General features: G+C 39.2%; 2 protein-coding genes, 1 long non-coding RNA gene and 1 pseudogene across 8 annotated transcripts; 1 reads left to right on the forward strand and 3 right to left on the reverse strand.

Annotated features, from left to right (window-relative positions):
- Positions 1-28,814: 28,814 nt before the first annotated feature.
- GPCPD1 (glycerophosphocholine phosphodiesterase 1) lies at positions 28,815-93,602 on the reverse strand. Of its 6 annotated transcripts, XR_008701566.1 has the most exons (21): positions 93,430-93,601; positions 88,032-88,108; positions 84,967-85,063; positions 80,873-80,957; positions 74,645-74,720; positions 72,803-72,844; positions 64,769-64,892; positions 58,375-58,606; positions 56,446-56,608; positions 55,814-55,946; positions 55,412-55,466; positions 51,078-51,170; positions 47,247-47,324; positions 46,477-46,516; positions 41,251-41,312; positions 38,964-39,029; positions 37,269-37,405; positions 36,669-36,804; positions 36,076-36,236; positions 30,578-30,694; positions 29,883-30,019 (listed from the first exon to the last, which is right to left on the reverse strand). XR_008701566.1 is itself a non-coding variant. In XM_055544235.1 (20 exons), exons 2-20 carry the CDS (start codon positions 88,078-88,080, stop codon positions 29,830-29,832), a joined length of 2,019 nt encoding a protein of 672 aa, XP_055400210.1. In that variant the 5' UTR covers positions 88,081-88,108; positions 93,430-93,598; the 3' UTR covers positions 28,815-29,829. The 6 variants fall into 6 exon arrangements, 5 of the variants coding, with proteins under 5 accessions (XP_055400210.1, XP_055400212.1, XP_055400211.1 ...); XM_055544235.1 differs by lacking the exon at positions 30,578-30,694 and having other exon boundaries at positions 28,815-30,019; positions 93,430-93,598; XM_055544237.1 differs by lacking the exons at positions 30,578-30,694; positions 88,032-88,108 and having other exon boundaries at positions 28,815-30,019; positions 93,430-93,600.
- LOC129625182 (uncharacterized) lies at positions 93,130-95,297 on the forward strand. Its single transcript, XM_055543301.1, has 3 exons — positions 93,130-93,370; positions 93,450-93,725; positions 94,171-95,297. The coding sequence occupies exons 1-3, from the start codon at positions 93,130-93,132 to the stop codon at positions 94,233-94,235; spliced, it is 582 nt and encodes a 193-aa protein (XP_055399276.1). The 3' UTR covers positions 94,236-95,297.
- Positions 95,298-95,475: 178 nt separating this feature from the next.
- LOC129625641 (uncharacterized) lies at positions 95,476-98,856 on the reverse strand. Its single transcript, XR_008701567.1, has 3 exons — positions 98,689-98,856; positions 98,223-98,506; positions 95,476-96,322 (listed from the first exon to the last, which is right to left on the reverse strand). It is a non-coding gene; the product is annotated as an uncharacterized LOC129625641 (long non-coding RNA).
- A 39,601-nt stretch (positions 98,857-138,457) lies between these two features.
- LOC129624979 (mitochondrial inner membrane protease subunit 1-like) lies at positions 138,458-138,935 on the reverse strand (annotated as a pseudogene).
- Positions 138,936-144,179: the final 5,244 nt, after the last annotated feature.

The following is a 144,179-nucleotide window of genomic DNA, read 5'->3' on the forward strand; positions in this document are numbered from 1 at the left end:
AGTCGCTCAGTCGTGTCCGACTCTTAGTGACCTCATGGACTGCAGCCTACCAGACTCCTCTGTCCATGGGATTTTCCAGGCAAGAGTACTGGAGTGGGGTGCCATTGCCTTCTCCAAAAGTGATGTTAGACCTCGCCAAGTGAGCAAACGGCGCCAGACTACATCAGAGCCCTGTTCCTCAAAATACCACAAGATGGCAGCACATGCACACATTTGAAGTTCCTTCATCCAGAAACGTGCAAGTTTAGTCACTCAGTCAAGTCCTATTCTTTGCAACCCCATGGACTGTAGCCCACCAGGTTCCTCCGTCCACGGGATTTTCCAGGCAAGAATACTGGAGTGGGTTTCCATTTCCTTCTCCAGAGGGTCTTCCCCACCCAGGGATCAAACCCAGGTCTCCCACATTGTAGGCAGATGCTTTACTGTCTGAGCCACCAGGGAAGTCATCCAGAAAACAGTGCAATTAAACTGTCCCCTGTTAATACCCCTGCCATCCTGGAAAACTCTACACTAAAGGTTTATGATGAACCTTTATGACATCCTTTTTGGCATCCTTTTATGACAATGTGTTGCAAACACAAAGAATTTTAGGTAATACATAGATTCGAGATGGCCAGAGGGACTTCCTTAGTGGTCCAGTGGTTAAGAATCTGCTTTCCAATGCAGGGAATGAGGGTTCAAGCTCTGGTCTGGAAACTAAGATCCCACATGCCATGGGGCAACTAAGCCCACATGGGCTTATGAGGGTGTCAATACTGGACAGGACATCTTCGAGATGTGACTGTGGGAACACACAACTGAGGAGACAAGGTCATTGATGGAGAGCTGGGAGGCCAGTGTGTTGGAAATGTTAATATCATCTACCAAGATATTGATCTTACCAAGGAATATGACTAGGGATTGTTAGATAAAGTTTCAGTGATTCAGGAAGTGAAACTTCAAGGAATAAACTCATCTACCCAGACTTTCCCTGGAAAAGGAAATGACAACCTACTCCAGTATTCTTGCCCGGAAAATTTCATGGGCAGAGGAGTCTGGCAGGGTCCTTGGGGTTGCAAAGAGTCAGACACGACTGAGTACACACACACACACACCCAGAATTCGGTAGATAACTGTCACCACAATGATGGTAGGAGAAACAACTCCTGGTGAGAAGGAGGGAGTATGTTCCAGGAAAGCAACAGTGAGTGGGGGAGGAAACAACCCCTTCTCCCCACCTTCAGGTCCACAGAGCTACAAAAAGTTCACATCCACACCTGAGAGAGCAGAGGGGAAGGTGATCTAGCATGCCAGCTGCCAGTCATGCGTGGCCACGAGCACTTGAAATGTGAGTGGTGTGGCTGAGGAACCGAATCTTTAATTGAATTTAATTCCAATCAGGTTAAAAGCTGAAGCTATATAAAAATTTTTTCTGTTATTTTATTTCTATACAAAAATTTTTTCACAGATCTATTGTTTTGGTAGGACTACATTTCACTTTAACTGTTGAAAAACCAAACTGAAATATGCTCTAAGTGCAAAATACACACCATATTTCAAAGACAGTATTTAAGATAGGTTTAAATATATTAATATTTTAAATATTTTAAGTTAATATTTTTATACTTTCACATGATAAGTATATTATTAACAGGTTACACAAATATGTTTTTGCATGTTATTTTGTTTTGTTTGAGAAAATATATCATCAAAATTAGTTTTGTCTGCTTTTTTCTACTTTTTTTTTTTTTTTTAATTTTGTTTATTTGGCTGCACCAGGTTTGAGTTGTAGCATACGGGATCTTCGATCTTCATTGTGGCCTGTAGGATCTAGTTCCCTGACCAGGGATCGAACCCAGGCCCCCTGAGTTGGGAGTACAAAGTCTTAACCACTGGACAACCAGGGAAGTCCCTTCACTTATTTTAATGTGACTGCTAAAAAACTTAGAATTACATGTAATTCTTATTTAATTCTTACTTAATGTAAAGTTCTTACTTTACATTTCTATTGGGCAACGCCAGCTTAGGGAAAACTGATGAAAGAAGCTCCTAGAAAAGAAATGGGCACTTAGCTGACAACTGACCAAATGTTCCAAAAGGCACAGTAGAAAGGCCGGAAAGGGTCAGAGAAGCAGAAGCACACTCGTGATTGTGGGTGTCTTGGAACTGAGATGATCTCCAGAAAGTCCTGGGCCTCTTGTGGTGCCTGGAGAAAACACAGACAAATATAAAAAGCTGTCTTGATTGTCTCAAAGCAAGAACCAGTGGTGAAGCCGTGACTGGAGGTAAGAAGGTGAACCAGATCCAGTTGGGAACCTAACTCACTCTGCCAAAGGAGGCAGGGAAAACAACTCTTTTGAAGGAAACCTATTCTTCAAGGTATGAAAGTAAAGGAGGAGTCAGGGGTGACTCGAAGATTTGGCAACTGGAAGGATGGAGTTGCCTTTTATCAAAAAGGGAAGACTGCAAATCAAAGTAGGGGTGGTGGTGATGAGCAGCATGGGTTCACACCAGGACACGCTAGGTTCAAAGATTCTCTTAGACTTCCAAGGAGAGATCCTGAGGAGGCAATTAGTTGTAGGAGTCTGCAGTTGACAGAAGAGTTGAGGCTAGAGATAATCTGAGAGTCTTCAACATCTAGATTGTATTTAAAGCTATGGAACGTGAATTCTGAGACTTCCCTGGTGACGCAGCAGTAAAGAATCCACCTGCCAGTACAGGAGATGCAGGTTCAGTCTCTGGGTTGGGAAGATCCCCTGGAGAAGGAAATGCCAACCCACACCAGTTGGATTTCCAGTTGGGAAATCTCATGGACAGAGGAGCCTGGCGGACTACAGTCAGTGGGGCCTCAAAGAGTCAGACATGACTTAGTAATTAAACAATGACAAAAAAACAATGTGAATTCTGAGGTCAAAAAATTCTAGATCATTACAGCCATTTCCCATTAGTTTGCTGAATAACTATGAAATAAATAACCCCTAATTCATTGTTTAACTTATTTTTTCCCCTGATGTATCTTCCTATTGATATTTAACTCAATCATATATTACACTGAACACCTGCTGATAGAGAGTACAAGGGTCCAGAAGCCAGACTGGTGTTTCTACATTTCATAACAAAGAGGACCTATTACCATTGACTCATTGAGAGCTTACTAATCTCTGCTCACCATGCTTACAAGTTGCTCCTACCTCATTGCAAATGTTTCCCTACATGCCTGAAATTTGTTTAAGTGAAGTGAAGTCACTCAGTCATGTCCGACTCTTTGCGACTCCATGGACTGTAGCCTACCAGTCCCATCCATGGGATTTTCCAGGCAAGAATACTGGAGTGGGTTGCCATTTCCTTCTCCATGAAATTTGTTTACAAAAAATTAAATGTTTGGTGAGAGTCTTTTGAACTGAACTAGCTATATCACCTCAACTGACGAAAGTCATTCTCTTTGCATTAGGCCAACTGGTGAATAAGCAGTTCTCCTGTCCAGATCCTTAGAATAGAGCTTTCTCCACAGTAATTAAACAAGAGCATACAGAAGAGAAAGACAGAGGGAGGAAGGAAGAGAAAAAAAGTGGGGGAGGGGAAGAGAAGGAAATTGCATCAGATGAATCTGTCTTTCCTTTTGTGGCTCCTTGGTTAGCTGAAACAAAACAAAAACTCTTAATTTTCACCATTTAACCCTGATTTGGTTCTGCACTCTACTTCCTTCTGGAAGAACCCCCCCACCACCCGGCATCCCATCCCCCTTCCCACACAGCTTGTACTACAGATGCCTCCCCTCATGGACATAACTGGGAAGGCATTTTAAAAGTGGCTTCCAAGTTGAAGAGAGAATAAAAAAACCACAGAGGTCAGACTGCAAGCTTATCATTTCAATTACCAATTTGCTAAAGAAGCTGAAGCTTAAAACTGGTGGTGACAGAATCAGAACCAGAGCCCTTACACCCTTTTCCACCTTCTCTTTTAGCTTCTTATTACAGAAAATTAAAAATACATACAAAAGTAGACAGAACAGCATAATGATTCCATACATACCTATTAAATTCCCTGGAGGCTCAGATGGTAAATAATCTGCCTGTAATGTGGGAGACTCGGCTTTGATCTCTGGGTCGGGAAGATCCCCTGGAGAAGGGAATGGCCACCCACTCCAGTATTCTTACCTGGAGAATCCCATGGACAGAGGAGCTTCATCCATGGGGTCGCAAAGAGTCAGATACGACTGAGTAACTAACACTTCCACTTTCTTTCATCAACATTTTGCCAGTATATTGCTTTATTCATCCCCTCTTCTGTTTGTACTGAATCGTCGTAAATAAAATCCAAAATACAATGTCATTTCTCTACTCTACTCTACTCTACTCTACTCTATCTCTACTCACACTCTACTCTAGCATGCTTCTCTAACTGATAAAAAAAATAGTTTAAAAAAGAAAAACACATGCCATTAAACATTCAATAAAGTTAACAATAACTCCTTTAGTATCATCTAATACCTGTCCATATTCATCTCCCTGATTATTAAAGGTGTCTTTGTAGTTTAGTCATTGGAATCAGGATTTTTAAAATTCATACATTGCATTTGGCTGTATGTCTCTTAAGTCCCTTGAAGGATGTGGCAATCTTACTACTCTTTGTGATTTAACACTGTTGATTTCTTCAGGAGAGTGGATCAATTAGCTTCCAGTATGTTCCTTGCTCTGAGTTTGGCTTTTGGCTTCCTGCGGTGTTGTCTGTGTCCCATGGTGCTCTCCTGTTACTTGTACGCCCTGTACACCAGAAGTCAGATCTAGAGCCTTACTCAGATTCAGATTCAACTTTTTAGGCGAGAAGAATAGATAGGAGTGATTGTGCATTTGCTGTGGCTCTCCATCAGGGGCATATCATACAGATCTCCTGGCTGTTTCTGGTGACGCTAAAGCTGTTTTCCAGGTCCAAGTGGTACTGGCCTGATCCCTCCATTATGAACTTTCCTATCGTGGTTTCTCTGATGACTCAGTGGTGAAGAATCCACCTGCCAATGTGGATTCCATCACCAGTCCACAAGGAGCCCACATGCAGTGGAGCAACTAAGCCTGTGCAACACAACAATTCAACCTGTGCTCTAGAGCCCGGGAACCTCAACGGATGAAGCTAGGGCACTCTGGGGCCTGTGCTCAGCAACAAGAGAAGCCACTGCAATGAGAAGTCCATGCGCCGCAACTAGAGAGTAGCACACGCAGCAACAAAGACCCAGCACAGCCAAAAAACACAAATAAAATAAACCCTCCTATCAACTTTCACATTGTGGTGCGAGCATCACATGGAGATACACTCATTGCTTCATTAATGCTTGTTGCTGTGCTGCTGCTGCTAAGTCGCTTCAGTCGCGTCCCACTCTGTGTGACCCCATAGACGGCAGCCCACTAAGGCGCCTCCGTCTCTGGGATTCTCCAGGCAAGAACACTGGAGTGGGTTGCCATTTCCTTCTCCAATGCATGAAAGTGAAAAGTGAAAGTGAAGTCGCTCAGTTGTGTCCAACTCTTAGCGACCCCATGGACTGCAGCCTACCAGGCTCCTCCGTCCATGGGATTTTGCAGGCAAGAGTACTGGAGTGGGGTGCCATCGCCTTCTCCGGTTGTTTGTTATTGTTTAGTCGCTAAGTCGTGTCTATTTTGTGACCCCATGGACTATAATGGATTGCCATTTCCTTCTCCATCATTAATGCTTGCAAGATGGCAATTTTTCTAATTCTATCATTCCTTTTGCTTCTATTAGCTGGAATTTTTCTATAAAGGGACATTTTTCTTTATTAACTACTTGGTTTTCCTGCTACAGGACTTCCCAGGTGGCACAGTGATAAAGAACCCACCTGGCAAGGCAGATGATGCAGGAAATACAGGTCCCATCCTTGGGTCAGGAAGATCCCTTGGAATAGGAAATGGCAACCACTCCAGTAATCTTGCCTGGAAAATTCCATGGACAGAGGAAGCTGGTGAACTATATAGTCCATGAGATCGTAAAGAGTCAGACACGACTGTGCACACACCACCTTTCCTGCTACATGGTTGATCTCATCAAGGATAAGTGTTTGATTCTGTCCATTTATTTACCAGTTGTCAAAGGACTGAATTTTGCCCTTGTAACTTCTAGTGGTGACAAACGCAGGGCTTTTGTTCTTTCATTTTTTTCTTGTATTGTTATGTTTCAGTCTATTATCTGTTTTGGTGCTAAACTGTTCAATCTTAGGTGAGTGCAAGTCCCTTCAGATTGGCTTGTGTGCTCTTTTACTTCTCTGATACCTTCCCTTTTTTAGGCATAATAAGATATCCCATGCTCCTGTCCTTCAAGCCCTGCCCTACACCTGTTGAAATCTATTTTCTGCTGGTCCAGTGGCAATCCACAGCCTTTCTTGATACTGCCTGTTCCTTAGGACATATCTGGGCCTTTCCTTTAGCTAACAGTTGTGGTCATGAGAATCTGCTCTTCACTTGGCAAAATACCTTGGAAATTTTACTCTGTGGGTTTATATAAACCTTTCTCTTTAAGGCCCCTGAAGCTCTTTGCAAGCCCAGATCTCATGCTTTGCTTTTTGTTTTGTTTTTCCTCTTAACATGACTGCTTCATAGCCACATGGGCAGATACAGAGGAAAAGCAGGAGAAAGAAGAAAGTTCTGGAGGGCCAGTTTGGCCCTTAAAAGAATCCAGTTTTGATTCAAGCACTGCCTTCCTCCTTCCTCTCCAATCACTGCTTCCCTTGGCCAGAGTGGATGGCTTAGCTGAGGCAACTTCTGGAATGGGCATTTGACATCCAACATCCAAAGAACAAATTCCCACATGCTATTATCCACTTCTGATTCTTCCTCCATCTCTGAGGTCAGAGATAAAGTGCAACAGGGAGCAGTGAGTGGAGCTGCAGAAGCAGGGATGGACTGGAGCTCCAGGTGGAAGCAGAGGCCCAGGGCTCACTGCTGGGTGTGGTTCAGGGATATGGGGCATCAAGGAAGCTGGAGAAGAGGAGGGGAGGTATAGTGGGGCAGAGTGAGACTCAAGGGTGGAGTGAAATTACCTGCTGTTCATACACCAGCTGGAAGTTCTGTTGAACAAATGGTTTTTTTGTTGTTGTTGTTATTGTTGTTCAGTGCTTTTTTTATTTAGCATGATGGAGTGGTTGTGAAACCATTTTGTTCTGAGATTGCTCAGGACTCAGATTTTATCCATTTTCATTTGCATATCAAAATATCCACATCTCCAAATGGCACCAGCCCTCATGGTCTCAGTTCAGTATCACCAAGGGAGCCATGCTGTGCCCACTAAAGGAAGGATGGCAGGCTCAGCTTGAAAAGATGGGTAGGATGTAGAGTTAAGCAGAGGCTGTAGGGCTGTGGCCCATGAGAGGGCAGCAGCCAGGACTGGGATATTCCAGTGGTGACTCACCACAGGGCTGGGTGATGCCACCAGACCGTCCGGGAAGTCACTGGCCCCAGACTGATAAATTCTTTCCTCACTCCTTCTCACTGCTCACCCAGCTGTGGAAAGAAGCCCAGAGTTTGTCGTGACACTATTGAAGACGTTGGCTAGTTTATGAGGTCAGAACAGCACTGGTGAGTGGGTGTTTACAACACTCATTAAATTTCAATGTTAGCTTTGAAGGTCATCTTGTTCAAAAAGGCAGCTGCGGGCTTTCCCTGAATGTCCAGTGGTTAAGAATCCCTCTTCCAGTGCAGGCGACACGGGTTTGATCCCTGGCCAGGGAAATAAGATACCATATACTGTAGGGCAACTAAGCCCGCGAGCCAAAACTAAGACCTGACACAGCCAAATAAATAACTGTTAAAAAAAAAAAAAAAGGCAGTAGGTGAAGCATCCCATCTCATGAAGGGAAGGGCCCTCACCATCCCTGAGGCATCCCAACTTTACACCGTGATGATGGTTAAGGACCCTTAAAATATAGACGAGATGTGTTTAGTCTGTGTCACCTCCACCATCGTAGGAACTCAGTAAAGGTTTGTGGAATAAATGAATGAATGCATTAACAATGTCTTCTTGGCAGAAGCAGGAGCTGAAGACAGTCCTCTGAGTATAAGCAGAGGATGTCTGGACCTTTAAGTTTGTCCTAACTATCTCACCTCCCCTTTATGTTTAAGGAGAATCCAAACGGAAGTGTCTCCCTCACCCACAGGGTTTCTAACTGGCCAGAGGTTAGACACAGGCCCTCAGGGCGTTCAGACAAAGTATCCATAGATGAAGAGTCTCACTCTGTCAGTGGCCCGATTCCCCAGGCTGCCTCCCCAGAGCTTGCTTAGTTTCTCACCCAGTGAGAAACACACCCAGTGCTGGAAGGGGAATGAAGGGAGAGCCGCGACCTTCATACACTGGAGCAACATCCCTGCTCTCCTTGAGCAACAAAGACCAAGTACCAAGTGGCCCTTTTAAATGATGCTGAAAAGTCTACTGGAGCAGTGCAGTTATTCCTGAAATGTGAAATTCAGTGGAAATAGGCAGCTTACAAGCAATACATACTATGTGAGCATATATATACATGCTTCTGTTCAGAGAAAGGCCTGAAATAGCCTAACCAGATCAGTGTCACCTCTCGGGGATTATTGTGGCCTTTACTTTTATTTTGTACATTTTTGCTTATCTATATTCTAAATTTCCTTAAAGTAATGAAGTTGCAGATTAAAAAGACATTTTTAAAATTCATTTATTTTTTAATTGAAGGATAATTCCTTTACAGAATGTTGTTGTTTTCTGTCATTTTGAAGATAAGAAATGAAACGAGATTGTATCTCATAATGTACCATTCATTCAACACTAAGAGGTAGTTTTCTGAGAAGCCTGGAAAAGAGCCCTCACTCCCTCACTCAGCCTTGCCAAGTTCTCTGGGGCCCACTCCAGGCATTCAGGAGCATGTGGGCCCTGACCTGACCCCTCTGACAGGGAACAGACATGAGGTGTTATACTTCGGTCATTTTAATTTATTTGTCCATGTATCACTTGGGGCCTAATGAGTGCTAGGCTCTGAACCAAGTGTTAGAGTTAAATTCTGTCCTGGTGAAGAGAAGGGTGTTAGATACTGAATTGTGCCCCCAAAACTATATGTTGAAGCCCTAGCCCTCAATGTGATAGTATTTGGAGATGGGACCTTTGGGGAGTAATTAAGTTTGGATGAGGTCATGAGGGTGAGATGCCCGCCATGGGATTGGTTTCCTTATAAGAAAAGCAGCTCATTCTGTCTCCAAGAGCACACACCCAGAAAAGGCTGAGGACCCAGAGAGAAGGTGGCCATCTGCAAGCCAGGAAGAGAGTCTTCACCAAGAACTGACCATGCTAGCACTCTGATCTTGAATTGCCAGCCTCCAAAACTGTGCAAAATCAATTTCTATTATTTATGCCGCCTGTGTGTGTTGTGTTTTTTCATGGCAGCCTGAACAGACTAAGACAAAGGGCACATAATACAGAAGTGCAAAGCAACATCTTAAGTGCTATAGGTGGTGTGATGGCCAGAAAGTTCTAGCCTGCTCTTCTGCTAGCTACTCAGTGCCCTGGAGCAGAGACATAGCTGGCCTGGAAGATCATGCCACATAGTACAGAGAAATCTGCCCAGAAGTTGGGTGGGTTTACAGATGGAAGGGGAGGGAACTTTGTGTTCAGGATCCCAGGCTAACCCAACATACATGCATGCCGCTGAACTGTGGGCCATACTCAGTCTGGGTTTCCTGTCACAGAGGGAAGAGAGGAGAGGAAGTCAAGAAACTTGTCCTTCCCTGGTATGGGGCCAAAGCCAGGCAAAGTGTTGTTTCTCTTCTCTTTGGCATCATCGCAACCCTCCTCTTGGAGAAGGCAATGGCAACCCACTCCAGTATTCTTGCCTGGAGAATTCCATGGACAGAGAAGCCTGGCAGGCTGCAGTCCATGGGGTTGCTAAGAGTCAGACACGACTGAGTGACTTCACTTTCACTTTTCACTTTCATGCATTGGAGAAGGAAATGGCAACCCACTCCAGTGTTCTTGCCTGGAGAATCCCAGGGATGGGGGAGCCTGGTGGGCTGCCGTCTATGGGGTCACACAGAGTTGGACACGACTGAAGCGACTTAGCAGCAGCAACCCACCTCTAAATCCTGTATCTATTTCCTTGGGCTCTTGTCCCCATAGCATCTTGCTGTATAGGGGGCAGGATAAGACCCCTGCATCCTGTATTCCAAAATTATCTGCCTGTACTCCTAGCCAATAAGAACATCCACTCCCTCAACACTTGAATCAGAAATTAATCTACATTGAGATGTAAGTCACTGATTGGATCAAATCTTACTAGAGAATTTCCCAGGATGAGTGCGTGGACAAGAAAAATTTTTTTAAGTTAGACATATTCCTTTATTACTAATTCTCCAGAGCTTCCAATATGCTCTTGGTCAGAATTTCTGACCTAACATGTCCCTAACCTTTTACCTAGAGAACGCTTTTTTATGTAACACCTCTTACATCTTCCCTTTGGCTCCAGAATTCCATAGTAGGCACTATCGAAACTGTCCTGAAGAGTTTGCATTTTAAAAATAGGCCTATGACACTAACTGTTATTGAAATTTCTGACTGTGTAACAATGAGTTAAAGAACTTTCCTGGCTTGTGTGTGTATAAGCAGGCAGATTTATGTGATGATGACTCTGAATTCTCCACCTGACATCTTGCTCAGGCCCAGACCAATATATCCAGCCACTCATGGGACTTTCCTGTTGGGTGTTGCCCAGACACCTCAGTCCAGACAGTCCCAAAGGGAAAATCAGTATATGTCCTCATGTCAGCACATGGCAGGATTATTCACCCAGTTACTCAAGACAGAAACCTAGGAGTCATGATGGACACCTCCCTTTCCGTCACACCACGCAGTCAGGCCTGCACACAACAACTGAGGCCTGCAGCTTCCTCTGCTCACTGTCTTCCAGATCTGAAGCTCCCCTCCACCCCCGTCACTCCTGCTAATGCTGGTGTTGAGACCTTCATTACTTTTCTCCTGATTGACAGCAGTCTGTCCTCTGGACAATTGGAGTAATAATGGTACTGGCCTCACTGGGTGGCTACGAAGAATAAAACTCTTAATAAACATAAAGCAGTAACAGGGCAGGCTCGTGCAGCACCCAGGAGCTCACTATGTCCTCAGCAGTCAGTGTAGTGCAGGTTGTCTGATGAAGCCCCTGCTTTCACCACGTCCCCGGCTGCACCTGCCTCAATCCCGTGTATGTGCAGTGATGGAGCCACTAATGTTCCACAGTCCTCCCTGCTTATCAGGCGGCTTGTTCAGCAACCCTCCTGAATCTGCCTCAAGGGAAGGAAATGGGATTCCAAGAACTCTGGAATCTCACCTGCTTACTCCTCCTCTCTCTTTTTTCCCACATGTGGCTGGCTTGGAAGTGCTTCCTCTAACTTTTCTTTCTTGTCGGGATGGGATGTCCCCTGCTGCTTCTTTTCCAGTGTCCCTGGCTTGCCCCCTTGCCTAAGGCCATGTGGCAGAACAGTTGTCAGGGAATATCATTTATGAAGCAGAGAAAAATATCTGGAATTACAATTCCAAACTGCTGTCTAATACAAAATTTATATGTTTGAATTTTCTATCACACGTGAACATTGTTTTAAAAAAAAAAACAAAGGCTGAAGAAAAAAGAAAATCCAGGTAAACAAGCTTATGAATTCATTGTGATGTTGTAATCATGTATAGAAAATTCTGTATTTTAAGCCTGCTTATTTGATGCTAGGGAATTAATGCATGCTTACTTCTTTTTGATCCAGTTGTTTTTTTGTGTATGTGAACCTGGGTTGCCTTAAATCCGGCAAACAAACAAAAACAATTTTCATGGCATTGGGCATCTCTGATATCTGACCAGACTGCTACTATCAGTCGTTACCACAGGTGACCCAAAGTATGTGCTGAGCAGGGACTGGCCCACATCCAACATTGGTCCTCAGCATGACATGGGATCTGATATGGCACAGAACTGGAAAGGTGTGTGTGGAACACGAGAAATGCAACCAGCTCTTCTCTGCCCTACAAAAGACAATGGTACTTGCTAAGCTGCACAGAACCTTCTTTTCCTGGAACTGGCTTCCAGGAAGACAGACAATGCCTCCAGCTGGTTCAGTAGAAGCCAGTGGAGACAGAGACAGCTGCTTTGGACAGTGCTGAGAGGCCACTGTCTCTAGCAGCAAAGACAAGAGAGACCACCTCAGCTCAGAGAAGCAGGTTTGACTCAGTGACAGTTGGTCAGCAGCCATGACGTCGGACATTAATTCAACGAATAAGAGAAGGTAAAGCACTAAGAGACAAGAGAGAGACAAGGACAGATGTTTTCCTCCATACCTCTAGAATTACTGGTGTTTTGGTAACTGACATCAGCAAAGACTGAAAAAGAATGCATTACCAGGTAGAAGGAGGCAGTCCCCACTTTTTATCCTTGAATAAGTATATTCAAAATTTTTGGAAAAGGGCAGGAAAAAAGCTGGTCTGAGCCATTCAGAGCCCCTAAGAACAGTTACTGAGGCCATGGGGAAGCCCTCTCTCAAAATGTAGGACTTAGACTTCTCCTCAGAGGCTCACTCATAACCCACTTTCCCCAGGATAAATTGTTGGCTACTGCTACTACCAAGCCATTTAAAAGATAGCAGTACACTCAGAATGTTTTAAGTAATGACCAGAAGTGTCAGAGTCCCTGAAAGTGAAAGTAAAGTGGTTCAGTCATGTCTGACTCTGCAACCCCATGGACTACAGCCAACCAGACTCCTCCGTCCATGGGATTTTCCAGGCAAGAGTGCTGGAGTGGATTGCCATTTCCTTCTCCAGGGGATCTTCCTGACCCAGAAGTAGGTAACTATTAAAAATGAAGTTGTAAAATGTAGAGTGGCATGGACATTTTACATTCTATATATGTACATTTTAAACTTTTTATTTTGAAATAATTAAAATTTCACAGGACTTTGCAAAGAAAATAGAGAATTCCTTCATACCTTTCACCTAGTTTCCCCAAATGATTATGTCTTAAGTAATTATTGTATAAATATCAAAATCAGGAAATTGACATTGGTACAATGTGTGTGTATAGTTCAGTGCATTACATATTCAGATTCATGGAAGTCAAGTGAGCCTTAGAAAGCATCGCTACAAACAAAGATAGTGGAGGTGATGGAATTCCAGTTGAGCTATTTCAAGTCCTGAAAGATGATGCTGTGAAAGTGCTGCACTCAATATGCCAGCAAATTTGGAAAACTCAGCAGTGGCCACAGGACTGGAAAAGGTCAGTTTTCACTCCAATCCCAAAGAAAGGCAATGCCAAAGAATGCTCAAACTACCGCACAATTGCACTCATCTCACATGCTAGTAAAGTAATGCTCAAAATTCTCCAGCCAGGCTTCAGCAATATGTGAACCATGAACTTCCAGATGTTCAAGTTGGTTTTAGAAAAGGCAGAGGAACCAGAGATCAAATTGCCAAGATCTGCTGGATCATCAAAAAAGCAAGAGAGTTCCAGAAGAACATCTATTTCTGCTTTATTGACTATGCCAAAGCCTTTGATTATGTGGATCACAATAAACTGTGGAAAATTCTGAAAGAGATGGGAATACCAGACCACCTGACCTGCCTCTTGAGAAACCTATATGCAGGTCAGGAAGCAACAGTTAGAACTGGACATGGAACAACAGACTGGTTCCAAATAGGAAAAGGAGTACTTCCAGGCTGTATATTGTCACCTCGCTTATTTAACATCTACGCAGAGTACATCATGAGAAACGCTGGGCTGGAAGAAGCACAAGCTGGAATCAAGATTGCCAGGAGAAATATCAATAACCTCAGATATGCAGATGACACCACCCTTATGGCAGAAAGTGAAGAGGAACTAAAAAGCCTCTTGATGAAAGTGAAAGAGGAGAGTGAAAAAGTTGGCTTAAAGCTCAACATTCAGAAAATGAAGATCATGGCATCTGGTCCCATCACTTCATGGGAAATAGATGGGGAAACAGTGGAAACAGTGGCTGACTTTATTTTTTGGGGCTCCAAAATCACTGCAGATGGTGATTGCAGCCATGAAATTAAAAGACCCTTACTCCTTGGAAGGAAAGTTATGACCAACCTAGATAGCACATTCAAAAGCAGAGACATTACTTTGCCAACAAAGATCCATCTAGTCAAGGCTATGGTTTTCCCAGTGGTCATGTATGGATGTGAGAGTTGGACTGTGAAGGAAGCTGAGCACTGAAGAATTGATGCTTTTGAACTGTGGTGTTGGAGAAGACTCTTGAGAGTCTCTTGGACTGCAAGGAGATCCAACCAGTCCATCCTAAAGGAGATCAGCCCTGGGTGTTCTTTGGAAGGACTGATGCTAAAGCTGAAACTCCAATTCTTTGGCCACCTCATGAGAAGAGTTGACTCATTGGAAAAGACCCTGATGCTGGGAGGGATTGGAGGCAGGAGGAGAAGGGGACAACAGAGGATGAGATGGCTGGATGGCATCACCAACTCGATGGACATGAGTTTGGGTAAACTCCAGGAGTTCGTGATGGACAGGGAGGCCTGGCATGCTGTGATTCATGGGTCGCAAAGAGTCAGACACGACTGAGCGACTGAACTGACTGAATGCATATATAGGGAATCTAGAAAAATGGTACCAAATAATTTATTTACAGGGCAGCAATGTAGAAACAGACATTATAAATAGACATATGGACATGGGGAGAGGGGAGGAGAGGGTGAGATGTATGAAAGAGTAACATGGCAAGTTACATTACCAGATGCAAAATAGATAGCCAATAGGAATTTTCTGTATGTCTCAGGAAACTCAAACAGGGGCTCTGTATCAACCTAGAGGGGTAGGATGGGGTGGGAAATGGGAGGGAGCTTCAAAAGGGAGGGGATATACTTATACCTATGGCTGATCCATGTTGAGGTTTGACAGAAAATAACAAAATTCGGTAAAGCAATTATCTTTCAATTAAAAAATAAATAAAAATTTAAAAAAAGAAACGGAAAAAAAAAAAAAAAAGGATGAGAAGGGGACAACGGAGGATGAGATGGCTGGATGGCATCACCGACTTGATGGACATGAATTTGAGTGAACTCCGGGAGTTGGTGATGGACAGGGAGGCCTGGGGTGCTGTGATTCATGGGGTCCAAAGAGTTGGACACTACTGAGTGACTGAACGGACTGAACCACCACTGAAGTAAAGATAAAGAACCAGGGGACTTCCCTAGTGGTCCAGTGGCTAAGACTCTGCGTTCCCAAAGCAGGGGGCCCAGGTGCAATCCGTGGTCAGGGAACTGGATCCCACATGCTGGAACTAAGAGTTTGCATGCTGCCACCTAAGATCGTACATGCAGCAGTGAAGACTGAAGATGTCAAGTGCCACAAATAAGATCCAGTGAGCCAAAAAAAAAAAAAAAGTTACATTAAAAATTTTTAATATTAAGAACCTCTACATCACTGTGAAGATCTGCCATTATTCCTTTTGTTGTTGTTTAGTCACAAAGTTTGGAGAAGGCAATGGCACCCCACTCCAGTACTGTTGCCTGGAAAATTCTATGGATGGAGGAGCCTGGTGGGCTGCAGTCCATGGGGTCGCTAAGAGTCGGACATGACTGAGCGACTTCACTTTCACTTTACACTTTCATGCAACTGGAGAGGAAATGGCAACCCACTCCAGTGTTCCTGTCTGGAGAATCCCAGGGACGAGGGAGCCTGGTGGGCTGCCGTCTATGGGGTCGCACAGAGTCGGACACGACTGAAGTGACTTAGCAGCAGCAGCAGTCACAAAGTTATGTCTGACTCTTGTGACTCCATGGACTCTAGCCAGTCTCCTCTGTCCATGGGATTTCCCAGGCAAAAATACTGGAATGGGTTACCACACCCTTCTCCAGGGAATCTTCCCAACCCAGGGATTGAACCCACGTCTCCTGCATTGGCAGGTTGATTCTTTACCACTGACCCAGCTGCAAAGCCCCCCATTATCCCTACTACCTGAAAACTGCTGATTTGCTTTCCACCTTTCTAATTTTATTATTTCAAGAATGTACCATGTGGTAGTTGCTCAGTCATGTCCAACTCTTTGTGACTCCATAGACTGGCCTACCAGGCTCCTCTGTCCATAGGATTTCCTAGGCAAGAATACTGGAGTGGGTTGCTACTTCCTTCTCCAGGGGATCTACCTAACCCAGGAATAGAATCTAGGTCTCCCACATTGCAGGCAGATTCTTTATCGTCTGAGCCCCCAGGGAAGCCCAGATGGAATCATACAGTATATAACCTCTCGATACTGCTTTTTTCACTCAGCATAATGCCCCCAGGATCCATCCAAACTGTTGTTTGGGCCAATAGTTGGTTCCTTTTTATTACTTAATAGTTTTCCATGGTATAAATGTATCACAGATTGTCCAACAATTTACCTATTGAGGAGCATTTTGATTGTTTCCAGTTTGGGGCTATTACAAATAAAGCTGCTGAAAACAATTGTGTATAGGTTTCTGTGTGGACAAAAGTTTACATTTCTCTAGGTTAAAACCTCAGGAGTGCATACCTGGGTCATATATTAAGAATATATTTCATTTTAAAAACACTGCCTAATTATTTTCTAAAGTAGATGTACCGTTTAATCTAAAACTAACTTTGTATTAATTTTCCCACCAGTATGAGACATCTACTTTCTCCATGTCCCCACCAGCACAATTTTGTATTGTGGCTATTCTAATAGATTGTAGCTATTCTAATAGATTTGTATTGTAGCTATTCTGATTTGTAATGAGAGTGTAGTGATAGCTCATGTTACTTTGCATTTTCTTAATGGATAGTGATATTGAATAGCTTTTCAAGTATTTAATGCCTATATATACTCTTCAGTGTAAACGTCTCTTTGTGTCTTTTGACTGTTTTCTAATTGAATTTTATTTACTATTGAGTTCTGAGAGTCCTTTGCCAGATACATGGTTTGCAAATATCTTCTCCCAGTCTGTAGTCTCTCTTTTGATTCTCTTAACAGGGTCTTTGCAGAGCAATAGTTTTTAATTTTGATAAAATCCTGCTTAGCAATTTAAAAGACCTAAAGATTTTCTGAGAACTGTTGGTTTTTTTTTTTTTGAAGCCCCTAAGACTGAAGATTTCTAATGTTATCTTTCAAAAGATCTAGAATTTTGCATTTCAACCCATGATCCATCTTGAGTTACTTTTTGCATAAGATACGAAATTTCAGTTCAGTTCAGTCGCTCAGTAGTGTCCCACTCTTTGTAACCCCACAAACTGCAGCACGCCAGGCCTCCTCATCCATCACCAACTCCTGGAGTTTACCCAAACTCATGTCCATTGAGTCAGTGATGCCATCCAACCATCTCATCCTCTGTTGTCCCCTTCTCCTCCAACCTTCAATCTTTCCCAGTATTAGGGTCTTTTCCAATGAGTCAGTTTTTCATATCAGGTGGCCAAAATATTGGAGTTTCAGCTTCAATATCAGTCCTTCCAATGAACACCCAGGACTGATCTCCTTTAGGATGGACTGGTTGGATCTCCTTGTAGTCCAGAGGGTTCTCAAGAGTCTTCTCCAACACCACAGTTCAAAAGCATCAATTCTTCAGTGCTCAGCTTCCTTCACAGTCCAACTCTCACATCCATACATGACCACTGGGAAAACCATAGCCTTGACTAGATGGACCTTTGTTGGCAAAGTAATGTCTCTGCTTTTTAATATGCTATCTAGGTTGGTCGTAACTTTTCTTCTAAAGAGTAAGCGTCTTTTAATTTCATGGCTGCAATCACCATCTGCAGTGATTTTGGAGCCCCCCCAAATAAAATAAAATCAGCCACTGTTTCCACTGTCCCCATCTATTTCCCATGAAGTGATGGGATCAGATGCCATGATCTTCGTTTTCTGAATGTTGAGCTTTAAGCCAACTTTTTCACTCTCCTCTTTCACTTTCATCAAGAGGCTCTTTAATTCTTCTTCACTTTCTGCCATAAGGGTGGTGTCATCTGCATAGCTGAGGTTATTGATATTTCTCCTGGCAATCTTGATTCCAGCTTGTGCTTCATCCAGCCCAGTGTTTCGTATGCTGCATATAAGTTAAATAAGCAGGGTGACAATATACAGCCTTGACGAACTCCTTTTCCTATTTGGAACCAGTCTGTTGTTCCATGTCCAGTTCTAACTGTTGCTTCCTAACCTGCATACAGGTTTCTCAAGAGGCAGGTCAGGTGGTCTGGTAATCCCATCTCTTTCAGAATTTTCCACAGTTTATTGTGATCCACACAGTCAAAGGCTTTGGCATAGTCAATAAAGCAGAAATAGATGTTTTTGTGGAACTCTCTTGCTTCTTCAATGATCCAACGGATGTTGGCAATTTATGTGAATGTTTTGTTGTTTTTTTTTTTTTTGCAAATGGATGTCCAATTGTTCCTGCATCATTTGTTGAAGACTTTTCTCCATTGATTTGCTTTTACGCCCATGTCAAAAATCAGTCAGCTGTATGTACTTCTATAGATTCTCTACTGTTTCACTGATGTATGTGTCTACCCTTTCACAGTACCATACAGAATCGATTCTTGAAACTACATTAAGTTTTGAACTAAGGCACTGATTCCTCCCACTTCATTCTTCTTCAAAACTGTTCTTAGATACTCTAGGTCCTTTGCCTTTCCATATACATTTTAGAATAATGTGCGTATCTACAAAATGTTTTGCTGAAAGAGTACAATATGAATTGCATTAAAACTGTATATCAGTGTGGGGTAAATCACCTCTTTTACTAGAATGAGCCTTTCAACCCATAAGCCTGGAATTCTGCCCCATTTATTTAGATCTTTGTTTCTTGTGACAAAACTGCTGAGCAGTTTTCAGCATACATGCCCTACATTTTGTTGTATTTGCACCTAGCAATTGTAAACGGCTTGTTGTAGTTCAGTCGCTAAGTCGTGTCCGACTCTTTGCAACTCCATGTAAATGACACTGTATTTTAAAGTTTGGTGTCCATTTGTACATTGCTTGCTTGCTTGCTAAGTCGCGTCAGTCGTGTCCGACTCTGTGTGACCCCATAGACGGCAGCCCAACAGGCTCTCCTGCCCCTGGGATTCTCCAGGCAAGAACACTGGAGTGGGTAGCCATTTCCTTCTCCAATGCATGAAAGTGAAAAGTGAAAGTGAAGTCGCTCAGTCGTGTCCGACTCTAGTGACCCCAAGGACTGCAGCCTACCAGGATCCGTCCATGAAATTCTCCAGGCAAGAGTACTAGGGTGGGTTGCCATTGCCTTCTCCCTTTGTACATTGCTAGTATACAGAAATATACAAAATATATAGTTTCTATATACTGATTTAAAAATTGCTTATGATTTTATGTTGATCCTCTGACCTTGCGGAGTCACTAGCTCTCATAGTTTGTTTGTAGTTTTTATATGTAGATTAATATCCTGTAATATGCAAATAGGGATACTTTGATTTCTTCCTTCCCAATCTTTTTTAAATCTATTGCACTAGAAGAACTTCCAGTACTACACTGAATAGCATTGGATAGTGGACATCATTGTTCTGTTCCCAGTGTTGGGGGCCAAGTATTCAATATTTCACCATGATTTCAGATGTAGGTTTTTTTTGTAGATTTTCTTTATCAGTTTGAAGAAGTTATCCTCTATTCCTTTTGAGAGTTTTCACCAGAAATAGGTGTTGAATTCTGTCAAAAGCTTTTTCCATATCCATTGATATGTTCATGTTATTTTTCTAAGTTAGCCTGTTAATATGGTGAATTACAGTTTAACTTTCAAATATTGTATCAGTTTTTCATCCCTAAAACAAATTCCACTGGTTCTTGGTATATAATGTTATCATATATTGCTGAATTCTGTTTGCTAACATTTCAAAAGAATTTTTACATCTACATCAATAAGGAATGTTGGTCTACAGTTTTCTTTACTTGTTTTTTGTTTTAAAAATTATTATTTTTTTTTTTTGGTACTCGCTTCATTTGGTTTTGGTACCAGAGTAATAACTAACAACTAGCTTCTAAGAATGAGATGGGAAAGGTTCCCTTCTCTTCTATTTTCTAGAAGAAGTTTTGTAAAGTTGGTCCTAATTCTTATTTAAAATTTTGGTAGAACTCTCCACTGGAAACATCTGAGCCTGAAGACTTCTTTTTATTTTGGCTGCTTTGGGTCTTTGTTGACACAGGATTCTCCATTATGGTGCACAGGCTTCTCTTGTTGCAGAGCATGGGCTCTCTAGTTGCCCCGTGGCACGTGGGGCATGCCATGTGGGAATCTTAGTTCCTTGCCCAAGGACTGAACCCTGGTCCCCTGCATTGGAAGGTGGATTCTTAACCACTGTACCACCAGGGAAGTCCTGGAGATTTATTTTTCAGGTTTTAAAATTTAATTTCCTTAATAGTTATAGGGTTGTTCAATATATGCTTCATTTTGGGTGTTTTAATAGTTTGCGTTTTCCAAGAAATCATTCCATTTCAGTTGTTGATTTTACGTGTAGTTTCATAATATTGCTTGATTATCCTTTTGATGTCTGTTAACAGGACCTGCTTTCTTCCTGATAGTAATTTGCCTTTTTTTTTTTTTTTTTTGGCCAATCTTGCTAGAGGTCTGTCAGTATTATTGATCTTAAAAATAGCCAGCTTTTTATTTCATTGACTTTTCTCTACTTTTTGTTTCCAAATCTACTCATTTATAATCTTAATTTTTTCCTTCTTTCTGCTTCCTTTAGGTTTATTTTGATCTTCCTTTCTAATTTCTTGAGATGCAAACTTAGGTTATTGGTTTGAGATATTTCCTCTTTTCTAACATATGCATCTGGGTGCAATAAATTTCCTTCTTAGCCCTGCTTTCATTGTATACCACAAATTTTGGAATGTCACCTACATCCTGTTGGTTGATGGTCTTGTTCTATCACTTTTTGAGAGGATATTGTAGTCTTCAACTATGGTTGTGTATCTTTCTTCTTTCAGTTCTAGTGGTTTTTGCTTCACATATTTTATAGCTTTGTTTTTTATTTTGGGGGGAGTTTTGGAGATATACACCTTTAAACTGCTGTTTTCTTGGTGAACTGACACTTTTATCATTATGCGATGTCCCTCTCTGTCTCTGCTAACTTTTGCTCTAACGTCTACCTTATTTGATATTAATAGCTGTACTTGTCTTGAATTTTTTTTGCATGCCATGTCTTTTTCCTTTCTTTTACTCTCAGTCTACCTTTATCACTGTACTTGAGTTTCTTGTCAATAGCGTGTTCACTCTATGAATCTTTTAACTGATACATTGAGACAAGTTAATTTTAATGTAATTACTGATGTTAAGGCTTAAATGTGCTATTTTTTTCTACTGGTTCTGATTTTTTTGTTTCCTTTTCTCTGACATCCTGTGGGTTACTTAAACATTTTTTACAATTGCATTTTTACTTGCTTATAGTATTTTGAGTGTATTTCCTTGTGTAGCATTTTGAGTGTTTACTCAACCTTTTATATATACAACTTATCAAAGTTTGGACTTCCCTGGTGATCCAGTTTTAAAAACCCACAAGCCAATGCAGAGACATGGGTTTGATTCTCAGTCCAGGAAGATTCCACATGCTGTTGGGCAACTGAGCCTGTGAACCGCCAGTACTGACCCCACAAGCCTAGAGCCTATGTACGCAACAGGAGAAGACACTGCAACAAGAAACCTGTGCACCACAACAAAGAGTAACCCCTGCTCACCAGAACTAGAGAAAGCCCAAAGCATCAAAGACCCAGCACAGCCAAAAAACCAAAACCCAAAAAACTTATCAAAGTCTATTGGTGCCATTTTACCAATTTGAGTATAGAAACATCTCCATTTACATGCTTTTCCCTCTCCCAAATACTCTCCCTACATACACTGAGAACCACATTAGGCAGTATTTTAATTTTTGCCTTAAGCATCAGACATAATTTAGAAGACTCAATAGGATAAGGAAATTCTATTACATTTGCCCGCATTTTTGCTATTACCAACTTTTTTTCCTTCCTGATTGTAACATTTCCTCTTACCATTTTCTCTTTAGAGAACTCCATTTTAGCTATTCCTTCAGTATAGGTTCACTGGCAACAAATTCTTAGTTTTCCTTTATCCTTGTTTCCCCCTTCACATCTAGGAGTATTATTTCTGCAGGATATAAAACTCTGGGTTGTCAGTACTTTCCTTTCAGCACTTGAAAAATATCAGGTCCTTCTAGTCTCCATGGTTTCTGAAGAGAAATGTGCTGTTTGATTTGTTTTTCCCCAGTAGGTAATGGACCATCTTTCTAATTGTCTTTAATTTTCAGAAGTTTGCTTTCAATGTCTTGGTGTGGATTTCATTGGGTTTAATTATGGTTTGCTCAGCTTAAATCTCTAGGTTTACAAGTTAGTTTTTTCCCCAAATTTGGGGAATTTACAACCATTTTTTCAGCTCCACCCTCTTTTTCCTCTTCTTCTGGGACTCTGATGATGTTAAGATTTTTTAGTCCCATGTGTTCCTGAGGTCATGCTCATTTTTTTTATCCGTCTATTTTCTGTTTAGATTGGGTAATTTTTATCTCTAAGTTCTCCGATTCTATCTTCTGTCCTATTCTGCTGTTGAGCCCATTCACTTTTTAAATTTGTTCATTTTAAAACTTTTGTTTTATATCTTGTTTCTTTGTTGAGACCATTTTCCCATTTGTTTTCATTTGTTCCATGTTTCTAATTGCTTGCTAAAGCATCTGCTGACAACTGCTTTAAAATCCTTGTCAGATAATTATGTGTCATCTGTATTGTCTTTTCCCACATGGTTTGAGATCTTCCTGGTTCTTGGCATATATCACCAAGTGGTTATTGATTGAAACCTGGACGTTTTTGGTGCTGTAAGACTCTTACTAAATTTTACTTAAAATCTTTTAACAGGTCCCCTCTGCCACAGCATTGCCTCATTACTGCCAGGTAGAAGGTTCCTGTTGACACCTGAGGACAGGAAGGGCTGGGAGTTCGGGCTTTACAGTAGACCTCCTCTGACACCCTAGGGTGAGAAGCACCTGTTACTGAGGATGAAGTCTAGGCTCTTTGTGCAGTCTCCACTGACACTGTTGTGCAGGCCGTCTCTTTGCCACTGTGCAGTGGTAAAAACCCTGATTCTTCTTTGAGCACCCCATTTCCATCCCAGAAAGCAAGGAGGTTGGAGTCCAGGTTCCTCACTAGACTTTCTCTGACACCATCCCAGCAGAGGGTTGAAGTACTAAGTTTAAGCCTCCTGGGGTGAAATCTAGGCCATCCTTTTGGCCTTAACTGGTGAGGGTGAGGATATGATTGCAGTCTTTCATGAGATATTTGATTAGAATGAGAAGTTACTGTCTAAAGGATTCCTGACTTGTTAAGCTGCCCTTTTCCTGGTCCTTTGGGTGAAGAGAGCAGGCTTTTACTGGGTTTTGGTGTTTAATTTCATTTTTGCCTACATCTTCTGGTGTTTCCTGGTAGCCAACTTCACCAAAACTGTCTGAGATAGATAAGGAAAATAAGAAAACCCAGAGAATTCACGTTTTTCCTTGAGTCCTGAAGTCCATTACTAAATCTGTCTTCTCTCCATCTGTCTTATGCTTGTTTTGCATATAATTGTTCATATAATGGAGGCGGCGATGGCACCCCACTTCAGCACTCTTGCCTGAAAAATCCCATGGACGGAGGAGCCTGGTAGGCTGCAGTCCATGGGGTCGCTAAGGGTCAGACACGACTGGGCGACTTCCCTTTCACTTTTCACTTTCATGCATTGGAGAAGGAAATGGCAACTCACTCCAGTGTTCTTGCCTGGAGAATCCCAGGGACGGGGGAGCCTGGTGGGCTGCTGTCTATGGGGGCACACAGAGTCGGACACGACTGAAGCAACTTAGCAGTAGTAGTAGTAGTGTCAGAGGTTTTAGTTGTATTGGGAAGTATGTATATTCCATGTTTCCTAAGTTCAATTTTTCATTACATACATTTTGGTCAAAAAATGAAAAAAGAGTAAGATCCAAAATCCTGTTAAAAAATAAAACATACTATGTGCTTAGAAAAAAAATACCAAATTATATAAATATTTGGGTAGTAAACTTATGGATAACATTTCTTTTGCTTACTTCTATTTTCCATGTTTAAAATAATGTACATGTGTCACTTTGAAAATGAGTCATTTTCCTAAGTTGATTTCTACTACTCTCTTCATGACACACCCCAGGTTATGTTCACTTTTGCAAGAGTATGGATTCCACCCAACTAACATGAAATAGCATTTGAATCTTCATTTGGTGTGCTTTTAAAAACTCCCAATAAGCTGATTTTACAGATTCATGTCCTGGCCACTACTTTCTAGGAATGGATCCTCTGCACTCTTTCTGTCCAAGAGGCAGAGGGGAGAAAGTTGGTACCCTGGGCAAAAGTGTAGGCCCTCTGTGATTGCTTTGTTGTTCAGTCACAAAGTCATGTCCCAACTCTTTGTGACCCCATGGACTGAAGCATGCCAGGCTTTTCTGTCCTCCACTATCTCCCGGAGTTCTCTCAAATTCAAGTCAGTGAGTTGGTGATTTTACCTAACCATTTCAACTTCTGCTGCCCTGTTCTCCTTTCGTCTTCAATCTCTTCCAGCATCAGGGTCTTTTCCAGTGAACCGGCTGTTACCATCATGTGACATCAATCTGTCAATTATCACCTTCAGTTCTTCCAATATTCAGGGTTATTTCCTTTAAAATTCACTGGTTTGATCTCCACAGTCCCATAGATTCTCTTAAGAGTCTTCTCCAGCAGCAGAATTCAAAGGCATCAGTTCTCCAGCACTCAGTCGTCTTTATGGCCCAACTCTCATATGCACGTGACTACTGGAAGAACGTTAGTTTGGACTACATGGACCTTGGTCAGCAAAAAATATTGTCTCTGCTTAATATGCTGTGATTTGGACCATACTTCAGAACACTGAAGGAGGTGAGATGGGAGCAGGTTTGGTGAAAGGAAGGAAAAATCTTTGTTGAGGTGTGTTAAATGTGACATGCCCCATTGTATCTCCAAGTGGAGATGCAAATTGACAACTGGATATATGAATCTGGGGCTTAGAGAGGTCTGGGCTACAGAAAAATACATTTGAAATCATGGAACTTTTACTAAGGTTTAGTTTCTTTCCCATGAAATTATGTAATTTGGTTCTGCAAGTAAATTTCAGAAGTTCATTCATCCTATATGTATTTGTTTTCTGAGAAAAAAAGCAGAGGTATGATTGGATCAATTTAGTAGAGGACTAGACAAATTATTTCCATTCATTGCCAAGTCGTATCCAACTCTTTTGCAACCCCATGAACTGTTGATGGGACTTCTCAGGCAAGAATACTGGAGTCAGTCGCCATTTCCTTCTCTAGATCTTCTCAACCCAAGGGTCAAACCTGCATCTCCTGCATTGCCAGGTGGATTCCCTACCACTGAGCCACCAGTAGTTTATTATTCCTATACTAACATCACTTTCTTCATTATTTAAAAACTCATTTTACCCTGTCATTTTCCTTAAAAATCATCAATAAACTTTTATCTCCTACAAGGATGCAAGGCCTCTGACATCCTTAAATCCTTTTCCATTGTTGGGATGGCTCCATGATCCTCTCTGAACATACTACTACTTTGGCCTCTGAGTTTACAAAGGCTGTGCCCCAAACTGACCTCCGCCCCATTCCGCAAGGGCTTGAGAGCCTCATGAAAACTTTGTTCCAATCCATGAGTTCTCCTCCAATACATACTTGTGGATCTTAATCATATGCTTACTTTTAAAACATTTCAAATCCATTTCTCAATATATACCCACTAAGGGATTATTTCAATAAATTTCCACTCATGAACACCACGATACATTACTTCTAGTATGTATACTTTCTTTCTACCCCAAAAGTACATGATCCATACCTAAAACAGAGTAAATCACTTGTATTCAAATCTAAATGAATAGAACTCCACTGTCAACCTAGAGTACCAAGCCAGTAATAATGTATGTGTGTGTGCAGGGTCGGGGGAGGAATGCAGTTAGGGTGTGGAGAGTCAAGGAACAAAGGATAATGATGGTCCCTCAAGACTCATGAGCACTGGCCCCACAGGTCATGCAAGTCCTACCCAAGGCAGTACCTGATTCAGCCACCCGCTGCAGGATATAGGTGTACTGCCCTAGAAAGGGACAGGGCTGGGAGGAATCTACCTTATTTGCCACTCATTCCCATGACTGTCCTCATTCAGCACGAAGGAGAAAATTAGTTATGGTAACCCATAAACTAAGTGGCCCCAAGAAACTGGGGGTGGAGTGAGAACTCCATGTTTAAACATGCCAACACACATGCACACACATGCACACACACTCCAGACAAAATGGCTGCACAGCATACAAAAACATATGTATACTGTGAAACAATCTGAGTTAGGAAACTAGGATTGTAGTCTCCACCATTTATTCATCTAGTTCATATCTAAATATAGAACACTATGGTAGTGCTAGAAATGCAAAGAAGTCCTTGCCCTTAAGGGGCTTACAATCTTATAAAGGGAAATAGAACAGGCACATAAAAAGTGGGTACAAGAAAGCATATGCTAACAAATGCCACAAAAATTCAGAGGGCAGAATAGTCCAAGAACACGGGGCTAGGAGTCACAAAGCCCAGTTGTAGTCCCAACCCAGTAAGTCAGTTAACTTGTCTGGGTTTACTAACCCAGCTGCAAAATTGTGAGATTTAGAGGCTGTCTGTACTTGTTTGCATCATGATTCTGATCAAAAGCAGAGGAATGGTTTTTGAGGACGTGGCACCTGAGCTGAACGCAGAAGGAAGTCAAGGAAAGCAGTGCTGAGGTAGGCCTAAGTATGGGCTTCGGAGGGGAGAAGAAAGACAAATGTCACAAAGAGCAATGGGAGTGAGGTAAACAGGTGGCAGCGGCAGCCCTCAGGCACCACTGACACAGGAATGAACTGTGTTCCTCATATTTACATTCAGTTACAGTACATAATTCCAGATAATGGAAAAAAATCAGAGAATAATGGCAGCATTTTATCAAACATTTCACTCGATTTCCAAAAAATATAAAATAATTTAACATTATACTTCTACATTTAAAATTGACATTAATAAACTATTCCAACTGCCAAAATGTAAACCAACTCACTGCAAAATGTAAACCAACTCCAAGTTTACATTCTTAGTAAATTAAATCTCTTAACTCAAAAGTACATTTGATACAAATTATATTATCCTCAAAATTCCAACACTTCTTTTCTACTATGTCCCCATGCACCATGGAAATAAAAATTTGTAAAACAATGTCCCTACCCTTGAAGAGCCTGCAGCGTGGTGAGACAAACATTAACTGTGTCTACCAAGAATGTACCATTTTGCATGACATGATCAAGGAATGAACATTTGGCCATGGAGTAAAAAAAGGTGGATTCATCCCTTTCTAAGTTTTGGCAAGGGTGCAGCAGAGAGGTTGATGAAGGGCTAAAGGAGAAATGAGTGTGAGCAAGGAGAAAGTATCAGGGGCAGAAAAGGCTTCCAGGCAAGGCACATGGCTACAGACAGGGAGCAATGTGGGAATACGACATGGCGAGGGCCTAATACAGGCACAGTATAGCTAGCGCAGAGTGTATGGGGCAACAGCTAGTGATATGGAAGCCAGGACTTGGTCCTATAAAAAGGGAAGCTACTGCTAGCTATGAGTTAATCAGAAAATCCCATGGATGGAGGAGCCCAGTAGGCTGCAGTCCACGGGGTCATTAAGAGTCAGACACGACTGAGCGACTTCACTTTCACTTTTCACTTTCATGCAACTGGAGAGGAAATGGCAACCCACTCCAGTGTTCTTGCCTGGAGAATCCCAGGAACGGGGGAGCCTGGTGGGCTGCCATCTATGGGGTAGCACAGAGTCGGACACGACTGAAGTGACTTAGCAGCAGCATCAGCAACCCTGGTGTTTATAAGGTCAGCAAGAGATAGGAGAAAGTGAGCAGTGAGGTTCTGTCCTTGTCATAAGCAGTGGCTGTAAGCTCTACGCGGCAAATTATACTGTTGAGAAAACTGACCCCTACATCACTTCCTTTCCTGTTCCTCTTCTTTCCATTCATGATCTGCAAGTCTTCAAAATGGAGCTGGAACTAAAAAGGCACAGGGGAGGAGCAAACAAACAGGACTAGAAATACACATATGGCTAATCAAGTTATCATAAAGTAATGGTAACTGTATTATTCCAGGTCTGTAGATCAAAAAAAGTAATTCTTTTTCAGAAGTTTTCTAAAAGTCCCTAATTCATACCAAGTTAATTTCCACACAAAGTGTTGCAAAATCCTTTCAACATGAGAAAAGTATATAAAATCCCTGCAGAAAATTCCATTTCCTACACTATTTTCCACTAAATATCAGAGTTACAAACACAGTACCATAGGATTTTAAAGCCTATCTTCAACACAATTAAGATTTGGCCAAAACTGCATTACTCAGCTTAAAAAAGTAAAGATACAACATACAACCCAATTTTTAGGTTCTCAGCTACTACCAAATCATATCAGTAATGAATAAACTGCCTACATGAAGTAAAAGCTGTATGCAAATAAGCTATCCTTTCAGGGTGGACACTAAATTCCAATATCTCATAATAATAATAAGGGACCAATTTTACAAAAGTAACATCTTGAAATTTCATTTTATAATGAAGATAATAAATCTGTGTATTTTATTTAACATTCACTCATAAGTTAGTTATGCCAAAACAATCTGCTTCTAATAAAAGAAACCTTTGTATAATTCTAATAAAACACATACACATATAGTAGCATCTTCTACATTTCTAAATAAATTACATGATTGACATTTATTAACCAATAAAGAATACCAATGAGAATTCAGGACATTTATTTTTTGCACAGGGTTTTATCTACTGTACAACACACACATACATAAAACAAATCCACAAAGTAATGGTGTGTAATAGGTAGAGAGACACACTTAAGCATATTTAACATGCCTACAGACAACTTTTTTTTTCCTTTTTTTTTTTAGGCAACAAAATATTTTTTCAGTCCTTGACACCTTCTCACACTCACCTAGCACCACAGATGCAAGGACTTACAGTAAACGTGTACAGTCTCATGCTTAAAACAGAAAGCATGCATTCAACAGAATTTATACATTATCATCTATTGTATGCAGTCTGCAATCCATACTTGTAATATTTTATACATTAAGTTACCCTGCAGCTTTTTGGAATTTTAATATTTATGCAAAATAACTTCTGAAAGATATATGAAACAAGTTTTCAAGGATCACCTTTAGGCTATTTACACAGGTATTGGTTTGGTTAAATGGGAAAATGGCAGCAGCCTCAAGGTTCATACTGAATGAAAATGGTGTGCATGTCAATTCATGTGAAAAATACATATACACACAGATGGCACAAAGGTTTGTGCAGTTGGAATCACCAGTGCAAATACATGCATTTGAGGTACTTATTTTTCCCATGGTCAGGTATAATTATGCATAGCCATGTTCTTCTGAGTGCTAAGTATTTCCGACCTGATCAAATAAAAAGCTGTACTAAGTGTAAATATGAGATATTTATATAGTAATTCCAAAATTCTATGTTTAACATTATACATTTACATATTTAGTTTAAAATATTTACCAACCAATAAATATTCTCATGTAAAGAGATTGACTGGTAATTATACCTGGCCAAGTGATTTAAATAGCATACTTGAAATTCTAGCAAGAACTGTAATGAAATAGAAAATACTTCATTATTGCTTCATTGGAATGAAAACCTAAAAGGCATAGATAAACAGTGCTTAGTGATGAAAAGTGAATACCCAGAATAGCGGTGCATGCCCCAAATGGTCTCCACCCAGTAAGCGCTAAGCACTCTCCACGTTATCAATGCCATTGGCATCCACATGAATGTCAGGCTCCCCACACAAAGATGAGGGAACAAAGCGGCTAACAGTGGGACACAAACAGCTCTTAAGCTCTGGTAATTCTTGCTTCAGGCGTTCCAACTGCTCCACTTGGAATATATTTGGCTGTTCAGGCATCCAATCATATATCCTATGATGAGACAAACACAAAACATAAAATAGGTAACTGTATGGCTTACTTAGGATCTGACAACCTACAGAATGCCTAGAACACCTATACTACAAAGTCTTAATTTTTTCTTAAAAGATATAAGCATCAGTTCTATTTAAAAACATTTCTTTTCTTCCAGTCTACTCACTGCCTTTTTGCAACCCTGAAGCAAAAGAGCTGATTATAAATTGAATCAGAAAATGAAATCTGTAGCTTACTCGTGATTCTTCAAGTATATTTTCTTCAAGTTAATCAATCAGCAATGCCTTATCTGACACATGGGAACTTACTACAAGGTAGAGTTGGAATTCATACCCAGTTCTGACTTCAAAGCACTAAAGATCAAGATGAAAAGGACTGCTTGGGACTTCCCTGGAAGTTCTGTAGTTAAGAACCCACCTTTCCACTGCAGACTACATGGGTTCCAGCCCTGGTTGGGGAACTATGATCCCACATGCTACACGATGCAGCCAAAACATAAAGATTAAATTAAAATTAAAAAAAAAGAAAGAAAGAAAGAAAGAAAGGACTACTCACCAGTGTGAAAATTATGCTAAAGCTATGTAGTACTAACAGATGTATCTAGAGTTGAGAGCCCCACGTGACAATGACGGTACTAGCACTGCTCACCAGCACAGCAAGGAAGGCCTTTCACTGTTTAAATGTAAAAAACCAGACCATTTATGTGAGGCACTTACTCTTTATGACATCTAGCCACTCAGCAGTGCTCAGACTCTTTGCTACACCATGGACTGTAGCCTACCAGGCTCCTCTGTCCATGGGATTTTCAAGGCAAGAATACTGTCCTCCAGGGGATCATCCCAACCCAGGGACCGAACCCAAATCTCCTGTGTCTCTGGCACTGGCAGGTGGATTCTCTACTGCTGAGCCACCTGGGAAGCTGCTATGACATCAGAATAGGGAGAATTTTCTTAAACAAGATTTTTCAAGTATTGATTTTATGAAATATTTCACTATTCTAACACAAAGACTTAATTAAAGGCATATATAAAATAATGAAGAGTGATCTCTGGATCAAGACTGAATAGAAGCATCTAAGTTCACTCCCTATATCCTGTTAGAAATAAAATAAGGCTATTGAGAGAAAATTCACTAAATATGAGAAAAACAAAAGAGAAACAGCAACAAAATTCTGGAAGCTATTAAACAGATGGATAAGTAATCAAGTACTTCAGTTAGCAGAATAGAAAAGTCCAAACCACAAGCTAGTAGTTGGAAAAATGAAAAGGGTTGAGTTAAAAGTAGCCCAAGCTCCTCCAGAACTGGGTGGGGGGAGGAAGGGGCTCAAAGATGGAGGATGGGGTGAAGGTTGAGTAGTAGCAAGTGGTTCCCTTCCATTTAACTCCCTGCTGTGGAGGCTGCCCCTGCCCTACTTGGTCCAGGTCGAATGAAGGAGAAGACTAGGTGAGAGAGTTAGAGGCATTTTATAAAATAGCCATCAGCATCATGGAAATTAGAGAGGGTACAAATACAACAAATTCTAAACCCAAGAGACATGCCCTTCTTCACCCATCTCTCTTTCCTCACTTGACTCCAAGAAACTGAGCAGCCAGACTTGTATCCTCTAAGTACAATATATTACAGAGTCTTCTAGGAGGAATCTGACCAATCAAAAAGCAAAGTTTTTAATCTAATGATAGATGTATGACCAAAGGGGTCACACATATTATTCCACAGTGAGATTTCACAAGCCATATTCATACACTCAAGAGTTTCCAACAAGCTTTTTAGATTCCAGTTCCTTAACCAAGGATTTCTAAATATCTGAGGAAATCTTCTAACATGTAAGATAGTGAGCAAAAGAGAAGAAAAAAAAATTTTGTAAGTGATCCTTAATGACTTCAGAGAAATAGTAATTTCATCAGAGAACAGAATTTTTAAAATACATACATAAAAAGGAGCATTCAGATGAAAAAAGACAGTTCTTGAAAATTAAAAGCACAACTGCTGCTGCTGCTGCTAAGCCGCTTCAGTCGTGTCCGATTCTGTGCGACCCCATAGACGGCAGCCCACCAGGCTCCCTCATCCCTGGGATTCTCCAGGTAAGAACACTGGAGTGGGTTGCCATTTCCTTCTCCAATGCATGAAAGTGAAAAGTGAAGTTGCTCAGTTGTGTCCGACCCTCAGCAACTCCATGGACTGCAGCCTTCCAGGCTCCTCCATCCATGGATTTTCCAGGCAAGAGTACTAGAGTGGGGTGCCACTGCCTTCTCCAAACGGAGGTACAAAAAACTCAACAGGATAAGCGGATACAAAGATTGAGGAAATTTTTGAAAGTAGAACAAAAAGACAAAGATATAAAATAGGAAAAAAGCTAAGAATTTAAATCTGGTCAAAGAGTATATAATATACAAATGAAAGGATTTCTATAAAGAAAAATAAAAGGGATACCAAGTGTCTAGCACATGGGTAAAACCAGACTCACAAGACCATCTTTATGAAAATTTAGAACACTAGAGACAAAAGCAAAGATTCTCCAGAATTCTGGAAAACAAACAAATCACATGTGAGGGAGTAGGAATCAACATGGTTTCTCACATTTCTTAATAGCACAATGGAATTGTGAAGATAATGGAGAAATACTTTTAAAAGTCTTAAAAAAATGATTTCTAACATGGAATTTTATGCCCGGCCACTTTCAGACATGCAAGACTTCAGACTTTCCATCCTCCTTTCTCAAGAAGATACTGAACTACATGTTTAATAAAAATGACTGTAAAGCAAGAGAGAAATTCTGAAGGGCACAATTCCTGGACTACAGGAAACAGGAGCTGTGACCTAAGAACTGTTGCTCAGCGTGGCAATTGTACCCAAAGTCAAGCAATGTTACTGAAGATGACTGAATGGATGGACAGGCTTGCTGTGGGCTAGCACAGAGTCAGACACGACTGAAGCGACTTAGCAGCAGCAGCAGCAACACTCGAAAAGAGCCCCTGCCTATCCTACCAGCTTTGAAACCTACAGAATGCCCTGAACCATTTAACATTTGTTGATTCAGTTTCCACTCTACTTGACAGGTTTATTTTGGGCTGCCCTACTCCTGAGAACTCTTAGGAGGCTCCAGTGAGCAGAACAAGCACAGAAAAGCCCGCTACATGTGCCCATATTCCTATTATACTTCCAATGCCTAATCCACAGACAAATTCCTTATGCTGAGCTAGAGACCCAGCAGGTCACAAAATTAGTCCAGAAAGTTAAGACTAGCATAGAAAAGGTGCAAGCCAATGGCACAATCGTTTAAAAAAGCACACATACTAAATACTCAGGGACCATCATCTTTTTAACTTATTTAATAGTTTCAGGTACACACTTGTAGATTAAATATCTACATGTGAACTAGGTTGCTATGTAAAATGCATTTGTAACTGGGTCTGGGGTCAACAGGTTTAAGTAAGTCACTGCCCTAAAGAAACTTATACACATGCTGTAGACAACCTGGTCAACAATGTTTACAACCAACAATTTAACACCAATGAAACACTTTGGCAACCACCTCAAGGTTCTCCAATAGTATAAAAATTGTGGTAGAATCATAGAGCCTTGAAGAGAAACAAATTATAACATGCAACAAATGGGTTGACTTTAAGAAGGTAACAAGTAGGGAAAGAGTACAAATAAAGTTTAAAGCCATGAAAAACTAAATGTTATATTGTCTAGCAATAAAAATAAGAATTTAACAAATTTTAAGAGAATAATCTGATAATCAGTTATATCTGAGGGAGGGGGTAAGGGAATATAATTAGAGAGGGGCACACAAGTGAGTTCATATCTAATAATAATGTTCTTTAAATGTGGGTTCTGTTATAATTTGAGCAGGCACAGTATACAAAGAGGAAACATTGCTCAATTTAATCCATGAGGCGAGTATTATCCTCATGTCAAAATCAGACAATCATCTGAGAAAGGTAAATTAAAGGCCATCTTAGTCATTACTACAAATAGAGAAATTCCAAATATCAGCAAATTAAGCATAGCAGCTTGTATAAGATAATAAATCATAAAACCATGATTAAATCTAAAATCTGTGTTAATGCCTTTGTAAAAACAGGACTGGTTTTGCTAAATTAAAACACATCACAATTCTCCCCCATGTAAAATGAAACAAAGGCTCTGAATCATTTAAATCTTCAATATGTCTAAATTTGATAATGAAAAAATAATAGCAATAAGCACCTTAAATACCATAAGGAACAGTTTAAAAAAAAATTTACACAGGAACTCAGGGACAATTAAAGAGCTAGGAAAGACTGCTAGGTTTTTCTTGGTTGCACCTCATGCTTGCAGGATCTTAGTTGTCCAACCAGGAACTGAACCTAAGTCATTGGCAATGAAAGCACTAACTCCTAACCACAGAGTGTGAGGGAATTCCCAGAACTGTTGAACTATTTGAAGTACGTACACACACACACCACACACAGAAGACACATATATATGTAGTTCATATATATCAGTATGGTTGATTATATACATACATGTAATACTTTGACTAAAATTTTTTTAAAAAGAAGAAAAAACTTCCAAGAATAATAAAAATTGACCCTACCCAGTCTCTCACCTCTCACTGTGCCCAAGGAGAAGCCCAGTGCTGGACCACCTCAACATCCCACACACACACCCTCAACACAGTCCTGCCCTGGTGCCTGCTCCTACCTTTGCCTAAAATGCAAAATCTGTCACAGCAAGTTTAACCACCACCACCCATGCTCAAATCTATCTCTTGCTTCCTCTTTAAAATTATTTTTGTTGACCCTGTGCCAGGAAGCACTCACTTTGTTTTGACCTTTTATATATATCACACAGTATCTTCCTGTTTTCCTTGCAAGGTCAGTGTTTGCTACAACCAAGTAGGGCCCTTTAGATGAAGGATCTGACTAAAATTCTATACTCTACAAAAGCTGTACATGGTATAATCTCACAATATACTTTTCTTACCTGAAAATGTTTGCAATCATTCCTTCCTCCTCCTCAAAGAAATATTCCCTCAAATTTTGCTAAATAAAGGACTTTCATCATATTGCAATTAAAAATTTTTAATTTTCCTTTAATTAGATGGAAACATCTAATAAAAAGAATCATGAATTATGCAGCTTAAAGAAATATTAACCAAATACTTTAAAAGGCAGGCATTATCTGGGTTGTAGTTTTAAGACAAGACTAATGCAGACAAAATAGCAGGGGTGGGGAAAGCTTTATTAAGCAAGCAATATAACTTTATAAAACAAACAGTAATATGAACTAAATCCAAGGACTGTATTTTTTTAAAGGTCTGGTAACAAATTTTATCACTTACGTGATGTTGCTCAAGTATTAGTAAGCCCACTAAACCCCCTCAGCAGAGTAAACCTTCTAACCCCAGATTTCTTTACACAAAGCAACCTTTTCATCTCTCAGAGATCTCAGACTTACGTTTTAAACAACCAGTAAATTTATTTAAAAACAAATTACTTAAGCTATTGTATTGTTCAAAAATCTGGCAATACCAAAGTGAACAAAATAGGCAAAGCCTTGCCCTCATGGAGGGAAAGGACTGACCTAGAGATAAATATTTGGGGATGTACAAAGTATGAAAAGCCACAGAACAGGATGAGACCACCAAGAAAATTGTTGCAGACAGAGAACAGGTTTAGGGCAAAGAGCACGTGCATTTATCCCCTAAAAGATGAAAAATAAGTTACTCATGAAAAGGTAACTTATTAACTACAAATTCTAAATGGTCATTCTCTATATTAGTATTCTGTAAAGTAGAATGGACAGGGAAGGAAAACGTTAGGATTTTTTCTTACAATTTAATAAATCAAATGAATAAATCAATTTAATAAATCAAACCTCCACCTGCAAGATGAGTCAATATATCTAGGTTAGTAAGCAATCATCTGAATTTTTAACAAACTTCCCAAGTGACTGTGGTATACTCCAAAGTTTGAAAAAATTTCACGGACAAATAAATGTTAAGATAATTATACTACTTTTCCTCTTCTAACAATCCATGAAAATTTTTCATAAAAAACAAATACCTATCATAAATTAGACCATTAACTCCAAATTCCTTTAATTTCTTTCTGTTGTCAGGATCATTGGTATCATCACCCCAGCAGAATATGACCAGTCCCTTAGCTTTTGCTTCTTGAATATAGGACGGATTTCTGAGTAGATCTTCAGTATGTGCATTTATCCCCTAAAAGATGAAAAAATAAGTTACTCATGAAAAAGTAACTTATTAACTACAAATTCTAAATGGTCATACTCTATATTAGTATTCTGTAAAGTAGAATGGACAGGGAAGGAAAATGTTAGGATTTTTTCTTACAATTTAATAAATCAAATCAGTTTTACAATGTAACCATTTTAGATGATTCATAAAACCCACTCAGAACACTAAACTACAAAACATACTTAACCTAGGCCTGCAAGAAAATTTTTGTCAGTAGAGGTCATTTAACTGCTTTTCAGTCTGTAATTTAATACTCTCATTTTATGTAGAGCTATCTGCTCATTATACATAGGTCAAAACTAATCACTCAGATGTTAAATTAATATATAATTTTGCTTACTATTACTCTAAAACATTTTTCAAAAAATAAATATTAAAAATTCAAGCATAGCTTACCAGTAGATTTTCAAATTGTGCAAAGCTCATTGCAATGGGGGTTGTCCGAGACCTGAGGTCCATGAGTTCAGGGTAAATATCAGATTTCCCCTGAGTCAAAAATAATATGGGATATTTGTTCTGCTTTTGGCGAACCCTAAAAAAAGACAATTTAAAAAATATTTTCCACTGGGCAGATAACCATAACATATTGCTTTGAAATTTGAGAAAATACTAAAAATATAAAGAAAAAAAATTAAAGGCATACTCGTTACAGAGGTATAACAAACATTAACATATACTGCCTTTAAGTTAAAAAAAAGAAAAGAAAAAATTAAATTATTCTATACAAGAATTAAAATGCTCTCAGAAATGGGCCAAAAGAAAGCCCCTGAGGTATTACAATTCGGTAAGGAGGATTTCATGTCTGTAAAATGAAACACAGGGTGTGAGGTGCTCCAACCCAGTGGTGTACAAGGCATCTCAGTAGAGAATATATAAAATGCAATACAGAAGACAAATCAAGGGTGAAGGCTTACCACTTCCTTACCTCCTACTGCAGTAATCCTACTCTAAATCCTAGCTATAGTCTAAGTATATAGGAGAAAAAAAACGACTTACATTGTGCAAATATCTGCATCAAATGAAGAAAATACTATTCTCCTCTTCCCAGAATTTTCTAAAACAGTTTTTAAAATTATATCCAAAAACAGATTCATGTCAAAATATGTTGATAAGTTACCATCCCACATTCCATCCTATGGAAGAATAGGAAAACAAAAGTCATTAAATACCCTAGAATCACAGTACTAAGAAAAATTCTTGAGAACAGTCCAACTAGTATTTTACAGATAAGGAAAGCAAAGGCCTATGTGAATTATTGTAATTAGGTACAGATACATACAAAGTGATTATAACATCAATTGACTTTTGCTTTAATAAAGTTTAACAAAATAAAAGCTAAAATTCTGGAAATCTGAAATCTACTGTGATTTTAAAATATTTTTATATAATCTTCATAAACTCTAAGTGGACAAAAAGACTCCACTTTATTTGTTAACTCACTAGCCAAAAATTCCTGGTAATTAAGAATTACCAGTTAAAAATCTCATTCTTGAGTATTAGATATATTGCTGCTGCTGCTGCCAAGTCGCTTCAGTCGTGTCCAACTCTGTGCGACCCCATAGACGGAAGCCCACCAGGCTCCCTCGTCCCTGGGATTCTCCAGGTAAGAACCCTGGAGTGGGTTGCCATTTCCTTCTCCAGTGCATGAAAGTGAAAGTGAAGTCCATTACAGTTACTTTAAAAGCTCTGAAAACTTAAAAATCAAGTACTAAGAAAAACATGTTAGCCAGGACCAGCTTATCATAAACAGCGATGTAAAAGACATGCTTTGAGGACAGTTTTGGTTATTCTGACCAAAACAAATACCAGGATTGTCTGGATTAACTACTTCCAATGTCCCCCACCCCAACCAGCACTCTTAGCATGCAGCCCCATCTGATACATTCAAGAGTTCGTTGTTTTCCTGGAGTAGAACACTACTAGGCTGCACAAAGTCAAGGTTCTTTTTCACCATTTAAGCACAGTAGCAGCTTTTCAATAAATTATTCTTTATTGAACAAAACAATGACTAAATTTTAGACATGTGTGCAGAAATTTCTTTTCCTAATTAATTACTACTAGCTATTGCCACTTAACAGAAAACTGCTTAGGCAATTATTTAAGGTATATATTGAGATGGGGGTAAAAAACAAAAACTAATCAGTTACTAAGTTCTCACTGGTTATATTTCTCACTGTTCCTTTTACAAGTCACAGAAATTGTCCATATTACTGTGCGCATGAGAGGCATGTAAACTGGAATTTCTACTATAATGTAATCATAACTGGGCTTCGTCATAACTGATAGCTCAGTTGGTAAAGAATCCACCTCCAATGCAGAAGATCGCGGTTTGATTCCTGGGTTGAGAAGATCCGCTGGAGAAGGGATAGGCTACCCACTCCAGTATTCTTGGGCTTCCCTGGTAGCTCAGCTTGTAAAGAATCCGCCTGCAATCCGGGAGACCTGGGTTCAGTCCCAGGGTTGGGAAGATCCCCTGGAGATGGGAAAGGTTACCCACTCCATAACTACTTTTGAGAACTGAAATAAGTGTAAATTCTGCTTTATTTAAAAGGTCTAACAAGCACTGTGCCTGCTGGATGAAGCCATAAGATTTCAGTTACACTTATTCCACTAAAACAAAGAGACAAGAATCAATGCATTAAAGAAACAAGAGGGAGGAAAGAAGAATGGGTCACGTGGAGAATGGCTTACCCTTTGTTGGCAGATCCATTTAATTTCTATGTTAAACCCTACATCTTCTGGCAAAGATTCTAAAACCTAGAGTTGCGTTTGTTGGTGGTAAATTTTGTTTCATTTTTGGTGAGATGAATGGTAGAATAAGAAGGAAAAAAAGAAAAACAAATTTATTACAAAAAGCAATCTGTAAGAAAACATATCACTAGTAAGGATAAAGTGCTTTGTGCCGTTGGTAAAAACCACTATCTTTTCTTACACTCAAACTGACAACCTGGTTAATGATTAAATTGAATAAGAAAGTCAAAACAAATTAAATAGCAAAGACAGTGGTCTTTAGCATGTGATAATTGATTACTACTTAACATTGAGATGATCCTAACCTAAAATCCTTTTCACCATTAGTACTGAACAACTAAAGTGAGCAGACAAGGAGCCTCATGAATTTAAAAAGACATCTGTCATATTTTCTGAATCGCATCCAGGCATGTCAATCTACTAAGATATACTTTTACAAAAAAATATTAATTTCTAGCTTGTTTTGAAGGTGGTGATACTTAACTTGTACCACAGTGATAACTCCCTGGAAAGATGTTATCTTTAAAGTTCAAGAGGCTCATAAATAAAAAAAGTCTTTATATAAATAACAGTATCAATTTATCTAAATTATCTAGACACTATGCAGTAATACCACTTGCCCTGGCATTACTAGAAAATATAATCTAAAATATGAAGCTTGAGACTTCCCTGGTGGTCCATTGGTTACGAATCCACCTTCCAATGCAGGGGATGTGGGTTCGATTGCTGGTCAGGAAACTAACTTCCCACATGCCGTGGAGCAACTAGAGAACTACTGAGCCTGCATGCTTCTACAGTTATTACAGAAGCCTGCACACCTCAATGAAATATCCCTGTGGTACAATTTGAGAAAGCCCTTGGGATGCAATGAAAACCCAGCACAGCCAAATTGAAAAAATAAAATAAAATAAAATATGAGGCTTGTTTATTAACATACAAACAGCTGATTTTTTTTTATTCAAACACCAATTTGTTTTGTCAAATACTCAAGCATGCTAAAGCAGAAAATGAATTTAGAACAATTTATTTAAAAGTTTAGGAACCACTTAACATGGACAGTATATATGGTATTTAATTTTATAATAGCAAGTAAAAGACTAAAAACAGAATAAGAATATAGCCTGGAATTCTGGTGACCTTGGATATAGCCTCGGTCTACGTTAACCAGCTGCATGAAAAGTACAATACCTAAAATAAGCTGTACTCAATCTCCTGTGAGTTTTTTTTACTTTGTTCTCTGATATGTTTAGCCTTACTTAATATATCTGCCATATTTTTACTGGACTAATGCACAATCAGAAAAGAACAACCCTTTGATACACATTTTCTAAAAATCTGTTTTTCTGTTCTATGAAATCATGTCCAGAAATCATGAAATTTCTAAGAACCAAATGATTTTAGAATTTTGGACTAGAAGGAATGACTTAGCTAGGCTTCACAAATATCTGAAAAATTATTCAAACCATGATCTAAAGGCACTAGGACAATGACTATTATAGGGGTTCTCCTGTAGCATCCTTTTTAGAGGGTAAATAATCATGATAAACTGGTATTACCTATTTTTTTGCCTAAGAAAACTACTGTAGCTGACACATCACCAGAAATACAGTGGAGAACAGGAAAATTAGGAAATGGAGCCAACAAGAACAAAAGGAGATTCAGCATGATCAAAGACGGTATTTGACCTGCCTGTCAAAGGAATTCCTTTATGAATTGTGTCTAGTTTTAAATCTTCATGGGAGTTTTTGTTACACTTTTTCAGAGTGAATTCTTGAAATTTGTATCTCATTTTAAGTAACCAGGGTACCTATCTTCTTTGGTTGGAGAATTTCTCTCTAAAAGCCAAACCCCAGCCTTAAATTTTGTAAAAATGCCTCTCCCATCGTCACACTTCCCCCTGGACCCCCTTTTCTATGCCCTTTCCTCTCTGTTTATATACAGAATATATATATATAATGTATATATATACATATATACAGAAATATGTGAATTTCCTGTTCTTACCAAATTAATCCATTGAGGTAGGAAATTTATTCATCTGAGCAAATCAGTTGTTCATCAAAAAAAAAGGTACACAAATACACAAGAATGTATCTTCTCTAAAAAGCATCAAACATTAGTTTACATTACACGGCCTTTTTAGTGCGCATTTAAAAGACCAAAATAAATTATTCAGATATAAAAGAATTAATGATAACACTACCCTAAGTTTATCTAAAGAACTTACCATCTTAAGAGAAGGAAATGGCTGATTTTCAGAAAAGGAATTTTCTTCTTCAACCATAGATTCTGAAATTTTAAATTATAAAAACTCAGTAGATTAATGCCACTTTATCACTAAGACATTCCCCGAATTTCTTAAGGAAGTAGTTATGAGATCCTTTCACATATAGTATTTTTGAAAGCTCTTGTATCTAGTAATTTTAACCAATAAAACCCCCATTTTCAAAATAAACATCCTTTATGAAGACCACTTTACAATATTTAATAGGAACATCTAATTTTATGACCTCAACAGTGATTATTTTCTTATAAAAATTATACTTTGTAAAAGAAGTTGCAAGAAATTATTTTTTATAGCTCATTGAGATTAAGAGCTATGTAAGGTAATGCTCAAAATTCTCCAAGCCAGGCTTCAGCAATACATAAACTATGAACTTCCAGATGTTCAAGCTGGTTTTAGAAAAGGCAGAGGAACCAGAGATCAAATTGCCAACATCCGCTGGATCATCAAAAAAGCAAGAGAGTTCCAGAAAAACATCTATTTCTGCTTTATTGACTATGCCAAAGCCTTTGACTATGTGGATCACAATAAACTGTAGAAAATTCTGAAAGAGATGGGAATACCAGACCACCTGATCTGCCTCTTGAGAAACCTATATGCAGGTCAGGAAGCAACAGTTAGAACTGGACATGGAACAACAGACTGGTTCCAAATAGGAAAAGGAGTACGTCAAGGCTGTATATTGTCACCCTGCTTATTTAACTTCTATGCAGAGTACACCATAAGAAATGATGGGCTGGAAGAAACACAAGCTGGAATCAAGATTGCGGAGAGAAATATCAATAACCTCAGATATGCAGATGACACCACCCTCATGGCAAAAAGTGAAGAGGAACTAAAAAGCCTCTTGATGAAAGTGAAAGAGGAGAGTGAAAAAGTTGGCTTAAAGCTCAACATTCAGAAAACTAAGATCATGGCATCTGGTCCCATCACTTAGATGGGACCAGATGCCATCTATTTCATGGGAAATAGATGAGGAAACAGTGGAAACAGTGTCAGACTTCATTTTTTTGGGCTCTAAAATCACTGCAGATGGTGATTGCAGCCATGAAATTAAAAGACGCTTCCTCCTTGGAAGGAAAGTTATGACCAACCTAGATAGCATATTGAAAAGCAGAGATATTTCTTTGCCAACAAAGGTCCATCTAGTCAAGACTATGGTTTTTCCAGTGATCATGTATGGATGTGAGAGTTGGACTGTGAAGAAAGCTAAGCACCAAAGAATTGATGCTTTTGAACTGTGGTGTTGGAGAAGACACTTGAGAGTCCGTTGGACTGCAAGGAGATCCAACCAGTCCATCCTAAAGGAGATGAGTCCCGGGTGTTCATTGGAAGGACTGACGCTAAAGTTGAAACTCCCAATACTTTGGCCGCCTCATGCAATTGGGGGCAGGAGAAGAAGGGGACGACAGAGGATGAGATGGCTGGATGGCATCACCGACTCAATGGACATGAGTCTGAATGAACTCCGGGAGTTGGTGATAGACAGGCAGGCCTGGCGAGCTGTGATTCATGTGGTTGCAAAGAGGGAGACACGACTGAGTGACTGAGCTGAACTGAACTGAATCTTGCTAATACTTCCACTTGAAATAGCAACTTAAAAATTAAGAGACTCTACAAGTACCATTGTGTCTTTGTTAGCATTATCATTTAATCCAAAATCAATTATGTCAAGGTACACAGAACTTTTTCCTAGAGAAAAAAATTTTCTATCAAGATTTAAACCTCCACAACAAACAAAAGCAAACAAGAAGCAAAACAAAACCAACAAGTAACTAATCCTATGCAATGCAAATTCAAAAACTAAGTTATATAAAATTTTCCAGTAAAATAAGTTAAAAGTAAATTCATTAGTTATGAAACATTTACAAGCTTGCAAAGTCATATTTATGCTCCAGGGATATCTCTGAAGTTTTTGGCACCTCACAACATCTTTATAAAGGCATTACACCTATCCTGTTACCCTAACTGCAGATAAACATTTAATGAATACCAACTATAACCACTTATTATAAATTTTTCAGAGAATATAAAACTATTTTCACATCTTTGAGAGGTTTACATTTTGGTGGAAGAGATAAGCCGTGTGCAAAAATAAAGGGTTACTAATACCAAAAGCTGACAAAATTGCCACACACACAAAAAAACTACAGGCCAGTATCACTGATGAACATAGATGCAAAAATCCTTAATAAAATTCTAGCAATCAGAATCCAACAACACATTAAAAAGATCATACACCATGACCAAGTGGGCTTTATCCCAGGGATGCAAGGATTCTTCAATATCCGCAAATCAATCAATGTAATACACCACATTAACAAATTGAAAAATAAAAACCATATGATTATCTCAATAGATGCAGAGAAAGCCTTTGACAAAATTCAACATCCATTCATGATAAAAACTCTCCAGAAAGCAGGAACAGAAGGAACATACCTCAACATAATAAAAGCTATATATGACAAACCCACAGCAAACATTATCCTCAATGGTGAAAAATTGAAAGCATTTCCCCTAAAGTCAGGAACAAGACAAGGGTGCCCATTCTCACCATTACTATCCAACATAGTTTTGGAAGTTCTGGCCACAGCAATCAGAGCAGAAAAAGAAATAAAAGGAATCCAGATTGGAAAAGAAGAAGTACAACTCTCACTGTTTGCAGATGACATGATCCTCTACATAGAAAACCCTAAAGACTCCACCAGAAAATTACTAGAACTAATCAATGAATATAGTAAAATTGCAGGATATAAAATCAACACACAGAAATCCCTTGCATTCCTATACACGAATAATGCGAAAATAGAGAAATTAAGGAAACAATTCCATTCACCATTGCAACGAAAAGAATAAAATACTTAGGAATATATCTACCTAAAGAAACTAAAGACCTATATATAGAAAACTATGAAACACTGGTGAAAGAAATCAAAGAGGACACTAATAGATGGAGAAACATACCATGTTCATGGATCAGAAGAATCAATATAGTGAAAATGAGTATACTATCCAAAGCAATCTATAGATTCAATGCAATCCCTATCAAGCTACCAATGGTATTTTTCACAGAGCTAGAACAAATAATTTCACAATTTGTATGGAAATACAAAAAACCTCGAATAGCCAAAGCAATCTTGAGAAAGAATGGAACTGGAGGAATCAACCTGCCTGACTTCAGGCTCTACTACAAAGCCACAGTCATCAAGACAGTATGGTACTGGCACAAGACAGAAAGATAGATCAATGGAACAAAATAGAAAGCCCAGAGATAAACCCACTCACCTATGGACACCTTATCTTTGACAAAGGAGGCAAGAATATACAGTGGAGAAAAGACTATCTCTTTAACAAGTGGTGCTGGGAAAACTGGTCAACCACTTGTAAAAGAAACTTGTAAAATGAAACTAGAATACTTTCTAACACCATACACAAAAATAAACTAAAGATGGATTAAAGATCTAAACATAAGATCAGAAACTATAAAACTCTTAGAGGAGAACATAGGCAAAACACTCTCCGACAAAAATCACAGCAGGATCCTCTATGACCCACCTCCCAGAATATTGGAAATAAAAGCAAAAATAAACAAATGGGACCTAATTAAACTTAAAAGCTTCTGCACAACAAAAGAAACTATTAGCAAGGTGAAAAGACAGCCTTCAGAATGGGAGAAAATAATAGCAAATGAAGCAACTGACAAACAACTAATCTCAAAAATATACAAGCAACTCCTGCAGCTCAATTCCAGAAAAATAAACAACCCAATCAAAACATGGGCCAAAGAACTAAATAGACATTTCTCCAAAGAAGACATACAGATGGCTAACAAACACCTGAAAAGATGCTCAACATCACTCATTATCAGAGAAATGCCAATCAAAACCACAATGAGGTACCATTTCATGCCAGTCAGAATGGCTGCGATCCAAAATCTACAAGCAATAAATGCTGGAGAGGGTGTGGAGAAAAGGGAACCCTCTTACACTGTTGGTGGGAATGCAAACTAGTACAGCCACTATGGAGAACAGTGTGGAGATTCCTTAAAAAACTGGAAATAGAACTGCCATACGACCCAGCAATCCCACTGCTGGGCATACACACTGAGGAAACCAGAATTGAAAGAGACACATGTACCCCAATGTTCATCGCAGCACTGTTTATAATAGCCAGGACATGGAAGCAACCTAGATGTCCATCAGCAGATGAATGGATAAGAAAGCTGTGGTACATATACACAATGGAGCATTACTCAGCCATTAAAAAGAATACATTTGAATCAGTTCTAATGAGGTGGATGAAACTGGAGCCTATTATACAGAGTGAAGTAAGCCAGAAAGAAAAACACCAATACAGTATACTAACGCATATATATGGAATTTAGAAAGATGGTAACGACAACCCTGTATTTGAGACAGCAAAAGAGACATGGATGTATAGAACAGTCTTTTGGACTCTGATGGGGGGGGATGATTTGGGAGAATGGCATTAAAACATATATAATATCATGTAAGAAACGAATCGCCAGTCCAGGTTCGATGCAGGATACAGGAAGCTTGGGGCTGGTGCACTGGGATGACCCAGAGGGATGGTATGGGGAGGGAGGTGGGAGGGGGGTTCAGGATGGGGAACATGTGTACACCCGTGGCAGATGCATGTTGATGTATGGCAAAACCAATACGATATTGTAAAGTAAAGGACATACTGAGGCTAAGATGAATGCCATACACTATTAAGTTCTATGGGGGCAGAAAGCAAAGTGGAATTACAAAGGGATTTTATAATCCATTGAGGAAAGTGAAGCACAGAATGGTTAAACACAAAGATGGAGGTCATAGCTGGTAAATGCTAGAGCTAGTTTCAAACACCTATATAGGGCTATATTCTATATTTGATACACTCTTGTACTCTGTAATGCTTAAGAATGTGTGGAAAGATTGGTAGGTAAAAAATAATGGATTTTTGATTATCAAGCTAAGAAAACTCATAAAAGTAAAAAATCATGCTTTCAATGCATTTGACAAGTATTATAGGTAAAGCCTTTGCGTCTGTAACATTACATTTATATAACTGAGTATCATATTAAGGTCACAGAGTACATTAAAATAGATAAGAAAATTCATTATGCTAATCATGAAATGAAAACAATGTTTTCATATAGGTACATACCTTTCAGATCTTTAGATTTCAGTGCAGTCACATGAGTGAGCTGGAAAACACACACACACAGACAAAATGTAATCATTAAAAAAAGGCCTTAGTTTATGAAGATATGGCTAACAGAACTATAGCCTGAAAAGCTTGCAAGTTAGAAAAAACATAAAATGTAGAATTATTTTATTAAGAATAAGCACTTATTTTAATAAGAATAAGCACATATCAGTGTATATATTTTCTATTTAAACACATACACAGAAGATCATGATCAAATAACCAAGGAGAGGAGAATATATAAATCAATAGGTTAGAAAACTGTTTACACTCAAACAAGCATTTATTTAAGATATCTAATGAGAACAGGAAGGATCACCATATAAAATTATATGGTATCAATAAAATACAGAAGGATCTTAGTAGTATAAGTATAAAAATCAACAATAGCATAGAAGGTCAAGTATGAAATAAAAAGAGCTAAAGCAGACCAGAGACAACTTAAGATTATAGCTAGTCCCCATGGCCTATAAAGACTTATAATCCAGTCTCCTTCATGAAAGCAAAAACCGATGGGATCCATGGAAACTTAAAGGTGACAGATGGATGAGCACAAACTTATTCTTCCTAATAGAACAGAAAACCAAAACATAGACTCTACACATGCTGTATATATAGTCATCCCCACAGGCAAGGAGAACATTAGCATATACAGACAAGTATAAATAGTATTAAAACCAAATGATAAATGTAAAACCAAAAAAATTAACATTTCACACTATTAATACCTTTAACAACTGGAGTTGGTCAAATGTTAATTCTTTCACTGGAATTTCAAATAATTCAACTGGATCAGCATCAAATTTCTAAAAAGAAGAAAACTGGGCTGTAAGTTATTACTGAATATTTACTCTAGACAGTCCCTATGTCTCAATTTACTCATAAGAATAATTGGTGGCCACAGTGAGCCCATGAAGGGGAGCTCTTTCTACCTAACACCACCTTCCGGCTCTTAAATTCTGGCTTTTTTGTTTTTAATGTAGATAAAAACATTTTTTTTTAGTGAAGAAAAAAACAGCTGGGAAGAAGCTGTAGCACTGAAGACACACTGAGAACCAAGCCAACATCAGTCATTTCTCCTGTTTCCTGCCAGGCTTTATACATTTATTTGACATATATCCATGCTACACGACTAGGAAATCAACAGGCAAGCATGATCCAAGTATGGATTAGTTTCTGTCAAGTTTCTAAACATTTCAAAATCTTTTAAACTGAATTTTGGTTAAAAACCACAGAAATCAACTGTCATGAAAAAACTGATTACCTCTAAGTAGTAATATTTAATAAGAACTGTATTATAGATGCTTTCACAATAAGCAAATCTGTTTTATTAGATTTTAATAAATCAAAAGTCACACTATTCAGGCACTTCTGTCTTAAGGAAATGAGTTAATGCACCACCAGTAAATCATCAATCCAACAAACAAATTAAAATCCAGTGTATGTCTATTCATTTTCACACCAAATACATATAGTATGAGACTATTTAAGTTTTTCTAGAAGGATGCACAAGAAACTACTAAGTAGAGAGTACGACCAAGGAGAAAAAGGAAGATTTACGTTTCATTTCATAATCTTTTTACTTTTTAAAATTTTATTTACTTGTTTATTATTTTTGGCTGCATGGGGTCCTCATTGCTACGCCCAGGCTTTATCTAGTTGTGGCGAGTGCAGGCTTTCTTGCGGTGCTCATGCTTCTCACTGCTGTGGCTTCTCTCATGGCAGAGCACAGGCTCTGGGAGCACAGGCTTCATAGTTGTAGCCAGTGGGCTCAGTAGCTGTGGCAAGTGGGTTTAGTTGCCCCAGAGCATGTGGAATCTTCCCGAACCAGGGACTGAACACTAATTCCCTGCATTGGCAGGCAGAAATTCTTAACCACTGGACCCACTGAAGATCCATTTCATAATCTTCTGAACTACTGGTATAAAAAATACTGGTATATAAAAGTATACTGATATATAAAAACTACCGGTATATAAAAATAAATGAACATAAATTGGTTTTATAAGGAAAATTCCAACTTAAAAATGAATACTAAAAAAAATAAACAATTCATTGTTTTCATTCTGCAATTAACTCAATCAGGTTCAAAGAACAATCAAAGTCTGGTAAAAAGGAGGGGTCAGTTACACTCTTCAATTAACCCTCATGGATTTTAAGAAATTACAGCTAGAGTCACTAATTTCAATCTTGGTTAGTGAGTTCCTTTACCATTCCATCCATTTTTGTTTCACTTTGCATTAACATTTCCCCCACAGCAAAAACAACCTGTCCCAAGTCTAATTCTACGTCTTTCATCTTAATAGGTGCATCTTGAGAATTCCCTGGCGATCCAGTGGTTAGTACTCAGCACTCTAACTGCTGAGGGACTGGGTTCAATCCTTAGTCAGGGAAGCAAGCTTGAGTCCCCAAGCCATGCAGCACGGTGCCGCCACCCCACCGCACCCCCCCCCGCCTCAAATGATTTAAATAAATAAATAGGTGCATCTCCTTCCTTCTCCTAACACCATTTCACAAAAAGGAAAGGATCCTTTTCTATAAATGAAAATAATTCAAACCCATATGACTGACTATAATAGAATCCACCAACAGTCAGAGTCAGGTGCCTTGTTACAGATTTATACTACATTATGCAGCGTCTGGTACATGTTAGTTAATCTACAATGTTGTATCAGTTTCAGGTGTACAGCAGAGTGATTCAGTTACACAAACATATATATATATAAATAAATAAATAGATATATCTAGTTTTCCATTACAGGTTATTATAAGACAATGAATTAAGATACTGTTCCCTGTGATATACAATAGGACCATGTTATCTCTTTTATATATTGAGGTTTGTATCTGCTAATCTCAAACTCCAAATTTATATGAAACAATCCCTTTCCCCCTTTGGTAACCATAATTTTGTTTTCTAAGTCTCTATTTTGTAAGTTCATTTGTATTATATTTTAGATTCCACATAAGTAATATCATATGGTATTTGTCTTTCATTTTCTGACTTACTTCACTTAGTATGATAATCTCTAGGTCCATTCATGTCACTCTAAGTGCCATTATTTTATTCTTTTTTATGGCTGAGTAGTATTCCATTGTACATGTATATATCTTAACACATTCATCTATAGGTGGACATTCAAGATGCTGCCATGTGTGAGATACTCTAAATAGTGCCACAGTGAACATTAAGGTGCGTGTATTTTTTCAAATTATAATTTTCTCTGGAAATCCCAAGAGTGGTATTGCAGGATCATATAGACTTACTTTGTTTTTTGAGGAATCTCCATACTGTTCTCCATTGTGGCTGCACCAATTTATTCCCACCAACAATGCGGGAGGGTTCCTTTTTCTCCATATCCTCTCTCCAGCATTTATTATTTTTCAACTTTCTGATAATGGCCATTCTGAGCAGTAAGAGCTGGTATCTCCCTATAGCTTGGATCTGCATTTTTCTAACAATAACATTGAGTATCTTTTCATGTGCCCATTAGCCACCTGAATGTCTTCTTTGGAGAAATGTATATTCAGGTCTTCAGCCCATTTACTGAATTATAGGAGCTGTTTGTATATTTTAGAAATTAATCCATTGTCAGTAGCATCATTTGCAAATATTTTCTCCCAGTCAGTAGGTTGTTTTCTTTGCTGTGCAAAAGCTTTAGAGTTTAATTAGATCCCCTTTGTTTATTTGCATTACTCTAGGAGACAGATGCAAGAAAATATTGCTACAATTTATATCAAAGAGTATTCTGCCTGTTTACTCTAAACTTTATACTGTCTGGTCTTACATTTAGGTTTTTAATCCACTTTGAGGGTTTTTGTTTTTTTTTTTTTTAATAATTTTATTTATTTTGGGCTGTGTTGGGTCTTTGTTGCTGCATGGGCTTTTCTCTAGTTGTGGTTAGAGACGGCTTCTCTTGATGCAGAGCGTGAATCAAGGGCACGAAGACTTCAGTTCAGTAGTTGTGGCGCACAGGCTCAATAGTTGGTAGCACATGGGCTTAACTGCTCCACAGCAAGTGGGATCTTCCTGGATAAGGGATCAAACCTGTGTCTCCCACACTGGCAGATGGATTCTTCACCACTGAGTCACAGGGAAGCCCTGAGTTTATTCTTCTATATGGTGTTAGAGAATGTTCTAACTTCATTCTTATCCATGTAGTTCTCCAGTTTTCTCAGTCTTACCTTCAGATCAACTCAACTGAAAATGATACCCATCACAGTTTTAAAGAAAATGCCAGGAGACATGGGTTCCATCCCTGGGTCAGGAAGATCCCCTGGAGGAGGGCATGCCCACCCAGTCCAGTATTCTTGCCTGGAGAATCCCATTGACAGAGAAGCCTGGCAGGCTACAGTCCACAGGGTTGTAAAGAGTCAGACACGACTAAAGCAACTGAGCACACATACATCAGTATCTGCTGGGGATTGATTCCAGGACCCTTCATGGGTATCAAATCTACAGACGCTCAAGTCTCTTATGTATAATGGCATGTGTATATAAAACTTGCTAATTTTTAAACTTTTGTCTAACTCTAAGAATTAAAGGAATTTCTACATACCTTTTTCATAGTCAAACAACAAGTCAGATCATGATACACCACAGGCACAAAATCTTTTGAAAGATGTACATCAAATTCTACAAAGGCTGCACCCTGAGAGGAAGAAAAAAAAAATTGAAAAATATTATCTAGCCCACAATACATCTAAAACTCTAAGAACATAGCAAATTTATTGTTCACTGTAAAAGTATAGACCTATACACACAAAAACTTCCTCATGAATTATTTAAAGCTATACTTCAAGCTTTTTCTAAAAGGTAATCTTTTAAAACAATTATAACTTCTTTTTTGTAACAGCACAACAATTTTTCCTGGCAAAAAAATTGGGTACTGATCCCACTCAAACACACTCCAGGGCCTTTCTGTGGCAGTGGACAGTCTCCAGCAGTGTCACCCCTGCTCCTGCTATTAGCAGAAATGGAGCCTACAAGGAGTCTGGGGCATGGCTACCTCCCATCTTGTTGACCCCTGCACACCTCAGTTCGACAGTCAAACCTCAAAGGTGAGGTGGGAATAGGAAAAGCTGCAATCTCTTAGCTCTGCTACTTGGTGCACTTCAACAACACACTTTATAGCCTTTCTTAATAAAATCTCAATAATCAGATTAAAAAGGAAACGACAACTTCTGCTGCAAAGAGAAAACAGAAATGGATAACAAGAATGATGCATACACCAAATTTCCTAATAGAAGCCTAAACAGAAGAAATATGTACACCAATTAGACTTAAGTCAGATCCATCATGACTTATGAATTAATTCAAATAAAGGCTAAAAACATAAATTGACATTCATATTTGTGAATTCACTATAAGAAAACCAGCTGGGATCAAAGGATACAAGGTCTGACAGTGTCTATGGCCCAAAGAAGTGCTGTGTAAGAACGGATGGACATGTTTCCATCCCTTACCCTAGCTTTACTCAAGAAAGACGCTTAACTTGTCAGTACATATAAATCATAGCCTAGAACCAAAGGAGTCTGCTTCATCTGTAACTTCTGAAGCAGGAAATAAGCTTAGCTGCTTCCACTGTCAACAAGTAAATAACACAAATCATTTTTATCAAAGAGGGGAAAAAAAACCCTATACACCCTATACAGTAAAACAATAATAAAGTATAGCTTCCCAGTTTTAAAGTTTAATTTTACATGATCACCATCCTTTAGGAAGATAAATTTACTAAGGGATAAAATCTGATCTCAAAATTCATGTGTGAGGGACTTTCCTGGTGGTCCAGTTATTAAGACTCCATATTTCACTGCAGGGGGCCTGGGTTCAAGCCCTAGCCAAGAAACTAAGCTACCACATGCAGTGTAGCATGGCCAAAAATTAAAAAGAAAAAAAAAAAAAATTCATGTGTGAGCAAGTTTTAAGAAATAAGCCAATAATAACCAAAACCTCTTCAAGGATGTCTTTAACATGAAACCAAACCAGCCTTTCATAACTAACATAAGACATTCTATAAAGTGATCCCCGAGAGTAAACAGGGTTTCAACAGAAAAGGGCTCAATGGAATCTTCCCTCAAAAAGCAGACACCCTGAAAGCTCTTAATTAGGGATCTTCATGTGTTCACAGCTAATAAAACCATGTTTAGCTTACTTAACTATAAGGAACTGAAACTGGTTACAAATAATGACCTACAGCATAGCATACTTGTATACTTAACATCCTTTCAACACAAAATTATCAACTAAACATTTTTAAACATTAAAATAATTATGACAATCAATCTAAGATGTCAAGAAATACAAAATGCATCAATCTAAGATGTCAAGAAATACAAAATGCATCATTATTTTATACACCACTAAGAGGGAGAAAAAACAATGCCAATCAAACCATGACAAGTTAAGACAGTTGTAAATCCTATCCCAATTTTAGAGATGTTAAAATATGGGAAAAGTACATCTTCGAATAGTTGTTTGCTTCATATAAGTGATAAAATTAAAATCTAACAAATCAAGTTTATTTGCTTAACTATTTTTAAAAAGGCAAAACTTAAGGCATGTATGTGGAGGACAATGGGAAAAAAATGAAATATAATTCGAGTTTCTCGGTTTTCCCTTTAGTTTAACTTCAGAACATGAGGCTTAACTTGAGGTACAGTAGAAGGTGAGGGAGGAGGAAACACACAGGCTCTTGATTTAAAATATCAAACTTCAGGTACTGAAAAACCTAAAAGCTAAAAAAAAAAAAAAAACCACTAACTGAATAATGATATAAAAGGAGTTTAGAAATTCAGCATAATCAGGTTAGAATCAGGATGGTATGAAGTATATATATTTAAGGAGTTTTATGCACACACACACACACACACAGTACTATAAAAAGTTAACAAGTTCAACATAATCAGGTTGGTATACAGGAGGCAAACTGACATACTAAGTGTTTTTCTTTGCGACCCCCACCAAGCTTCTCTCTCCACAGAATTAACCAGGCAAGAACACTGGGAGTGGGTAGCCATTCTCTTCTCCAGGGGATCTTCTCGACCCAGGGATTGAACCCGGGTCTCCTGCATTCCAGGCAGATTCTTTACCATTTGAGCCACCAGGGAAGCCCAAGTGTTACATAAAATCACTATCAAATCCTTCTGTAAGCAGTATTTACAAAGTGAGTATCTAAATGAACATTAAAAAGTGAGTAGTTCAATTAATGAGCATTAATGAGCTCATTTTTTATGAGCATTAAAAAGTGAGTAGTTCAAAGTGAGTAATTCATTTGATGAAATGCAATGTTTCATGGGGAGCATTTTTGCATGCGTCAAACACTTAAAACATTATCTCAAAAAAAGGGGGGATGTTTAAAAAATAAACAAATGGGACCTAATTAAACTTAAAAACCTTCGCACAGCAAAGCAAACCATCAATGAAACAAAAAGACAAGCTACTGAATAAGAGGAAATATTTCCAAGAGATATGACTAATAAGGAGTTAATATCTAACATAAAAATTTACAACTCAGCATCAAAAAAACCCCAAAACCTATCCAGTTATTTAAAATGTTAAAAGAACTGAATAAACATTTTTCCAAAGGAAATGCAGATGACCAACAGATACAGGAAATGTTATAACGCTCAGCATGAGGGAAATGCAAATCAAAACCACAAAGAACTGGACTTCCCTGGTGGTCCAATGGTTAAGAATCCACTTACCAATGCATGGGACACAGGATCAAACTCTAGTCTGTGAGACAAATAAGCCTGTGCACCACAACTACCAAGCCTTTGTGCCACAACTACTGAAACTCACAGGCCTTAGAGCTCCTGCTCAGCAGTAAGAGTAGCTACCACCTGCCATAACTAGAGAAGCCCTTGCAGAGCAACAAAGACCCAAGGACAGCCGGAAAGAAATATAAAACAAAAAAACCACAATGAGTTATCACCTCACTATCATCAAAAGAATGGCTATCATCATAAAGAACAGAAATAAATGCTGGCAAGCATGTAAAAGGAGCCCTCCTACACTGCTGATGGGAATGTAAACTGGTATTGACACTGTGAAAAACAGTTATGAAGGTTTTTCAAAAAGCTAAAAAGAGAACTACTATATGACCCACCAATTCCACTCCTAGATATATAGCTGAAAAATACTAATCTGAAAACATATATGCTCTTCAATGTTCATAGTAGCATTATTTACAACTGCCAAGATATAAAGAAACCGAACTGAATGGATAAAGATGTGGTGTATGTATGTACACACACACACACACACACACACACACACACAGCTCAGCTGTGTGTACTGCTCAGCCATAAAAGAGAGTGAAATTTTGTTATCTGTAACAACATGGATGGACTTGAAAGGTATTATGCTAAGTGAACTAAGTCAGATAGAGAAAGACTATACTATATGACATCACTTGCATGGAACAGTGGTTACCAGTGGAGAGAGGGAAGGCAGGAGGGGCAATAAAGGCATAGGGGATTAAGTGGTACAAACTATTAGGTTTAAAATAAGCTACAAGGATACAACACAGGGAATATAGCAAACATTTTACAATAACTATAAATGGAGCATAATCTTTAAAAATTGTGAATCATTATACTGTGTACCTGTAATTTATTTAATATACATCAACCATACTACAAATCACCTAATTAACTTTTAAGAGGATGCTTAGGATTCCATTGCTTTAATTCCAATCTGTACCATGAACTGAAATTAAAATGCCTAGAAATATTTCATCTTCACTTAGAAATATATTTAGAAAAAGCAGAAATAGTCTCCCTTTTACCCTATTAATGCAGAAGGAAGGAGGCTGCCCCAACCTACAACTCTCTACTTTTCTACCTGTGGACCACTAGTCCAAAGTTGTTTAAAGAGAGGTTCACTTACATGACTAGCAGCATTTCTTAAAGAAGCAATAGTATTTTCTTGAACTTTAGCAAGCCTGAAAGAAAATAAATATATAGAAATATAGTTATCATTAATAAAGAAAAGATAAATTTAGTAAATAAGTCAACTATATTTTCCATAATGGACACAGTATTTATTCTCTATTTTGAGGCTAACTTTACCATCCCCAAAAGAAGACTGACTATTACTTGGTTGGTGTGTGCATTCCTTAAATCAAGCTCTAATAATCATAGGTATTTACAAGCCAATTTAAAGCCCAATTACCAAATTACATTTAAATCCAGGGTAATAATTAAAAGGATCCTTTGACCTTTAGTTGGTTAAACCTTATCATCAAGCGTAAGCTACCAAATGCTAGTACTACTCAAATATTCAACCTACTGAGCAGTTGTTGTAGAATTCCCTGCACCTCGATGTCCAACATCCAATGGTATCCTTGGTTTCCAATACTTGGAAAATGAAGATTTCATGTCACAACTGTATCCTGGTAATGGCTTAATAATTATATAGTCAACTTTCATAGGAAAAAAGGGGGAAGGGAAAAAGAAAGACAATTAAAAGGCTACGATGAACTCAATTACACCTAGACACCACTCAAACCAGCTTTATCAGTTGATCAAACAGAAAGAAATCAAGTCAATGCCCATTCAAAGTAAAGCTTCCAGAAAATTGCTGTTGTTCAGTCACTAAGTCATGTCCAACTCTTTTGCGACCCCACGGACCGTCACCCCCCCAGGATCCTCTGTAAATGGGATTTCCCAGCAAGAATACTACAGTGTGTTGACAATTCCTTCTCCAGGGGATCTTCTCAACCCAGGGATCAAACCCGTGTCTCTTGCTTGGCAGACAGATTCTTTACCAATGAGCAACCAGGGGAATGTATTTGTTAATATTCTGAAACAACTTATTAATTTAATTCTTTACCATTCTCAAAAGCACAATTTGAAACTAATTAGAATCCTAACTTAACCTTTGCTTATTTGTAAAGGGCCACCATGCTTGTCTAAGCTTACCTCTCACTTTGCCTATTGTTTTCCTAGAATTTCTGCTCATGATGGGAAGAGTAAGGATTCCAGCGCTCTTCCCACTCTCTGCAATGGTGGACGATAAGAGACATGCTGTACCCACATGTCCAGGAAAAGCATCACCCTGAACTACATGTTCACTGAGATCTTCCTGAAAAATAAGGATAAGAATAACCCAAATTCTTATAATTCAATATTCTCCATTAAAAGATCAAAAAAGACACCCTTAAAACCAACTCGGAATCTATGGAAGAAAATCAATAAGAAATACAACCAAATTTATATTCAGGTAATTTAGATAGCTTTGTTGTAACAAGTAACATATTTTCTTTTAGTATGCAAAGATATTTAATATACAGTATATTTAAGATTTTATGTTCATTAATTGTTACTGTTGACTTGTACTTTTGATCCTCTAACATATACTATGCAAATATAAAGTATCGACTGAATGTTTCTAAGTACTTTTATATTCAAAGACTAAAATATATGTGTTGTTGTTTAGTTGCTAAGTTGTGATCAACTCTTGCAAACCCATGGACTAAAGCCCGCCAGGGTCCTCTGTCCATTGATTTCCCTGGCAAGAATACTAGAATGGGTTGCCATTTCCTTCTCCCAGGTATCTTTCTGACCCAGGGATTGAACCTGCATCTCATGGCAAGCAGATTCGTTACCACTGAGCACTATGGAAGCCCAAGATATACCTGTAATTATTTTCCTTGTGGCTCAGCTGGTAAAGAATCTGCCTGCAATGAGGGAGACCTGGGTTCAATCCCTGGGCTGGGAAGATCCCCTGGAGAAGGGAAAGGCTACCCACTCCACTATTCTGGCCTGGAGAATTCCCCATGGTCCATGGGGTCGCAAAGAGTCAAACACGACTGAGCGACTTTCACTTTTAATGTATATTTTGTTCTTTACAAATGCCATCTACACAGATGACACAGAGGGATAGTAACCTCTAGGACACTGAATACTTGAGATTAAATAATGTGTTTTATCCACCTAGTCTATGAATAAATTAGTATTTCCAAAACTGCTAACCAAATGAAAGGGAAGTCAGGCTGTTCAAGAGATTATTAATAGGTAGGTACTAAAAGAACAAGGAAACGTTCAACCAAAACTTCATATTTTTATAATGAATGTCTCATAGGTCTTATTAATTAGGCAAGATAACTTTACATTATAAAGCTATAAGAATTACTCAGGTTCTAATCCATCCTGAATTTTGATATTTTCAGAAACACTGGCTAGGTGCTACTGCTGGGGAAGGTTTATTCCCCACCCTCAAAGAGTCAAACTCTAATCTAGTGTAAATATGAGTGGAAATATCAAAGAGCCAGGACCTTAGGGGAGGACCCAGTTTTATTTGTGAGGAGCAGCTGAACAGCCCAAAAGCCAAGATAAGCATCACAAGAAGCTCTAGAAAGTTGGCAGCACAGAGTCTGAATAACTTGGCACAATTTTCACAGCAACTATCTTTTCTTACATATTTATACTATCAAGTAAAGTTGGAAAAATGAGTTCACTATTACAATGGATTCTTATAAAATGCTTCAATAAACAAAACTTCAGTCATGAAGAGGGCTCAACCATGCTAGTTACATCAGTCTGCCTATCAAGTAACAGCCTCTATTCTTCAAAGAGGCTTTGGATACATTCATTTATGTTTAAAATACACACAGGCATCAAGACATCTGGTCATAATTTGAATGCAATTTTGAAATTCTCAATTATATTGTTAATGAGTCTGCCAACTCCAAGCTTTTAAAATCTGCTACATTTACAGAGGAGTAAACATCTAAAAAGTTGTATGAATCATATGTTTACATAAATTAGACTACAATAAAAATCAAAACATATGTAAAAATAAGCTCATGTCTACACTGTCTCTCACCCTCTTCAGTGAAATATACTCACCTCAAAAAAATCAAATATTAGTTCTAGGTTATCTGGTTCCATTGTCTGTATACTATACTCTGTCCAACGGTCAGGCTGTAAGCCATACCCACACTCCGGCTGTGAATGTCTACACTTGAATTCATTGTCGCTTATTAAGGATATCTCCAGGCTATTTGACATTTTGTGAAGAACAGTGGGAGATACTCTATCATCATCATCTTCCTCCAAACCCTCTAATGTCAGCTTTACCCTAAATGAAAGGAAAAAATGATGAAATGCAAAAAGTGAAGAAAGAAAATCTATATATGTTACCTAAACACTAAATTTAAAAGTGCTCCCTTTATATGCTAAACCCTCAAATAACAAAAGAACTATACATACTACAGGTTATGGCATTAGTTATATTTCATAAAATAGTGGTATTTTTATCTCCACACATTTTTGCCAAGTATTAAAATGAGATAAATGCTCATTATGCATAAGGCTATTTTCATTAATTCTTTTGAGTTTTTTAAAATGAATCTAAAGAGGCATTTACTATTATCCATTTATAACTGGCTATCTCAATTTCTTATGAGAAGTTTCACAAATATATATATAACAAGTACAATTTTGAACCATATTCTGTTAGTGTGCATTAAAAGACTGTTAGGGACTTCCCCAGTGGTCCAGTTGTTAAGAATCCGTGTTCCAATGCATGGGTTGTAGGCTGGATCCCTAGTTGCAGAACTAAGATCCCACATGCTGCAGAGCAATTAAGCCCACATCACAACTACTGAGCCCATGTGCCTTAGAACCTGAGCACCACAACTAGAGAAAAGCCCTCATGTCTCAACTAGAAAAGACCACATGCCACATTCAGAGATCCTGAATGTTGCAACTAAAACCCGATGTAGCCAAATAAACATTAAAAAAAAAAATCCTGTTAAGAGTTGGAGGTCATAAATTTTTAAATTTCCCACACTTCTCCTCACTACACTGAGACCAGGTACTTTGTGAGCAGATTATTAAAGAAAACTATGGTATTAAAAGCATGGCATATACACTTGCAAGTATGCATGGCTTTTATGTATTTACATATATGTACTTTTTAATGAAACAAAGGAACAAAACAAGAAACCAAGAGTCTTATTAACTCCCACAGCAATGAAAACAAAAGACAAGTTACCTAAGCCACTGGATCACAAAGACTAATTTACTCCCAGTGAGAAGCAATCAGCTGCAGAGAACACTTGTAATGCCAATAAGTTAACTCAATTCTAGAATATTTCTTGCACCAACTGGAAGTTTCATAGATTATATAACTTTAATACCAATGATGTAGGAGTAATGTTATTGTATAGAATACAGTTGAGCTAGGAAAGCTTTTCATTCTAGATTTAAATGAGATCCACTTAATACAAGTAATAGAACTGCATTAGTGAGGCCTATTCTCTCTGAATGACCTGCTGCCTCCAACAACTGTGCAGACTTATCTTACAGGCACATATGCCAAGGTATCCCAAAGGAGACATGATTATTCAATTAGTAATAATGTATCATAGTCATACTGTGAAATCAAAAGTAGCACCACTTTAATAATCCAAACAAAAAAGATCCTTTCTTCTCTTCAAATTCTTAGGAATAGCTCTGAACAACTGATTTTGCTGGTGAGCCTGAAGGAACAAACATTCTCTACTAGGACATACAAAAAGCGACCACAAATGAACTGTAATGAATCGGCAAGGAAGGCATGGAAGATTAAATATGACTATTCTCAGGACTTCCTGGTGGTCCAGTGGTTAAGACTCCAAGATCCCAACATAGGCAACAGGGGTTTGATCCCTGGTCAGGAACTAGGATGCTGCACGCCATGGCCAAAAAAAAAAAGCTTGTCTACAAATAGCAATGTGCAACTACCTATCTCTCTCTCCACCTCCAAAAAAAACCAAGTTTAAAGGGATCAATGAAAGAATTCCGTTCACTTATATTAAAGGTTTTCTTCAAATAGCTATATAAATGTTATCAGTTCAGTTCAGTCACTCAGTTGTGTCCGCCTCTTTGCAACCCCATGACTACAGCACACCAGGCTTCCTTGTCCATCACCAATTCCCAGAGGTTGCTCAAACTCATGTCCATTGAGTCAGTGATGCCATGCAACCATCTCATCCTCTGTCGTGCGCTTCTCCTCCCACCTTCAATCTTTCCCAGCATCAGGGTCTTTCCCAAGGAGTCAGTTCTTCGTATCAGGTGGCCAAAGTATTGGAGATTCAGCTTCAGCATCAGTCCTTCCAATGAATATTCTGGACTGATTTCATTTAGGATTGACTGATTGGATCTCCTTGCAGTCCAAGGGACTCTCAAGAGTCTTCCCGACACCACAGTTCAAAAGCATCAATTCTTTGGCGCTCACCCTTCTTTATGGTCCAACTCTCACATTCATACATGATTACTGGAAAAACCATAGCTTTGACTAGACAGTCCTTTGTTGACAAAGTAATGCCTATGCTTTTTCATACACTGTCTAGGTTAGTCATAGCATTTCTTCCAAGGAGTAAGCGTCTTTTAATTTAATGGCTGCAGTCACCATCCGCAATGATTTTCGAGTGCAAAAAAATACAGTCTCTCACTGTTTCCATTGTTTCTCCAACTACTTGCCATGACATGATGGGACCAGATGCCATGATTTTTGTTTTCTGAATGTTGAGTTTTAAAGCAGCTTTTTCACTCTTCTTTCACTTTCATCAAGAGGCTCTTTAGTTCTTCTTCACTTTCTGCCAGAAGGGTGGTGTCGTCTGCATATCTGAGGTTATTGATATTTCTCCCAGGAATCTTGATTCCAACTTGTGCTTCATCCAGCCCAGCATTTCACATGATGTACTCTGCATATAGGTTAAATAAGCAGCATGACAATATACAGCCTTGACGTACTCCTTTCCCAATTTGGAACCAGTCTGTTTCATGTCTACCTGTAACTGTTGCTTCTTGACTTGCATACAGATACAGGTATGCATATAGGACCTGCATACAGGAGGCAGGTAAGGTGGTCTGGTGTTCCCATCTCTTTCAGAATTTTCCAGAGTTTGTTGTGATCCACACAGTCAAAGGCTTTGGCACAGTCAATAAAGCAGAAGTAGACGTTTTTTCTGGAACTCTCTTGCTTTTTCTATGATCCAACACATGATGGCAATTTGATCTCTGATTCCTCTGCCTTTTCTAATCCAGCTTGAACATCTGGAAGTTCACGGTTCATGTACTGTTGAAGCCTAGCTTGGAGAATTTTGAGCATTATCTTGCTAACATGTGAGATGAGTACAATTGTGTGGTAACTTGAACATTTTTTGGTATTGCCTTTCTTTGGAATTGGAATGAATATATAAATGTTATAGTCTATCATAAAGTAACACTGCTTTCTAAGTTCTGGTGGAATCAAGTGAAAGAGAAACTTGTGTGTAAAATGTGGTGGTGAGATTTGCTTGTTAGACTACTCCATTTGGCTTGTGGAAATCACTAAGCAAGCAGTGCTGAAGGCAAGTCCAAGTCAGAGTCTCCCAAAGAGCCTGAACAGCTGCAGAAGCTCTTCATCAGGAGTGAGCTTTGCAACAACTGAGGAGAGTCTGAGAAGCCATTCTGAGCATTGGGGAATGCTCACACTGTGGTCATGAGGGGTCCAAATATCAAGCACTCTAGAGGCATGGGTTTGTCACGTAAGTCACAATGGAGGCGGCAGATCTCGTCATGAATGCAAGACCACACAAGGTGGATGGAAGAGTTGTGGAACCAAAAAGGGTTGTATCAAGAGAAGATTCTCAAACTGCCCACTTAAATGTGAAAAGGTTTTTGTTGGTAGCATTAAAGAAGACACTGAATAACATCACCTAAGAGATTAATTTGAACAGTATGGGAAAACTGAAGTGATTGAAATCATGAATCACTGAGGCAGCAGCAAAAAGAGAGGCTTTGCTTTTGTAACCTCTGATGACCATGACTCTGTAGATAAGACTGCCATTCAGAAATACCATATTGTGGATGGCGACAACTGTGAAGCAAGAAAGCCCTATCTAAGTAAGAGACAGCTACTGCTTCATCTAACCAAAGAGGTAGAAGTACTTCTGGAAACTTTGGTGGTAATCAAGGAGGTTGTTGTGGTGAGGATGACAACTCTAGTTGTGGAGTAAACTTCGGTGGTCGAGGTGGCTTTGGTAATAGCCATTGGTGGTGGTGGATATGGTGGCAGTGGGGATGGCTATGGATTTGATAATAATGGAAACAATTTTGGAGGTGGCAGAACCTACAATGATTTTGGCAACTACAACATCAATCTTCAAATTCTGGACTCATGAAAGGATGAAACTTTGGAGGGAGAAGTTCTGGCTCATATGCTAGTGAAGGCCAATACCTTGCTGAACCACAAAAGGAAGGTGACTCTGGTGGTTCCAGCAGTAGCAGTAGCTATGGCAGTGGCAGAAGGTTTTAATTACTGCCAGGAAACAAAGCTTAGCAGGAGAGCCAGAGAAGTGACAGGCAAGCCACAGGTTGTAACAGATTTGTGAACTCAGCCAAGCACAGTGGTGGCAGGGCCCAGCAACTATAAAGAAAGATGTTTTAGGCAATACTCATCTGTATGGGTAAAAAACTTGAGGACTGTATTTGTGACTAATTGTGTAACAGGTTATTCAAGTTTGTTCTGTGTAAAGCATTCCAGGACAGTTTTAAAGTAGACTTTTTTTTGCACCCATGCTGTTGATTGCTACATGTAACAGTCTGATCATGACAATGAATAAATGTGTCTTTGAAAATAAATAAATAAAATGTGGTGTTAAGGAGATAAAAAATCATGTTAAGTGTTTTATTTAAAACACAAACACTGTTGCTAAGCTTTTAAAGTAGTCATGATAAATTTGCAGATCAATTATTTTCTAGCAAATGAAGGCTTAAGCTATCAATACTATGAATTCGGGGGAAAGAGATGGTCAAAACAAACATCAATTGCTAGCTATGCACAATTATTTCAGTAGGAATCAGTTAATTTGTAGTGGCTAAATAAGTATGGTTATAAAAATGTAACAATTTAAGCCTAAGCAACACAGTAATATATACAAACACTCAATTTCTATATAAACAAGAAAAACATAGGACTCAGTATGCATAAACAATCCAATCAGAACACAATTAATTATCTATTAATTTTTTTGGCTGCACTGCAGTATGCAGGATCTTAGTTCACCAACCAAGGATGGAACCACATCCCTTACAGTGGAAATGAGAAGTCTTACCATTATCATTTCAAAGTCATAAAACGAAGACACTTTATAGCTATAACACAACTTATTTGCTTCTTTTAACATGTAAATACAGTATCTAATTATTTATGACTATCTGGTTAGAGAATCTTTGCAATCAAACTGACCGAGCAGATCAGCTACGAGGTCCAATTACCTAGGTTTCTCAGAAGCAAAGCAGAGGCCTAAAAAAGCTAATGATCAGAGACAAGGTACACCCAACACGCTTTACTCACTCTCAGAACAGGCCAATGGAAAGGGTTGAGAAGTGTCATCGACCTTTTCCCATATGTATATTATGACTAGGATTAGTAATATAGTATTTTCAGCAGTTACTGTAAAGCATTTATGGATTTACAAACTGCAACATCATTATTAATTTTATCATGAAAATAGATATTAACTATTATTATTAACTACTTTAGTTACTGAAAATGGCCGTTTCAACCCAGTCCCTGACATTTTGTTAGAAAAAGCTGCATTACATAGCATACTTAGAATTCTCGGTCCCAAAGTTAAAAAAATTCAAATGATAAGGCTGCCTGCTTTGCTAAGAAATCAGTTCATTCAAAGATATACATGGTGACATTACAAAAGTTTGTTACTATTTATTTATTTATACAAAGTTTGACATCTATTTCTTAAATTAAGATTAAAATTGCACTAATCTGGAACTGCTATGGTAACTGTGACCTTTCCTTAATGAAAAGGTTTTTTGTTTTTAAGACACAGGAAAATTTAGGACACTGAAGTGTATTTCCAATGACCATTTTTCTGTTTGTGCCATTCTCCCCTCATTTAACACAAAATCATTTCATCGCATCAATTTTAAAACAAATATTTATTGCTACACTAAGAAATTTCAAATGGTAGGAACTACAAAGACATGTCAGCCTAGAAATCACTTACGTAAGGTAAAAAAAAAATTTTTCTGATTTCACATTTGGAGATTAAGACTAATGTAAATACATTTAACTGTAGTAATCTTCATGTAAGGAAGCAAATTCACTTTTACAAGACCCTGTTGTTTGTTAGAATATAAGTATGCTATTTCCTCAGTTGATACACTCAAAGCCTATAACCAGATGGATTGGAAATCTACAGCAATGGTGAAAATAAATAACTTAAGTAACAAATACACTTGGTCCTACCTAAATCTAGATTTTTTAAATTTTTTCTTGGTTATTGAGACAGGAGGTTTTTCGGAATAATGCAAACGTAATCTGATTTCGGTCTGACATGTCAGCCATCCAGAATCCAGAGTCTCAATACCATCTAGAAAAAGTATGAAGAACACTAATTAATATACACATTTTAAAAAACAATCCAATAACTACAAGACACATTGACAGTTTCAGTTCACATTCAGTTTGATACACTCAGGTTATCTATCACTGGTATTTCTCTTCAAAGCAAATATACAAGTAGTCTTAAATTTGTCATTAAAAGAAAACTTTTATATGAAGTATATAAAGTATATACATATGAAGGGGGAAAAAAACTAAATGAACATTAACAACTAAACAAACTAAATTAAAATACTTTTATTGAATATATTATTGAAGCAATACAAATCTACCTCAGAAAGAATACATATCCCAAGAAGGCTTATAACCTAGCAGTTGTTCTACTGGTGACCACGGTTACAATTCCGAAGTGTCACATGAGACACTCAGCTGAAAACTAGTTATTCCACTAGTGCTGGCAGTGGAGATACCAGGAGGTGGAATCGAACAAAATCAATGTGCTGGGAGCTGCTAGGGGTAGGGAACAGGTGGTTGCCACCCAGAGGGTAGCCGAGGCCGAACAGGATAAGGGGCTTGGAACAGAGCCTGACACACACCAAGTACTGAACAAATATTTGTTGAAAGATTTTATCAAGTAATAACACCCCATTTCTGGAGCTGTTTATCTCCTGAGCCATGGCATAGTTCATGACTCCAAGGAGATTAAGCCCTGAGCCTTTAGGGTGGGAGCACTGACTCTTCCAAGACCCTAGACTACCAGAGAACTAACCCCAGGGAGTACCAAATAGTGAGAACTAACACAAAAGAAACCACATGAATACAAGACCCACCATCACCCAACCACCAGTAGCATCTTGTATAGGACGCCTCATCTGAACAACAAACAAAACAAAAATACAAACCAAATCATCACCTCACTCAGCATTTCTCATCAGAAGAAAAACAAACAAAAACTCAGCACAAATCTCACCCTATAGGAAGCTCAATACAAACCACTGGACCAACCTTAAGGGGGCAGAAATCAAAAGGAAGAAAGAATTCAACCTTCTTCAAGGAAAGAATTCAACTTTCCTTGAAGCCTGAGAAAAGGAGACCTCAAACACAATAACTTAAAAAAAAAAGGAAAGGCAGAGAAATAATGCACAAATGAAGGAACAAACTAGAAATACAGAAGCCCAAATAAATGAAGAGGAAACAGGCAAACTACCTGAAAAAGAATACATAATAATGATAATAAAGATGATCAAAAACCTTGAAAACAAAATGGAGAAAATGCAAGAATCAATGAACAAAGACCTAGAAGAATTAAACAATAAACATACAGAGACACACAATTACTGAAATTAAAAATACTCTAGAAGGAATCAATAGCAGAGTATCTGAAGCAGAAGAAAAAAAATCACTGAGCTGGAAGATAAAATGGGAGAAATATCTTCTGAAGAGCAGAATGAAGTAAAAAGAATGAAAAGAACTGAGGACAGTCTCAGAGACCTCTGGGACCATATCAAATGTACCAACATTCCAATTATAGGGGTCCCAGAAGAAGAAGAGAAAAAGAAAGGGTATGAAAAAATTTTTGAAGAGATTATAGTTGAAAATTTCCCCAACATGGAAAAGGAAATAGTCAAGTCCAAGAGGCACAAAAGTCCCATACAGGATAAACTCAAGGAGAAACACCAGGACAGTAACAAAAACTAAACACAAAGAAAGAATATTAAAAGCAGCAAGGGAGATGCAACAAGTAACAAAGAAGGGAAACCCCATACATTTAACAGCTTATCTTTCAGCAGAAATTCTGCAGGCCAGAAGAGAATGGCAGGATATATTTAAAGTACTGAAAGGGGAAAATCTACAACTAGATTACTGTACCCGGCAAGGATCTCATTCAAAATTGACGGAGAAACGAAAACAGTCAGGAAACACAACAGAAGAAAAGAGATCTACAAAATCAACCCCAAACAATTAAGAAAATGACAATAGGGACATACATATCAATAAATTACTTTAAATGTAAATGGATTAAATGCTCCAACCAGAAGACACAGACTGGCTGAATGGATACAAAAAGAAGACACACATATATGCTGTCTACAAGAAACCCACTTCAGACCTCAAGACACATAGACTGAAACTGAGAGGATGGAAAAATGTATTTCATGCAAACAGGAAGCAAAAGAAAGCTGAAGTAGCAATCCTCATATCAGATAAAATAGACTTTAAAATAAAGAAGATTACAAGAGATAAGGAAGGACACTACATAATGATTAAGGGATCAATCCAAGAGGAAGGCATAAGAATTCTAAGTAACTAAGCACCCAACAAGTACTCTTGCCTGGAGAATCCCATGGACAGAGGAGCCTGGTGGGCTACAGTCCAGGGGGGTCACAAAGAGTCAGACATGACTGAGCGACTTCACTTTCACTTTCAAGCACCCAACATAGGAACAACTCAATACATAAGACAAGCACTAACAGACATAAAAAGAGAAATTGACAGTAACACAATAATAGTAGGACACTTTAACACCCCACCCACACAGAAATTAATAAGGAAACACAAGTCTTAAATGATACATGAGATGGATCTCACTGATATTGTCAGGACATTCCATCCAAATGCAAAAGAATACACCTTCTTCTCAAGTGCACATGGAACATTACCCAGGATAGACCACATCTTGGGTCACAAATCAAACCTCAGTAAATTTAAGAAAACTGAAATCATATCAAGCATCTTCTCAGACCACAACACTATGAGAGACTAGATATCAATTAAAAGAAAAACTGTAAAAAAACAGATTTGACATAAACACATGGAGATTAAACAATACATTTCTAAATAACTAACAGGTTACTGAAGAAATCAAAAGGGAAATCAAAAAATTTCTAGAAACAAGTGACAATGAAAACACAACTCAAAATGTATGGGATGCAGCAAAAGCAGTTCTAAGAGGAAGTTTATAGCAATACAATCCTACCTCAAGAAACAAGAAAAACAGCAAACAGACAATCTAACTTTACACCTAAAACAACTGGAAAAAGAAGAAACCCCCAAATTAGTAGAAGGAAATAAATCATAAATTTGAGCAGAAATAAATGAAAAGGAAAATAAAGAAACAATAGTAAAGATTAATAAAACTAAAAGCTGGTTCTTTGAGAAGATAAAATTGACAAACCTTTAGCCAGACTCATTCTTAAAAGAAGAATCAAATCAACAAAATTAGAAATGAAAAAGGAGAGGTTACAACAGACAATGCAGAAATTTCAAAGGATTATAAGAGACTACTATAGTTATATAGCAATAAAATAGATACCCTGGAAGAACTGGACAGATTCTTAGAAAAGTTCAATCTTCTAAGACTGAACCAGGAAGAAAAAGAAATTGTGAACAACCCAATTCAAGCACTGAAATTGAAGCTGTGATCAAAAATCTCCCAGAAAACAAAAGCCCAGGACCAGATGGCTTCACAGGAGAATTCTATCAAACATTTAGAGAAGAGCTAATTGCCTACCCTTCTAAAAATCTTTCAAAAAATTGAAGAAGGAACACTTCCAAACTCGTTCTATGAGGCCACCATCACCCTGATATCAAAATCAGATAAAGACAACACACAAAAAAGAAAACTATAGGCCAGTATCACTGATGAACATAGATGCAAAAATCCTCACCAAAATGTCAGCAAACAGAATTTGGCAACACATCAAAAAGCTCATACACCACGATCAAGTTCAGTTTGTCCCAGGGATGCAAGGATTCTTCAATATATGTAAATCAATCAATGTGATACCTACCCCACATTAACAAATTGAAAGATTAAAACTACATGATCATCCAAATAGATGCAGAATAAAATTCAGCACCTATTTATGATTAAAACTCTTCAAAAATAAAAGCTCTACCTCAACACAGTAAAGGCCATATATGATAAGCCTATAGCAAACATTATTCTCAATGGTGAAAAACTGAAAGCATTCCCCCTAAGATCAGGAACAAGACAAGGGTGTCTATTTTCACCACTATTATTCAACATAGTTTTGGAAGTTCTAGCTACAGCAATCAGAGAAGAAAAAGAAATAAAAGGAATCCCGTGGAAAAGTAGTAAAGCTCTCACTGTTTGCAGATAACATGACACTGTACACAGAAAACCCTAAAGATAGTACCAGAAAATTACTAGAGCTAACGAGTGAATTTAGCAAAGTTGCAGGATACAAAATCAATATACAGAAATTACTTGCATTTCTATATACTAACAATGAAAAATCAGAAAGAGCAATTAAGGAATCAATTCCATTCACCATTACAACAAAAAGAATTAAATATCTAGGAATAAACTTACCTAAGGAGACAAAAGAACTGTACAAAGAAAATTATAAGACACTAATGAAAGAAAGATGACATAAACAGATGGAAAGATATTCCATGTTCCTGGGTAGGAAGAATCAATATCGTGAAAATGAGTATACTACCAAATGCAATCTATGGATTTAATGCAATCCCTATCAAATTATCAATGGCATTTTCCACAGAACCAGAACAAAAAATTTCACAATTCACATGGAAACACAAAGACCCCAAATAGCCAAAGGAGTCTTAACAAAGAAGAATGAAGCTGGGGCAATTAACCTTCCTGACTTCAGGTTATGCTACAAAGCTACAGGCATCAGGACAGTATGGTATTGGCACGAAAACAGAAATATAGACCAATGGAACAACATAGAAAGCCTATGGGTACCTTATTTTCGACAAAGGAGGCAATATGGGGCAAAGACAGCCTCTTCAATAAATGGTACTGGGAAAACTGGACAGCTACATGTAAAATAATGGAATTAGAACACTTTCTAACACCATACACAAAGATAAACTCAAAATGGATTAAAGACCTAAATTTAAGACCAGAAACTATAAAACTCTTAAGAGGAAAACATAGACAGAACCCTCGAAGACACATATCAAACCAAGATCCTCTATGACCCACCTCCTAGAGTAATGGAAATAGAAACAAAAGTAAACAAGTGGGACCTGATTACACTTAAAAGCTCTTGCACAGCAAAGGAGATTATAAGCAAGGTGAAAAGACAAGCCTCAGAATGGGAGACAATAATAACAAATCAAACAACTGACAAAGGATTAATTTTCAAAATATACAAGCAGCTCATACAACTAAATACCAGAAAAACAAACTTCCCAATCAAAAAGTGGGAAAAAGACCTAAACGGACATTTCTCCAAAGAAGACATACAGATGGCTAACAAACACATGAAAAGATGCTCAACATCACTTATTATTAGAGAAATGTAAATCAAAATTACAATGAGATATCACCTCACACTGGTCAGAATGGCCCTCATCAGAAAGTCTACAAACAACAAATGCTGGAGAGGGTGTGGAGGAGAGGGTGTGGAGGAGAGGGTGTGGAGGAGAGGGTGTGGAGAAAAGGGAAGGCTGTTGGTGGGAATGTAAACTGATCCAGCCACAGTGGAAGACAGTATGGAGATTCCTTTAAAAACTAGGAATAAAACCACCATAGGACCCAGCAATCCCACTCCTAGGCATATATCCTGGGGAAACCAAAATTGAAAGAGACACATGTATCCCACTGTTTATTGCAGCACTATTTACAATAGCTAGAACATGGAAGCAACCTAGATGTCCATTGACAGACGAATGGATAAACAAGTTGTAGAACACACACAAAATGGAGTATTACTCAGCCATAAAAAAGTAATGCATTTGAGTCCATTCTAATGAGGTGGATGAATCTAGAACCTACCATACAGAGTGAAGTGAGTCAGAAAGATAAATATTGTATTCAACACATATATATGGAATCTAGAAAAATGGTACTGAAGAAGTTACTTACAGGGGAGCAACTGAAACACAGAGAATAGACTTATGGACATGGGGAAAGGGGAGGAGAGGATGAGATGTATGGAAGGAGTAACATAGAAACCTCCATGATCATATGTAAAATAGATAGCCAATGGGAATTTGCTGTATGGCTTGGGAAACTCTTAACAGGGGCTCTGTATCAACTTAGACTGGTGGGATGGGGAGGGAGATGGGGAGGTTCAAAAGGGAGGGGATATATGTGTATCTATGGCTGATTCATGTTGGGATTTGACAGAAAACAGCAAAATTCTGTAAAGCAATTATCCTTCAATGAAAAATGAATTGTTCTTAAAGTTGAAAAAAAAAATAAATGTATTATCCACCTAATATTCTGTCACTGATAAACTGCATGATTGTGATAACACTGCTAGCACTGTTAATGTGAAGTTTCTTACTAACAAAAGTAATAACATTGTCATAAATACCAGGGAGCTGACAACTGTTTTGTACCTAAGTTTTCCATCAATAGGATTTAAAAAAAAATAAATAAATCAAGGAAACTTTCTCCTTAGGTCTGATTTCCTAACTATCAAAATTTTATACATAAAGAGAAACCATTACCATCTCAAGTGTTAGACTCCTTTATGATATAATATAAATAATCCCAAACAAAATCAAGAAAATAAGTTAAGTTACTGTCCTAACACTACAAAGGCATATACATCTGTAAAGTGAATAAACATATGTACCTAGTAAAACCACAATCCAAACACTCAGGCCCAGACTTCCCTGATGGCTCAGTGGATGGGAATCCATCCACCAATGAAGGGAATAGAGGCTCGATCGCTGGTCTGGTTATAAGATTTCACATGCCACAGCAACTAAGCCCTGGCACCACAACTACTGAGCCCACCAGCATAGAGGCCGTTCTCCACAAGAGAAGTCACTGCAATGAGAAGCCTGCAGACCACAGTGCACACCACATGGAAGAGCAGCCCTCCCTCACAACTAGAGAAAGCCCACGTGCGGCAGTGAAGACCCAGCAGAGTCACATAAATAAATAAAAATAAAACATCCAGGCCCTACTCCTTCCTGTATTCAACAGGAACAAGTAATTCTGGTTATGAGCAATTATCTCTGGTTCTGTAAGCACACATTCTGCTCACCCCCTTTATAACTTTTGATTCCTATGGTATAGTATCTAAAATGAAGATGGAGGTTTAGCATGATAATGAATTTGTCATTGAAGAAATAACTTGAATCCTTAGGATAAAATATCTACTGATGCAGAAAGTATAAGAATGCACAACATTTTCAGAAGTAAAAGGACTTTAGACTCCACTGTAAATTGTTTACTCAGCCAGAATGCCTAGAACATTCTCTTTAATCTGGATTTTAGCATAAATGCACACACAAACAATGCACAAATGTTGGTTATGAGTAATGGTTCACATTTAAAGGTTTAGAACAATTAATATTCTCAAACACAATACTGTTAAGTGATGATATAATAACCATTAAGTATAATACTTTTAATTCTATTAATTCCTACACCTAAAGTTAGCAGCCAAATAAAAATCAAAAACATAAAATTGTAAAGCATAAGAATTATACTGCAGAGAATTCCCTGGCGGTCAGTGGTTAGGACTGTGCACTTCCACTGCAGAGGACACAGGTTTGATTCCCCAGATTGGGGAACTAAGATTCCACAAGAAGCATGGTGATACAGCAGATCCTGGTGATCCAGTGGATTAAGAGTCCACCTGCCAATGCAGGGGACACAGGTTTGACCCCTGGTCCAGGAAGATTCTACATGCCATGGACAACTAGAGCTCATGCACCACAACTGATAAGTCCCTGAGCTGAAACTACTGAAGCCCTTGTGCCTAGACCCTGTACTCTGCAACAAGAGTAGCTACTGTAGTGAGAAACCCAAGTACTGCAACTCCCACTCATCCTAACTAGACAAAGATGCAGTACAACCAAAAATAAAGAGATAAATAATCTAAAAAAAATCATAGTCTTATTTCTCTGTGCTGTTTCTAATGAAAATGTTATGTAAGATCTCAACCATGTGATGAAGGTTTTTGAAAACTCAGTCTCACTTACTGTGGATTCCAAATTGTCCATCGTCAATAATAATTTCACTTTCTAAAATTGAAGGAAAATAGAAAACTTAGTTAAAATTCATGATGTACACACAGAATGAACAACTAAGAAATTACCACCTTAAGGATTTTTTTAAATTAATTAAAAATATAAAGCATCCCAAAGTGAATAAGCATATTTATTGTAGCCCTCAATAAAGAAACCCCTTTTAAGGAGGCTATCAGACAGTAATAGTTCTTACATTCATGGTGATTATTCACAATGTTACAAGGAAGAGAAAAGAAAAGTCCTCAGAGAGGTGCTCCAGGCTAGAGGCACTGGGACAAATGTTTATACCAACCAATATATGAGACTGACAAGTTGCTGAACAATATCGCCTGGTTTTTTACAAACCAAAGGTCTTGGCACAATTAAAATGCTTATTCTCACATAGTCCCTATTCTGATCTTAACTAAAATATAATGCTCCTCAAACCCCAACTATTCTCTACAGCCAGCTAAAAGCTTTTCAAACAGCATAAACTTACCTGTATACATAGAGCTGTGAGGAACTACCAAAAGGTAAGTGCTCCCTTTCAACAGAAATGTCAACTAAATGAGAAAAAGTGTTAATCCCCACCCTCTAAGTAAAATACTGATTATCTTCCCTGCTACTTCATTCCCCAGTTTACTTTAAACATAAATCTGAAATAGTTGTCAAAATAAGTGTGATAGTTTCCAGTAAAGATTCTCTGGTATATTTCACACAGCTCTTAAGTTCAGAAGTTATACTTCCCAAAAGCTTAAAATAAATTTATTAAAAAAATCAGAAACAAAAATCATCCTACCTCTCAAAATATATTTAATTGCAGGATGCTTCAAAATGCAATTTTTAAAATATTCAATTCCTAATATTTTCCAACCTCAGTATAATTCTAAAGTACACTATCCTAACAATTATAAATATAGTATCAGAAATGTATTAAAACATGCAAAAAGAAAATCCAACAGAGGATGGAACAAGATATTTGTTTAAACGAGATGTGTCCTTGATGCAAGGTAAAGCAGAATCACTCATTATTTTCTAATCTAGGCTAGTAACTAACAAGCCATTTATTATCTTTAAATTATAATTTTTTCTAGAAACTAAAAGATTTCTCAGCACTAATTTATACACAAAACCAAGTGGGTAATTTAATGTATGTGCAAAGAATTTCAAATTTCAATCTCAGTATGGAAAAGGAAATTCAAAAATACTTGTATGAAGAGAAATGCCACTGTTGGGCATAAGAAAACTAAACAACACTTAAACAAACAAACAAAAATTATCTGAATAGCAACTTTAACATAGCCAGCAGGGTATTGGGGGGAAATGTCTGCTACAACCAGGAAATTTGAATTCATTCATACAAGTTTATTCAAATATTTACTAGTTTAAAAAAAAACACACACACAATAAAATAACATACTACTCAAAGTTAAAAGAATCATTGTTTTGTGTTAGTTCTTTCCTTGAATGTTCTCTAAGTTCTCTGAGCAAGTAATCAAAGCCACAGACAGATGCTCAGTTAAGAAAAATGCTATTTTACAAACTCTTGTAACTACTCCAAATGGAAATATATATTCCATAAAGTCATCTAATCCAAGAAATTAAAAATAACTAGACAAAGGTTTCTAATTAAGTTTACAAAGAAAGGCAATTAAGAACTGCTTAGTTTTGAAAGTAAGACACTAAGTGAAACTTGCAGTATTGACAATGCATTTACCTTAAACTTTAAATATTTATTAAATCTCACTAAGCCAATGTGCAGCATATTAGTAACTTTATGCATATGCCTCAAACAGATGCAGTTAATGCCCATACCTAAAGGGGTTATTGATCGTGGTTGTAGATGAGTCTCCCACTTGTGAACTATGACTTGACATGGGCCACCGATAGTCTGCAATTTAAAAGTTAAACGTCTGCAATAATTTCTTATATCTTATTTTCTACCCGTGATGTCATTAGATGTTTGTGGCCTAAGTCTTATACTAAGCATGAAACCAAGAGATTCATCTTATTAATATCAATATTATAATGCCCCAAATCAGGAATGTACCAGGTCACAAAACATGATGAACGCTGGAAGAAAATGAGGGTGAGGAAGTAAACAAAGAAAAATGAGATGAACTGGCACATAAAACCATTCTAAATCCATTCTTTAATCTGCCTGCAATACTCAGTTTAATCGTTAACTGATACTCTGTTCTGAGTTAAATTAACAGCAAATACATTTTATGTTCCGTATATCGGCAGTCAATGTGATTATTGGAAGAAGCATCTCATCTGAAGTAACTCTTCAAGGGTTTGGAAAAAGCTGAAACTCTCCGATAGAAATAAACAGTAAGAACAAATACTGCAAGATCAATTATCACAAGTATGCAAGGAACTAAAAGGCATCATAAAGTTCTTCATTTCATGTATTTTAAAACTGCTAAGTAGGTAACAGGAAGAATATCAGATCCTCATATCAGAGTAACCAGTGCTTTTAAGGAGCACAAGAAGCCCTTTCCTTTAGGAAAGGAAACATGCATGGGTAAATCTGAAGAACAAGTTTAATTAAATGGGAGTAGGCATCCAGTTTTACTCTTCATGCCTTGAAGTTTATAAATTCATACAGTGTGAAAAATTATAATACTTGTCTTCTGTTATCGAGTTGTCTTATTAAAAAGAAAGTTAAAGTGTTAGTTGCCCAGTCATGTCTGACTCTTGCCGACCCCATGGACTGTAGCCTGTCAGGCTCCTCTGTCCATGGGATTTCCCAGGCAAGAACACTGGAGTGGGTAACCAATCCCTTCTCCAGGGTATCTTCCCAACCCAGGGATTGAACCCAGGTCTCCTACACATTTCAGGCAGTTTCTTTACCATCTGAGCCACCAGGAAAAGCCCAGCCTTATGTATTGTTGATAATATCTACAGCAATTTAAAAGCTAGAATGAACTACCACAAAGACTCTTTTGTGTGTTCCTAAGGGACTAAAGTATGAAGTGCTTCCTAATTTTCATTTAAAAAAAAAAAAAAAAAGACTAATTAAACTTATGTGCCAAAAACAATCCTTTACATATTTTAAAAGCAAAATTTCAAACCTAACAAGGTTTGACAACCTAACAAGGTATTTTTTCTTCCTGAAAAAGAAATTTAATAAAATACAAAAAAGCAAAAAGAAAACAAAATCACCCATTATCACATCACTTATAGACAATCACTATCAATATTTTCACATATTCAAATTCTTTTCTAGGTATGTATTATATATACTCTTAAGTCTGGAACATGTACATTTCTCCCTATAGTACATCTGCAGATGGCATTAAATACTCTTTTATAACTTTTTCTAGGATTTCAATATTGATTTAAGAAATGTGCCAAATGACAGTAAGTATGTAACAAGTTAGGCAAGAGAGAATTCTGCTACTTAAAATATCCAGAGGCTAAAACCTTATTTAAAACTTGCAAACTTTCAAAGTTTGAAAACTAACACTGCATTAGATATACATTCAATTCCTTAATCCTGGGACAATACAGGAACTCATTTTCTCCGGCTGAATGCATCCTTGTCATAAGTGTTCACTTGTGAATTGATAATAAACTGTGTAGACGTTTTTAAAAAAATGTAACGTGAAAGTGTTCATCTTAAAATATGGTGAATTATGTTTAAAAACGAGGAACATTTGATCCTGCATCTGTTAGATATTTTTTACTAAAACTTTTTGCTATCATTTTTCTGTATTTTCACAGATAAAACTTTATAATCCTCAAAAGATGCATATATATATTAAAAATAGGAATGTTTCTTAGCAATAATGGGCAGCCAGAACTAACCAACCTATTCCTATTCCCCATGTCCCCTGCACCCTCCTCAAAAAAAAATCCTCTTTGCTACAAAAATGGTATAGATCCATATTGTTACAAAAGTTACTAGTGAAATGTGACTTGAAAGGGTGCCATGAATGTAACAGTAAATACCAGTGGGCATTAAAAGTGAGTAGAAGAGAGACTGTTTCTGTTTTAATTCTGGTATCAGAGGAATTTCACAAAGTGCTGACTGCAGTATCTATAATCATATAAGAATAACCCTGTGGATTAAACATTTGAGAGTGAACATATTGTAGTAATTAAGTTTAAAAACCTCACCCCTGTCTGTTTTAGTAACAAACCCTCTAATCACAGCATAAAGCAAATGAGGCTCGAACAGAATGGAGTTTTGAGGAGCAGTCCGAAGGGCCAATTACAAATCCAAAGGGCTTGTGAGTCTACAAGCATTCACATTAAAAATTCATGACTGGTACATAAAATGTTACGGTACTGACAAATGAACCAAATCTTAAAACACACTGAATTTCCAAAATTGTTAATGACTACTTTATTAAACTTCAGAAGGTAATCTTAAATTCTGGCTTACTAATATTTTTTCAAACAAAAAAAACTTAAGACTTGAGCACTGGGAAATTAAAGATCTCAGTAACAATTCCAAAACATGCAGTCCTTTTTAATACTCTAAATGTAATAAGTCTTAGAAAGATCTTAGGAAAAAACCAAGAGTTCCATTCTGTAAAAGACTATCAAAATGTTAAGTGCTTTGGAGTAAAACAGAAGGTGGGTCTTTGGAGAAAAAAAGTAACCATTAGCCCAAGACAGTATTCTAGTAACAGTACTGTTAGAGTTATTCCACATCTTATTTGTATTATTATTATTGAAAGTCACTCAGTCGTGTCTTTGCACTCTTTGCAACCCCATGGACTATACAGTCCATGGATTTGATTTCTCCAGGCCAGAATACTGGAGTGGGTAGCCTTTCCCTTCTCCAGGGGATCTTCCTGACCCAGGAAATCAAACCAGGCTCTCCTACATTGCAGGCGGATTCTTTATCAACTGAACTATCAGGTAAGCCCATTTTAGCCATGTATTGAATCAGATGATTGCAGGAACACTTTTCAAAATGAGTATTAACAAAAAAACAAACAAACAAAATGTTTCCAGAAAAACATCATAATGACTGCTTTCTTAAACAGTTATTGATTGACATCATTCAGCTACATCAAGCACTGAGAAACAAGAAAGATTATATAACATATAGAGTGCAGTTTTTGTTCTTAACAAACCACCAAGCAAAATTATCACTATCACGTAATATCACTGCTTTCAAATATCATAAAAACTGTTCAAGTGTAAATTTTAGAAATTTCACTGTTTTCTTTCTACAATTTTGAAAGAAATGCCCATGTGAAAGGAGCTCACACCTGAAGTCAATTCCCCTGCAACTGGTAATTCCCCCATTCCCCACCCACAGTGAAGACTGCTACCATGTCCTGCCTGCCAATGTTTGCACACGGTCGGGTGTTGCTCCAAGATTTGTTTCATACATGCAAGCTTCCCCATTCATTAAACTATTGATGTCTCCATAAAAAAGAAAAAAAGAAAGGGACTCTGAAGAATTTTTAATCTATGTCAGAGGCCAGATATGTAGTTATTTTAAAATCACTATTTTTAATAAGACCAGTAAGAAACAACTGTCTGCCTATCAGATGATTGATTCTTTTGTTAAAGGATTTAAACAATAATCAAGGGAGATTAACCACAAGATAAAAAAATTTATAATGAATCTAATTATGACTGAATGTTAACACCTGTAAAAATTAAAAGTAGATGTTATTGTAAAATAAAGAGCTGTTTCACTGAAATGAATGAAAAATTTCAAAGACAATATAATCTTAGTATGAGACAATCCCTAATTCCAGGCACAAATAAAAAGGGGTGAACATGGATTTAAAAATGTTTAAGTTACATGTTAATTCAAAAATTATCTTTGGTGAAGATGCGAAAATAATGGGTTATCTGCAGACTTACAGCAATGTTTCCATTCCAAGAATATCTACTATTTTTGTGAGCTATGTTAAAATATATTTGTTACCTGTAAAATTATTTTAAAATTCAATTATTAATACCTTATTCTAATTCTACAAAGTATAAGAATATGAAAAATTAGGAGAAGAAGGACCTCAAGACTCTTCTAAACTAAGAGGAATATGCCAGAAAGAGCAAATTATGAAGAGAAACTATGAATGGTAAAATGTTCTATAGAAAACTTTTAGCAATGAAAGGGACCTAAAAAATCTACAGTTCAAACCCTTCATTTTATACATGAGGAAGCTGAATTCTGAAGGTCAAGCGACATCACAAGATTTTTTTTAGGTCCTACAACTGCCTGGATAGACTATTTAAAACTTTTGACTCAGTAAAATTAACCTTATTACCCATTTCAGTTTTTCAATGCTTTTGTAATTATTTTTCTTTCCAATCATTCTTTATATTCATAAAACATATACTCTAATGATTTACATCATTTAACAATTTAAGATTCCTTGCACATTGGTTCTATCATTGCACAATTTAGACAAAGTTTCTATTTAAAATCATTATTCATTTAAAAAGCGCCACCAACTTTAAAAAGAAAAGCGTCACTTTAAGCTGGCATATGGGGGAAAAAATCTCTAACCATATGCATGGAATTTATTATGTGGCTATTTACTCTATTCCATGAAAAACATACTTACCATGGCAGCCCCTGCATCACACGGTACATGTGTACACGATACAGAGCACCTACTTAAAGAAACACACTCACCAACACATACTGTAAACTTTTGCAAGTATTACAAGGGGAAAAACTTGTTTCTTACTGTAAACAGAATTCTTGCCAATTTTTTGAAAAGACATTTTGGATTGATTTGCTGCTTTTGGTTACATCTTCAATGAAAAGAGAAAATAGATTGGCTTAATTTGACCTGTGTTGCCAACAGTCTTACTTTAGGAAACTATGCCCAAAGGATTCATTATGATTTTTATTGTCCAGATGCCCCCTTAAGTAAAATTTAATTAATTGCACATGTTACAGATTTCATATACTAGGATCCTCAAACAAGCTTAGTCATGAGCGCTATGATCTACATTCTATGCACAAATGTTTACTGTATACTAAAGAATTCTGCCACAATCCAACCCCTCAGCCAAATAAATGATCTTTCCCAAGCCATTAAAGTGAGACTATTGTCAAGATAAGCCAACATAATGATCAACTATAATGTAATTTAATTTTAATTACTGAGTATATTCACAATATATTTTTGGAATAAGAAACGTAATAGGTGCAAAAGACAGCTGAAGTGGGTTTGTCAGTTTTTTTGTTGTTGTTTTTTATAATGGTGGCTAAAGAGACTGAGGAAACAGTGGCTGCTTGCATTTTTTTTCCTCACATGTAACTAGTATTCAAGGACCCCACAGGGAAATACATTTTTAAAAAGATCTAATCCACATTCTGCTTCCTAGACTCCTGCTTAAGCTCTTTTTCACATGCAGCCCAAATTGTGCTCAGATAAAAATCTGAAAGAAAAGAATCCTTTCAGCAAGCAACTATCTTTAAAATAAGAAAGAATCGATTTTCTTTTCTAAACATAAAAATGAAAATGATCCCAAAATAATAAGCCATTGTGAGCAAGCAGATTTAGAGCTAATTGATACTTCAAAGCCTTTAGAAAAGATCCTGATTTATCAACACCATCACTGAAAAAAATCTAAAAAGAATGACTTCAGTTTTGATAGCAGTTAATGCAGCCACTAAGAGTTGGCTGCAGTGAAATAATTTTTAAAACAGTTGCTTAAGAGTTGGCTATATACTCCTCTAAATATATTGTACCACAAACAAATCAAAAACATGAAACAAACAGAAAAACCCTTACTACTGGTTACTAACTAGTTCACAAAAGTTATAGAAAATGCACACCTATCAAGAACATTTATCATTAAAACCAATTTCATGATAAGAATATTGCAGAACATACTTACTATTAGTCTTTAAAAAAAATTCCACTGCACACACTGTCTGCCTCTGAAGTGGCTATTTCCTTTCTTTTGGGTACTGAAACATTATTAATCTAGAGTTCTTTTTTCCTTATTTGATCAAAACAAACTCATTTTACTTTTAACATTTCCAAACTTATTTGCTTTTGAAAGAAGTGTTCTAAAGAAACTGGAAACTAGATAAAGAAAACATACCTTTGGTTCTAAAAAGCACCCTTTGAAATAGCGGTACTGAACTGATACTCCTCTACTTAGTACAATGGTTGCTTTCCATAACATGCTGTGAGAAAAAAAGAAAGCAGCAGCATCAGTATCAAACTAAAATGCAAGACTTCATTAATTCATAAAATCCTTCAAGTAAGATGTATAATCAATACCATTTATCCCTACAAAAATTTTTATTCGAGGCCTGGTATCAATTGGGAACTGGGAACTTAATACCATGCTGGGCCCCATGGAGCTACAGGGCTCAAGACCTTTGTGTCCCCCATTTCTTTGATTAATAAACAACCTTCATTCAGTCTCCATGACCATCCCTGAGTTTCAATGGGCAGATTCCAGCAGTTCTTAATTAGGGAAGGGAGGGGATGCAAGACCAGGGAGAAAGGAACAGTCAAGAGCAGCCTTGTGGCAAGGTCCTGTTTCCCTACTAAGGATACATACAACAGTTATCCTTGAGCTATTTTACAGATACTGAAATCCCCTGCAGGTGGGAGAAGTCAATGGTATGCAGCCCACAAGCATGAAGACCCCAGACTAGTTAGACCTGAAGGTTGATGAAGCTGACTCCCATTTACCTCACCCATCAGAAGAAATGTCCACCGAGCTGATCACACCTTCTTTGGGCAATTACTATAAAACTTTTGACTATCTTTCCCAATTTGGGACACATAGTTTTGAGGGGATTAGCCCATTGTGGCCTGCTTTGCCTAGCAAAGCAATAAAGCTGTCCTTTTCTACTTCAACCAAAATCTTTTGTCTCCAAGATTCATTTTGGCACTGATGTACAGAGAAGCTGAGCTTTAGGCATCAAACACAGTGATGAGTAAGGCAGAAAAAGTCTTATCTTCAAGGAGAGTGCTTGCTTACATGAAAAGACAAACAAACATAGGAAGGACTAGCTGACCTTTCTGAGGGGACAAATTTTGGAGGGAGACCTCACAAGAGCTATCTGAGCTGAGACCTTAACAATGAGTCATACAAAGAACCAGAAATATTCCAAACAAAAAAAGGCAAGCAAACACTACAGACTTCTGAATCTCTTCACTTTGCACTTAGCTAGGGATGTTGCTGCTGCTGCTGCTGCTAAGTCGCATCAGTCGTGTCCGACTCTGTGCGACCCCATAGACGGGAGCCTACCAGGCTCCCCCGTCCCTGGCATTCTTCAGGCAAGAACACGGGAGTGGGTTGCCATTTCCTTCTCCAATGCATGAAAGTGAAAACAGAAAGTGAAGTCGCTCAGTCGTGTCCGACATGTCTGACTCTTAGTGACCCCATGGACTGGAGCCTACCAGGCTCCTCCGTCCATGGGATTTTCCAGGCAAGAGTACTGCAGTGGGTTGCTACTGCCTTCTCTGAGCTAAGGATGTTACATGGCTGCTAAGAGGCTTTGAGGCTAGGTCACTGACTTAACCGCCTGTTTCCACTGTCTCTTATTCTCCTGCCCAGCCTCTAGCTATTCCCCCCAAGTCAAGCAGAGTCTGTGTCTTATTTGTTTGTAAGTAAGTCTTACAACTTAATGTCTTCCTTTGAACTATTCTATTCTAACATATTCTAAACGCTATTTCTAAAGTTTGGACTCAACAGTGAAAGAATTCACTACAGTTCAAGATTTTAAGTAATTTTTAACTTCAAATCATAGACCAATAGCATTTAAAGTGTGCTCCCAGGACCATATCACCTAGGAGCTTGAAGAAATGCAAAATCTCAGAATACATCTAAAACTACTGAATTGGAAACTCCCAGGGAGGGCCCAAGCACTCTGTAATTTAACAAGCCTCCAGGCTCTGATGATGAACACTTAAGTTTGAGAGCCCATGTCATAGATCATTACCCAAACATTAACTCAGCATGAATAGTTCAGTGACTAAACAGGAGCTCCGTGTGTTCTTCCATGATACCAGATGGTCAGCACTGCTCCCCACCTGGCTCTGCCAAGACTGACTTAAGGCATTACCCTTACTCTGACTCAATTCTGGTCTCTAACAAATATCCACAACCAGCTGTCAACCCTGGTCTCCAGCTACAACAATCAGATTAACCTGGCAATAATAAAATATATATGTCCTGGCTCCACCTTGGGACACTGGTTTCATAGGTCTGCGGTGAAGCCTGGTCACATGGAGTTCGATACACTGGATGCATATGGTTGAGAAACACTGCTGCACAGCAAGGACAGACCAAATGCTCAGCACATATGCCCTGACTACTTCTCCCTGATAAGCCTCAGAATCCTCTTCAATACAGGGCTCTAGACAGATCCTACCAACTCTGGGGTGAAACTTAGTTCCCATCTCTGCTACCAAAATTATGGCAAATGTCCAGTATTATTCCATAGATAAAATCAACCAGATTAAGTGCAACTTACCCCAGATGTGCACAGTAGAATTAATATGAAGCTTTAAAAATGTGTTGGGGTCCCTCTCCCATGCATTCTTTATCCATCTTCCAGGAGTAGGGCCTAATCATATGTACTTTTTTAAAAAAGCCCCTTTTAAAAGTGCAAAGTCCTTTTAAAATAATTTTTTAAAGTGGTTTCAGGACTTTCCTGGGTCTAGTGGTTAAGAATTTGCCTGCCAATGCAGGAGACATGGGTTCAGTCCCTGGTCCTGGAAGATCCCAAATGCCAGGGAGCAACTAAGCCCGTGCACAACAATGGCACCCACGTGCTACAATTACTGAAGCCCTCGGGCCCTAGAGCCCTGCTTCACAACAAGAGAAGGCACTGCAATGAGAAGACAGATAATAGGGCAGCTCAAGAATTCAGAGCAGAGGTAAACAAGTTCAGAAGGACATGAGGTTTCACCTGAGACAAGAGTGACAGATCCACAAATCAAGGAAAAAATAGCCACTTGAAGAGAATAAACATTTCATCTGTCTGTGATCCCAATATCATTTGTCAACAGAATTTAATATATATATATATAAACAGAAGAGAATTGGTTGAGAAAACGTGTCACACAAATGACAGAGAAAATGGTATTCTATGTGTTTGTTTTCTTTTCCTAAGAGAACATTATGGTCTTGTTCTACTTTCCCTGTTATTTCCCTGTGCTCCTCAAACTATCTGCTGTGAAGGACCAGTTTCTGTTTGTGTTACCCTACCAATACTTCTGGTCTACAACACATCCAGTTCAATAAGTCCATTACACGTATCGGTGTCCTAGCAATGTCAAATTGCTGTAAGCATTTCTAAACACTTGCTCTCAGTTTGTGCATTTCTCACTTCATGCGCTAATAAACAATGTTTTTTGTCTAACGCTGGGTCTACAGGCCACAGTTTTAGCAGAACTGCTTAATAATCATCTAATCTGATGTTTCTCCCTGGGGGCACTGCATGTATTTGTACACTATCTACAATCTCATCTCTCCTTTACCCCCACACATACATTTTGACAATCAGTAACACTTCAAAATATCTGCAGGCAGAGGATTACCACTATTCACATCACTGATTCTATCCTGTAGATCCACCATGTAGATGATGGAACTGAGGCTTAAGAGATATGGGATCTGTCCCAAATCAGAACAGCAGAACTGAACTGGCACCCAGGCCCTCCTTTTTCCACTCCAATGCACCAACACACCCATGCTAAGTTTAGTGCTGTAATTAATGTCAGTAGTGAACTCATTTCATTAGCTAAAAATTCTAATGCTGTGTTCTACTCTCTGCTTTTAATAGTATATATGTCTCAAGAAAATTATATCTTAGGCTAAAGCAAAAATTACATTTTTTAAAAAGAGTATGTAACAAGAAGCCAAAGACAATGTCTTAAAAGATTTTTAAAATAAGAAACAACAATATAAGCCTGTTTAGAAACATGGTATTAAGTACCAGAAGATGCAGCTAACAGCCAAGACTTGAAACTATTTGAGAGGTCAAAACTGAGAAACAAAGGAACTTGTTTTTTACAGCAAAGTTTGTAAAATGACTTTACTCTGTATGCATATGTGATAAGTTTGCTAAAAACTAAAAGAAAAATACACCAAGATATCTTTAAAGAAAAAAAAAAACAGGTTTATAATCTGAATGTCACAATTGTTTGGTAATATGACATGTCCATGCTTACCTTTCACCTGTTTCATTCTCTGGAAGAAGAGCCACAGCTTTTTGAGGATTCCAGTTTCCCAAAGCATCACAGCTTCCACATATTGCAAAAACCTCTCCTAAAAAAGCATAATGGGTTAAGTAGGAACATCTCATTTTGTTTTAGGAAGTTGCACTGGTTTAACAGGCTGCAGAGTCCCCTTTAGCAGAGATGAAAGGGCTTCACTGGAGAAATGGGTTTGAACCCAGGCGGCACACACACTAGCACCTGTGGTTTTTTGGGGGGGTTTCTTTTTTCTGTTTTGATTATACCTGCATTATTAACCTGACCCACCTCTACAGAACCAAAGGCAGAGAAAAGGAAGGATGTACAGGAACAGAATTTTCTTCATTTTTCAACTACTTACTGAGCCAATAATGAGCACCAAGAAGACAAAGTGATCAAACCACAGTCCTTGTCTTCAAGGCAGCTTCCAATTTAAAGGGGAAAACACTAAAGGCATGTAAGTATCCTAGAGAAATAATAATTGATATTTTCCAGGAACTCAAACAGTAGCTATCAAGAAGTTAAAGATCAAGAAAATTATCAATGGGACATGAGCAATGTAACCATCACTAAAAAAAAACCCTCAATACAAAACTAGCTAAAAATCTAGTATTCTTTACTTTAAAAAAAAAAAAAAAAAAAAAAAAAAAAGACTATCACACTTCATCTGAACACTTCTCAACACACAAACCAACATCACCTATATTTGCTAATTTCATACATTTAGCAAAAGTCTACAAGTTCTTGAATATAATTATGCAGAAGTCTTTAACTTATATATCAACACATTCTGAATTACTGTAATTAAAATTCATGATGAAAAAGACAATGAACTGAGCCCAAATGAACAAAACTTCAGGATAAACTCCTTCACACTCTGTGTAGCTTGGCTTCCAAGCTTTGGACACTATTCCAGTAAGACTGAAGCTATACTTGGCTTTGGCAACCTGCATGAGCATTTTGTATACTTGGACTATCTAAAACTTAACTAAAATCACAAGTGTGGTAGTCCTTCAGAAGTTTTCAGGGTTCTAAATACATGTCTATAAAGGCATATGGTGGTTATACATAAAGATTTCATTTTAAAATATTCACCAATCCTTAAAGTAATCAGATTTTTTTTTGCAATTAACTTAGGTTATCACTACCTTTTCTGACGTAAAGAAAAAAAAGATAAAGACTTTTGTTAAAAACAAAGCACAAATATTTATTCTCAAGATCACATATGCTGCTATGCATATGTATAGCATATGAGATGGTTCCTAGCTCAAAGTATAGATTACCATAAAATCACTGATTCAGGCCTGTTATACTTTTATAAAGGAGCATCTCATCAAACTTTTTCATGGACTCAGTTATTTCCTATTCCCACACAGAACAGTAGCTACTCTTTGTTCTGGAAAGAACATGTATCAGACATGGAAAAAAGTGAAACCTGTACAAATTTGGTTACTTTCCTTCTATATAAAAGCTCCTGCATTTTACCAATACCCTCCTACAATGTTACTCTTTCTGCTGATTGCCTTTGAATATGGCTTCTATGAGAAAAAAAGGGAAACTTTTTACTAGACTAGGCCTCTTTCTTTCATTGGCTTTCATTTATCAAGAGACTTGAATGCTAACTAAAGGAATTTCAAACAGTACTGCCACATATTCTTTTTAACTTCTTCCCTCTAACTTCACCCCTCTCTGCACTCTCTCCACATTTAGCAGAGAATACATCCTCGTTGTTTGGGGGAGGAACACAAGATTTAGGCAGAAGGTGACAGTCCTTCTTGTCCGTCCACTTCCTTTCCTCTCACTTAGATTCAGCTACATTCACATCTACCACTATCTTCCCTCTAGTCCTTCAGGAATTACACCGTGTCAAGCTGACTCCTCTAGAGTTAATTCTGCAGTCGTCATCTTTGTCTGACATGGTCAGCCCCTTCTAGCTTAAAGTGCCTATGCACAAAAGTCAATAAAAGATACAGGTCTGCAGTCTTCTCTCCACAAAGGAGATTACACACTGGACAAGAGGTGAGTACTGGACCCAAGAGACCAGCAATCTTCAACGTGCAGAATCTTGCCCAGAGGTGGAGCTGTCCAATATCATCTTGGCTAAGAATGTGTGTTAGACAAACACACACTATCAGGTGCTGTAATAGCTTCTGGATCAAAGATGCTTGATATATAGAATGAGTAAGTTAAGAGGTAGTGGGAAGGGGCACAGATCTAAACAAAGCAAACAATTTGAGAAAGCCCCAAAGGAGAAAAGGAATGCAACAGATTTGAGGACTGGCCAGTGTAACCAGAGTGCATTAAACAAGGAAGTATATAACCCAGGCGTGATACTGTATTTTTCTGTTGTTCATTTTTTGGGCTACACTGTGCAGGCATGTAGGATCTTAGTTCCCTGACCAGTGATTGAAAGAGAATAGAATTCATGCCTTCTGCAATGGAAGCCAGGAAGTAGTCTTAACCACTGTGCTACTAGGGAAGTCCCAAGGTGTGATTGCTCTGACGTGCTACCTTACACTGAAATTATTTCACACTGCTTTAGTAGACAGCAAAAAAATACAATGAAGCTTTTAAAAACAGATGTATAAGTAAGGAAAAAATTTATCTTAGCCAAATATTTAACCAACTTTTCACACTAGAAACATTTCCATCATTTTCATGCAACTTAAAACCTCTCTCACTGCTGAGGGCCCAAGTTCAATCCCTAGTCAGGGAACAACTAAGATCCCACAAGCCATGGGTGTGACCAAAAAAAACAGCTCAAATATCTTTATCCTATGCAAAATTCACAGCTTTCCTGGAAAATATGAGAATAAGACACTATTTGAGACAGCTTTTTGTTTTTTTCCTTGGGCTTACTATGCTCCAAGCACATTTCTATTATTAGGCATGCCCTGAAGATACTTTCATCTAAAAATTAGAAAGATATTTAAAAAATAAATAAAAATTAGGCCCACTCTAGTAACAACTCTATATTTAAGATAATCCAGATAAGGAAAATGTAATTTTTAAAAATGTTTAAAAGTAAAGCTTTACAATACCTGGTAAAAGAGTTCCTCTTATTTCAAAGGTAACCTGAGAAGGTGTCATTCTGATGGATTTATTTTAGGATGTCGTGCTATAAAGAAAAAGATGATGTCATTTATAGTACATCTAGATAGCTACCACCAAGAAATAAGCTAAAAAGCACAAAACGAAAATGAATCTCAACTGTGAGCAAAAGATTTCAGAGACTTCAGAGAGATTAAATTATTTGGGAATCACCCAGCAAGTCTTAGGGCCTAATGTTACAAACCTATTCTGTAAGAATGCATGGACCAGAAAAAATTGCAAAACAAGTGTGTCCAAGCTTTTTTTTTTTTTTTTTTTTCAGAATTCAAGACTATCTTGTCACAGTTACTCCTCTAATAAGCAGCTGTTTTGAACTCCACCTATCTTTCCTGACCAGGCTCATGTTTACAGTGGAGGGAAATATACACACACACAACTACAGACAGAAAAAAGCTTGGCTCAAGGGTATTTTTACTTTAAGAAGGTTCCAATTTTAATAACAAGAAAACAACCAAAGAACTTAAGCACCATCCACTGAAAAACTGGTTATGTTTCGTAACAAGTTTGAGAATCTGCTTCTAAATGACCTGATGGCTTAAAAAAGACAAAACTCATTGCCCTACAAATCGCTTTTCAAGTTTCTCTTTATTAACTATAGGGCCATCATTACTCCAGTCCCATAGTCTCAACTCTGTAATCTATTACCAAACCCTGTAGATATGAATTTATCTTACATACATGCCTTTCTAAGTTTAAACTTCTTTAAAAACTCAAGCCTCCTACTTATATTTTGTCTTCCAATCACTTTCCAACAATACATTTTTATGTCAATTAGAATGCTTCTCACATCCCTGGCTTAGAATCGCTTCCATTATTTTACAGAAATCTAAACCCCTAAGCTCCTGGTGTCCTTTACTCCTTTAGCCACATCTTCGCTCCAGCTTGCTTTCCATTTCTTTGCTGTTTTTCCCAGCCTAACCAACTTATTCACCTTACCATCTCTTTATTTAAGTACTTAAGATAGGAAATTTTTAAAGACTTTAATGTACATCAATTCTCACGCAGTTTACAGAATTTAAATATAGAAAGAACACATACTGCACACAAAAGGCCACATCATATTGTACATAATCTATCCCAACACCTCCAAAAAAACTTTTGTACCTTCGATCCATCAATGTTCCTAAAAGAACTCCAATGTCTTTATGTCATTTCCATTAATTTTTCAGCTTAAATATTGTTTATTTGCATTTATACATTTTATTTCAAAAAAATCCTGAAGTACCTTTCTCAGCTATTCATTCTTCCATTTTTGCTATGCTCCCTTCCCCTCCCTATGAATACATGCACAACTCCGCAATGGTCATTTAATGAACACTAACACCCACAGTTAACCACACTTTCAAGTCAAAGCAGATAGATCTAAAGCAGCAGTTGCCACTGGAAGCAATTTTGTCCTCTAAGGGTATTTGGCAATATCAGGAGACATTTCTGGTTGCCACAACTGTGGGTGATGCTCCTGGCATCTAGTGGTAAAAGCTGGGAGTGCTGCTCAACACCATATAATGCACAGAACAGCGCTCCAGAAATAATTATCCACCTCCAAGTATCAAGAGGGCTAAGCATGAGGAATACTCTAATAACTAACCCTCGTGGGGGCTGCAATGAAAATCAAGAGTCACTATGCATCATCTCACCTACATCAATTATAAAATGTAAATATACTAAATAAACTAATCAAGTGAAGTCAAAGTCGCTTAGTCGTGTGGGACTCTTGGCAACACCAGACTGTAGCCCACCAGGCTCCTCAGTCCATGGAAATCTCCAGGCTAGGAGTGGGTAGCTGTTCCCTTCTCCAGGTGATCCTCCCAAACCAGGGATCGAATCCAGGTCTCCCACATTACAGGCGGGTTCTTTACCATCTAAGCCACCAGGAAGACCATCAGTCAACATGGTTTCCTTTCACTTGTCTAAAGAAATCCCTATTTAGTAACTCTATTCAGTTAGAAAACCCAAGATTCCACACTGGAGGGAAAAAAAAATCTGTCCTTGATCAAACCATATATGCTAATCTACTTTCTATGTCTAAGAGTAAACCTGATCTATTTAAAACATATTAATACATCCAGTTTGAGCACAGCCAAAGAATATTTTAAACCTAAAATTAGTTCTAGATTGTTACTGTCCATTTAACCTATATAACTCAAATAACCTTCATCTGATACGAATCTGAGTATAACCCTAAGAATAGGATGATTTTCTTTCCTAATAAATAAATGATTCACTGAAGCACTGCAATCTACTTTTAATTTATCTCTTACATTTATCTACATTAATCATATCAAGCAGAAACCTTAAGGTTATCTAAAAAACTAGGCTTTTTAAGTTACTGAATTAATTGAGACAAAGCAAAAAGCTCTATCATCCAGCAAACTGCTGAATAACCAATCTCAACATATAACCTGAACTTTCACCCAATGCTTACTGCTACAGTTACTAAGAACAATCTCATGTATATAATTAAAAATTGGTACTTGATTATTTGTTGATCAATTTTAAGTAACTGTTTTAACCAATTTTAGGGAAACAGATGTAATTATTCCTATGTATTAAAATCAACACCTAGTAAAAAATATCTGAATTTCTACTGCATTAAATTTTAAGAAAAGGGAATTAGCTGATTACAGTTGAGCCTCTCATTATTAAGACTGCTTGTAGGAGTGGCTACAGTAACTTGGCTGGAAACAGCTGCAGTTTACATTATGTACTATATACCAAAGCTGCATACAGAAGCACAAAATTAACCCCACCCCTCCAAAAAGAAAAAACCTCACTGGGTGTCAACAAAGCATCATCCACAACTTGAATTGCCAAAAAAGTCATATAATCTGTTTAAGTTCCACTCCCCCCACTGTCCAAATTTAAGGCCATTCCAAATAAAAGCCTGCAGAGCTGCTCCTACAACAGTTTACTTGATGGTGGACAGAGGCCAAAATTCTGGTGCAGGACTGAAGTATACCATTTTGGCACTCTGCTACCATCTAAGTAAAATATTGTTTTGTCATGGAACAAAAAACTTACACAACCAAAATTTCCTCTTCTTCCAAACATGAAAAGGGAATCTCAACTTGAACAGGGACAGATCTTCTAGATACATAAAAGAATAAGATGGAAAATGCTAGTCATTTTAAATACAGGAGCTGACTGAATATGTAATTTAACTAATTCACCTATACCCTCATGTACAAAACATGCTTCCTGAGATATGTTTTTGGTTTGGTTTTAAACATAACCTCCATTTTTTGCTTTCCGAAGGTAAGTATTAAACAGCATTCTCATCTGAGACTTTGAGTTGCATTTAACACTATTTTAACACAGTTTTAAGGCCTCGAATAATTTGCAAAATGACACTGTAATTTACATTTCAAAAATACTACCTGACAAAGTAAGTTTTACTTTATTCTTTTTGTAAAATAAACTATTCTAACATATTCCTTTACTGGCTTGCAAGCTTAGGGAACAAAAGAGAGATTTAGACAAACAGAGGTACAATTTAGAACTAAACGGAAGTCACAGATATTTTCAGCAAAAATGTATTTTTTTCCTAGCCAAAAAGACATATTTCACTGTTTTCCTTCAAATATTTTTTCAAAAAAAAAGCGGTTTCCAATTCTCTAGGCTCCAACAGCTTTGCCTCCTAAATGCATATTAGAAAGCAATATATAAATGCCTATACTTTCCTGAGCTAACTTCTGCTCATCCTGGTGGAGGATCATTATGATCCCTCTAATCCAACCCCAGTACACTGAGTCAGTACTTTAATCAAGTGTACATAGACATGAAAGCTTCCCTGGTGGCTCAGAGGTTAAAGCTGTCTGCCTGCAATGCGGGAGACCTGGGTTCGATCCCTGGGTTGGGAAGATCACCTGGCGAAGGAAATGGCAACCCACTCCAGTATTCTTGCCTGGAGAATCCCATGGACAGAGGAGCCTGGTGGGCTACAGTCCACAGGGTCGTAAAGAGTCGGACACGACTGGGCACAGACATGATGAGTTTTTATTAAGAAAACAGTTCTGAAGACTTCATTAAGCCAGTAAACTCGTTAATCATCTTTCTACACAATGCCAGAAAACCATTCCAAAGTTTTTTTCATTTCATCTAGATATTATTTTCATATACATTTATTTTTCCTGGTTAAGTTATACACAAAGATTTGATTCATCAACTTACTATTTGTACATATCAAATTTTACTCACTCTGCCACTGAAGGTATCCTCTGTGGTCATTATTTGAGTCGAACTTTCCTAATCTAGTCTAGAATATCAGTCCTCGCTAGTGATGTCAAGAACGGACCGAACCATGCGCAGTTTTACCTGTTTGTTTTACCTTATGTTCCTTACTTTTACCCAGAACGTTAGGCGTTGGAAAAAGGACTGATAGCTTGTATTTATTTCTCAGCTAAGTCACAACTGTCAGAAATGCAGCAAGACGTGGCGGGGAGGGGGGGGGGAGGGTGCGAGGGGGGGTGCGGAGAAGGGGCCGGGAGGGGAGTAGTGGATAGAAATTGCGCAGAAATAGGAAGGGCAACAGAGAAGTATGAAGAAACATCAAGCCCAAACACCCAACCAGTTCCTCTATGTGTTACATCAGACTAGACCGCTGTCTCAATGGTGAAAGATATCCACACTTCGTGACTGAATTCATGATTCATGCCTGATTTCCTTTATAACCGGGGAAGGGGGAAAGAGGGGGATCGATGAACTAGGTTTTCTTCCACAAGGTAATCTGAAGAGCTTGGAAAAAGTAGAGCTTTAGAAAAAGGGGCAGCTGTCTTAAAATTGTATCAGGGGCACTGATGTCTATTACTGGAACCTTTTCCTTAAAAAGTAAGGCACTTCGGTTTCTTGGAATAACTGAACTATACAAGCACGCCCTAGACTACTTGGATAAGCAATTTCAGAAAAGCAGCAGTTGTCAAAACACTACGAATTACTTATGGATGAAGTCAGAGAGTAGCGGTGAGCGAGTCCTGCTGCATTTACGTTTCTTCGTTCCCTAAATGGTTCTTCCAATACTTAGGTGGTCTCATGCTCTGTGCATTCTGGTATTACCGAAAACGCTACAGAATTTTCGTACGGGAACTAAGCACTAGGCAGCACAGCGTAATCGCGGCAGCAAACGATAAATACAATAAACATGTATTTACAGGATTTACAGGAGCAAACCTCCAGGCCGCTGTTCCCAGACCGGCTGCCCGTCCGGGGCGGGGGATCCTGCCCACGACTCGCCCCCCGCTCCGCCGCGTAGCCCTGACAGCTCTGCCGCAACGTGAGCGACAGCCAAGGCCCCCGCACCGAGCGCCCAGCCCACCCGGCCTCCCACCTCACCTGCTGGGTCCCCGGGTCAGCGCCACCACCGACGCCGCGCCCGACAGTCAGTGTCGCAGGCCGAGGTGCCGGGCGCCGGCCGTCAGCACCTCGCCTGCGCTCCCTCAGACAGCCCGCAGCGGCACCAAGCAACAGGAAGCGGCTCCGCTCAAACCGGTTTCAGCTGCTCCAGACCAAACCGCCAGACCACCTCGCGGGGCGGGGCCAGAAAGCGGCGAAGCGGAGCCTGACGTCACGCCCGGGGCCCTCCGGGCCAATGGATGGCCGCGCGTTGGGGGCGGGGCCGCGCGATCCTGGTAAGGGCAGGCATCAGTGACTGAGGGCTACTGGGCATTCCAGGGGTCTCCGGTGTGGGTTTTTTCGGCTGACCGGGACCGGCGGCAGAGGCCTGACCTGGGTTCTTAGACACCTACCTTGGTCCCCTAAGCCGTCATAGGACAAACTAGAATGGAAAGTGGAGCTGAGATCCTGAATTGCGTCTTTTGTCCCATTGGAAAGCAGGGGAGATTAACAAGATTAACATTCTGTGGAAACTATTTCGTTACAAAATGAAAAGCGCACTTGGACCAAATCTTTAGGGTTAAAGAGAATTGAGAGACCTAAGATGGTTGAGAGTTTATACCTTCCCTATGCAAAGGACGGGGTTCATACTTGCAGTATCACCTGGTGGTTATTATCACAGTTGCCCACTGGAGACCCTGTCAAACCTGCCTATTCAAATTGCTTTTAACGGCTTCCCAGATGCAGTGAAAAAGAATTCTGCCTGCGGATACAGAAGACGGCAAGAAAATGGGTTCGATCCCTGAGTTGGGAAGATCCCCTGGAGAAGGAAATGACAACTCCAGAACTGTCTGGGAAATCTCATAGACGGAGGAGCCTCGCATTTTTACAGTCCATGGTATCTGCAAAAGAGTGAGACACAATTTAGCGACTTAGCAACAACAACGTCAATCGGCATGAATTGCGTGTAACAAGACCCAGGTTATTCATACGTAAAATAAAGCTTGAAGCTAGAAAGATCTCTGCAAAACTCATAGTCATTTATTTAGCGGGGCGGTGGCTTACCAAGAAGAAGAAGAAAAAAAAAAAAGACAAGGTTTACTCTCTCCTTTGATGGTTCCAGAAAAATTAATCAGCCAACTTAAACTGTTGCTTTCCAGTCTTCAAGGTTAACTGCTGGTTTACCCCTAATAGAGAATTGTTATCAGATTTCATTTAAAAAGAGTGAGATTCCAACTCGAAAATTTCATAGTTCTATAGCAATATGATAATAATATATTTGTAATTATATTTAAAAATCGAGTAAGATATGGAAAATATCTTAAGATATGGAAAAAGGACTCAAGAGCTAGCTCGAGCTGCAAATTGGTTAGAATGGTCCTATTGAAAAAGCATTTGGGTTAGAGGCGCTCTAGCTTTTAGACAGCTCCTAGTTTTATAAGTAGGATTTTATAAATAGATATATTTGTTAATAAAATAAAATTTTATATATCGGGTGACTCAAGTTTATATTTGATCTTGGATTAGCTCCCAGAGCATTTTTGACTGTTGTCTATTCAGTTAATAAATAATTACTAAGTGCCTGCTTAGTGGAAGACAGGATGCAATGGTTTCTTGATGTCACTAGTTTTAATCACAATTTTCATAAGGAATTAAAAATTCCTCTTAATTATGTACTATTATCTGCTAAAGTCAGCTGTTAACATTTCCTAATACCTTAGAGTTCATTTCATTCCTCTGCTGTTAGTCATACTTCAGTGATGAATTTCTTTCACATGTTTGCTTTTTAAAAATGTTCATACTAGATCTTTTTTTTTTTTTACTGTAATCACTATTTAATCAAGGCTAATGTTTATAGTTCAAGTTGATGGGTCGAAACCATGCTCTTTTCCTAAATCCTATTGAAATCACGGAAGAATTACACATATTTGAAAATCACTGTCAGTGGGCCAGAAATTAAGGAATTTCTAGAAGATTTAAAACAAGCCAGCAGCATTGGATAATTGAAAAACTGAGAAAAGAGAAACGTGGACCTGCAAAGGGAAAGAAGGGACCCCTGGAGCTGCCACTTTACACAGCCTTGCTTAAAAACTCTTATAATAATTCAACATATTTTAGATTATATCATATATGCCTTGTTATGATTGCTATATTAGAGTAAAATATAAACAATACATTCCTTCCTCATACTTCTGTGCAATGTTATAACTTTTGCAAGAAATGTTTAATGAGATTAACTTGGATCTTATCTCATTTAAAATATTTAATGTTATCTTATTTGATTAAATAATGAAACATATTTACTTATTTGTCCAAAATCAGCTGCATGATCTCTCGCTGTCTTTCATGTATTAACAATGGTAGTAGCATTGGTGGAAAATCTTCTAGACTTAGGTTCCAGACTTGAACTTAAATCCTACCCCTCACTATCTGTGATTGAATATAAATCTTTGGAAAATTTTTTACTACAATTGATGAACTAAAATATATTTATTTATTTGTTTGCTCTGGGTCTTAGCTGTGGTACTAGGGATCTTCAGTTGCATCATGGGGGTGGAATCTGGTTCCCTGAGGTGGGATTGGAACCAGGCCCCCTGCATTGGGAGTACAGTCTTAGCCACTGGGCCACCAGGGAGATGTCCTCAAATTGATGAATTAAGAGGCTTTCTTTCTGGACAAAACAATTAAGCCCATTTCCTTTCTTACTTAAATTTAGTAGAGGTGTTGCAGGAAGGAACACAATTCTGACTCCATGTTGGAAACTACTTTTTTTACTTCATTTTATTATTATAATCATACTCAATGGCTTGCTTGGAGGACCCTGTCCCTCTGCTTGACTGTAAACTAAAGTGCCTTTGTTCAGCTCCTGGAGAGATAGTTTGTCCATGCCCACCTGTAAATAGAAGAGATTAATGCACCCCTTCTGAAGGGAGATGTTTTGCAAGACTGAAGACCCTTCCACTTTATTTCCCCACTGCATTTCCCTCTCTATTCTGCCTTTTGACTTTAGTTCCTCATTGCTTCTTTTTCTCCAGTCTGTAAGAGAACCTGGCATCCAGATCCAAATAAATTGGTTATTTTGAGGTGCTAGCTTGCCACCTTCTCCATCTGCCGGCTCCCCAGTTAAAGTCTCTTCCTTACCTCAACCAGGGCTTCCCAGGTAGCTCAGATGGTAAAGCATCTGCCTGCAATGCAGGAGACCTGGGTTTGATCCCTGAGTCAGGAAGATCCCCTGGAGAAGGGAATGGTAACCCACTCCAGTATTCTTGCCTGGAGAATCCCATGGATGGAGGAACCTGGTAGGTTACAGTTCACAGGGTCACAAAGACTGTGGACACGACTGAGTAACTTCACTTTCTTTACCTCAACACCTCATCTCTTGGATTCATTGCCCTATCGTGTAGCAAGTAGAGTGAGCTTGGACTCAGTAATAGAGGTAGAAGTAAGCTGTTGCTAGTTTCATTTTTATTTTATTGAAATTACCTTTGTTGGGTTCAGGGTTTTTAAATAAATTTTTGGCTGTGCTGGGTTTTCAATTCTGTGCTTGGGGTTTTCTCTAATTGCAGGGGGGTGGGTAGCATGGAGACCTACTCTTCTTTAAGGTGTGCAAGCTTCTCATTGCAGCGGCTTCTCTTGTTGCAGAGCATGGGCTCTAGTTGCAGAAGCTCAGTAGTTGTGGTGCAGGGTCTTAGTTGACCCTCAGCATGTGGGATCTTCCCAAATCAGGGATCAAACTCATGACCCCTACACTCTTAACCACTGAACCACCAGAGAAATCCCAGGTTCAGTTTTTTCATATACATTTTACTACCAAAAAAAAAAGTTTTCTGTTGATATCAGTATTTTTTTAACCAACTATAGCATCTACTTTTGTGGCCACTATTTTACCAAGTCTAATTTTGCAAGCCTTTATTTTTATCACAAAGTGTTGATTCCTCTAACAATGGAATTCACTGATGGCTCAGACTATAAAGAATCTGCCAGCAATTCAGGAGACCCAGGTTTGATCCCTGGGTTGGGAAGATTTCTGGAAAAGGAAATGGCTACCCACTCCAGTATTCTTCCCTGGAGAATTCTGTGGACAAAGGAGCTGGTTCAGTCCGTGGGGTTGCAAAGAGTCAGATGGGATTGCAAACAGCCAGATACTCATGAGTGACTAACGTCTGCCTGTACACCTTTGGTAATTTTAAATAATCTGCTTTGTTTTGTGCTGAGTCTTCTCCCAGAAATATTCATTATGACGTGGATAAAAGATCATTTGGGAACTTCCCTGGTGGTCCAGTAGTTAAGACAGGGGACACAGGTTCAATCCCTGGTCAGGGAACTAAGATCCCACATGCCTTGGAGCAACTAAGTTCACACACTGAAACTACTGAAGTCCACACTCCAGAGACTGTTTGCCACAACTAGAGAGAGTCCATGCACAACAAAAAATCCCCATGATGCAATGAAGATCCTTTGCACAACAACTAAGACTTCACTTGCGTGTGTGCCTGCTAAGTTGCTTCATACTTCCGACTGGATGCTACACTGTGAACCGAAGCCTCCCAGGCTCCTCTGTCCATGGGATTTTCCAGGCAAGAATACTGGAGTAGGTTGCTATGTCCTCCTCTAGGGGACCTTTGACACAGCCTAATTAATTAATTAATTTTTTAAAAAGAGTGATCATTCATACTTACCCCTTGATCAACCCGTGTAAATATTTTTAATATTCTCCTGAGATAGTCCACAATCTTTGTACTGTCAGAATCTTTTACAGATTCAAAAGGCTATCAATTTCATGTTTCACTCACCTCACAGGTGGCTCTGTCCCTCGAAGTTAAGGTCCATGTCTTTCATTCCCTCTGCATGAGTCCATGAGCAATTACCAAGTTACAGAAGGCACTACTAATTCTTTAGCAGTGGCCACAGGACTGGTAAAGGTCAGTTTTCATTCCAACCCCAAAGAGCAGCAATGCCAAAGAATGTTCAAACTACCACACAATTGCACTCATCTCACACACTGGGAAAATAATGCTCAAAATTCTCCAAGCAAGGCTTCAACAATACGTGAACCATGAGCTTCCGTATGTTCAAGCTGGATTTAGAAAAGGCAGAGGAACCAGAGATTAAATTGCCAACATCCATTGCATCATTGAAAAAGCAAGAGTTCCAGAAAAAACATCTACTTTTGCTTTATTGACTACGCCAAACCCTTTGACTATGGATCACAACAAACTGGAAAATTCTTCAAGAGATGGGAATACCAAACCACCTTACCTGCCTTCTGAGACATCTGTATGCAGATCAAGAAGCAATAGTTAGAACTGGACATTAAGAGAGTCATTTCCTAGGCAGGTTGATAAGAAGTCTAGGGGTCCCCAAGGAGAGAGGGGTCTGGAATTCTCAAGGAGGAAGAAAGGACATTTTTTTCCCCTCTACATTCCTTAGGATTATGTATCCTGCCTGAGGACAGTTCCTGGATTAAACGTGCTGGCTAATCTTGTTCCCTTAAAATGTAAATTATGGGAGTAGGTCTGATCTTTACAAGGATTATATAACAATGTATCCTGCCTGAGGACAGTCTCTTGATTAAACCTTCTGGCTAATTCTGTTATCTTAAAATGTAAATTATGGGAGTAGGTCTGGTGCTGCTACTGCTGCTGCTAAATTGCTTCAGTCGTGTCTGACTCTGTGCGACCCCATAGACGGCAGCCCACCAGGCTCCCCCATCCCTGGGATTCTCCAGGCAAGAACACTGGAGTGGGTTGCCATTTCCTTCTCCAATGTATGAGAGTGAAAAGTGAAAGTGAAGTCGCTCAGTGATGTCCGACTCTTCGAGACCCCATGGACTGCAGCCTACCAGGCTCCTCTGTCCATGGGATTTTCTAGGCAAGAGTACTGGAGTGGGGTGTCATTGCCTTCTTCAGGTCTGGTGAGGTCTTTACAACCTCCAGATATTCTTTGGATTCACTGGGGAGTATATAACTCCATTGCTAACACTAGCAAGGGGGTACTCTTTCTACCCCCTTCTGATGTTTATGTCAGAAGCTTTCTCTATCTCCTTTATACTTGAATAAAACTTTATTACACAAAAGCTCTTAGCAATCCAGCCTCGTCTCTGGCCCTGGACTGAACTCTTTTCCTCTGGAGGCCAAGGATCCCGGAGTCTTTTTGTGGTTCAACAACAACCTTTCAACATGGAACAACAGACTGGTTCCAAATTGGGAAAGGAGTGTGTCAAGGCTATATATTGTCACCGTGCTTATTGAACTTATATGCAGAGTACATCATGCGAAATGCCAGGCTGGATGAAGCACAAGCTGGAATCAAGATTGCTAGGAGAAATATCAATAACCTCAGACACGCAGATAACACCAAACTTATGGCAGAAAGTGAAGAACTAAAGAGCCCCTTGATGAAAGTGAAAGAGGAGAGTGAAAAAGTTGGCTTAAAACTCAACATTCACAAAACTAAGATCATGGCATCTGGTCCCACGCTTCATGGCAAATAGATGGAGAAACAATGGAAACAGTGAGAGACTTTATTTTCTTGGGCTCCAAAATCATTGCAGATGGTGACTGTAGCCATGAAATTAAAAGGTGCTTGCTCCTTGGAAGAAAAGCTATGATCAACCTAGATAGCATATTAAGAAGAGAGACATTATTTTGCCAAAAAAGGTCCATCTAGTCAAAGCTATGTTTTTTCCAGTAGTCATGTATGGATGTGAGAGTTGGACCATAAAGAAGGCTGAGCAAAGAAGAACTGTGGTGTTGAAGACTCGTCCTTTGGACTCCAAGGAGATCAACCAGTCAATCCTAAAGGAAATCAGTCCTGAATATTCATTAGAAGGACTGAAGCTGAAGCTCCAATACTTTGGCCACCTGATAGAAAGAACTGACTCATTGGAAACGACCCTGGTGTTGGGAAAGATTGAAGGCAGGAGGAGAAGGGGATGACAGGATGAGTTGGTTGGGTAGCATCACCGACTCAATGGATATGAGTTTGAGGAAGCTTCAGGAGTTCGGTGATGGACAGGGAAGCCTGGTGTGCTGTAGTCCATGGGGTCGCAAAGACTTGGACACAACTGAGCAACTGAACTGTACTGACTAATTCTTCATAAAAGTGACACAATTGCTACAGTTTGTTCTTGCTGTTAATTTTTCTTTCATATAAAGATCAATTCTATGTGGAGGAAATCAAGGGAACTGCTGATTTCCAAAAAACTTTAAGTGCTGCAAATGTGAACCTTTAAACCAATTTCAAATTGGCTGCTGCTTTTCTGGTCCATGCTTTCCAGGTCCATGCTTTCCAAGCTCTCAGTTGTATCATCATATTGAAATGTCTGTAGCACCTAAGATTCAGATGGTTAGCTCAAAATGTATTTGACCTGTTTCTTCATTGGTGAAGTGGAAATTTAAATACATAGGTTATGTCAAATGAAGCTGGAGAAGGCACCCAGCCTCTGACACAGTACCTGTTTCTACCTAATGACTATGTCCCTCCTGAAAGTGAAAGTGAAGTCGCTTAGTCATGTCCGACTCTTCGAGACCCCATGGACTGTAGCCTACCAGGCTCCTTCACCCATGGAATTTTCCAGGCAAGAGTACTGGAGTGGGTTGCCATTTCCTTTTCCAGGGGATCTTCCCGACCCAGGAATTGAACCCTGGTCTCCCACACTGTAGGCAGACACTTTACCGTCCCCCCTAGACCTTCCCTATGCCTCAATTTCATGAAAGAACTACCAATTTCAACATATGTAAAAAGTTGATTGTAAGACAATACTAAGAATCAAAAAGTGCTGCCCTTTAAAATATGCCATAACATCTTATATTTTGTTTCATTTTATTTAATGAAAGTGTTCTTTTATATCTATTTAGACACAAATTTTATTATGTATTATTATTGTGCATATATGCATGAATAGGAAAATATAAGTGAAATAAATTGCTTAGTTCAGTTCAGTCGCTCAGTCACGTCTTTGCGAATCAGTCCATGGAGTCTTTGCGTTGCCATGGACTGCAGCACACCAGGCTTCCCTATCAATCACTAACTCCCAGAGCTTCCTCAAACTCATGTCCATCGAGTCGGTGATGCCATCCAACCATCTCATCCTCTGTCATTCCCTTCACCTCCTGCCTTCAATCTTTCCCAACTTCAGGGTCTTTTTCAAGGAGTCAGTTCTTCGCATCAGGTGGCCAAAGTATTGGAGCTTCAGCTTCAGCATCAGTCCTTCCAATGAACATTCAGGACTGATTTCCTTTAGGATGGGCTGGTTGGATCTCCTTGCTGTCCCAGGGACTCTCAATAGTCTTATCCAACACCACAGTTCGAAAGCATCAATTCTTTGGTTCTCAGCTTTCTTTATATTCCAACTCTAACGTCCATACATGACTACTGGAAAAACCATAGCTTTGACTAGACGGACCTTTGTTGGCAAAGTAATGTCTCTGTTTTTTAATATGCTGTCTAGGCTTCCCTCGTGGCTCAGACGGTAAAGCGTCTGCCTACAATGCAGGAGACCCGGGTTCAATCCCTGGGTCGGGAAGTTCCCCTGGAGGAGGAAATGGCAGCCCACTCCAGTATTCTTGCCTGGAAAATCCCATGGATGGAGGAGCCCGGTAGGCTTCAGTCCATGAGGTCACAAAGAGTTGGACACAACTGAGCGACTTCACTTACTTACTAGGTTGGTCTTAGCTTTTCTTCCAAGGAGCAAGCATCTTTTAATTTCATGGTTGCAGTCACCATCTGCGGTAATTTTGGAGCCCAAGAAAATAAAGTCTCTCACTGTTTCCATTGTTTCCCCATCTATTTGCTGTGAAGTGATGGGACCAGATACCGTGATCTTAGCTTTCTCAGTGTTAAGTTTTAAGCCAAGTTTTTCACTCTCCTCTTTCACTTTCAGAGGTTTTTTTAGTTCTTCTTTGCTTTCTGCCGTAAGGGTGGTATCATCTGCGTATCTGAGGTTATTGATATTTGTTCTAGTATTCCTGAAACATCTTCACATTTATAGTTCAACCATAAATAACATTGTAATGCCCTTGTTTTCTAAACAATATTATCCAATAACATTAGTGATGCAACATTTTTTTTAAAGCGCTCAAATATGATCACCAGGACCTAAGTCACTGATACCAATGGCCAAGTTTTGATGCCATTGCTGGTTTTGAGCCTAAGGGAAGCTATCAACAAAGGTCTACAGATAATAGTCTGGATTCCTACTCCACCTTCAAAGGTCTTCAGGGAAAACAACGACATTCAAGTGTGTCTAGAGGACAAGTATGTCAGGGCTGCTCCTCCCTGGCCATCAGTGATTTCAGAGGTTAAATTCTTCAAAGGGGACAGTAGAATGGGTGGAATAAGGTAACGCCCAGACTAATTCACAGAATTGTGGAAATTATGCTAATAGTTTTGGTAGAGTACCTTTACCCATTTAATTTCCTATCACATTTTGAATTTATATAACCAAACAGGGAGCGCTTCAAAAAAAAATTGTTTTAAGTAAATGGAAGAATTAATTAGAAAGCTTCGTCAGTTGCTATATAGAGTCTCCTCCACAAAAAGGGAGAATAGAGTTACAATGTTCTCATTTTGTTGAAACTGGATACAATGAAGCAGAACAATTAAACGATGGGCAGAGGACATAACATTTTTCCAACGAAGACATACAGATTGGCCGACATGAAAAGATGCTCAACGTCACTAATCATGAGGGAAATGCAAAACCACAGTGAGCTTTTGCATCATGCCTGTCAGAATAGCTATTATCAAAAGACAAGAGACTAGAAGTCTTGGCTATAATGTGAAAAACGGGAAACTCTTGTGCATTCCTTGGTGGGAATGTAAATTTGTGGAAAACAGTATCAAGGTGCCTCAAAAATTAATAGAACTACCATATGAGCCAGCAATTCCACTTCTAGGTATTCACCTGAAAAAAACAAAAATACTAATTCAAAAAGATAAATGCACCCCTATGTTCACAAAAATGTATGCAATTGTCAAATCACTATATATTACACCTGAACTAACACTATATTTCAGTTTTTTTAATACACACACAAAAAATTTAACAGAAAATCCTGAACATTTTGTCTTCAGTATGTTCCACTTATTACTATTTTCTTGTCTTTCCAAATGCCTCTGAGTCTTGTGCATTTTGCATTACAATGGATCCCCGAAAAGAGTTCCCTTTACTGCTCAAATTGTTCCACAGTTGACTGGCTATCATTTTACTATTTAGGTGAAAATATTGATTGTCCACAAAATGAGCTGCTGTTTCAGGGCATATCCTTACTCTGAATGACAAAAAAACAACCACTATCAGCACTGATACCACACACAAGGGCCAAAAACCCAGCTGCTCAATCCAGGCTGGTGCCAGGCCAAAGAATGCTGGAACCAGAGTCAGGAAGGCAGAGTTTTTTGGCATTGGTGGTGCATCTATTATGTGAATGATTTCGATGGAGAGATTAGCAGCAATAACCCTTCTCTCTGTTCTACTCTTAACTTGTTTTACACCATACCTTTGTTATTTTACCTAAAAATGAAAACAAGACTGAGAACTAACAATTCATTGCTTTTATTTATTATATCCCTGTTTTGCACCCCTGTAATCCAGTCTTTTTACCTCTAGATTTATTTAACTATCAGAATCTGCCTGCCAATGCAGGAGACCCAAGAGATGAGGATTCAGTCCCTGGGTTGGGAAGATCCTCTAGAGGAGGAAATGGCAACCCACTCTGGTGTTTTTGTCTGGAAAATTCTATGGACAGAGAAGCCTGGCCGGCTACAGTCCATGGGGCCGCAAAGAGCCAGACACGACTGAGTGACTGAGCACACAGGCATTTTTTTTTTTTAACTGAATAAATGACCTTTATTTAATATAAATATTATATCTATGATTAATGGTTAGAAGACTCAGTTATAGTGTGTGTAGTCAACCAAAGTCCATCAGAAATGTAAATTGTCTCCCAAGTTATTTCATTACCCAGCCAACTATAAACATGAGCGTTAGTAACCTCAATTAGTTGGTTTTAGAGATGTTTGGAGAAGGCAATGGCACCCCACTCCAGTACTCTTGCCTGGAAAATCCCATGGATGGAGGAGCCTGGAAGGCCGCAGTCCATGGGGTCGCTGAGGGTCGGACACTACTGAGCAACTTCACTTTCACTTTTCAGTTTCATGCATTGGAGAAGGAAATGGCAACCCACTCCAGTGTTTTTGCCTGGAGAATCCCAGGGACGGGGGAGCCTGGTGGGCTGCCGTCTATGGGGTCACACAGAGTCAGACAGGATTGAAGTGACTTAGCAGCAGAGATGTTTATTTTACTGGATTTAGAGAGAGAAGTTTCCTGTAGGGAGTAATTACAGAAAAGTTCTTTAGGAAATGACATCCTAGGCTGATAAAACTTATTAAAATCAGTGATTACTTTTTAGGTCTCAGATTTCAAATCATAGACTAATTGAAACTGAGCAAGACCTTGTGGGGCCCTCCCAGGTACAAATCCTTCCACACTGCCTTTTTTCCTTTGCAGGAAACAGGCTTTACTTGGCCTCCTTGACCTTCCTTAATTTCCAAAGGGCAGATTAAAACAGTTGCTAATCAGAAAAGGGAAAAAAGTGAAAGTGAAAGTTAGTCACTCAGTCGTGTCCAACTCTTTGTGACCCCATGGACTGTAGCTCACCAGGCTCCTCTGGCCCTGGAATTTTCCAGGCAAGGATTCTGGAGTGGGTTGCCATTTCCTTCTCCAGGGGGATCTTCCGAACCCAGTGATCAAACCCAGGTCACCTGCATTGTGACAGACTATTTACCAACTGAGCCACCAGGGAAGCCTTAAGCCTTAAGCCACCAGAAAAGGGAGGGAATGCAGAAAAAGTGGAGGGGCAGTCAAAGAAACAATAGTGTAGGGATGGGGCAGAATCCTGGCTCCTCCTCAAGGGGTATACACTACAGTATATCTTTGAGTTCTTTTGCAGGAACTAAGGGCCCCACCCACCTTAAGAATCACCTGCAATTCAGGAGTCTGCCAGCAATGTAGGAGACCAGGGTTCGATTCCTGGGTCCCGAAGATCCCCTGGAGAAGGAAATGCCTACCCACTCCAGTATTCTTGCCTGGAAAATCCCAGGGACAGAGGAGCCTGGCAAGCTATAGTCCATGGGGTCAATGACTTAGCGACTAAACCATCACCGAGGTCCCCACCCAGGTGGAGGATGGAAACTGCAGGCTGAGCTCAAGATCACACCCTGTTACCTCACCACCAACCAGAAGAAAGTCTGCACACAGATAACAAAGACTCTTGACACCTTACCCCAAATAATTAACTTCCTCTTTCTCCCTTTAAAAAATGTTCATGGTCGACCAGAAACTTCAGAATTGGTTCTTGGACATGAGTTTGCTTTCTCCACAGGTTGCCAGCCCCCTGAATACAGCAAGTTGTACTTTCTAACTAACACTCTATTGACAAGGTGTTTCTTGCATATTGACTTTCAAGCAGCAAACAGCCTAATTTGAGTTCAGTAACATGGCCAAAGCAAGCACCCACTACCTAAGGCAAACAGCCAAATTCTTTTTGTAGGAGATTAAAACTCATCTTGGAAATTTTAAGAAATTCAGAGACCTAAGAATTCTGTAATAGCCAGAAATTTGTTTGTCTTCAAAATAGAGAAGCCTTCCTCTTTGCTTCATATAAGGTTGGGGTGTGGAGGAGGAGGAAGTGGGAAGGCAAAGAAAGCAAAAGGGTAGATTTATTCTCATAGTCTACCTCTCTGGATTAAATTTCACCATCACCTCCAAGCCTCTCCACGATTAGTGAATCCTACCTACCTCTAAAGCTTTGTCTCTGACCCAAGCCACTCCCTTCCTTCCCAGTCATTCCAAAGGATTTAGGGTTATGTCAGCCTAGAACTTCACTGTCCTAAGTGTGGTCTTTGAACCAGCAGCATTGGTATTCCAGTCCTGCCAAACCTGCATTTTAACAAGATTACTAGGTATTCAAAGTTGAACACAGTTTGAAAAGATCTTCTCCAAGGGACTCTTCTCTGCCTGTCCTCACCCCACCCACTTGAACCACTGTAAAATTAGCTCCAAGAAGTCATCAAATGATCTGCACTTATCTTAGAAGCCTTTCCTTACAACCCTTTTCTTTCTTCCTGCTTTCTTCTTAGAGTTTTGTGTGTGTGTGTGTGTGTGTGTGTGTGTGTTGAGGGGGTGGGTGTGATAAAAATTTACATGGGTAAATTTGCATAGATAATATCAACTGCATCTTTATTGGTATTGGTTTTTGATTTTCAGTCTCCTCAGTCCCAACTAATTTGTGAAAGTGAAAGTCGCTCAGTCATGTCCATGTCCGACTCTTTGCAACCCCATGGGACTATACAGTCCATGGATTTCTCCAGGCCAGAATACTGGAGTGGGTAGCCTTTCACTTCACCAGGGAATCTTCTCAACTCAGGGATCAAACCCAGGTCTCCCACATTGCAGACAGATTCTTTACCAGCTAAGCCACAAGGGAGGCCCAAGAACACTGGAGGGGCAACTAATTTGTAAACTCGTTGAATTTACTGAATCTTATGTTATTCTATTTTGAAACCCAGTTCTATAACTAAGCCTATCAGATGGACTTGATAAGTTCTGTTGCCTGAGGGAATAAATAATTGACTTCTAAAGCCCATGCTTTCTTGTAATTAATCTCAGCTACCAGAAGGGCCATCTAATCTTACGAAAAGTTTGGAGTGATTTCAGAATCACAAACTTTAATCTCACATGACTATTTTAAAAGATATGTATTTATTTATTTGGCTGTGCTAGGTCTTCATTGCTGCGCCTGTGCTTTCTCTAGTTGTGGCAAGAGGAGGCTACTCTCTAGTTGTGGCACATGGGCTTCTCATTGTGGTGGCTTCCCTTATTGCAGAGCGTGTGTCCTAGGTGCGGGGGCTTAGTTGCCCCTCAGCATATGGAATCTTTCTGGACCAGGGATCAAGCCCATGTCCCCTGAATTGGCAGGCAGATTCTTAAGCACTGGACCACCAGGGAAGTCCGAAGTTTGTTTAATTTTTGACTGCACTTCATAGCATGTGGGACCTTAGTTCCCCAACTGGGAATTGAACCCATGCTCCCTGCTTTGGAAGGTGGAGTCTTAATCACTGGACCACTGGGGAAGTCCCTCACATGACTATTTGAATTTGGCACAGGGCTGACCACAACTATTCTAACAGATGCAACATCTCCTCATCCTGTTTCTAGTCCAAAGATACTGCCCTGAGCCAAAAGGAAGGTGGTGGTGGTGGTTTAGTTGTTAAGTTGTGTCCAACTCTTGCAATCCCATGGACTGCAGCCTGCCAGGTTCCTCTGTCCATGGGATTCTCCAGGCAAGAATATTGAAGTGGGTTGCCATTTCCTTCTCCAGAGGATCTTCCCAACCCAGGAATCAAACCCAGGTCTCCTGCATTGCAGGCAGATTCTTTACCAACTGAACTATGAGGAAAGCCCTAAGGAAGGTGTCTGCCATCTAATTATGCCACCACAGGCTTATGCTCTGTGTAATCCTTTGGTCTACAGACAAGCATGATCTCTTCCTGCTCAGACCCCAGAATGGCCCTCTTTGATTTCAGAGCCAAACTTTTCTAGCAGCCAACAGAGCAATTCATTCCACCATATCTCTAGTTCTATGACCTTCAACCTCCTGGGTTTCCAACAGTCTTTAACAGAGAGAAACCATAGGAACTTATCAGTAATAGAAGTAAAAATTTATAGCACCCAGTTTTGGAAGGATGTGAAAAAACAAATAATCTGGCACATTATTGTTAAGGATTTTCATTGATATCACTCTTTTGGAGAGTATTTGAATCACAGCTATGAAAAATTTGAGTGCATAGCTTTCAACCCAGAATTTATATTTTTTAGAAAGGTATACTTACAGGCATATGAAAATATACTAAGAATTAAGAAAAAAAGTAAAAACAATACAAACATTTGGCAGTGGTTACATAAATGATGCTCACTTATCTACAAAAAAAATAGTCACTTAAAGAAGAATTTGATTACTCCTTATGTACCTGCTTAAAAAGATGTCCACAGTCTATTACTAAGTAAAAAACAGTCGTTGAGTTTTTTGTATGATCCTACTTTTTAATAAAAGTATTTCTTGATATATATGTATTTATAGAAATATATGTTAGTATACTACTTTTACGGAGAAGGCAATGGCAACCCACTCCAGTACTCTTGCCTGGAAAATCCCATGGATGGAGGGGCCTGGTGGGCTGCAGTCCATGGGGTCGCTAGGAGTCAGACACGACTGAGCCACTTCACTTTCACTTTTCACTTTCGTGCATTGGAGAAGGAAATGGCAAACCACTCCAGTGTTCTTGCCTGGAGAATCCCAGGGATGGGGGAGCCTGGTGGGCTGCCGTCTATGGGCTCACACAGAGTCGGACACAACTGAAGTGACTTAGCTGCAGCAGCAGCAGCAGCATACTACTTTTAAAAGGCTCAGTGAATACACAAAAAAGTAGTGGAAGTATGAGAGGTTGTGGCTTTTTTGTGTTTTTCTCAGCTTTTCAAATATTCTATGTGAATATGTATTAATTTTTAATCATGCTTGAAAACAATAGAAAAGGCTCATACAAGCAAACTACAAGCTCATCTTCTAATTGCTGAATTATGGCAACAAATTGTGGTAACAAATGAAACAAAAAGGAAAGGGGGGGTGTTTGTTTTTTGATCACTCTGCACAGCTTCTGGAATCTTACTTCCCAACCAGGATCAAACCTGCACCCTCAGCAATGAGAGCACAGAGTCCTAACCACCAGACCCCCAGGGAATTCCCAATAAAGTTGTTTTGAAGGAAAAAAAAAAAATTGTGAAATTTTCAGGGAAAAAAAAGTGTCACTTGTTGGATTTCAGTGGTAGTCTAGCAGTTCAGTTCAGTTCAATTCAGTCGCTCAGTTGTGTCCGACTGACTCTTTGTGATCCCATGGACTGCAACACGCCAGGCCTCCCTGTCTATCACCAACTCCCCGGAATTTACCCAAACTCATGTCCATTGAGTCCGTGATGCCATCCAACCATCTTATCTTCTGTCGTCCCCTTCTCTTCCTGCCTTCAATCTTTCCCAGCATCATGGTTTTTTCAAATGAGTCAGCTCTTTGTGTCAGGTGGCCAAAGTATTGGAGTTTCAGCTTCAACATCAGTCCTTCCAATGAACACTCAGGACTGATCTCCTTTTGGATGGACTGGTTGGATCTCCTTGTAGTCCAAGAGACTCTCAAAAATCTTCCCCACACCACAGTTCAAAAGCATCAAGATGCAGTCATTCCACTACAGGAGGCTCAAGCTCAGTCTCTGGTTGGATAAGTCCTACATGCTGCCTCGGTATGGTTAAAAAAAAAGTATCACTTTTTGTTTCCACTGAAATCCACTGAAATTCCTCTGTCAAATCAGGTGGAGAATTGTAATCTACTGAAAAATAGTACATGACCCCCTAGATCCCACCCCAACACCCAGAAGAGAAGCTCCACTACCCCTTACAGGGAACTCTAAGTAATGACTTGTAAGAAGCACACTAGCTCTCCCTAACTTCGAATTTGTCTGACTCAGTTCTCTCCCCATCTTTCTTGCAGCATTCACCAAGGGTATAATTTACAGCCACCACATGTACTCATAGATGTTCCAATCATGATTATTATATGCTCTGGACCTTGGCTTCATCTTCTTTTTTAGGACTCCCACTCTAGAGAGAACATGATATCATACTCAGAGTGACAATAATATTATTGTTTCTGCTCTAATTTATTTTTTAAAGTAATTTGCATACTTTGGTATGCAACCTAAGCTTCCATCATGAGCCAAACAAAATTGCACTCAACAATTGCTCAAATGCTTTATCATTGGAAAAGTATTTTATGCTTGGATTGCCCTTCATAAATCTTATAAACCAGAACTAAAATCCTGCACCAGGATTGTTAGCAGTTAAAAGTTTTTTAAATTTTCTTCCATTTTGCATATTGGTATTTTTTAATGTTTCATGCTGAATATTTATTGCATTTGAAATAGAGAATGACTGCACAGGAGGCAATGTGCTAAGGAGTTTACATGCCTTATCTTAGTAAATCCTCCCAACTGTGTTTGAGGTACTATTATTAACACATATTGTAGGAAAGGAAATAAAAGCCATTAGGTTAAATAACTTGACTAATTCAGCTCCACTACATGGTTTTATACAAACCACTCATACACTTTGGCTTTCAATTTTATAGCCTATAAAACTAAGATAGTATCTACCTCATCAAGTGCAAGAATTTTAAAAGAATGTCAACTATGAATGAATTCTTATGTGAAACACCTGGTATAAAGAAAACAAATGCTTTGAAGTTCTCTAACAATGTCAAGTACAACTATTAAACTCTTAAGAAGTCCTGTGCAGGAGCCAGCTGCATGTGGGTGGTACCCATCTCCCAACTTCAAGTTCACTGTCTTCACGTTGGTGACTTGAAATCAGCCACAGGGGGAGTCTGAAACCAGTAAATGCTGCAAATCAGGTCTTTCCCCAAGAAGGACTGGTTGTCAGATATTTGCTGGCACACCGCAGCTCCCAGATTAAAATATAACGGATTTACTGAACTAGCTCAAATTCAGTTTTATTTACTGAGGTAGGGAGAATGATTCATAACTTGGATCTGCATGTTATGAGGCCTATTTTCCCAGCTGCAGCATGAAGGAATTTCAAGAATGGCAAAAACCCCCTAGAAAATGATTTTCCCATTTCAGCTATTTCAATCTGATTAAGGAAACACAATATGCCAGACACATCATTGGGTTTTTGTTGTTTTTGTTGTTGTTGTTAATCTCTGCCCTGCTTATTACTGCCATAAAGGGCTCAGATAAATAACTTTGTGAATAGCCCAATTTGTTTGGCATGCTAGTGTCTTGGAGTAGCTAGCTCATTAAGCAGTGTTTATTCTCCTGTGGAACCATATCTTGTAAGAACGGCTGGCATGGAGAAGTTGAGATATTTTGTCAAAATAAGGCAGTATTGGTCAACATTATTTCAGTGGTTCATGTTTGGCCCCAGAAAGCTTCCCTTTCCTCCATGATAAAATAATGAGACTACTTCATTATGGCTGAAGAAATGCAAAACTTTCTGTTGGACTTCATTGCACCCTCCTGAAACTCAAGCTGCAACTTAAGCGGGTACAGAGGGTAAGTCCTGCTTCCCCCTCAATGTCATCAAGTCACTGGCCACATCCACTGCTCTTTCTCCCATGAGTCCTGCCAGCTTTCCTGTATCAGACATGTAGGTCAAAGTGTCCCACTCACAGCTACCCAGTCTGGGAGGCAAAGCTTGGCTGGCCTTTGACTAGACTAGGGTTAGGTTCCTGACCAGAGGGAAGCTAATTAGCTTCTCTCAGCAACTTCAGCTAGGATACCACATTTCCCAAAACTCATGTAGCAAAGTACAACAAATTTAGTGACTTAAAACAACAGAAATTTATTCTGTCACAGTTCCGGAGGCCAAGGTGCCAGCAGAGCCATGCTGTCTCTAAAGACACCAAGAGAGAATCTGTTCCATGCCTTTTTCTTAACTTCTGGTGTTGCCAGCAATCTTCATCCTTCTTTAACCTGTATAGATGCATTACTCCAATCTCTGCTGTCTTCATTGTACACCGTTTCCCCTGTGTGTCTGTCTTTACATTCTCTTTCCTCTGTGTGTGTCTATCTCTGTGCTTCTTACACTCTTCCAAAGAAATCAGCCATATTGGATTACCTACCCTGTTGCTGCTGCTAAGTCGCTTCAGTTATGTCCGATTCTGTGCGACCCCATAGACGGCAGCCCACCAGGCTCCCCCATCCCTGGGATTCTCCAGGCAAGAATACTGGAGTGGTTTGCCATTTCCCTCTCCAATGCATGAAAGTGAAAAGTGAAAGTGAAGTGGCTCAGTCGTGTCCGACTCTTAGCGACCCCATGGACTGCAGCCTACCAGGCTCCTCCATCCATGGGATTTTCCAGGCAAGAGTACTGGAGTCGGGTGCCATTACCTTCTCCACCTACCCTACTGACCTTATTTTAACTTGGTTGTATCTGCAACCCCCTATTTCCAAACAAGGTCATGTTCAGAGATACAGGGGTTGAACTTGAACATATCTTTCTGTGGGACAGATCCCACAACAGATACTGAGAAGAAAGTCCTCAGTGAATGCTCTATAGGTCAGGGGTTTGTAAATAATCAGGCCAAGTCCAAGATGAGTCAACAAGGGAAGGCAATGGGAAAAGGAAGGCACAGGCAGAACAGATGTAAAAAGGGAAACAGAAAAAAAAGAAAGATGGGCAATGTGGTCTCCACTGCATCCCTTCATGAACTCAATCATTCCCTCCTTTGATTTCCTTCACTTGAGAGACTTTTTCTAAACTGTAAACCAGATTGCCCTGAAGCCCATGTGGAATGGTTGATGATTCCTGAAGACATATTTACAGCCTCAAGAAAATTGAGAAATACAAAGGAAATGTCATAAGTTCTTCATTAAGCCAAGTTTATCCCATAAAAAGATATTCTATGATAAATGACATTTATTTCTATTTTTAAAGGTTAAAATATCCTTTGAAACAATCGGAGTTTGTTTCATTTTATAATGTTCTATTTGGAACAAAAAGAAAAACCAGCAATCCTATATCTAGACTCAGAATTTTAAAAAATTCACTTTGTTGGAACAAAATTTTCTAAAAGTCTGATAAGTACTGACCTAAAGCACACTGAAGCCCCATGATGTTCACACACAACATCCACAAGCTTTGCTGAGTAGGAGATTCAATTCCTTTCTTCTCAAGAATTCTGTGTAAGCCACTTTCCCCCGCAAAGTCTCTTTGGATACAAATTTTCACCAGGCTAAGTTACTTCAGGCTTTCTTGCAGTAAGTATGGGGCTCATGACAATTCTTTGTTGCTTGGAAACTGCTCTCATCTATAAGGGGGGATATTCAGCAGCCAGCTCTATGCTAAGAGGCCAACTGCCCTGGCCAACAACAGTGTCAGCTTGGAATGGTCGGAATTTTCTTTTCCATTGTTTCTCTGAGACAAAGAGTTGTGCGCAAATAGCTTATTTGCAAGGTGATCTCAGAAAGTATTGTGAGGGAGGGGGAAGGGGACAGGGAAGGAGGAAAACCCAATAAAGAATAATGTAAGTAATATGTAAGTCAGTGGTTTGATGGTAAATGTTTAACAGTTGGCTCTCCAAAAAACTGGCAATGTCCCATTTGCCATTTCCATGGTACAAATACTCTCACCATGGCCATTTCTCAGCTACCTATGTGGCATCACTACATGTTGAGTTGGGATGAGATGCACAACTGAGAACATTATAAAACATTTACACCATACAAATACAATAGTTCAGAATACGTTACCCCAAAATATGCCACTTTGACATGATTATTTTGAAATAAATGTACTTGAAAAACAGTGGTGTAAGGAGGACATTCTGACCCTCCTTTGACCCCCTGAAAGCAAGAGATGAATTTTCCATGTGAAACGCACCTTCCCTGTATCCGGGGTGGAGACAGCATCCTTGTCAGCCAAGACAGGGAATTTAGGATCGAGAGGCTATATTAAAATTTTTTTCTATTTCTTCACCAATTTACTACCCCAAACCCAAGCTTCTTTGTCTTTTCTGTAACAAAGAGAGAACATCTCAAACTCAGGGGTGAGAACTATAACCTCACATTCTTCACCACTCTTCCAAGACCCAGTCTCAGCTCCTTTACAGATTAATACTCCATGTAGGCTGAGTTATTTGTTATTTGGCTTTGTGAATATGCATATGTGTATGTGAGTTAAAGGTCTCTATTTTCCTAGCGTATATTCTATAGATGAAAGAGGAGAAAGAGGGTGAGAGTATAGAGTGTAGCAGGGAGAGAGAAAGAGGGAAGAGGAGAAGAGGGAGGAGGAAGAAAAGAAGGAAATGGAGGAAAAGAAGATGGAGTAGAAAGAGGTGGAGGAGGAAGAAGAGGAAGAGATGGAGAGAGCAGGACAGAGTGGAAAGAAAGGAGTGAGAGGGGTGATATGGGTCGCTTGCATAATTTGCAGAAATCAAATATGATTATGGAATGCCCTAGAATCTAGGATCTAGAGCAGTGTTTCTCAAATTTTAACTTACCCTGAATCACCAGAGGCTCTTGTTAAAGTACAGGTTCTAATTCAGCAAGTCTGGGGTCTGAAATTCTGAATTTCTAACAAGCTTCCACAGGGTGCTGATGCTACCATCTCTTCAAGTAAGCAATTAGTCTTTTAAATTTTATTTATTTATTTATTTTTGGCTGCATTGGGTCTTCATTGCAGTGTCATCTCTTGTTGTGGAGCATGGGCTTTAGGTACATGGGCTTCTCTAGTTGTGATGCATAGGCTTAGTTGCTCTGCAGTATGTAGGATTTTCCCTGACCAGAAATTGAACCCATGTCCCCTTCATTGGCAGGTGGACCCTGAACCACTGGATCACCAGGGAAGTCCTGAGACACTAGTCTTTGATCAGGAAGACTCACCACAGTTTAGACCTGGTAGATCAATGCTCAAGAAGTATATCATATTGTAGGCCTTTGGTATCTGTGGTCCGTCTCTCACCTGATGTTCTTGGGTTAGTTCATATATTTTCAGGAGTTCTAGATGATGGGACACTAACCAAACTTAAAGGCAATACCAAGACAAGTCATCAAAAATTATGTGTACCAAAAATTGTAGTGAAAGTGTTAGTGTTAGTCAGTCATTTCTGACTATTTGCAACCCCATGGACTATAGCCTCTGTCCATGGACTTCTCCAGGCAAGAATACTGGAGTAGGTAGTCATTCCCTTCTCCAGGGGATCTCCCCAATCTAGGGATCAAAGCTGGGTCTCCCTCATTGCAGGCAGATTCATCTTTTAAAAAAAGAATCAGTCACTGCATATGACCTGGTGCTGCAATTCTAAGTTTAAATTGCATCCCTATAGGCAGAGGCTAACTGATAATCCACACCCCACTGGTGTACACCCTCTTTCATAATGACTCATGAAAGCAAACAAAAAGTGAGAAAATATTTACACAGAAAGTAAATGACAAATATCAGGACTGTATTCAATATCTTTGGTTTAAATTTCATTTACCTTTTCCCACATTACATTTATGGAGAACTTAGATAAATCACTAAACTTCTTATGCTATTTCTAGAGCTAGTAAGCAGAAAAAAATAATATTTACAACACACTGAAGATGTTGGAAGCAACATCTCCTGTGTGCGCTGTCTCCACCCTCCTCCACAAAATTCTTTTTTGGTGTGTTAAAGCTGGATGCAGAAGTCACAAATTCAGAGATAAATTCTATAAATTTCCCAAGTCGAGTAGAAATTAGGGTAAACTAAATTATACCATGTCATTTTCACCTAACAAACCTATGATATGAGTTTTAGGATTCCATACAAGTTGATTATTTGGGGAAAATGTCTCAGTAGCTAAAAAGGATAACTACTTGCATTAAATATGTGTAATCAAAGCACTAGTTTGCTACCCAATGTTCATAGGAGCATTACTTACACTAACTAAGATACGGAAGCAATCTAAGTTTTCATTAACAGATGATGAATAAAGAAGATGTGGTATATGTATATATATATATATACACATGAAATGGGATACTACTTAGCTGTAAAAAGAATGAAATTTTACTATTTGCAACAACATCAATGGACCTGGAGGGCACTGTGCTTAGTAAAACAAGTCAGACAGAAAGAGACAAATTCTGTATGTGATCACTTACTTATATGTAGAGTCTAAAATATAAAACAAATGAGTGAATATAACAAAACAGAAACAGACTCACAGATACAGAGAATGAGCTAGTGGATACTGGTAGAGAGATGGATGATAAGGTGCAAGATAGGGGTAGAGGGTTAAAAGGTACAAACTATCATTATAAAACAAATTAGCTACAAGGATATATTGTACAGCACAGGGAATATAGCCAATATTTAATGATAACTTTAAATAGAGTAAAATCTATAAATGTATTGAATTTCTATATTATATACCTGAAATTAATATAATATGGTAAATCAACTTTAATAAAAAAGAAAACAAAAGATTATATATATGGTTAAAAAAAAAGTTTATAATCACAACAGAATTTAAACAATTGCAATGTGATATATGAAACAATGTTACTCATCAAACAAATGAAAAGACAAAAGATGAAGGTTTATTTGAACACTTAGCTTATAACTATTAAGATTCTTTTTAATTAATGAGGATATTTACCTTCCAAAGGTGCTTATCTGCTTTGTGCTTATTGCCATTGATGTGGTTCAGAGCAGGGCACTCTAGAGTATACCATTATCGTAAGGATTATTTCAAGCTGAAGACAATCAAGGCCCAACAGACTCAAGAAGAGCTTTATACTGTCCCTGAAGAATAGATGCTTTTGAACTGTGGTGTTGGAGAAGACTCTTGAGAGTCCCTTGGACTGCAAGGAGATCCAACCAGTCCATCCTAAAAGAGATCAGTCCTGGGTGTTCTTTGGAAGGACTGATGCTGAGGCTGAAACTCCAATACTTTGACCACCTCATGTGAAGAGTTGACTCATTGGAAAAGACCCTGATGCTGGGAGGGATTGGGGGCAGGAGGAGAAGGGGACAAGAGAGGATGAGATGGCTGGATGGCATCACCAACTCAATGCACGTGAGTTTGGGTGAATGCCGGGAGTTGGTGATGGACAGGGAGGCCTGGAGTGCTGCGATTTATGGGGTTGCAAAGAGTCGGACACGACTTAGCTACTGAACTGACTGAACTGAATTGTGTAAAATAATTTATATAGAGAGCCTGTACCAGGAAGAGTGTTATTATCAACTTTTTTTTTTCATCATGAAGACTTAACTGAAGAGTGAAGATGGCAGACTGGGAAGACCCTTAGCTCCCTTTCTTCCATGAAAACACCAAAATTATAACTATTTATAGAGCAATATTGATAAGAAAGGCCAGAAGACTAACAGAAAAGATTTTCTAAAACTAAATATTTAAAGAAGGAACCACAATGAGACAGATAGGGGGAGCAGAGACCCATAACCCTAGGTGGGTGACTCACCAATAGAGAGCTAATTATAACTGCAGAGGTTGCAGAGGTTCTCTCCAAGAAGTGAGAGGTCCAAGCCCCACATCAGGCCTGGGGGTTCTGCACAGGGAAGATAAGCCCTGAAAACTTTGGCTCTGAAGGTCAGCGGGGCCTACTTTTAGAAGAATCAGAGGGTTATGGGAAATTGAGACTCCATCTTAAAGGCACACACAAAATCTCACATACTTTGAGACCCAGGGCAGAAGCAGTAACTTGAAAGGACCCGGGTCAGACCCACTTGCTTATCTTGGAATGCCTGCTTCCTGGAGAGGCAGGAGACAACTGGAACTCACACTGCAGATATAGACACTGGCAGCAGCAACTGTGGGAACTCTTTCTACCACAAGGACCTGGTGCTGACAAGCATCATTTTGGAGCCCTCTCTCTAGCTTATTAGTATCTGGACCCAGCCCTGCCCACCAGCTTGTCAGCCAGCACCAGTATGCCTCAAGTCAAACAGCTAGCCAGACAGGGACACAGTACTACCCACCAGCAGGTGGGCTCCATTAAGACCCACAAAAGACCATAGCCACCCCAGGACCTGACTCTGTGTACCAGAGGGCCCAGGACCCAGCCCCACATACAAATCCTCAGACTCCTTCAGGACCCTGCAGCCAGCCATTGAGACCCTGTCTCATGAACCACTTGGCTGATACCAACGCTTGGACACCCAGGGCCCTATAGCCAGAGATCCCAGGACCCAGCTCCACTCACCAGTGGACCAGAATTAACCGTTGTTTTTTTTTTTTTTTTTTTTTTTTTTTTTTCAGAATTAACCCTTGAACTAGTATCACCCATTAGTGGGCATGTATCAGCCCCAGGACTCCCTGTGCCCTGGCCCCACCCACCCACTGGGCAAACACATAAACCTCAGGATACTTAGGGCCCAACAGCCAGACATGCTGGGACCCAACTTTATCCACCAGTGGGACAGAACCAACCTTGAGACAGACTTATACTCCAGTGAGCTGGCACTAACCCCAGGAGTCCCTGGGCATCTGCCCTGACCACTAGCAAGCTGGCACCAGCTCAGAACTCCTAAGCCCTCAGGCAGAGAATCTAGAACCTAGCTCTGCTCACAGTAGGCTGGGACTGCCCAAGGACCCATCCACACTCACCATGACAACAGTCCCACAGCCAGCCCTATCAGGACCTACCCTACCCACTAGCATGCCAACTGGGAAACCTTGGACCTCTCAGTCAGTGTCCCCAGGAGCCAGCCCCACCATTAGCAGGGTGACACCAGATCCAGGGACCCCACTGCATAACCACCCACCTCAGAACCTGGCTTTGCACACCAGTGAGCCAGCACTAGCCCCAGGACACCGTCCTTCCCTAGGGCTCTGCAGCCAGCTACCTCATAACCCGGCCCTGACCACCAGCGGCTGGCAGCCCCCACACAAGGCAGGACCTGGCAACCTATCAGGCCAAAGGCCAGTCACACGTACCAGGCCACCCTCAGTAGTATGCACACCACAACAGAAAGACCTATGCTGCCTTCATAAGTGGCAACCCTAGAGCACACGGCTCTAGGGACTAGAGGGGGTTGTTCATAGGATGTCTCCAAGGTTTGGAAACATAACCTTCCAAATATGTAGAAATAAAAACAGCAAATGAGGCAAGAAAGGAATATGATCCAAATGAAGGAACAAGATAAAACCCAAGAAGAAGAGCTAAGGGAAATGGAAATAATCTACCAGTAAAGAGTTCAAAGTAATTATTTTAAAGTTGCTCAAAGAACTTGGAAGAAGATTGGATAAACAGAGTGAGAATTTAGAAGTTTTTAACGAAGAGTTAGAAAATATAAAGAAGATCCAGACAGTGACGAAAAATACAGTACCTGAAATTAAATGTATGTTGGAAAAAATCAAGAGTAGAGTCGATGATATGGAGAAACAGATGAGTGAGCTGGAAGACAGAGTAGTGGAAACCACTCAAGCTGAAAAAAGATATAAGGACTATTTAAGAGACCCCTGGGATAATATCAAGCATACTAATAATATTCACATTATAGAAGTCGCAGAAGGAGAAGTCCCCTTTGAAGTCCCAGACCCCTACTTCCTTCTCCTTAGCTCATGATGTATAAGAAGGTCTCTTATATTTGGGCTCCCCTATGTACAAAGTTAAATTAAATCTATTTTTCTCACCTAATCTCTCTTTTATTTCAAGGAGATGTCTTAGCCAAGAACCTAGAAGGGTTTAAAATTATTTTTCCTTACTATACACCTTCCTCACACCATAAAAATCTACCTGTTTTAATTTCACAATGCCACTCTTTTCAACAGCAAAAGGATTAAAAGCTACTAACAAAATACATAATGAAGAGACTTATTGGTCACTTTAAACCTCAAAAAACAAAGTTTTCCAAGTTGATTGTGAGATTCACAAAATATCTTACACATTTTATGTGTGATTATAGAATTACTGTTGATGTGGGTTTCAAGATATTACTTTATCTAAAATCTTATTTCAAGGTATGTAGAAAATAACATTTGTCTTTTACCTTTTTACTGAAATGAAAGCCAATATTCCCTACCCTTAAACCCTTGGTGGTTATGGTAGGGTATTCACATTTGATTGTTTCTGCTCCAAATCTTTTCTGAGTTTCTGGATATTCAGTGAGATTAAAAACTCAGCTCTGTAGGCACCTGTGGTATCCATTTTATGCCCAATCAACATAGTCATGGGATGAAAATCTTGGCTTGGTCTGCATTCACTTTTCTCATTTTTGTTTTGTGAAATTTTATCTACTGACCAGATAGGATGGTTTAGGCTTGCTTTATTCCTTTGGGAGTGGTTGTTGTGGAGTTTGTAACCAACATTGAGCTGCTTCTACAGAAACACCAGTGAGTCTCATATTTGATTTCCAAGTAGAACATCCTCAAAATATAGGGTGGTACAAGTCAAGAGAGTGTTAGTTGCTCAGTCATGTTTGACTCTTTGTGACTCCATGAACTGTAGCCCCCCAAACAGATTTTATTTCCTTGGGCTCCAAAATCACTGAGAATAGTGACTGCAGCCATGAAATTAAAAGACCCTTGCTTCTTGGAAGAAAAGTTATGACAAACCTAGACAGCATATTAAAAAACCAGAGACATCACTTTGCTGACAAGTTCCATATAGTCAAAGCTATGGATTTTCCAGTAGTCATGTATGGACGTGAGAACTGGACCATAAAGAAGGCTGAGCACCAAATAATTGATGCTTTTGAACTGTGATACTAGAGAAGACTCTAAAGAGTCCCTTGGACTGCAAGGAAATCAAACCAGTCAATTCTAAAGGAAATCATCCCTGAATATTCATTGGAAGGACTGATGCTGAAGCTGAAGCTCTAATACTTTGGCCACCTGATGCAAAGAACCAACTCATTGGAAAAGATGCTGCTGCTGAGAAAGACTGCGGGCAGGAGAAGTGGGCAGCAGTGAGTGAGATGGTTGAATAGCTTCACTGATTCAATGAACATGAGTTAGAGCAAACTCGGGGAGATAGTGAAGGATAGGGAAGGCTGGCATGCTGCCCTCCATGGGGTCACAGAGTCAGACACAATATAGCAACTGAACAACAATAACAAGTCAGTTCTATGTGCTGCATGGTAAGTTGCTTCAGTCCTGTCGGATTCTTTGTGACCTCTTGGACTGTAGCCTGCCAGGCTCCTCTGTCCATGGGATTCTCCAGGCAAGAATACTGGAGTGGGTTGCATTTCGCCCTCCAGAGGATCTTCCTAACCCAGGCATCGAACCTGTATCTCTTAGGTCTTCTGCACTGGCAGGAGTGTTCTTTACCATTAGAACCACTATGGACTCTATCAATGGCAAGTCCCTGCGTGTCCTGATAATTGTTGTTGTCCAACTCTCACACCCATACATGACTACTGGAAAAACCATAGCTTTGACTATATAGACCTTTGTTGGCAAAGAGATGTCTCTGCTTTTTAATATGCTGCCTAGATTTGTCATAGCTTTTCTTCCAAGAAGAAAATGTCTTTTAATTTCATGGCTGCAGTCACTGTCCACAGTGATTTTGGAGCCCAAGAAAATAAAGTCTGTTACTATTTGCATTTTTTCCTCATCTATTTGCCATGAAGTGATGGGAACAGATGCCATGATCTTTGTTTTCTTCATGTTGAGTTTTAAGCCATGTTTTTCACTCTTCTCTTTCACCTTCATCAAAAGGCTCTTTAGTTCCTCTTCGCTTTCTGCCATAAGGGTGGTGTATCTGCATATCTGAGGTTATTGATATTTCTCCAGGGAATCTTGATTCCAGCTTGAGCTTCATTCAGCCTGGTATTTTGCATGGTGTACTCTGCATAGAAGTTAAATAAGCAGGGTGACAACATATAGCCTTGATGTACTCCTTTCCCAATTTTGAACTAGTCCGTATTTCTGTGTCCGGTTCTAACTGTTGCTTCTTGACCTGCATACAGGTTTCTCAAGAGGCAGGTAAGGTGGTTTGGTATTCTCATCTCTGAGTATTTTTCACAGGTTGTTGTGATCCACACACTCAAAGGTTATTCCTGACTGTCCAATAGAAACTACCCTTTTGATAAGCCTAAGGACAATGGCACCCCACTCCAGTACTCTTGCCTGGAAAATCCCATGGACGGAGGAGCCTGGTAGGCTCCAGTCCATGGGGTTGCTAAGAGTTGGGCACGACTGAGCAACTTCACTTTCACTTTTCACTTTCATGCATTGGAGAAGAAAATGGCAACCCACTCCAGTGTTCTTGCCTGGAGAGTCCTAGAGACAGAGGAGGCTAGTGGGCTGCCATCTATGGGGTCGCACAGAGTCGGACACGACTGAATCGACTTAGTAGCAGTAGCAGCAGCAAGGACACTTAGCTCCAAAACTCCTCTAACCTCTCAGATGCCATCTTGTTGCTAGTAAGAGGTCACGCCAAATGTTCAAAATGAGAAAGAGTCATCCTGCCTTTCCCTACCTCCTTGAAGAATAAGTGTTTTCATTATCATATGGTATACTTAACATCTGACTCTGAAGCACTTGTCATTAAAGGCCTTTACTAAAGTCAAGAGCTACCTCAAGGTTGAGGAGGTTAACCTGAACAAGAAGTCATCAAAGCGACCGACAATAATGATGGAAAGCATTTTTTAGTTGTCTTGAAAGCTTTCAGTACTCTGCTTCATGATCAATAAAAATAAGAGGATATTAATGTTTCTCCTTAAAGACCAAATACCTAGCAGAACTACAACTGTTATGGAAGCCCTGCTTGAAATAGGGCATGAGGCTACTATGATGTTAAAAAAAATATAAGATGGCCCTTGTCCTATTGGATGTCACCATCTTATACCAATCTTATTTGAATTGAATCATTCAAATGCCCAAGTATCTATAATAGAAGACACAAAAAGTGTGGATGAAATAAGGTGACCAAGGGTTCAGAAGACAAAATGCTAATGGTCAATGACTAGCTTTAGATTTTGTTTTCTCTTATAAATCCTGAAAGATTTAATTTATTTAAAAATTTTTATTTTACTTTCAGCACAGTTTTATTTATGTATTTTTAAAATATAGCAGTGTGTACTTAAAAAAAAAAAAGGAACTTATTTTGGGCAACACTGGTTCTAGATAACAAGTTTTTGGGCACCATAGCTCCATTTTCTTGATTCCTTTTCTCCTTTTAAAATTGAACCTAGGGGCTTCCTGGGTGACTCAGTGGTAAAAAGATCCCACATGCCTCAGAGCAACTAAGCCCATGATCTACAACTACTGAGCATGTGCTTCAGAGCCCAGAAGTCACAGCTACGGAGCCTGTGTGCCACAAATAACGAGGCCCACATGCCCTAGAGCCCAGGCTCCGCAATAAGAGAAGCCATTGCAATGAGAAGCCTACAGACTGCAACAAAGAGTAGCCCTGGCTCTACAACAAGAGGAAAGCCCACACAGAAATGAAGGCCCAGCACAGCCAGAAATAAATAAATGAATAAAATCATTTAAAAAAATTCAAACCTAGTCTTATTACATGTCCATTTTTCACCCCTTTGGTGTTTAATGTCTCTTCATGTTATTGGAAAAATAATAATCTTTCAAAACCCTATAGCTTTTGCCTGTGTCTCTTAGAATGTTTGCTCTGAGGGATGCCAGCTGCTAGGTAAGAAATCTGAGTACTTTGAAATTGCTATGCTGTGAGGAAACCCATGCTATTCATGTGGAGAGACTGGGTAGAAAAAGAAACTCTCTGCCACCATCTGAGACACTTCAAGTAAGAACTGCCCTAATGAGCTCATCAGGCCCAAACCTCTAGAAGATAATAAATTGTTACTTTAACCACTAAGCCATCGTCATCATCACCATCATTATCATCATCATCTTGCAGAAGTCCTGTTCTCCACTCCCTCTGATCCTGAACCTAAGAAGCTGAGCTAAAGAAAGTATTAATAACAAAGTCAGACAAATGGCTCCATTACAAACTAGTGATTGGCAGCATCAACAGACATTCCTAGTGTTCTCTGCTTAATTTCCTCTTTCATTGTTATAATTATTTTTGCTGCTGAACAAACCATTCCAAAATTTGGTGGCCCAAAACAACCATTTTATTATCTCTCTAGTTCTGTTGGCTGACTGGGTTCAGCTGGGAGGTTCTTGCTCAGAGTTTCTCATGCAGCTGTAGTCAGTTGGCAGCTGGGGCTGGAGTTGGCTGAAAGGCTGACTGGACCAGATATCCAAGATAGCTTCTCTACTTGCAGGTCTGGCACCTTAGCTGAGATGACTGAAACAGCTCAGGCATCTCTCTCCTTTCAAAGACTTCTTCAGATTGCTAGCTTGAGCTTCATCCTGGCATGGTGGTCTAAGTCAGCTGGCTTCCCTAGAAGAGACTACTTTTAATCTACCATGATAATCTACCTCAATGACATATTTTTTTAAAGAGAAGGAAGGAAATAAGCTCTGACAAGATGTATGGGTTTAGAAGAGGTTTGATCAGAGAGCAGATTATCAGGACCCATTTACAATATATTAGTATCTTCTGCCCTCTCCTGCTTCCCAAAACATACATATGCAAAGAGAAATTATCCGCTCTCCTTATTCCTTGTATTGCAGCCTTCACTTCACTTTTCCTGTTGTCTAAAAATTATCAATTATACATTTGAGTTTAAAACTATCCTTTTTAGAATATGTAAACTCTTCTGAAAATTTGTGGACCATTTCACAGTAATTGATTTTCAGTGATGTATTGGCTATCTTTTCCTCAAAACTCAGTGTTTTTAAAGTTTTTTATATCACATTTTTTGTGGATCAGTAATTTAGAAGCAGCTTAGTTAAGTGGTTCTGATTCCAGGTCTCAGAGAAGGCTACAGCAAAATGTTATCTGGGCTGTGTGTAGTCTTCTGAAGGCTCAGCTGGGGCTGAAAGATTCATTTCCAAGATGGCATGCTCGAATAGTTCTAGTTATAGGTGGGAACCTCAGATCTTCCCCAGAAGGACCTCTCCAGGAATTGCTTTACTGTTCTCATGACATGGTGGCTGCCTTCTCACAGAGTAAGCAGTTCCAGAGAAAGTAAGGCAGAGGTCACAGTGATTTTTGTGACCTAAGTGTTATAATTCATCCTCTTTCATTTCCATAATTCTACTGGTCACAGAGGTTGGCCTTAACAGTGAGGGAGAGTATGAATAACAAGAATATGAATAACAGGAGATGAGGTGTCATTGGGGTCATCTGAGAAATTGAGCTCGGTTAAGCCAAGGAAAAGATAATATTGGGAGAAAAGAAGAGACAAAGGAGATACGTAATATTGGAACCAGGAGCATTTTGAGGAAAAGTGAAGTAATAATTTGGGTACTGAAGCTGAGGATGGGGTAGAGAATCTTGAGCGCTTATAGTCCTTATAGAATCTTGTGAAGGTAAGAGGTAAAAGAGAAGTGAGAAGAATGACCAATTTTTTTTCTTTCAAAGTTATTCCTGCACTAACAACAGGAGACAAACTTAAAAAGTCATTTTCAATTTCTTGGCTGAACTACAAGGGGAATATTTCTCCTGAATATTTAATTGGTTTTATGAGACAGAAAGATATTTTAAGCTTCTAACAAGAAATTGGGGTTGCCTAAATGATATCTTTTTTCAGCAAGGACACAGTCTTCCAGGAAGTTTACTTTTGCCAATATAATTAGTAGTTACTTTACAGGACAATAATGTCCAGGTTTCATGCTGGGATGAAAGGAGGTGATTTTCCAGTTAGTGCTAATTGAAAATTGAAGCAAAGGGAACATTGCAATCAAAACAGGAAGGGAAAAAACATTGTATTGTGGCAAGAACCTTAGAGCTTTGTTCTTTCATAACATGTAGGGAAGCAAAGAGTTTCTAAGCTACTTTCATCACAGCCAAATTTCTTGGAAAAATGCCCTCTACGTGCTGTTTCTGCTTTACCTCCCCAATACCTCTGGCCTGGCTTTTGCCCCCATTATTTCTTCAGACCTGCTTTCATTGTGGTTAACAACAACCTCCTTGTTGCCTGATCTGATGAACATTTTTCTGTTTTTGAACTTACTGATTTCTAAGCTGATTTCTAAGCAGCAATAACCCAGTTAAGCACCCTACTATTTCTGGAAATACTTCCTGATTTCTAGGATGTCATTTTCTCCTTCTTTGCTCAGCAAACAGCCATCTCCTTGTTTGCTATCGATATAAGTTGTTTTTCCACTATCCAGTCTCTAAATGTTGGAGTTCTTGATCATTTCTCTTGTCTTTCTGAGCTCTTTCTGTATAATCTTTTCCAATACCTTGGCTCTGACACCATCTAGATGCCAACAATGTCAACATTAATATTTCCAGCCATCCTCTCTTCCTAGAATTCAAGATTCCTATATCCAACTGCCTTCTTGGCATTTCAGCTAGGGAATTTCAGAGATATCACAGTGTGTCTCCTGTTGCTTTTGGTTCCTTACCTCCAAACTGCTGCCCCAGCCTAAGCCTTACCTGTCTTGTAAATGGCAACATCTCACATTTAGACACTTCGGTGAGAAACTTCAGTACATCTTGATGCACCCTTCTTCTCACTCTCTAAATTCAGTTCCGCAGAAGTGTTGTTGATTTTATCAACCTGTCCTTTATTACCACCCAATCTCCTTGCCCATCCAACCCATTCTCTACATAGACAATAGATGCATCTTAAAATAAAAATTTGTTCCTGTTATGATCTATTTAACACCACTCAATGGATTCCTACTACACCCAGAATTAAACATAAACTTGCAGTGCCCTCCAAGCTGCTGTAGGACTTTACTCCTACTCACCTTTCAAGCTTATTTCAGACTACTCTCTTTGGCTCATACACCAGCCTGTCCTGATTTAGGACCTTTGAATATGCTGTTTATTCTTCCTAGAAGGTCTTCCCATACTTTTCTTATTCTGGCTCTTTCTCTTCCTTTAGGTGTTAGCTGAATATTGTCTACTCAGAGACTTCCCTTGACTATCTTACCGGATGTATGCCTCTTTGTTCCCTTTTTAGTAGCTTTTTCCTGTCCATCATCACAGTTATTCCCATAGTTATAAGGTCAGCCCAATTTTTCCACAAAGGAGGGCATTGGGAGTCTTTAATGCAACTTGTTAGATTTGAAACAAATCAGAGGCTACATAAACAATGAACTATTTCTCTCCCAACTAGAGCTTCTGCTGGATGTGACCAATCCCACAATAGCACTCATATCTGAAAATGGATCAGGTTACTCAGCATCTAAAACCAAAATTAAGGACACTCTTGGGACCCCTTCAGTGGAAAGCATTAGGTAAACAGTTTTTGCTTTACTGTGGTCATGGCCCTCTATGACACAGACGCAGTCAGCCTAACATGCAGGGGCTGGAAGGAATTTCTCATGACATACCATTTCCTGTGTTTCTCATTGCAGTTGATGATTGTTCTCTTTTTCCCTCCTCTAAGACCAACATCCCATGAGATGGACATTGTCTTGATGGAGCAGGAAAAGAAGGTTTGAACTCAAATTCTTCTGTATGAGCACATGAATGAAACTCCAGATTAGATCTTGGCACTTTAAAATTCTTACATTCATAGAAAATATCAACATTAGGAAACTATAGCCTTTAAAATAAAGCTTCTCACTTTTATATCTATGGCAAAACTTTGTGTCACGTACACTGAGATGAAAATGGGTCTCCTAATAATTGTGCAATTGAAGTTGTCATTTACTTGGCTAAAACTTACTCAGGAATTTGCACTCTGTTCTAATACCTTAAACAGCTTCTCTTTTATTTTGTAATATATCACAAATTACCAGGAAGTTTTAAGTGGAATTTAATCCACTGAAACTCCTACTTTCCAACATTCATAAAAGCCATAAATCACCTTTGTCAAGTTACAGATCCTGAAATTCTAGCTCACAAAGGGGCCTGTATTTTGTTAAGTGAATTCAAATCATCCTCCAAGGAACCAAAAGTGTTTCAAGTCTTTAAAAATAAATCATAAAACAGTGTGATAGATAAAATTCCCTGGGAAGAAATCCACTTTGCAGGGAATAGGCCTGTATTGGAAAATCTTCTTCACACAACTAAAATGATCTTTGCATATAAAGAATGAGTCACCAGATACCACAAGGGTCAAAGATCCCAGGCTCATCTGTTCCTGAGGAAACTGTGAGGAGGAAATGTGCCCAGATGTTCATATTTGTTTCTATGAGGAATAAAGCTTATTTCAGAGCTAAAATACCTTTTGTGTTTTCTCCTGATGGTTTAAAATAGTCTCTAATCAAGACTCAATTAAAAATTTTAAATGATATCTAGAGAAGTATTTTTGTTTGGTTTCTTAAACTATAAGGATCAGATGATTGGGCTAAGAGATTGTCCTGAACCATGCAAGAATGTTGTATCTGTCAAGACCATTTCCTTGGCTGCTTTTAAAAGGAGTTTATACTGAGCCCTGCATTGAGTTGCCCAGTTTAACTTCTAAGCAGAAATTTACACCAGTTCCAACTCTAATTCACAGTATCTGCTAAACTTCTGGAAGAAATTCTGAGATGCCACTAACTATAAGATATTGCTCTCCTTTTATTGCTCAACAAATCCAGGCAGGATGCATTTCTGCTCTCGATGAGTCAGTCCTGAGCTTGATGCCTTCTCCTTTAATTGGGTCCTGTGCTCATGACCTCCTTCAAACACCTCCACTTTCAGGAAGTAAAGCCCAACACACAGCTGAAATATTTCAGAGTTGGAAGGGACCTAAGAGATTACTTCCTCAATGTTCTCATTTTTTAGAAAAGTTATTGATCAGTCTTTTACTTTGGAGTTGATAACACAGAGTAGAACTTCCTTAAATTCTCAATAAATGACAATTAAAAAGTGATCATCAGATATACATTTTACAGGGGAAATCTGAAAGAAAGGAATTAATTTTCTTACTCTGAAGTATACCTGGCAATCACAACCCAGGAAAAAACCCAATGATGATAATTTTGTACCCCATGGTTTTAACTGGCGCTGCTAGCAATTGTTCTTAGTGGTACAAACACTTAGTAAAACTCAACTCTTTCTGGGGTGACATGTATTCCCTCTTACCGTGACAAGGTGACACTGTCAAAACTCTCCATTTTTTTCTCGCCTCTTAGCTGATTAGCTGAACTGAAAAATGTATGTTGGTTTGACCCTCCTCCCTTTTCTGTGTTCTTTCTTCAGCTCAGTAACCCCTTCTAAAGCCTGTTCTTGAATAAATCCACTTTATCATAAATACCTGATTGTGGTTTCTGACAACAATCAGGGGCATGTGTATTTTAGCAGGAAGAAACACTTTAGGCAAAAATAATGAATCTGTAATTGTGGAATTTGCAAAACTCTCATTTTAAAGAGAAATCTGAGGCTCTAAGAGGCCAAGGAGATATGGCTGAAGGCACCGTGCTGGCTGATGGTGAGCTGAAGTTGGAGCTCTTGGCTTCCTGTCCCACATCACTCCCCTCTCTTTCTTTCTGCAAGTCCTGTCATGCAGCATCTTCCAAAAAATATACTTGGATTTCATGAAACTGGAGTACTTACGTAGAGAACCCTTCCAGATAATGATGTCAGGCCCATAGGTACTAAATTTCTCTCTTTAAGAAATACACAGTTCCCACAACTTCTATGATCAACCACTAACATGATTTGGCATTTTTGCCACAGGAAATATTGAAAAATATTTTCAATTCTGTAGAGCAGTTTTTTTTAATGGACTTTTGATAATCTCTGCTTAAAAAAAAAGCTTAACTGACTCCACTTATAACTCAAGTTCTGTGTTTTGGACCCTTAAGGGCAGCCACATTTGTTTGAGGACCCTCAAGAGGTTCCTGACCTTCAGATTATGGAGCTCAGCAGCCTGCTAGGCCTGAGGGGTCTGCTTCTCTTTTCTTTGCCTTTGACCACCACACAATTTGGCAGCCCACTTCCCCACTTCCTCTGCCCCAATATCACAACAACTCTCATATTCATAGAGGTATCAGATTTTGTTACATTGTTGAGGAAAACTTGGACCACATAAGAAGGAAGCCATTTAAAGTGAGTCATGTCAATGTATGACAAAACCAATACAATATTGTAAAGTAATTAACCTCCAACAAAATAGATAAATAAAGTGAAAAAAAAATAAATAAAGTGAGGCTATGTAAGAATTTTCCTCTAACTCAAAGGAAAACTTTCCACAAAGTTTAATTCTTCACTGGAATTTCTTGTTGACATACCCTAGTTCATAAACCTACCCCACCAACTCATCTTCCACTCTGTAAAAGATGCTTATTCGCTGCCATGCATAGCTCTTCTGTTAGTTCAAAACCCCAGGCCCTGCCCCAAGGACTTAGTTTTGGTCATTGACAGTGTTCTTCCCTGAGTGGTACATGGTCCTGAGGGTTATTTATTTTGCCTGGGTCAATACACTGGGGGCATAATATGGTTTTGGTATTCCAGGTCCCTTTGAAGAGTTCAGAATGGACATGGATTCCCAAGTCCTAACCTTGAACTTCAGTCTCCCTACCAGTGTAGTTGCAGAGAAAAATCTCTATTTCCTGCTTTCTCATAAGGGAACTGAAGGCTCATACACACATAAACATAAATACACAGTCTCCCAATGACTGATGTTAATTGTTCCTACAGCCTAAACCCAAAAAGGGGAAATAAACCATTTTCCCAACATGCTCTGCAATTCTTTCTCTGATGAACATAAAATTTCACATTTCTGTATAAAGTAGTATTCATTCCTTTCCTTAATCTTCCTTCCCCTTGCAAATTGTTTTCTCAGGACTATTTGGAATATGGAAGAACTATTGCATTTCTCAACAACTGCTCTCACTTAGCTAGCTAAAGCTCTGATTGAATATGTATGGGTGTAGTTATTACTTTAGACTATTTGTGCTACATAGATTTTATTTCCTGCTTTTTTAAAAAAGTCTTGTGACCCGATGTTGCTTTCAAAGTATCCATTATTCAGAGAAAATATTCATAGTCATCTGATTCCAGCATTCACTATTGTGAACGTACTGGAGAGGTTTCACAAGAAGTACCAGAGATGATAGTAGTGTGTACACCATAGAATTATCAGGAAGTTTCAATGAATTCATTATTGCACAAGCATGCATATATATCCTAAAAATATAGTGCTAAGCATGGTACCTGGCACACAGCAAGTACCCTATACTTCTTCTTATTATTACTTCCCTGGTGGCTCACACAATGAAGAATCTGCCTGCAATGTGGGAGACCCAGGTTCGATCCTTGGATAGGGAAGATCCCCTGGAGAAGGGAATGACAACCCACTCCAGTATTCTTGCCTGGAGAATTCCAAGGACAGAGAAGACTGGCATGCTGCAGTCCATGGGGTCACAGAGTCGAACACGAATGAGCGACTGAAACTTCCACTTTCGTATGTATACATATCTATGGTTGCCATATGAGATTTCAGTTTTTTAAAATACCACAGCTTACAAATTGAAAACCTCAGTTCTGGATCAAGCATCAAACTACAGGTTGAAAACAGTCCCAGATATTGTCCAATAAAAACCTTTGTTCCTCTGAGGAACACATGCTTAAGGAAAATGCATTATCTTCCATCATGTAAATCCGCCAAGGATTTTCAAAGCCATGTGAATCACTGACATCTGTGGTGCACTTCTGATACACTGGATACACTGATAATGTAGTCTCCAAAACATCCTTAATAGAAAGACTGTAGCATCATCAATGCCATTTTACAGTTGGGAAACATAAAGTTAACTTAGACAACAGTGCGGATTAAGGGTTCACAGGTTGAGAAATCCAGAGGCAGGCTGGCTTCAGATGCAACTGGTGCAGGTGTTATTTGAACCAGTGACTTGATGAGTGATTATTTCTCTCCTCCTCTTTCCTGGGTTGGCTATAACCTCAGCAAACTTCTCATCATTTTAAGAATAATTCAAAGTCCATATGCTTCCTTGTTCATATTCAGTGATGGAGAATATCTCTTCTGGTAGATCTGGAAAATTAGGAAAGCTTCATTTTTAGATGTCTTCATCAGACCTCTTCTCATTACTTCATTGCCCTAATTCAGAAATCATGTGGCCTGGGGATGGAGGAGCTGATGGGCTTTTCCAGATGCTTTACACCTGAGGCTTAGTAGGGACTAAGTCGCCCCAAAATTGAACTGTAAAAATAAGGGAGGGAATTTCTCAGAAGTTCAGAGTTATTGCTGGTCTTTATGCTGGGAAGCAGATTCTTAGATGGAGGCTGACGTGCATGTTCCCAGGGAGTGCCCTAGTGAGCAGCACCCTTGCAAATGGAGTGAAAAAAGCAGGGTTGGGCAGAGGGAGAAGCTGGGCTTCAGAGAAGTCTCAACACGTGCTGTGGCTGACTCTGCAGGGAGCTCTAGAGCTGGGTGATCCTTCACAGGGATCTGGAGCTGGAGCAAAGTGGGTGGGAATGAGGTGCTCAGGATTTCATACCAGTCATCCTCCATCCCACCACACACACCCCATAAACCACATATTGTTTGTGAGATGCCCAGGAAGGAAGGAAGCATGCCCCTGAGGGAGCTGGCTCTTTTTAGGAGAAGATGATTTCAGGAGAGGGCCCCAGTTGTTACCTGACAACACTTCTAGCAGTTAGGAGTCCTTTTGGTTTGAAGAAGAAACTGAGAAGTACCTCCCAGAAATCCTGAAGAAGTTGTAGGAAAGGAAACAAGTCATCCAGCTTCTAGCAGCAAAGCCCAGGTCTGCACGTAGCCTTTTAGACAGCACTGCCTGGCAATGGCACCCCACTCCAGTACTCTTGCCTGGAAAATCCCATGGGCAGAGGAGCCTGGTGGGCTCCAGTCCTTGGGGTCGCTAAGAGTCGGGCACGACTGAGCGACTTCACTTTCACTTTTCACTTTCATGCATTGGAGAAGGAGATGTCAACCCACTCCAGTGTTCTTGCCTGGAGAATCCCAGGGACGGGGGAGCCTGCTGGGCTGCTGTCTATGGGGTCGCACAGAGTCGGACACGACTGAAGCGACTTAGCAGCAGCAGCAGCAGCAGCCCCAGCTCCCAGCTATTTGCTTAGTTTGGTGTGTGTTGATTTCCACACTCTGACTGCTGTGGAGCATTTCTGGAAAGAATCCTGGATACACGGTGTCTAAGAGTCAGCTGCCTGTCCATGTGTGTCATGTGAGTAACTATGGGGGCTGAATATGAGGAGGAAAGCAGGGTTGCTGCATCTCATTAGGTGGTTTAGGAAGACAGAATGTCTGTCCAGACTCTTAGCAGAGAACTGTCTGGTTTGAACAAATGAGGGGTGTGACGATCCTGGGAAGGTAACTACAGCATCACTACAGTGAAGAATATTCTGCTGAACCAGCACAGTCAGGAAAGAGAAATACTGCAAATCAGTGATGGCCTTAGTGATCTTACAAAGTGAGATGATCCCTTCTACATTGTGATGCAAAGTTCACTGGGTGCACATGTAAAATTTTTAATTACAGCCTTCTTCTGGCAAGTAAGCTAAATTATTTTATTTCTGACAAAATAATCAAAATCCTACATTTTATCTCAGATATTATGAGTGTTCATTGACAGTGAAATTAAAAACACACCTGTTAAAAGAAAATACTTTGGCAATTTTGGAAGACCCAAAGTGAAGGTGAAACCCTGACCCCGCTTTAGAACATGGGTCCATGGAAACTGCATCCAATAAACTACTTAATCATGTCTGGTTCCCATGGCAACAGCCACTGAAGCAGCTTCATTAAATAAGACTGAATGTGATCAACTGCCAACATGGAAATATAAATCCTCCCCTATTCTCTCTGTTTTTCAGCATTTTTCTCTCCAGCATGTTCTGTGTTACAAAGCAGGGCTTGGTACGCTGCCTGTGTCTCCCTCCTCCTACACTCACCATATTTCATCGGCAAAGTCCCCCTCTACACTGTGTTTTCAACACAGAACACTGAAATGGGGGAGGGGAGCATTCCGTACCTTTAAAACACTAGGAAAGTGAATAGAAATAGCTCAGATAGTTCCTCACCCATGCGTGTCCCTTTGCTAAGAGCTCAGTTTTTCTTTCAGTCGGTAATGTCTTTTTGTGTTGGAATCAAGTAAAAGAATAAAAAAAAAAAAAAAAAACATTTGTGTTCAGAAGCAAGACAGATTTCCTAAGTAAGAGAGAAGCTATTTTTAGAGGATATCGGGAGGGTGGGGGAAGATCTTGGAAGCCATCTAAGCTTAGATTCAGCTTTTGGAACAGTACGTCTCATGGGGTGCACTACACAAACATTTCATCTGGCTTATTATAAACTTCCTGACATGTAAATGTCCTCAAAGACTGTACGGGTAGAGCCTGGAGCTGCCAATTGGAACATCACACATCTTTTCTCTTCTTTTCTTTTAAAGCACATTGTCAGTTTTCTAGTTCTTCAAGAACCCTTCAATGAGGTCAGGTTGTGCTGAAAATAACATACTGGAGATATATCTGGGCTGAATGTCAGTAAATTTGGGTGAGTTAGCTTTTTTGTGTGTGGGGGGGAAATGGAGGAGTTGAATCACATCAGAACTTTCTGAAAATCCCCCCCCCCACCTTTTTTTTTAAGTTCTATTTATTTATGGCTGTGCTGGGTCCAGTGGTCATGTATGGATGTGAGAGTTGGACTGTGAAGAAAGCTGAGCGCTGAAGAATTGATGCTTTTGAACTGTGGTGTTGGAGAAGACTCTTTGAGAGTCCCTTGGACTGCAAGGAGATCCAACCAGTCCATTCTAAAGGAGTTAAGTCCTGGGTGTTCTTTGGAAGGACTGATGCTAAAGCCGAAACTCCAATACTTTGGCCACCTGATGCGAAGAGTTGACTCATTGGAAAAGACTCTGATGCTGGGAGGGATTGGGGGCAGGAGGAAAAGGGGATGACAGAGGATGAGATGGTTGGATGGCATCACTGACTCGATGGACATGAGTTTGAGTAAACTCCGGGAGTTGGTGATGGACAGGGACACCTGGCGTGCTGCAATTCATGGGATTGCCAAGAGTCGGACACGACTGAGCAACTGAACTGAACTGAACTGTGCTGGGCCTTTGTTGCTGCATGCAGGCTTTCTCTAGTTGTGGCGAGCAGGGGCTATTCTTTAGTTGCAGTATGTGGGCTTCTCACTGCAGTGGCTTCTCTTGTTGCAGAGCATGGGTTCTAGGGTGAATGGGCTTCAGTAGTTGCAGTATGCAGGCTCAGTAGTTATGGTTAGTGGGCTCTAGAGCACAGGCTCCATGGTTGTGGTGCATGGGCTTTTTGCTCCATGCACATGGAATCTTCCTGGACCAGGGATTGAACCCATGTCCCCTGCACTGGCAGGTAGATTCCTTACCACTGGAGCACCAGGGAAGTTCAGTAGATTATTTTGAGGGACAATGTCAGTAGTAGTGTTTGGTTTAGGGGTTAGCCCTGTAGATGTGAATATTAACTGGAAATTTTCATCCAAGGTGGGTGGCCTGGGGGTGGGGGTTGGTGTGTTGGGGCAGATAATACTTGGCAGTTCAACCAATGTGATTGGATAGGTAGTGGGTAAATATCATATATGTAATAATTCAGTAGAATAATTTAACCATTATTTTGCAAAGTGTGAACTTTGGGTCTTGATTCATACAAATAAACTATTATAATTATTTATGAGATGATTAGGGAAATTTGAGCACTGGTGGAATATTTCATAGCATTCCATTACCAAATGCAGATGAGTGACAGGTGTTTGAGGGTTCATGATGATGTTCTCGCTGAGGTTTTCTGAGGAAGTGTCCTCTAAACTCAGACCTCAAGGATGAGAGGAGCTGGGAGGCACAGACTGAGGCAAGAGGATGAGATGTGAGGTGTTGGGTGGATAAGTCTTCCAGGAAGAGGAAAGTACCCAGGCACAGGCCTGAAGGTGAAAGAAAGTCCTTGGGATTGAAAGCAGCTCAATGTGATTGCCTCAGAGTTTGGCAACAGAAGAGGCTGGAAGGTACAACTGAGGGGTCAGAAGGCAGTGATAAGAGTCTGGACATTTTCTTTAGAGAATGGAAGCCATCGAGCAAGGGAATTCCTGACTAAATTCAGAGTTTAGAAAATCTGCATGCAGGCTTGAATGTCCCAAGAGAATCCCAGGTTTAGAAGGTCTTTTCTGAGTGCTCCAGCCCTCCTCTTTCTGAGCTATGGAATTTGTGTCCCTTATTCTTTGCTGTTGCTGCATGCTTCATGCTTCACCACAGGTTTCTATGGTGGCTAAATTGAAAGTTCCACGCTGACATGAGGGAGGGGTTGCTTACTTTTTACTATGGACTGAATTGTGTCCCTTGCAAGTTTCTATGTTGAAGCCTGAACTCCTGATGTGATTGTGTTTGAAGATGGGGCTTTTGGAGGTAACTAAGGTTAAGTGAGGTCATAAGGATGGAGTCCTTGCCTAATAGAATTAATGACCTTCTAAGAAGTGGAAGAGAGAGAGATCAATCTTTCTCCACATGCTAACACTGATGGAAGCCCATGTGAGGACACAGCAAAATGGCAGCCAGAAGAGACCCCTCACTAAAACTAGATCATTCTGGTACCCTGATCTCAGGCTTCTAGCCTCTACAACTATGACAAGATAAACTTCTGTGGTTTAAGCCACACAGCTTAGGGTGTTTTGTTATGGCAGCCCAAGCAGACTAAGACATTCTTCCAGGCCCTGCTCCATCTAGTAATCCTGGGCTGGGACAACCCTTTGAGAGATTTCAAAATCTCTCAACTCTCTGATCTTGATCAATCATTAAAGATCATCAATGTTATACTCCTATCATAATCACAGTTTCATATCTTTATATCCAAGTACTTTTCTCACGATTATGAAGCCAAGAGAACGTGTAAAGAGATGGTTTTACTGCAGCAATAAATATGTATAATAATCTGATGTTAACATAATCACCCATCTCTTCAGTTTACTCTGCAAAGACACATATTAGGTCTGTTTGGTTTTCCTTATTTGCAAACTCAATCATTACATCAATATGCAATTGCTAACTCCCGAGGTTGGGTGAGCTGCATGTGGTATTTTGGGCATGTGTTTATAAGAAGATAGCCTTTGTTTTATGTTGATAGAGCAATGTTATCTTCTTCTGGCTGCCTTTCATAGACAAGGCAACTGTTCAAAACAAATTGCTTGGCAAATGCAAATTGTTTTGAACAAATTTTGCAAATTTGGACATGATGCTTAAGTTGACTTTTAATTTCCTACACAACAGACTATTGAAGTATGTTTCTTTGCAAAGTCCCTAAGCCCAGTAAGTGAGTCTTTCAAGAAAGCAAGGAGAAGTACCAGTTTCTCTGGCAAGATCTCAGGGGAACTAGGAGCCCTGTTGCTGCCAGAGTGTTGTCTCACCACTTCTGTCCATGCCAAAACCACCTTTAGTTGTCCTTTTCTCTGGATATTATATCTTCTCTAACTTCCGTCTAATAATATGATTTTGTGCCCATATTTGTGAATCTGTATGAATTTATTTCATGAGAATCAAACTCAAGAAGTATTAACTTATTTTATATTCCATTTTTTCTTAATTATTATTATTGGCTGCACTGCACAGCATGTGGGATCTTAGTTCCCTTACCAGGGATTAAACCTGTGCCCCCTGCATTGGAAGGCAGAGTCTTAACCACTGGATCACCAGGGAAGTACTTCAACTTACATTAAATTCTTAAATGAAACTAAATCTGGCTCAACCTTCATTGGCTTTAGTAGTGAAGAAATCCAATCCCAGACTTTGGGTGAAAACCTTCTTCCCACTCCAGCAAGTATCTTGCCTTTTGATCTGGAAGAAATGGAGTTGCCCTTTCTTCCTTCTTCATCTCCTCTCATTTGGGTGAAAGTTCTTTGCCAAAGCCCCTGTGTAGCAGCGAGGGTCCCAAACTCTTTGCGTACTTGCAGCCAGTCTATTCAGAGGCCCTATCTCTGCAGATTTGAGAACAGTTCCTACCAGGTTTCAGGAGAACTAATATCCTCCTTCCCAAGCCCGCCCCTTGTCTTCATGCAATATACCTCTACCCTTCAACAAAGAGTTTAACAGTCACCATAATCAAGGTGTGGAACACTTCTACCACCCCAAAATGTTCTGACATGTTCCCTTCCCTGACTCTAAGCCTCAATCAACTACTGATTGATTTTCTGTCTAGGATATACCATTCTATGCACTCACTTGTTGATCCACATTTAGGTTGTTTCCAATTTTTAGTGCTGTGAATAATGTTTATAACATTTTCATACAGGTTTTTATGTGAACACATGTTTTTGATTAGATGTTTAGGAGTGAAATTAGGGATTGTGGATCATAGTATAGGTATATGTCTCACTATAGTAAGTTTTTGTTTAACTGTAAAAAAACTGCTAAACTATTCTCTAAAGTGGCTGGACCTTTTTTTTTCTGAATAGCAAAGAGTTTATTAGTAAATACGTGGTTCCAGTGACAATAATAAACTCACATGAACAGAAGACAATGATCAAATCAAAAGAACAAATGCTTGCTAATCATCAGAAAATCTGTGACCATTAGGGCTGTCACATAGAAATCCAAAATCACTCAGAGGCCAAATCTAAAGAAGATATGTCCACTTATTAGTTCATATGGAACAAGTCCATAGTACCCGAAATCTAACTGTAGATTATCACCTTCTAACCAAACATGACCTGTTGGCACAAAACAATGTCTTTTAAAGAAATCTGCTGGGCTACTGGTAAGAATTTTGTCTTCTTCAAAACCAATTTGAAATATTGATCACTTGGGCTTTTTGTAATCACAATGTCATCTCTTTGGATACCATAAAAACATCAATTAAGACTTTCTGCAAAGACAGTATCTGAATTTTGAATTGTAGGCTCCATTGATGGTTCAAAACACATGACAACACTACCAACATGTTCAAAAGCACCATGGGCTATACAGCCATACTAAATAGTATAGCTAACAAGCCAAAACATTTTTCCCAGAACAACACAAAGCATAGTCCTATGTAGACTCTGCCACCATTGACCATAGGTCTTTTCAACATTCAAGCATTCAGTTTTTAGTGTAGTTCCAGGGCTTCCAAGAAAAAAACATCTAAAGCATGCTTCAAAGCATATATAGGTGATCCATGATTTCAGGATTCCTGGACCTGCAGAAGTCTGCTTGGCTGTACCATTTTGTGATCCTACCAGCAAGATATGAAAGTTTTAGCTGGTTCATATCCTTGCCAACAATTAACATTGCTAACCTGTGTATTCTTAGTCATTCTAGTAAGGGTGTATTATGTAAAATTTAAATACATCTCTATTCTAAATATACATGGAAATAACTCCATATAACAATACTAATGTCTCTGAGAGGGATATCACTTAGTTTAAGATGATATTGAGGCAGGAGGTAGCCACCCCCCACCCCCGCCCCACCATGTAAATACTCCAAGATGAAACTAGCGGGACAATCAAGGCAGGAGGCTAAGCTCTGCCCAGAAAGGAGATAAGAGACCACATATCTCTCATTCTTGAAATCAGGAGAACTCCTCAACTGCACATGGGCAGAAAGGTTCCTTGGAGCTCAAAAGGGGAGTGATGCTAAGTGATGCTAACTACCCATAAGGCCTCTTCGGTAGAATCCATCTTGGCTAAGAGATGTGTGGACACATGTGGGAAGATCTTGAGATATACCAAATATGAACTCTGAACCATGAAAATCAAAATGATTGGCTAAAGGAAACCTCGAAGAAATGCCCCTTATAAGTGATTCCAACTACAATGAGGGCACAACTCTGCAACTCTCTCTTTGAGTCTGCCTGTGTGTCTATCCACACATACTATACTTTTTTTCTCCTAATAAACACTTGACTTGTTTCACTACTTTTCATCTTTGTGGGAATTCTTTTTCTGCAAATCTGCAGAGTCAGGGTCTTGTCACTGACCGTTGGTCTAAGTGGCTAGGATTCAGTGCTCTCACCCACTGGTACCCAATCCTCAGTCTCTGGCCAGGAACTGAAGCTCTGCTTCAAGCACCTGCAAGCCAAGGCCACCCAAGATCAATATCAGCTAACATCTTAGCTAGTATTCATTCATATAGTTTTTCCAGTATGCAAAGAGTTTGGGATCCTGGCTGCTATTCAGGGGCTTTGGCAAAGAGCCCTCACCCAAATGAGGGGAGGAAAGAATGCAGGAAGAAAAGGCAACTCCACTTCCTCCAGATCAAATGGCAAAATACCTGGATTGAGTAAACCTCAGGTGGTGGCCTGATCCTAATTGAGTGGCAGGAAACTTTTCACCAAAACTCTTGGATTGGATTTCTCTTTTAATTTTATTTTATTTTTAAACTTTACAATATTGTATTAGTTTTGCCAAATATCGAAATGAATCCACCACAGTGGATTTCTCTACTACTAAAGCCAATGAAGGTTGTGGCAGATTTAATTTCATTTAAGAATATAAAGTAAGTTGACACTTTCTGAATTTGATTCTCATGGAACAAATTCATATATATGAGCCTAAAATCATATTGAAACTCAATGACTTCCTAGGAACCATACAATGGTTCTTAAACTTTTATCAAAACATTTAATGTTATTTCATTGGAATGGGAAATGGGAAAATGAATTATTGCCATTGTTAGAGAAGATAGACTCTTTTTTTTTCCATTTAATTAGCTAATTAATTTATTTTTGGCTGTGCTGGATCTTCGTGGCTGCTTGGGCTTTTATTCTGCTCCTGTGAGCAGGGCCTATGCTCTAGTTGTGGTGTGAGGGCTTCTCACCACAGTGGCTTTACTTGTTGTGGACCATGGGCTCTAAGGAGCTCGGGCTTCAGTAGTTGAAGCAAGTGGGCTCAGTAGTTGTGATTTCTGGGCTCTACAACACAGGCTCAATAGTTGTAGTGCAGGGGCTTAGTTGCTCCTCAGCATGTGGGATCTTCCTGGACCAGGGATTGAACCTGTGTCTCTTGCACCGGCAAGCAGATTCTTTACCATGAGCTACCAGGGAAGCCCCAAGGCAGACTCTTTTCAAACATGGGAAACCATTTCAAAGGGATTCCTTGTTGGGAATTTGGGGAAATCATTAGAGATGATTAAGGTGAGAACTAGTGGATGGCAAAATCTGGAGAAAAATGTTGTTTATTCTTATTATTTTTGGAGTTACTGTATTTATTAGACCTACTGCTAGGTCTTGTTGTTGAATGTGTGAATATTATAAGCAACAAATATGGTATTTTATCACACACTTGTTTTCTTAATATTTTTATTTCTCTCTTCTACTATAAGTGAATCCTAATGTAAATGTAGGGTTTTTCCCCCCTTATTTTATGCTTTTTAAAAATGGCATTCTGAGAAGGAGCCTATAGGCTTCATTAGATAGCAACAGTATATAAAAAGTTCCAGTGCATGGGCCCATCCTAGAGACTCTAATTGAACCTGACACCAGGAAATCTGTATATTTGCTTATACCTGCTGTCATGCAAGGGTGTAACTCTTTGGGGTTAACACCTGTCATACAAGGGATAGGGGCCAATTCTAAAATGTCATACAGAATGGGTAAATGTGATATCGTAATTTATAATATGCTGGGAGCCGGCATATTGCATATTGAGTGCATATTGCATATTGAGTGCAGCACTTTCCACAGCATCATCTTTTCAGGATCTGGAATAGCTCAACTTTAATTCTATCACTGCTGGGAGCCAGCGTGAGGAACTCCGCCCATGACAAAGGTCATGAGGAAGGAGGCTCGGCATACGCAAAGGCGGGATCGAGCCTCAGGAGTCCCCCTGGAAATTCTCGAGCATCTACCCACCAAACCAGAGTCTGCCTACTTTCTGCTTTGTGCTCTCACCTACACCTCTGATTTTACAGGGGGCTGTCCCCCATTACCTCTCTCTGAAAAAAGAGTTAGCTTACAGCTCCAGTTAATAATTCCTGGGTGTGACAGTGTTTCAACCTACAAACTCCTTTGGAAATCCTCTAGCCAGCCTGAATAGGTTTTTCCGGCCACATGTGATTGTTCAGAGCCTCCCAACTGTGAGAGGCAGGAGATGTTCTAAACTGTCTAAACACAGATTCTTTTGAGTAGTTAAAAGATTGATTAGAAATTGTATTGGTGAAGGGTTTTTCACTTATTGAGCCAATGTTTGCTGCAAAGTCTGCATATCCCTTACCTACTGTGTCCTTGGCAGTGTATTGATTGATATAATGGGTGTATAGAAATGTAAAATGCAGCTTTGTCCAATGCTTTTTTGGAGGCTGGTGCCTGACTTTGGAATAATCACCTTTAGAGAAAAATAAGTTTCTTAAAATGTTAACAGGCCTCCTGGCCAGAAGATGATGTCAATCACCTGAACTTTTGCATATGATAAGTTTAAAAGCCTGGCTTCGATTAGAACCAGGAACTGCTGTCCTTGCATGACTCCACCCCTTCCCCCATTATCCTCTATGCATAACTTAAGGTATAAAAACTACTTTGGAACATAAAGTGCGGGCCTTGTTCACCGAGACTTGGTCTCCCCATGTCGCTCTCTCTCTCAAATTCTGGCTGAGTCTCCATCTGGAGCGTGGAACCCGCCATGCTTGCTAATTATGCCTGGGCTTCTAAAATCCGACAGGGGAGGCCTCAGTGTCTCCTCTCCTTCGGGAGAACGGAAGGACACCTGCGGCCTACATAAGTGGTGCAAACTTCTTGTCTTGAAGTTTTATAGGTCTCCTGCGTAAACCAAGCTACTCAGCCTCTTTTCTTCACTGAATTTTCCTACTGAGCTATCCTTATTTCAGCTGCTTTTCTCCACTGAATTTCCCCACTGAGCTATCCTCATTCTATTACTCTTTATATCCTTAATTAACGCTTAATTAAGCAGTTTCCTGACCCTCGCCTACGCCATCTCTCCTTCGAATACCCTGGATCAGCCGGGGCTGGACCCCGGCAATAATACATATATATTTATGGTATAACCACTTTGGAGACAGTATGGAGGTTCCTTAAAAAACGAAAAATAGGATACATGTATATGTCAGGCTGAGTCCCTTCATTGTTCACCCGAAACTATCACAACATTGTTTGTTAATCATCTGTACCCCAATACAAAATAAAAAGTTTAAAAGAAAACCAAAAATAAAACTACCATATCATCCAACAGTCCGACTCCTGGGCATATATCTGTAGAAAATCATAATTTGAAAAGATACGAGCACCCCAATGTTCATTGTAGCACTGTTAACATTAGCCAAGACATAGAAGCCACCTAAATATCCATTGACAGAGGAATGGGCAAAGAAATGTGGAGGAATGGATAAAGAAGATGTGACACACAAATGCAATGAAGTATTATTCAGCCATAAAAAAGAATGAAATCATGCCATTTGCAGCAACAAGAATGGACCTCGAGATGATCACACCAAGTGAAGTAAGCCAGACAAAGACAAGTACTGTATGATGTCGCTCATATGTGGAATCTAATTTTTTAAAAATGATACTTACAAAACAGAAACAGACTAATAGATACTGAAAACAAACTTATGGTCACCAAAGGGGAAATATGGTGCAGAGGTTACCCTCTCCAGGAGTGTAGGATTAACAAATGTACACTATTTATGAGACAAATAACCAACAAGGACCTATGGTATATCCAGGAACTCTATTCAATATTCTGTGATAACCTACATGAGAAAAGAATCTAAGCAAGAGTGAATATATGTATATGTATAACTGGATCACTTTGCTGTAGACCCAAAGCTAACACAATATCATAAATAAACTCTACTCCAAAAGAATTCTTCTAAAAAATTAATATGTGTGTGTATATATATGTGTGTATATATTTTGTATATGTATACATATTTAGTCTTCATCTCTGTTTCTGGCACAGGCTCCTAAAACTCTTGTATTTTCCAAAACAATAAGAGTGACAAAGCTGTATTTTATTATGCTGATGAGGTAATTTTCAGACTAAACCAAGGATGGGGGCTGGTTGCTAGTGAAACCAACCATGATTGGCAGGTTGGAACTTTGAGTTAAACCTGCCTGACCTCCGGGAGGGTGGAGAGAGAAGCTGGAGGTTGACTCAGTCAACAGTCATCTGTGTAATGAAGCCTCCATAAAACCCCAAAGAATGTAGAGGTTTAGGAAACCTTCCAGGTTGGTGAATATGTGGCAACTGGGGAACATGGCTCTCTCAGAGAGGGCATGAAATTTTGAGACTTTTCTCCACACTATGCCCTATACATCTCTTCTGTCTGGCTAT

The sequence above is a fragment of the Bubalus kerabau genome, chromosome 13, assembly GCF_029407905.1.
Source record: "Bubalus kerabau isolate K-KA32 ecotype Philippines breed swamp buffalo chromosome 13, PCC_UOA_SB_1v2, whole genome shotgun sequence".
NCBI lineage: Eukaryota > Metazoa > Chordata > Mammalia > Artiodactyla > Bovidae > Bubalus > Bubalus kerabau.

Excerpts from the sequence above, each read along its gene's own strand:
- GPCPD1 (XM_055544235.1), bottom strand. The coding sequence starts at position 88,080 with ATGACACCTTCTCAGGTTACCTTTGAAATAAGAGGAACTCTTTTACCA. Across the intron at positions 58,607-64,768 it reads TTTAAAAAATCTAGATTTAG|GGTAAAGCTGACATTAGAGG; the intron begins GTAGGACCAAGT and ends CCTTTCATTTAG. Across the intron at positions 47,325-51,077 it reads GTTGTTTGACTATGAAAAAG|AAATTTGATGCTGATCCAGT; the intron begins GTATGTAGAAAT and ends TCTTCTTTTTAG.
- LOC129625182 (XM_055543301.1), top strand. The coding sequence starts at position 93,130 with ATGCTCTGTGCATTCTGGTATTACCGAAAACGCTACAGAATTTTCGTA. Across the intron at positions 93,371-93,449 it reads CCTGACAGCTCTGCCGCAAC|CGCCACCACCGACGCCGCGC; the intron begins GTGAGCGACAGC and ends TCCCCGGGTCAG. Across the intron at positions 93,726-94,170 it reads GGCGGGGCCGCGCGATCCTG|ATGCAGTGAAAAAGAATTCT; the intron begins GTAAGGGCAGGC and ends ACGGCTTCCCAG.